This window comes from Myxine glutinosa, unplaced genomic scaffold (assembly GCF_964187855.1).
Source record: "Myxine glutinosa unplaced genomic scaffold, kmMyxGlut1.1 SCAFFOLD_623, whole genome shotgun sequence".
Lineage (NCBI taxonomy): Eukaryota > Metazoa > Chordata > Myxini > Myxiniformes > Myxinidae > Myxine > Myxine glutinosa.
The window spans coordinates 9,495-153,673 of record NW_027616718.1 but is presented as its reverse complement, the minus strand read 5'-3'; the positions used below and the strand labels follow the sequence as shown (position 1 = coordinate 153,673).

The 144,179-nt window shown below is 43.0% G+C and overlaps 2 protein-coding genes and 1 long non-coding RNA gene across 3 annotated transcripts; all 3 read left to right on the top strand.

Moving 5' to 3' along the window:
• The first annotated feature begins 10,523 nt into the window (after positions 1 to 10,523).
• Positions 10,524 to 25,711, top strand: LOC144889055 (uncharacterized). The gene is made up of 8 exons (XR_013621560.1): positions 10,524 to 10,634; positions 20,540 to 20,610; positions 20,847 to 21,263; positions 21,574 to 21,634; positions 24,047 to 24,209; positions 24,322 to 24,391; positions 24,516 to 24,687; positions 24,913 to 25,711. It is a non-coding gene; the product is annotated as an uncharacterized LOC144889055 (long non-coding RNA).
• Positions 25,712 to 57,566: 31,855 nt separating this feature from the next.
• Positions 57,567 to 59,133, top strand: LOC144889053 (uncharacterized). The gene is made up of 2 exons (XM_078768862.1): positions 57,567 to 57,900; positions 58,886 to 59,133. The coding sequence occupies exons 1-2, from the start codon at positions 57,603 to 57,605 to the stop codon at positions 59,065 to 59,067; spliced, it is 480 nt and encodes a 159-aa protein (XP_078624988.1). The 5' UTR covers positions 57,567 to 57,602; the 3' UTR covers positions 59,068 to 59,133.
• A 6,513-nt stretch (positions 59,134 to 65,646) lies between these two features.
• Positions 65,647 to 129,955, top strand: LOC144889054 (neuron navigator 2-like). The gene is made up of 11 exons (XM_078768863.1): positions 65,647 to 65,770; positions 66,013 to 66,808; positions 67,050 to 67,532; positions 77,142 to 77,290; positions 87,389 to 87,574; positions 89,399 to 89,451; positions 106,507 to 106,530; positions 106,839 to 106,913; positions 126,491 to 126,574; positions 127,098 to 127,209; positions 129,756 to 129,955. The coding sequence occupies exons 1-11, from the start codon at positions 65,647 to 65,649 to the stop codon at positions 129,953 to 129,955; spliced, it is 2,286 nt and encodes a 761-aa protein (XP_078624989.1).
• Positions 129,956 to 144,179: the final 14,224 nt, after the last annotated feature.

Genomic DNA, 144,179 nt, shown 5'->3' with positions numbered 1-144,179 from the left:
CGTGGTTCGGCCGCCATCTTGGAAAAACCGAAAACCTTTGCACCTCTATATCTCCGAAAGTGCTGAATAGAAAAAATTGAGACGTGGCTCATTGTAAAGAACTCTCCATGGGGAATAAAATATGTTAATGATGACGTCATCGGTCACGTAGTCGGCCGCCATCTTGGAAAAACCGAAAAACCTAGCACCTCCATATCTCCGAAAGTGCTGAATAGAAAAAATTGAGACATGGCTCATTGTAAAGAACTCTCCATGGGGAATAAAATATGTTAATGATGACGTCATCGGTCACGTGGTTCGGCGGCCATATTTGTCCTAAATGGCCGATAAAAAAGTACATTCCGGCAAGTCCTCGGTCTCTGACCGATTTTTCATCTTTTTGTCTGTCTGTCTGTTTGCAGCACTGCGTCTACACCGTTGCACGTAGAATCACCAAACTTTGCACACATATTGGTCTTGCCCTGGAATAGACTGTGCCCAATTGATGACGTCATCGGTGACGTGGTTCGGCCGCCATCTTGGAAAAACCGAAAAACTTTGCACCTCTATATCTCCGAAAGTACTGAACAGAAAAAATTGAGACATGGCTCATTGTAAAGAACTCTCCATGGGGAATAAAATATGTTAATGATGACGTCATCAGTCACGTGGTTCGGTCGCCATCTTGGAAAAACCGAAAAACTTTGCACCACTATATCTCCAAAAGTGCTGAATAGAAAAAATTGAGACATGGCTCATTGTAAAGAACGCTCCATGGGGAATAAAATATGTTAATGATGACGTCATATGTCACGTGGTCGGCCGCCATCTTGGAAAAACGGCAAAAATTTGCACCACTATATCTCCAAAAGTGCTGAACAGAAAAAATTGAGACATGGCTCATTGTAAAGAACTCCATGGGGAATAAAATATGTTAATGATGACGTCATCAGTCACGTGGTCGGCCGCCATCTTGGAAAAACCGAAAAACTTAGCACCTCCATATCTCTGAAAGTGCCGAATAGAAAAAATTGAGACATGGCTCATTGTAAAGAACTCTCCATGGGGAATAAAATATGTTAATGATGATGCCATACTTCACGTGGTTCGGCCGCCATCTTGGAAAAACGGGAAAACTTTGCACCACTATATCTCCAAAAGTGCATAATGGAAAAAATTGAGACATGGCTCATTGTAAAGAACTCTCCATGGGGAATAAAATATATTAATGATGACGTCATCTATCACGTGGTTAAGCCGCCATATTTGTTCTAAATGGCTGATAAAAAAGTACATTCCGGCAAGTCCTCGGTCTCTGACCGATTTTTCATCTGTTTGTTTGTGTTTGTCACCGGCCCACAGGTCACAATTCTAAACCGATCATCACGAAATTCACCAAGTTGTCTAGGTCGTCCCAATTGAGAAGCCTATTGATATTGAGGTCAAAGGTCATCTGGAGGTCAAATTTCTAAAATCGCCCTTTTAAATCCGATTGACTTGAAAATTGAAAAACATTTGTATATCGAGTCACTAAATTGGGAAACGTACTATTTTTGAGGTAAATAGGTCAAAGGTCAACCGAAGGTCAAACTTCCAAAATCATCACTTTTCATCTGAAAAACCATCGATTCTCATCCGATTGACTTGAAAATTGAACAGCATTTGCATATTGCCTCACTGAATTAGGAAACCAACTATATGAGGTCACAAGGTCAACTCAAGGTCAAACTTCTAAAATCATCATTTTTCATCTGAAAAATCATCACACCTGTTGACCCGAGCTTTGATCAAGATCTTAAATTTTAATCTTCATGAAATGGCCAATTTACTGTATCAATGGAACACTTTGGGGGGGGGGGCGGATTTTGCAAGTATCGTGCTCCGCATGACGTCGTCTTGTTATGATATTATGCAGAAGGCAAAATAATAATTTTGTCAAAAGGTCAAAGTTCAAACGTTACATAAAATCGTCAGTTTTCATCTGATTGACCTGAAATTTTAAGAACTAGTGAGGTACACGTGCTATGCATGGGTGGGAGGCCAGAAGCAAACAGACAATACAGCAATGGCGAATGCTAAAGCATGAAACCAATAAATTCCACATTCCTGTAGCACCCTCAATCGCACGTCAGACATGGACAGCAAGTTCGTGAAGGTACCCGAAAAACGTACCCGTTCGCAAACACACGGGTACGTTTGGTCTACACCCAGTCAATGGCGAATCTGCATATTGCGATCCGTGAATGTCACGTTTAGAAAGTAGAAACCATCACGGCATTCCGTCATTCACTTGAAGTCGATATCTCTTTTTTCATTCCAAACAGCACAACTCCAATCACAAATTAAATAACATTAATATAAAAAATAAATTTTAATAACATTCGTGACATAAACAAATATTTAAATCCTGATGGGAAGTTCCGTACGGTTGGTTGAACACAATTACGAATTCAAAATCGTAATTGTATTCACTCAATTCAAATCATCAATTGATACTTTAACAAAACGATTAAAACGATTCACGTTTAATGATTTAACATTACGATTGAATGACGGTTGTATTGGGATATTATCAAACCCGCGTATTGCCGTCATCTGTCCACTTCTAGATTCGCTGCAGATTCGTAATTCTCATAAAAATCGAAACAGTATTTGTAGAATTTCAACAAAAGCCATATCACTGTTCATATCGGTAAATATTATTCCATCGTGTTTGGAAAAATTGGAAAATTGGAAAACTTGGAAAAATTGGAAAAACAATATAGTATTTTACTCCAGGGGGTCCTAGGATTACCCACCCAAAATATCGTTGCGATCTGTTCAGCCGTTTTTGCGGTACCTTCGAACATACCGACGGATGGACATTTGGTGAATTATAGTAAGATTTGCATAATTGGTAACTGAATTGATTCACCAATCAAAAGCTACATGATTTTTTTTAGATCAAAAGGTCAAAGGTCAAGGTTGCATAAAATCACCAATTTTCACCCGATTTACCTGAAATTTGTAGAATTTGTAGATCAGTTCACTGAATTGGCTCACCAATGAAAAGGTACGAGTCAAATGTGTTTTGAGATCAAAAGGTCAAAGGTCGAGGTTGCATAAAAAAAAGTCAATTTTCATCCAATGGACATGAAATTTAAAGAATTTTCATATTGGGTCACAGAATTAGTTAAACAATCAAAAGCTAGAAGCTCCTTTTTTTATTTATTTATCCAAAGCACAGAGGTCAAGGTTACATAAAATCATCGCTTTCCATCCACTTGATGCGAAATTTTAAGAATTTTCATATTGGGTCACAGAATTGGTTCCCTAATCAAAAACTAGAAGCTGATTATTTTTTAGATCTAAAGCTCAAAGCATAAACATAATTAATTTTATGTTAGTAAAGCAGCATAAAATAGTCGATTTTAATATTGGGTTTTTTCAAACGGTTTTCATTATTTTTTAGCATATGTGATTTGGAAGAAGAAGAAGAGACGTCTGAATACAAACAGATGCAGATGGACTTTGCATTTTCAGATGCTTTCTAGTTCAACTTGTAATAGCTGAGTCAATTTCCTCTTCAGATATCTCTTCTTCTGGACGTTAAAACATCACAATCCAGGGAGGATGAGGAAGAAGATGAGGAAGAAGAAGAGCATTCTACTTAAAAGCAAATATTTCACTTTCTCTATTTGAGGAAAAAGTTACAAATGCACCTATTCTAAATTTAGCTTGATTTATCCTGAAGCAATAGACAGTAGCCATCTTTTGTTTGTCGACATGAAGGTGTGCTTGGTAAAATGGCAAATTACCAAAATAATTTTTACATTTGAGGAAAAGCTGAATGGGTGCAGGTAAATAGGTCAACGAAAATTCCTGTGGATGTATGTTGGTAGGGAATATGTTCTTCAGCTGAAGTGGTCGTGTACTGTTGTTTTCACAGGTTTTGATATTCTTGATGTCGCTTTTTGTTTTTGTTTTATTTATTATCGAAATTTGTTGATTTAGCTTCTTGTTGAAAAGAGGATCTGCTGAGTATTCATGAAAAATGAAAAATCTGTTTCCCTTTTTGGTCTTGATGAGATCAATATTTTCATTGCAATTAATTATTTTTTTGTTATTGTATATCTGTCGTTTCAGGTTTGCTACTGTGAACTCGAAAATGATTTGGTTGTATTTGTAACACTCAATTGGAGAAATTTCAAGGTGAAGGTGACGGGCCAGAGTAATATACTGCAAGTGCGAGTTCCTGCGGGTGGGAAGGAGGGGGCCATTTAACAAACGAACGTAAGTAACTGGTTCTGAAAGAATGGCAGGTGCTCACTGTAACAGTAGGAAGGTGTTAACGTTGAAAGATGTTCAACATTGAGTGAAATCACTTGTTTATTTCAGGAGAGATGTCCTCAGAGGTTCATACTCATGCACCTGACTCCATAAATCTTTCTGCCATGACATGTCAGACTGAGCAGTCTTCAGATTGCGACTTTATTGAGGATTTTGCAACTTCCTTCTTCCTTAAATTTGCCACTTCCACTTTCACTGGGCAGTATACTCCTTGGGATACCTACAGCTCCACAGGATACAAAATTGCCTTGATCAACATCCTTGTGAACATAGCTCGGAGGGTTTGTTCACCTTGTAATCTTCCTGCTGAAATGGACGAAATCATGAATAGACTTGGTGACAATGGTTATATGGAGTATACAATAAAGCAGTGGTTCACAACCTTTTTGTACTCGCGACCCCTTTCTCAAAACCCCGAAACACACATGACCCCCCTGCCATCAGCCGTTTCAGTTTTACAATTTTTTCTGAGAAGGAAAAGGGAAGAAAGAGAAAACAATCATTAATTCATCAAATTTTTACAAATTTTACTGCAATATTCCTTGCACATTATAAAATTCGGGTAATTTTAGTTCGTTAGTCAAACCAAGCTCATAATTTTTTCTTACTGCCATCCATCATCACACAATCCATGATCGTCATCACTAACATATCATCATCTCTCCAACCGAGCTAGTGGGATGGTTGGGGTTGCATCTGAGCAGCGAGTCTTGGAATTCGTGTCAGGGTGGTGGTAAGAGCCAATCTCATGTCATCCTCGACATCCAATCTGTTCCTGGTTTTCGTTTTGATGTGTACAAACAACAACAACAGTCATTTTAAGGCCATTTTCCCTGCAAGAGCGGGGGTTAGCCTTGCAGTCCCCATGACAATCTTCTCCATTTGCCCTATTTTCTGCATCTCCCCTTGTCAACCCCCTTGCCCGCATTTCTTCTTCGACCATCTTTAGCCAAGTCTTTCTCGGTCTTCCCCATCCTCTACTTCCTTCCACATTCATTTCCATCACTCTTCTCAACCAGTCACTTTCATCCTTCCTCAACACATGACCAAACCATCTCAAACTGTTTCTCTTCACAGCATTCATCACAGGCTTTATTCCCATCATCTTTCGCAATTCATCATTTGTCTTCCCCTCTCTCAACCATACTCCACACATCCACCGAACCATTCGCATTTCCACCCTTTCCAGCCTTCGTTGCTGCTCTATGTTCATTACCCATGTCTCGCTCCCATAAATCATAACACTTTTCACACATGCAGCATACACCTTTCCCTTCAGCTTCAACGACACTCCCCTCCTCGTCAGCACGCCACTCAGTTCCCGAAACTTCTTCCATGCACATCTCACTCTAGCAACCGTTGCCGAGTCTGATCCACCTTCTCCATTCAGCATGTCTCCTAGGTAACAAAATGTTTCAAAACCTTCCAGCTTCATGCCGTCTCCAAGATCCAACTCAACATTTCTTCCATCTGCAGCTCCCTCTGTGCACACCTTACACTTGAATGGAGCTGCCACACTGGTTAATGACCCTCTCAAACCACGACATTTTTGATGAACCCACTCAGCGCACATTGTACATTGAATGAAATTCACTCCGACACCCTTCCTGCACACAGCACACGGCCACTTCCCAGTTCTTTCCATCTCACCACATGCTTTACCACTTGCCATCACCTTCGTTTTTCCGATATGCACCTTCAGACCTTTTGTCTCCATCCAATCCTTCCACTTGTTCATCTCCTCCTTCAGTCCATCCATACTTTCTGCAATCAACACCAGATCATCTCCATACAACAACTCCCACAGTAAACCCTCCTTTACGTTCCGAGCCAGCACCTCCATCACAGCTACAAATAGTAGTGGGCTTAGTACCGACCCCTGATGCATTCCTACCTTCACCTCAAACTCACCACTGTTCCCGTCCTTCGTCCTTACAGCTGTGCGCGCTCTTTTGTACATTGCCATCACGACTCTGATCAACCATTCCTCCACTCCTAACTTCCTCAATGACCATGTCACTACTTCACGTGGAACCCGATCGAATGCTTTCTCCAGATCAACAAACCCAAGAAACAACTTCTTCCTCTTCTCCATGTACTTTTCCTGCAACTGCCTCACAATAAAAGCACGTCTGTCATTCCTCTTCCTGGCATAAATCCAAACTGCATTTCGTCAATCTTCACTTTCTTCCTTACCCTCCTCTCCAACACCCTTTCCAATACCTTTATTCCATGCTCCAATAACTTTATCGCTTGATAGGAGCCACAGTCCAGAGGGTCACCTTTCCCCTTGTACAGAGGGACGAGGGTACTCGGTTCCCAATCCACTGGAATGCGGCTTTTATCGGAATTCGGAATTTTACTGGAATTGCTTTTATCGCTTCCTCAACTTCCTTCTCGGTTATCGTCTCTGCCGGTCCGAAAACTGGGTTACTCTCTCTGTTGCCATCCCATTCATTCTCTGCATTCAACAGTATTTCCATATATCTCTTCCATCCTTTAATTCCATCGGGGTCCACAACGATTTGTCCCACTTCATCCTTCAAGCAACTCACCCCCATCACATCTCACCTCTCTTTCGCTATCTGCTTTGCAATCCTGAATACCGCTCTCTGACCCTCTTCCAAATCCAAGCGTTCTCCGAACATTTTCCTACATGCCTCCTGCGCCTTTGCTACCTCTTTCTTTGCAGCCTTCTTGGCTGCCTTATGTTATAACTTTCATGCTCTGCCTTTTCTGCCTCCATACCCTTCGCCTTCTGCCACTCCTTAAACTTCTTCCTCTTCTCGTCAATCTTCTTTCCAACTTCATCATCCCACCGCCATGTTTGCGAGTGCCTCGGTGGTCCTTTAGTCCATCCACATACCTTACCAACGGCTCCCAACAGACTATCTTTCATTGACATCCAACCACTTTCAAGCTCAACCACATCATCCTCGACCATAAATCAGCCTCTCTTTTAATGCCTCCCTCACTGTCACCTCTTTCAACCTCCACACCTTCATTCTCGGTTGGTACTTCACCCGCCGAGCTCTCCTCGCACCATTCACCCTTATGTCGCAGACAACCAAGTGGTGCTGTGAAACAGCCTCTCCCCCCCCCCCCCCCCCCGGGATCACCTTTGTGTCCCGGAGGTGCCCCCTATCTCGCCTACGCACCAGCAGGTAGTCGACGGTTGTCGTCGACCCACCTGATGTGTATGTAACAAGCTTATTATCCTCTTTCTGGAACTGAGTATTACAAATCAACAAATCAGCTCCATCAGTAAACTCCAAAATCCTTTCACCTTCTCCATTTCTCACACCATAGCCGTAACCCCCCATGAACTCCTTCAAAACCGTCCATACTCCTTCCCACATGTCCATTTAGGTCTACTCCTACCACAACAACTTAATCTTTCACGTTTTCCATAATCTTCTCTATCGCACACCAGAACTTGTCCTTCTTCATCGCTCCGACCGACGTGCGGAGCATATCCTGAGATGACGTTCACCAAGAGCTTTCCAATCATCATTTTCACAATCATCAACCTTTCACTCACTCTAGTCACACTCACCACACTGTCTACAAACTCCTCAGAAAACAGGACACCAACACCATTCACGCCTTCTGGGCACCCTTGCCACACAAACTTGTATTTCTGTCCCTGCCTACCCTTCACCATTCTCACACCACTTCCCTTCCATCTCGTCTCCTGCACACAACATATGTCCACTCTTCTTCTGACCAATACTTCCACCACTTCTTCCACCACTTTCACGAGCCTCGATCTTGTATACAAAAAAAAAATCTCCGTCATTGTCCCTACATTCTATGTCCCAAACTTAAGAAACCGATCTCCACGTGGGGCATCAGACTTTTCGTCGTCATAAATGGAGTGATTTCCACCCTTACTTCGATCGGGTTCCCCACCTTGAGTTTTGACGAGAGTTAGTGAGGTCCCCCACGGGGTTCTTCGGGCTGTACCCTGCCCATATGTAATTGTAATTGTCATGGTTCCCTTTTTGAGACAGTTTTTTTTATGGGCGGATGCCCTTCCTGACGCCAACCCTTTTTCGTCGCCTTACGACACTTAGGGATACGGTGTACCTATTCTAAAATGGGGTACACACTGGGGAGAGTTCAGTCTTGAGAATAAAGAGATATTGTTTCCTGGCTCTCCTGAGGGTGGACACACACTTGTCCCGGGCTTTTAGTCAGGTTCACTATGTCAATAAATTATATTTTGTTCAAAAGCATGGTAGATTAGCAAACCTATACATTTTTGGAAAGGTTATAGCATAAGGAAACTAAAAATCAATGTTTACATTTGGAGAGATACCTGTATGGCGGCCATTTTGGATTTTCAAAATGGCCACTGTAAAATACATATTTTGTTCTATTTCTGCCTCTAATTACCCTAAAAACTTTTTAAAATATACTAAACCTATATTTTCAGGGACAAGGAATCCAATGAAAGTATCAAATTAGTGCTATGGGGAATGGTAAGACACGAATCAAAGGTTTTGAATTGCAAAATACTGTCTTTATATTCGTGATAAGTTGCATAATCAAATACATGTTATCATTTTGTACAGGCAGTTAATAACATCAAAATGTGTCAATAATTAATGTCACCAAACATACACAGGCAGTCAGCAAAATCATATATACACATGCAGTCAGTATAACTTCACATCTACACAGGCAGTCAATGACAAAATATACACAGGCAGTCAATGGCATCAAACATACACGATTACAGAATGTGCCATTTAGAGTTCGTCATCACTGTCCTGTGTGTCGTATCCGACAATATAGTCCATCGTTTTCACAGTCCGTTCCACACAAGCAAAGGTCGGTCAAATTGATTGGCAAATCGAATTGGTCGAATGGTCGATCAAATCGAATTCGATGAATCGAATCGAATCGAATCGATCGAATGGTCGAATGGTCGATCGAAGCGATTGGTCGAATTGGTCAAATGGAATTGGTCGATTGGTCGAATCGAATTGGTCGGAATTGGCAAATGTAAACATTGATTTTCAGATTTTCCATGTAATAACGTTTCCAAAAATGTATAGGTTTGCTAATCTACCATGATTTTGAATGAAAAAACATAGTGAACCTGACTATTTGTGAAAGGATATTAGATTGCCTTCTGTTGGATTTGCCTTCCAGGAGGCGAAGGCAAGTTGTTTCAGGGCAACTGCCTCACCACAAGATTCCGTGTACCATGGATGGGAGGAAGGGTATGACAACTGAAGACGAGATGGGATAAATCTGTGCATGAGAGAGAGCAATTTACTTTGGAAGAATTCCCAGGATGAGTTCATGTTAGAGGCAGTAGAGATGGTCTGCTCTGCGACCTCCCTGCTCCAGATATTCAGTGCACTATGCTCATTGATGAGTAGTTGTGGTGAAGATCCATTTGCAGTTGGTGAATAAGTTGTTGGGGGGATCGGGACGACCAAAGTCTGGCAATGCTCTGGAGCATCTAGTGGATGTGGGACCGAGCCAACAAAATGAGTGATCCCGGACTTCACATATCACATATCACTGGCACCGGGACTCGTGCCAACCATCAACCTGCTGCGCACCTCTCACTTTGCGGAGGGAAGGGTCTTTCCCGACTGTTTGGTGAACTCATTCATCTTACTCATTGTCTGTGGCTGAGTTAAGTTACTGTCCTTTAGCCGTTTCGGGATTTCGAAGGTGCGCAGAGTACAAACACTGCTGTATAAACATTACGTGCCTCTTTCTCTCTTTCTCTTTCTCTTTCTCTTCTCCATCATTCAGTTATTGCCATGAAATAAACCTAGGTTTCTATCATCGCATCTGATTCTGTTGCGGTTTCATTCCTTTGGACGCAATTTGTGCGCCGTGGATAATTCGGGGGAAGTCCCTCATGAAGCGGTTTTGCATTATTGTGGTACGCTCTCTCTCGCTCTCTCTCTCACTCTCTCTTGCTTCCTTTCCTGTTCTTTTTTTCCTGTGCTGGTTATGGCAACTTGTTAAGCCCCAGTACCCCACTGTTAATTCTGCCTTCCATGACCTCATTCTTGCAGGGAAAATATATCTCGGTATGAAATGCAAATAGCATGTGAATAACATGAGATCTGGAAAAATGGCTTCTGGAAAGGAAATATCATGATGTGAGTATCGATATCAAAATCGTAGCTCGTGAAATTGTTACTCCATGTGGCAGATTACAGCCCCACTTCATATTTCAGCAGGATCTGAATGCAAGACTGTGAAGAAGGAACAGCGAAACTGGCAATGTTGGCAAGAGAAGCGATCGAGGAAGAAATCCACAACTCTCCAAAAGTGATGTTGAGTATTTCATGGTACGTTCTCTGTGATAAACGAAAATGCAGTGCAGATCTAGCATGGTGTTGCCTTAATGGTTAAGGTGGCCGGCAAGAGAAGCCTGGGTGAATTGAATTTCACGAATTTCCTCAATGAATTTCACTTTCAAAGAACTTTATTTTGAAGGTTAATCTTTGTGGTTGCCGTATTTGTGTTTGGTGTACTTTATCTGTGCCAGACTTCCAGAGACGTCCATGGAACAAATGAACCTTTTATTTTAGCAGTTGGAACTGCTGCTAAACTCAATTCTGCAGTCAGTTTTAAATTTTGAAATTTGCCTCAGGTTGAGAGATTCTTGTGCTTATGGCATTTTAATTCTATAACGTGGGTGCAAATTAAACGAGCATTCTGAGTTTTGCGCTGCAATACATGACCCCTACCAAAGTTCAAAGTGCCATAACTTTGTCAAAAATGATCGAATATGCAAATTTATGCACGGTTGATGCTGGTTTTCAAACTTGATCTGAGGTATGCTGAGACACGTGTGTCACACCTCGCCTCGTTGATAAGCCCGCATGGTCGCTCCGTGGTGCGGCCTGCACGTATTGCACTGTGTGAATTATATAAATTATTACCAACTCACGGTCTGAGGTACTGGTGATTCAAGAGATATCCATTAAAAAAAATTTTTTTTCGTTTAATTAACGATATCTGCCAAACCACGTGCCCTATCACAAATTCCAAAATGACATTTTAGTAGACACATGCTGAACAGATCTGTGAAGTTTCCCCTCGATTGGATCAAAAATGAGGGAGGAGCTCGGTTTTAAAGGTTCATGCTTAAAACCGTAATAACTCTGAAACCATCAGTAATTTATTATATTTTTCGGTTCACGATCAATGATCGATGTGTATATATATATATATGTTGCTCGGCTTGGCTCCACCCCTCCTGAAAGAGCGCGCTGTGTCGCGCTTTTGACGTTCGCGAGACGAGGCTGAGGGCGCGCGTTGCGGCTTGAGGACAACTCTAGAATAAACAAAGTGCCATAACTTTGTCAAAAATGATCGAATATGCAAATTTATGCACGGTTGATGCTGGTTTTCAAACTTGATCTGAGGTATGCTGAGACACGTGTGTCACGCCTCGCCTCATTGATAAGCCCGTAAGGTCACTCCATGGAGCGGCCTGCACGTATTGCACTGTGTGAATTATATAAATTATTACCAACTCACGGTCTGAGGAACTAGCGATTCAAGAGATACCCGTTTAAAAAAAAAAAATTTTCGTTTAATTAACGATATCTGCCAAACCACGTGCCCTATCGCAAATTCCAAAAGGACATTTTAGTAGACTGACATGCTGAACAGATCTGTGAAGTTTCCCCTCGTTTGGATCAAAAATGAGGGAGGAGCTCGATTTTAAAGGTTCATGCTTAAAAACGTCATAACTCTGAAACCCATGACGTCATGCTCGCTGACTTTTTTGTTTGTCATGGGTATGCGACTGCCTGCAAAGTTTGGCCTCGATCTGTTTAGCCGTTGCAGAGAAAAAGGGGTTTTCGTGTTTTCACGAAAAACAATATGGCGGCCGAACCACGTGACCTGTGACGTCATAATTACCATTAAAATATTCTACAGACCGAATCCCCCCTACGGTGGAAATTTGATCTCAATCGGTCCTATTATTGCAGAGAAAATGGTTTTTAAAGGAAATTAAAACTTAAGATGGCACTGTGTTAAGGATCATCAGAATTATCAGAATTCCCAAAGTTCAAAGTGCCATAACTTTGTCAAAAATGATCGAAACGTCGTGAAGTTCGAACTCGATCTGTAACTTATCATGAGGAAACCATGTGCCAAGTTTGAAATCATTAGCATTAAGCATTTAGAAGAAAAGTCCGGAAAGCTGTTCTTTGCGTGACGGACTGACAGACGGAAGGACGGCGTGCAAACCTATAGTCCCCTCCAGTGTACACCGGTAGGGGACGAATAAAGGTATGAACATTGCTTAGAGACGTCCATGGACGCCCAGAGTACACTTTTTTGTAAGTGGGAACTGCTGCTATAAGCTCATTTCCGCAGTTTAAATTGAAATTTTTTGCTCAAGACAAGTGTCTACAGGTGTCGTAACATATTGTTACAGACGCGGTTGTGGATGTTGGTTCACCGAGCGGTTTGGTATGACCGCGTCTGCACGTTTTACCCGATTATGCTCGAACGTTGACTAAGTCGCGCTATGCTAAATCAATGATGGAAAAGACACAACGGCTGGATTAAAATGACACGACACCAAGGGTTCAGTTCTCAAGACCTCCGGAGGAGGTTATATTAGGGCGGAAGGTCAGATTACAACGACAAGAGGGACAGCATAGAAAGGCAGGCACTTAGACACAGTCTTATATTAGCCCCGACAGACGACAGATAAACGGGACAAAACTGACTCACACGGGGATTGATGGCAAGGAAAGCGGGTAGTCGATGGCTCAAGGTGCACTCTTGGCTCAAGGACAGAATCGACCCGCTCCGGTCCAGAGATGCGGGAGGTCTCACTCAGCGCTCGAAGGTGACTTTCTTGCTCCAAGCTGGGGGCGCATCTGACGTCACGTCTGGTAAGTCGCTGCGTATATCCGGCGGGGAGTGACACGCCCTCGGCTCGTTAGCTCCGCCCCAGATGGAATCGGCCCGTTGCTTCTCATTGGGTGCGGGGGTTACCGGCTCCGCCCTTGACGAGGGGCTGACAGCCAGCCCCTTCGTGGTAACCCCGTGGGCGCACATGGCCATGGCGGCTAACCAAGCCGGTGTGAGGACGCACACTCCCCGCGCCGCGCCGCCCCCAATCTCCTCTGTTGTTGTAGTTGTAGTTGTTGTTGTAGTTGTTGTTGTTGTTGTTGTTGTAGTTCTTTCATGGGGAAGATGGGAGGAGGTAAGGGGAGGTCCTAAACTCACTACTGGTGCCATACAATCACATTCTGGTGCAACGAAGAGTCAGAATTAATGGAAACGAGTCCTTAACTGACATAGACTAAGAATAACTAGCAAGATGTCCGAAAGTTGTCTACGTGAGATGCGGTGGACCTGGGCACGACATTTAATGGGGGAAAAAGGGGAAGGTCGGTTCTACAGAGTGTTATTTACAGGCAATGGGACTAGGGAATGGGGGATTGGGGATAGTTGGGGAGTATTGGGGAAATAGGGGAATATTTACAAGCGGATATGGAGGCCAAATGCCATATCCGCAACATTGCACCCTTCTCTACCCTTGGGGCGGCCCGACCCGATAAATTTTTACCTATTTTAGTGTGGCACTCAGATGTAGTTCCCTCTACTATTAACTCTACCCTGAGTGCGACAGTTTTACAGATATTCACAAATGAGTAAATATGTCCCCCTGCGACGTTGCACCATTCTCCTCACAGAAGCACACCCACAGGATAACCGAATCGCAGAAAGAATTCGCAAACTAAACATACAGCCGGTAGGGAGCATTATTTACAAGACTACGCTGATATTTACACTACGATCCAGGACCTGTTTTTGGAGGAACACATGCAGATGTTATGCATAGAGAGAGCACGCATGCCAGCATCGATACACCAACCCACGAGTGCTCTGTGGCCTTACGGCCTTTAATAATGTGCAGAGCACCCCATCACACAGTCAGCACCATCCGGTGCAGTCACCATTGTTCAATGAATAAAAATAAATTCAACAACCCCTAACCCTGCAGGTGTCTCTTGCTCTTCATGTGGTGCACTTGGCCTTCTGGCTTCTTTCAAAAATAAAGAAAGGCGCCAACCGCGTCCATTTCATTATTGTGGCCGTCAGGGGGCCAACTATAAGTGGTTCACCTGTTTGGCATAGGTGCCACGTTGACCCAGAGGTCCATCAATGGGTGGTGCTTGGCCGCAAAAGAACTGCGGTCCATTGTGGGTGGCCACCAACATTGCGGTCCATATGGTGTATCGATCCAGGCAGCAAGCAGCGAAAGTGCAGGCCCACAACTGCGTAGCCAGCACCTCTCTCTCCTCTCTCTCTACCCCAAAGCCAGATCCTCGGAGGTGGGAGACAAAAGAAAAGACAAGTGAGTAAGGTGGTAAGGGCGCAAAAGTGCACGCAATGCAAGGTAATGCACACTGGGGGCACATGGGAACCAGGTGAGACAGGTACGTTCCTACCGTACACCCCCCCCCCACCAGGTAACCTACATGGCCCCTCCCTTACCCCTTACTGTATCCACACAACACAACACTACCCATAAACATCTACTTTACAAATCAACAAACATCCCTACTGTCTTCCCCGTTCCTCCCATATACCAAATTCGTCTTCTCTCCCTCCTAACCAATCAAATTTGCCATTTTCAACTCATCAAAATTTGCCATCTCCAACTGAACATCAAAATTTGCCATTACCAATTCATCATCAGTCCCTCCTAAGGAGGGAGAGATGGAATCACCCCAATGTCTCATCCACGTCGTGATGCGTCTCACAAATCCTCACAGCAATTCTCATTTCCTGCAGCAGAACAAAGAAAACACAGGTGTGGAGTCATCATCATCACCACAGGTAAGTGGCTGCGTATGGTGCGACAGGTTCATCAATCCTAACTATTTCCTAAATGACTTTAACAACTTTACATTACCCGGGGTCTTTCTCCTGCCAAACCATTGGCCCTCTTACACTATGGGTTCTAAAAACCAATTCCCATTGGCCAAACTGTGGTGCTTTTCAATTTGGGGTCTCACTCCCCCGATTCATCTCCCGGTGCCCTCGCACAATTTCTGGGCCGCGACGTGTAGCTCTCCCAACAGGTCTACCCACCTGCACACCTCCACCACTGCAGTTGCCTCCGAGCTTACCTGCTCCTTACCCTAACCTAACTACCTGGGGAAGGCCCTCTGGCGCTCTCCCCACTCGGTGCCCTCTCTGGCACTGGGCTGCCCGATCCACACCCGGGATCCTCAGGCACCCACTCACAACTACCGGCTCCCAGAGCCCACCTGCGGCCTCACCTGGCCGACATCCTCACAGTGGTGGAGTGCCCAACCAACTACACACACTAACAGGCTACACGCCCAGCCATTTCCACAACACTAATGCACCCATTCACAACACCATTCTGCAACCGCACCACAGATGCCAATATCCAACCACAATTTACCTGTACCCTCTACCTAACACTTTCACTACCCGCCCCGGGTACTCGTGAAAGGGGTCCACTCTTCCCCCATCCACACCTTCGCACCATGCACACCACTCCGTACCACTTACTCCAACTCTCTCCACACACCTGTACCTGCACACCTGTGCTCTCACACCTTGGTGCCGCCTGCACCCTTCTCTCCCCAAGCGCATTCGCGCTGATCCACAACACTCATTACTCACACACTGCTCCACACACCTGTCCAGTTTTCACACACACGGCATCATCTCAGCTAACTACTCCCCTCTGAAACTTGCGCTTCCCAGTCGTCCCTTTAAACTATTGCGCTCCCTCGTCATTATCATCCACACTAAACTACCTGCGTCCCCACTACAGGTATCAGTCACTAACTAACCTTAACGTTACCTAATGTCATCTTCTAGGGCCCTATCAATATAACCTAACCCACCCGGGCTAGTTTTCACTGCCATACACCCCATAAGCTATTGCTCCTTTGCCCCCATATGGGAAGGGTGGCAGGGATGCCCCCCTTACCACCGGGCCCATCGCTCACTACCAATTTTGCACATCAAATTTCAACAAATCAAAAATTTGGCCAATCACTGCCCACCATCTGCCAATCATTACTGCCACTCCTTTGCCAATCATCAAATTCTGTTTTTCTCTAATTTTGGGGCCAAAACACTAACCTCACCACACAGTCTACTCACTAATGCCTCTCGGTGCGCCAATTCCTGTCCAAAGCCCGGCTTCGTAAAGCCAAGCCATGAATGCGGGTTGTTCTGTGCCAGCGGCTGGATGCGTCCGGCACTCGGTGCAGGGACGGGGGCTTACCCGGGCCGAGATCCCACGCACCATCTCGGCACGGAGCCATCCCATGGCTCGATCTCGACCTGCCGGAATGCCTCAACAAAAAGTGGTCGCCATGATGACCCTTCCTATCCAGCCGCCCGCTCCGCCTAGTGGAGCACGGACGCGGCCGTTCAAAGCGAGGCCCAGCACGCACCAAGGGCCCGATTCGGCTAAAAGTCGACCTAACCTCTAACCCGGTTACCTTCGATGCCTCACCTGCATGCTTACACCCCGCAGCCCGTTCCTTGCTCACACATCCAGCCGTTTCCATGCTCCTCGTACCTTTCCTTACACACCCAGGTACACCCATTCCACTCACAGCCTTGGTCACACACCTGACCACCGAACACCTTGGCACACATTCGTTGGTCGCACACCTCACCAACACACCTCCTCGTGCCCCCTCCTCCGTCACCTCCTCTGTGACAATCAGCGGTGTGCTCTCATTCGCACACCCAACCACGTGCCTCACCACCAACTCCAGCGTGCATTCCCACTCACGCTCTACCATTCCAGGTGTGCATCCTTCCATCCCAGGTGTACATCCTCGCTCACCTGTCACAACCAACTCACTCTCCTTGTCACTCTCACTACTCTCACCTCCATTCTTGACAGCGCACTCACCCTTACTCTTGACAGCGCACTCTTTCCTCATGCACCCGTCCATTACACACCTTTCTCGCGCACACTCTCCCGTCACACCCTCTGTAACACTTACCACACCGCGCTTCCATGTGCTCCCTCGCACACACGCTACGACCGACTCACTCTCGCCAGCACCCTCACTCCTTGGCATGCACTTTTTCCTCACACACCCCAGAGTCGGACTTTCTCGCACACCTCCTTTTTCGCACACCAGACCTGTCGCACACTTCACCAACGGCCTCTCACGAACACCCGGGTCCATCTCGACCCCCAAGCTTCTTAAATCACCTGGCGCATCATACGCACGACCATATTGGTCACCACTTACACCGGGTCCTCTTCCTCTTCGCTTCTCCTCCATCACCTGTGAATCCCTCATCCGGTTAATGAGCACATCATCACGATCCAAACACAGACTTTGGACCAATTCTTTTATCTCCTCTTTTATCTCTTTCTTATCCCCTCTCCGTCGCTTCTTAATTTCGCTCACCCCTTCTTCCACTTCTTCTAATTTCTGCTTCACCTCTTTTATTCCCCGGTACGTCTCCTCAAGCTCGTCCTCCAAGGCTACCTTGACCGTTTCCATGTGCGTCCTCACCTGCCGGTCCGTCGTCTCCATTACCTCTATCACCTCGTCCAACCTCGTTGTCAGTCCCTCACGTACCATCTGACATTCCCTCTTCGTCGCTATCAAGTCATCTTTTAGTTCTTTCTGTGTCGCTTTCAACCCTCCTAATACCGCAGTGTTCCTTTGAACCTGCTCCGTTACTTCTTTTTGTCCCTCCGTCAGCTGTTCCACCTCCTGCGTCAGGTCCTCTATGCCCCCTTGCAATTTTATAGTCCCCTTTCTCACCTCCTTCTCCATGCGCTCCTTACAGTGCCTCACCTCCTCGCGCACTCCTCCGACCTCCTCACTCACACCTCCTCTGATCTCCTCTCCCCTCCTCTCCCATCACTTGCATCTCCTGCCCAGATGCCACCCTCATCTGCTCCATTTCCTCCCTGTGAGCATCCAGTTTAGTTTCTACTCCCATTCTGACCCCTCTATCTGCTGCCCCATTTGTTTAACTTCCCTTTCCGCTTGGTCCCTCATGTCCCTCAATTTGCCTTCCATCCTGTTTTCTAACCCCTCTAACCCATTTTTCACTCCCTCTATCTGATTCTCCTGGGCAGCCATTCTATTTTCTACCCCCATTAACCCCTTTTTCACCTCTTTTATCCCGTTGTCTAACCCCTCAAAATTATTGTCTAACTTCCCAAATTTCTTGTCTAACTCCTCAAAATTATTGTCTAACTTCCCAAATTTCTTGTCTAATCCCTTAAAATTATTGTCTAACCCCTCACCGGTACCCCTCGCTTCATCCCTCATTACCCCCATTTGGCCCTCCAATCGCTCATTCTGAGCCTCCATCCGGTTCCCCATTTGTCCCATACTGCTTTTCAAACCTCTAATTTGGTCTCCCAATTGCTCACCCATTTGTTCCATAAGGGCCCTCATTTGCAGGAGGAAAAGGTTCGAATCCACCAGGGGCGCTGCCACGGTCGCGGGCGTGGTGACCAGCGAGGCGCCATTTTGCGCTCCCGCAACGTCGGGCGCAACGACGCTATTTTGTGCGTCTGCTACCCTCACTGCTTCACTCTCCTCGCGTCCCTCAATTTGGTCCTGGACCGACCCTGCCTCACTCTCCTCTACCGGAACCCAGCTGTCTTGATCCGCCATAGCGCGACTTTCAAAATTCGGGTTTTTATATTTGGTAAAACACAATCGAATTTCGTCGTTATAATTTCGAGCGCGGGAAACGCGCTCCGGATCGAATTCTACCTCCCAACACCAATTGTTACCCTAGTGGTACAATTGGTGTTCCAAAATTTGGGCCTAATAAATTTAGTCCCAGGTCCGAATCCGACACTCCTGACACCAATTGTTACAGACGCGGTTGTGGATGTTGGTTCACCGAGCGGTTTGGTATGACCGCGTCTGCACGTTTTACCCGATTATGCTCGAACGTTGACTAAGTCGCGCTATGCTAAATCAATGATGGAAAAGACACAACGGCTGGATTAAAATGACACGACACCAAGGGTTCAGTTCTCAAGACCTCCGGAGGAGGTTATATTAGGGCGGAAGGTCAGATTACAACGACAAGAGGGACAGCATAGAAAGGCAGGCACTTAGACACACTCTTATATTAGCCCCGACAGACGACAGATAAATGGGACAAAACTGACTCACACGGGGATTGATGGCAAGGAAAGCGGGTAGTCGATGGCTCAAGGTGCACTCTTGGCTCAAGGACAGAATCGACCCACTCCAGTCCAGAGATGCGGGAGGTCTCACTCAGCGCTCGAAGGTGACTTTCTTGCTCCAAGCTGGGGGCGCATCTGACGTCACGTCCGGTAAGTCGCTGCGTATATCCGGCGGGGAGTGACACGCCCTCGGCTCGTTAGCTCCGCCCCAGATGGAATCGGCCCGTTGCTTCTCATTGGGTGCGGGGGTTACCGGCTCCGCCCTTGACGAGGGGCTGACAGCCAGCCCCTTCGTGGTAACCCCGTGGGCGCACATGGCCATGGCGGCTAACCAAGCCGGTGTGAGGACGCACACTCCCCGCGCCGCGCCGCCCCCAATCTCCTCTGTTGTTGTAGTTGTTGTTGTAGTTGTTGTTGTTGTTGTTGTTGTAGTTCTTTCATGGGGAAGATGGGAGGAGGTAAGGGGAGGTCCTAAACTCACTACTGGTGCCATACAATCACATTCTGGTGCAACGAAGAGTCAGAATTAATGGAAACGAGTCCTTAACTGACATAGACTAAGAATAACTAGCAAGATGTCCGAAAGTTGTCTACGTGGGATGCGGTGGACCTGGGCACGACATTTAATGGGGGAAAAAGGGGAAGGTCGGTTCTACAGAGTGTTATTTACAGGCAATGGGACTAGGGAATGGGGGATTGGGGATAGTTGGGGAGTATTGGGGAAATAGGGGAATATTTACAAGCGGATATGGAGGCCAAATGCCATATCCGCAACATGCCATACAGACGCGGTTGTGGATGTTGGTTTACCGAGCGGTTTGGTATGACCGCGTCTGCACGTTTACCCGATTATACTCGAACCTTGGCCGAGTCGCGCTACGCTAGATCAATGAAGGAAAAGGACACAACGGCTGGGATTAAAAGGACACGACACCAGGGATACGGTTCTCAAGACCTCCGGAGGAGGTTATATTATGGCGGAAGGTTAGATTACAGGAATGAGATGTCCTTACCTTACATGTCCCCTTACAGGAATGAGATGACAGGAATGAGATGCAGGATTACAGGAATGAGGTCCATGGACGCCCAGAGTACACTTTTTTGTAAGTGGGAACTGCTGCTATAAGCTCATTTCCGCAGTTTAAATTGAAATTTTTTGCTCAAGACAAGTGTCTACAGGTGTCATAACATATCATTCTCATAACATAGCATATCATTCTCTTGGTTAACTTCTTCTCCACCCCTCTCTCCTTTTCTACCCTCCCCCAACCACCCCCCCCCTCCCATCTCTCTCTTTCTCTGTCCACTCCTTGCTCTTCCCCCTCCGAATAAATTGCAGCACTCTCCTCCGACCTTTCTCGGTCGCTCCCACCTCCTCCCGGAGTTCATAGCGACGTTTGGTGAGGCGTTGCTCTCCCCACCCTTCCTCTGTCTCCCTCCTCCTTGCTCCCTCCTTCTGTCTGTCTCTGTCTCTGTCTCTGTCTCTGTCTCTGTCTCTCTCTCTCTCTCTCTCTCTCTCTCTCTCTCTCTCTCTCTCTCTCTCTCTCTCTCTCTCTTCCCCCCTCCTCTCTTTATTTTGCAGGAATATGGCTTCGACCAAAAGAAGGAAATGTCCAACAAGCAAACTTGACAAAAGCTACATCCAGAGCAGCCTTCCTCTTCAACAGCATAAAGCAAGAAGCAAATGCAGCAGGAATGGCTGCATCCAAAGCAACTGAAACTCCTCGAGAAAGAAAGAAAGAAGACGAGAAGAATGGTAATTTTTAACCCTGGATCTTTTAACCCTGGATTTTTAACCCGACTGAGCCTCAAAGCTCAATTTCCGCAGTTAAAATTTTACAATTAGGATCAAGACAAGAGTCTGCGGGTGTCATAGCATATTACATTCAAAACATAGCATATCATTCTCTTGGCTAACTCCCTCTCCACCCCCTCACCTTTTCTACCCTCCCACTCCCCTGTCCCACCCACTCAACCCCTCCCTTCCCATTTCTCTCTCTTTCTCTGTCCACACCTCACTCTTCCCCCGTGCACTCCTCACTCTTCCCCCTCCTAATAAATTGCAGAACTCCACTCCAACCTCTCTCTCCTTCTCCCACCTCCTCCCAGAGTTTATAGCAATGTTTGGTGAGGCGTTGCTCTCCCGCACCCTTCCCCTCTCCCCTCTCCCCTCTCTCTCCCCCTCATCTTGCTCCTCTCCCTTCCCTCTCTCTGTTCTCCTTTCTCCCCTCTCTTCCCCTTTTCCCCTCCCCTTTCTCTTTTTCTCCCTCTTTTTCCTCTTTTTCTCTCTTTTTCTCTCTTTTTCTCTCTCTCTTTTTCTCTCTCCCTTTTTCTCTCTCCCTTTTTCCCTCTCTCTTTTCCCTCTCTCTTTTTCCCTCTCTTTTCCCTCTCTTTTCCTTCTCTCTTTTTGCCTCTCTCTCTTTTTGCCTCTCTCTCTTTTTCCCTCTCTCTCTTTTCCCCCCCTCCTTCTCTTTATTTTGCAGGAATATGGCTTCGACCAAAAGAAGGAAATGTCCAACAAACATACTTGACAAAAAATCGACATGCTAGGCCATCCTGCCAGGCCAATAAGGAAAGGATAACCGTCAGATGGTGAAGAAGTGGTGTTCAAGCATGGTTTTGCATACAGTAGGTTCTCAAGAGAAAATGTTGCATATGTTCTGAATCAAGAATCCCAAAGCACAATAGTATTCATATACCAAGGAGGATGAACTACATCAAATAGAGGTGCAAAGTGTGGATGAAATACCACCTTTTATATTTATAGATGCCGTTGTAGTGCGTACGATGGATAGGCCAGTACGTCCATGTGGGATGAGTCCTACTTGGCAGATGAGTTGCTGGTCATGATGGGCAGCCTTTGGGGTAAAGCATAGTTCACTTGAGATTCTGCTGGATGAGTAATTTTCACGATATGCGTCAAGTGGATTTGAAGTGTTCCCGAGGAACCAGTTAATTTGCACATCGTTGATCGGGTGTATGTCGATAACATTGCACCACGTGCACACTTCAACATCAATATGGAGTGGGCTCCTGGGTAGATCCATGTGAAGGTCTTTCGGAGGTGCTGCAAATTGAGAAAAACATGACATTGCATCTGATAAACTAAACTGTCATCTGATAATCAGTGAGTGGCATTCTCATGAATTCGTGAGTAGCATTCTTATGATTCGGTGAGAAGCATTCTTGTGAATGAATTCTTGTGAATAGTGCCATCTCGTCGCTCTTGGTGTCCTGATCAATTGTTCTTCAGGGCATGGCCTCACGCCCCTCCTGTGCCTTTGTGATCACCAGGTCGGTGGTATCATTGGTGGTGCTCAATGGCCTGTTTCAGGTTAGTTTTTATGTAGTGTCTTAATGCATGATTGCTGGCTTGGCTACGTGTGTGTGCAGTTTCGGAAAGAACAGAGGGGAAATAACAGAGGCAATTGCATACAGGGGATTTACCGTTAATCCTTAACTAATTAACATAACCCCACCCCTCGTCATGGGAATAATTATACACATCCACGACATACGATCTAACGGTGGGTACATAGTGGGGTTATGTTACCCACCGGAAGTTCTTCAAGTTCTTCCGCTGAACTTGGGGACGACTAAGAAGAAGACCTTTGTTGGTCGAAAGCTTGTCGAGAATTAAAGATCGACTGTCCTGAAGCTACGTCCGCGTCTTATTTAATCTCCCGATTATTTATATATATATATATATATATATACACACACACACACACAGTCACGATTAGATGATAAATGTTGTTCCTGGGACACCCCCAAATCTCCATTCACTTACATGTAAATTTTCCTCACCCTCACTTTTCTTCATTTCCCATTACTGCTACCCCTACTCCCTTATGAACCTCCTAACATTTAACCTTATGGACCTATGATCCTTCTCGCCTTCTGAACCTATGATCCTTCTACTATTGACACTGAGCACAGGTCCTTATACATATCATCTGGCAGATCATATTTGGCCCACTCAAACATCGATCCTACAAATATTTGTTTATGCGTAGGAAATAATTTAATTCTCCTCCAACTCTCTTCACCATCTCCTCCAACTCACCGGTATTTAAATTAATTCTCTTATTTGTTTTGTGAACTTTTTTACCAGTTGCCTTTTCAATAAGACTTATTTGATATTTTTCACATTCATTTTGTTTTCCATTTATATACCAAGGCTACCATACTCGAACCTTTTCTAATTAATCGCTCACTTTTGAGAAATGACATGTTGTTTCACTTGGATAACTTCCCAGGAGTTCTCATTGTCTTGTTTCCTGTTTTTCACACACACGCCCCGAATTTCCCCAAATGCTGACAGGCAGTTCACTTCCCCGAAATACATTTTGTTCATTATTTAAGCCGTGTTGCCGTGCCGTTTTAAACATTGTGAATGAAGATGAGCTTGTCTTATTCCAGTCTTTCCTCTGATGAAGAATACTCACCAGGATATTGGTTTCGTTTGGTGTTAAACTAACGAGAGCTTTGTATGTGATTAATTTTATGACTCGTGATATATTTTCCTCTTCATTACAGCAATTCAAATATTGTGAATGACTTTCATGAGGCCCTGGCAGAATTTCAAGTCGTTTCTCAAGAGTTTCACAACGAACTGAATACGGGTTTGAACAACTTGCCTCGGAGATGGAGGTTTCTGAATGAATTCAATGTTTCACCGTTCTTAGAAGACATGTGGAAGGTATGGTACAAAATAAAATACGTTGATGTTAAATGAGGCTGCCTTAGAATGTGTGTGTGATGTTTTGTCTGGCTTCCTTCAACGAAGTAATTTCTCTTTTTTTTGTCTGTAGTATTAACCTCGAAGAAGACACAGATGAGATTTTGTCTCTTGTCCAAAATGACCATCAGAGTATACCCCTGGTAATTCATTATTCATCTCTCTGACTGGCACCAATAAACGGGAGCTGACATTTATTTATTCATTGCCAATACGATGTATCTTTTAATAATTTCTCCTCATGTTTTTATTTCGTTTTTCAAACAGAATACAACACCTGTTGAGATCGATGACCACAACCACGATCACGACCTCGATGGCCACGACTATGAGTGGGATGCTTATGATTTACCCAAGAGTGGTTATTTCCTGCCAACCTGTGATACCCTAAATTTTCAACTCGACGGCATTGACACAAAGCTTGATTTTTTTTTTAGAGGTATGTGTGTGTGTGATTCATAATGCTCATTATTTAAAATCGTTGATGTAATCGCAATGCTCATATCTCAATTCACAATGCTCATATCATTTCATAATCACAATGCTCATATCCTTCATATCCTTCATATCCTTCATATCCTTCATATCCTCATATCTTCATATATTTAACATATCCTCTCCTTGCTTCGCCTTAATATTTTCTCTCCCCTCTTGTCTTTAACAGAAAGAGATTCAAAATCTGAAGACATCTGCTGTATTTGAATTGTGCTGGGGAGAAATTGATGGCTTGTGCTGGGGAGAAGTTGAATATATACCTGAATAAAAATGTTTTAATAATATAAAGATTTTTATGTTTTCAATATTTATATATGGTTATATTTGCTTTGTCCAGAATTATTTAAAAATTAATTACAAAAAGAGAATAAAGGAAAAAAGAAGGGAAAGTGCGTCCCTGCCAACGACCCTTTACCCCCCTCATCCCACCCCTCCCCTCCCCTTGTGTGTGTGGGGAAGGTGGGGGTGGGATGAGGGGGTGGAGGGTCAAGAGTGGGGGCGCACAGAGCAGTGGGGGATGATGGGTGTGGGCGTGGCTTATGATATATATTTATTTTTTGTTATTTTTTTTACTAGTAATTAAATTACCTAATCTGGGTGGGGTGGATAAAAGTATGGATGGTTGTTGCTTAATGGCTTATCATTGTTTTTTGTAATTCTTGAGTAAAATGAACCCAAGATTTCTTCTCCATTTAAATCAAATAATTTGTAGGTCCAAGGGACTGTATCCATTACATCAACGATTTAAAATAATTCATTTGTCCATTTTTTGTATAACCTTTCTCAAAATGGCTTTTCCATCTGTATATTCTTACAATATCACCAACTTTTAACTTGGGTTTTCTCAAATTAATCTCCTTTTCATATTCTAATTTTGTAAATGATTCTGACGGTTTTGATTTTGTTGATGAATGAACTGTATTATTGTAATTATCTACAATATCCTGAATTAAATATACCCACTGTTGAGAACCGAGTTGTGTGAATTTTTTATATAGTTTCTCTTTCAAAGTGCGATTAAAACGCTCAATAACTGCTTTTCCTTCATTAAAGGTGCTGTATAATTTAATACCCTCCCCCTTAATAAATTTCATAAATATTTTGTTGAAGAACTCTGTTCCCTCATCAGTCCATAACTTCTTTGGTTTCCTTTTATCCCTATCAAATATTAGCTTAAAGGCTAACATTAAAGTATCACCCCTTTTATTTTTTAAAGGAACAACCCAGGCAAATCTACTCCTCAAATCAATAACGGTTAAAGCATACCTGTATCCCCTATCATTATTCAATTAAATTAAATCAGCGGACCATATGTGGTCAGTGTCTTTGGAATAAACCTTCCTTCTTTTAAACTTGGTGATTATGGGTTTGTGTAATTCTTCAGCCAAAAGCTCCTCACTCCTCAGTCTTGATGACATCATTAGAGCCTCATAGTTTTTTGAGGAACAACCAAGACCAAGTTTCAATTTAGCACTTATCATTTTTTTCACAATAAACCTATCAACTTTCTCTCTCAACGTAGGATTTAGTATCGAAGACAAATTATACAACATTTCTCTGTCTGCTTCATGTTTTTCATCCAATGTAGTGGTATTTCCATAAGCAATATCATGTTTCATACACACTTCATCAACCCTATTTATATGTGTAGACCAAGGTTTAGGATTGTCAGCCTCATCTAATTTTTTATCCAAGTTTGTTCCTGGACCACAGAAAGAATACCCTGGAAGGTGGAATTCCCCTGGAATTCCAGTTGTTGTAAATTTACTTCCTGACAGAAACTTTTGTATGTCTCCTCCACTTTTAGGAGAGATGAATTGGCACTTTTTAGAGCCACACATTTGACATATTCCTTTTTGATAAACTCTATTTTTAGCTTTAACATGAGATATTTTTAGATTTAGTTTTCTTTTTACATTTGAGACAATAACTCATATTTATTTATGAGAAAAAGTCCTACATAGTGCCAAAACCTTTTTGGTTTTCAACATATACATTTCTATCTTGATTTTTAAAACATAAAGAATCCTTAGGAATGCCTTCACTCTCGCCTCCATTTATTTACAAATAAAACTAACTAAAGTCAATAACACCAACATCATCAACCACATAATCTTTTCCTTCTTCTTCTTCTTTATCCCCACTTTCTCGTTTAAATCTCCTCCCTGAAAGTGAAGACATCTCAGTAAATTTTTAAAACAATATCTTCCTATGAGTCATTATTTCTTTGTTTTCCTCTTCGGTGCGTTGAGATTGATTTATTTGCCGTAATATATTCAATCTTTTAGTAATCTCACTGATTTCCATCTTTTTATATTTTTCCTCCCTCTCTCTTTCATCCTCCTCATTCTCCTTTTTCTCTTTCCTCCCTCTCCTCCTCCTTTTTCTCCCTCCCCTCCGTCTCCTTTTTCTCCCTTTCCTCCTTCTCCTTTTTCTCCCTTTCATCCTTCCTCCCTCTCCTCCTTCTCCTTTTTCTCCCTCTCCTCCTTCTCCTGCTCCTTTTTCTCCCTCTCCTCCTTCTCCCTTTTCTCTCTTTCCTTCTTCTCCTTTTTCTCCCTTTCCTCCTCCTTTTTCTCCCTCTCCTCCTTCTCCTCCTTCTCCTTTTTCTCTCTTTCCTCCCTCTCCTCCTTCTTCTTTTTCTCTCTTTCCTCCCTCTCCTCCTTCTCCTTTTTCTCCCTTTCCTCCCTCTCTCTTTCCTCTGCCTCTTCCCTCTCTTCTTCAACTTCTCCTTCTCCTTCCTCCTTCTCCTCAACTCCTTCCTCATCCCTAGCTACCCTTGAATTTGAGCCCCAAAGAATATTATACATATACTCATCTGGATTTTGAGATATTCTTGTATCTATAATTATTTTTCTCATAATAGGATACTAATAAGATTTGTTGATGATTTCTAAAACAGTTTTATATTTCATAACTTTGAGAAGTTAATTTTGATTTAATATTTTAATCAAGTCTATTTGTGGGTTTAACAATATCAGTATAAGGCCAGTTTTTAATGACAAAATTTCCATGTATATGCTCCAAATCATAAGGTATGTAATACCGAGCACCCTTTTCTTGTAGGTATCCCTGAATACAAAAATTATAATTCTCTTGTAGTCTTCTTCCTGCCATTTATGTATCAGAAATATATGTGAGATTAATATTATGACAGGTAATACCACCCCATATTCCCACTACCAAATCGGTTTGTATTCCTCGGCTTTCTATCCTTATCTCATTACCTTCCTTCTTTGTCATGCTAACCATCGCTATACTATTATATATATACTAGCGGGGTCACCCGTGGGAATCCCACGGGCATGGATGTGTGTGACATTTCGACATATTGAGTTATATGCTGCACATTCATTTTTACAAAATGGTTACTGGCAAGTCATCAGATCCAGAAATGGTGTGAATTTAGTTATTTCACATAATATGTGACCCCTCACTCCTCTCCACCTGACACTCTCCTGTCTCCACCTGACACTCTCCTGTCTCCACCTGACACTCTCCTGTCTCCACCTGACACTCTCCTCTCTCCACCTAGCACTCCTCTCCTCTCCAAACCCTCACATCCCTCTCCTTTCCAATCCCTCACCTCTCCAATCCCTCACACTCCTCTCCTCTGCAATCCTTCACACGCCTCTCCAATCGCGCCTCACACTCCTCTCCAATCGCGCCTCACACTCCTCTCCAATCGCGCCTCACACTCCTCTCCAATCGTGCCTCACACTCCTCTCCAATCGTGCCTCACACTCCCCTCCAATCACTCCTCTCCAATCGTGCCTCACACTCCTCTCCAATCGCGCCTCACACTCCTCTCCAATCGCGCCTCACTCGCCTCTCAAATCGGCTTTCCCCGTCTCGTTTCTCTCCTTTTTCTCCCGTCTCGTTCTTTTTCTTGCTCCAAATCGGCCCGTCGGAATCGGAAATCGGCCCGTCTCGCCCGTCGGAATCGGAAATCGGCCCGTCTTGCTTTTGTGCTTGTGCGTAAATAAATTGTGTTCATGACACCATTTCTGGTGTTGGGCTAGCGGCTAGGGTGCCGGCTTAGGATCCTGGGTTCGAATCTCGGTCGATCGCCGAATTAATGCCAGGGGGGTTGACTCAGCCTGTCATCCTTCCGAGGTCGGCTAATTGAGTACCAGTTCACTGGTAATTCCCTGTTTGTCGTTGAAGGCGGCAAAAAGGGTTGGCGTCAGGAAGGGCATCCGGCCGTAAAACATTGCTTCAAAAAGGGGACAAAAAAACAACAACTACCACGGTCCCCGAAAAGGCCAACCCCCGCTTTGCGGGGAAAAATGGCCTCTAAACGGTGGTTTTTACACCATTTCTGGATCTGATGACTTGCCAGTAACCATTTTGTAAAAATGAATGTGCAGCATCTAACTCAATATGTCGAAATGTCACACACATCCATGCCCGTGGGATTCCCACGGGTGACCCCGCAAGTTTGCATTGACGTTCGTCGATGGACTCGTTCGCCCGTCTCATTCGTTTTCTTGCTGCATCCTGTTCAAGTCTGCGTTCTTCATCGATCGTCTCATTCATTTTGGAAATAGAAGTTTCCACGCAGCGCATGAATTGTCACGATCCTCAAGAGGAATTTGTCTCGTAATCATCAAATGATAAATGGCAAGTAAATTATATTGTGGAAAATTAAAGATTTCAAATAAACCTATTTAAAGTGTATTCGCACATAACTAATTTTAAAAAACGAAGAAATATCTCTCGGTAATTTCCTGAAACATATTTTACTTCCGGCTAATAATGAATTAAATAAAAACGAAGAAATATATGTCGGCATCATTGTTGACGTTTTTGTGACGACTGTCATCAAACGAAAAAGTAATATATCTTAACGGAAAAGCAAAAGCGAATTTTTAATATATATCGACACGTTGCCGTCGGTGTCATGTTGGGCGGTGTATGATACACCATGACGCGATTTAAAAAAATATATCTCTGCATTTTCCCGCGTGTGTGGAATGTTCTCAATTATTGCTGACACCGAGTCCAAAACCATCGATAAAAATGAAATCATATGGTGAGTTAGATTGGAGATAAAGGCGTGAGAGAGACTCAATGGCCTTGAAGTTGAAGTTACAGGCGTTTGAGAATTCATTTCGTTCTATAAACGGCAACTTTCATTGGATTTCCTTCCCGTTTTTTTTCAACCGAGTCGAAAACTATGTTAGCGACTGTGAAAAATGAAATGATATATCGAATTTTTAATATGTATCGACACGTTGCCGTCGGTGTCATGTTAGGCGGTGTATGATACACCATGACGCGATTTTAAAAAATATATCTGCATTTTCCCGCGTGTGTGGAATGTTCTCAATTATTGCTGACACCGACTCTAAAACCATCGATAAAAATGAAATCATATGGTGAGTTAGATTGGAGATAAAGGCGTGAGAGAGACTCAATGGCCTTGAAGTTACAGGCATTTGAGAATTCATTTCGTTCTATAAACGGCAACTTTCATCGGATTTTCTTCTCGTTTTTTTTCAACCGAGTCTAAAACTATGTTAGCGACTGTGAAAAATGAAATGATATATCGAATTTAAAATAGATATCGACACATTGCCGTCGGTGTCATGTTGGGCGGTGTATGATACACCATGACGCGATTTTAAAAAATATATCTCTGCATTTTCCCGCGTGTGTGGAATGTTTGTGGAAAATTAAAGATTTCAAATAAACCTATTTAAAGTGTATGCGCACATAACTAATAAAAAAAACGAAGAAATATCTCTCGGTAATTTCCTGAAACATATTTTACTTCCGGCTAATTGTCGGCATCATTGTTGACGTTTTTGTGACGACTATCATCAAACGAAATAGTAATATATCATAACGGAAAAGCAAAAGCGAATTTTTAATATATATCGACACATTGCCGGCGGTGTCATGTTGGGCGGTGTATGATACACCATGACGCGATTTTAAAAAATATATCTCTGCATTTTCCCGCGTGTGTGGATTGTTCTCAATTATTGCTGACACCGAGTCTAAAAGTAAAACCATCGATAAAAATGAAATCATATGGTGAGTTAGATTGGAGATAAAGGCGTGAGAGAGACTCAATGGCCTTGAAGTTACAGGCCTTTGAGAATTCATTTCGTTCTATAAACGGCAACTTTCATCGGATTTTCTTCCCGTTTTTTTTCAACCGAGTCTAAAACTATGTTAGCGACTGTGAAAAATGAAATGATTTATCGAATTTGATTTGAAATAAAACTGGGGGAGAGCAAGACACCACGGGCCTACAAAACAGGACTCAAAGCTATGCGAGTTAATAAAATGGTGGATATTTGTTTATAGCCACTCCCAGAATGGGTGGAGCTATGGGTGGAGCTACTCTGCAAACCGAGTAAGCCACACCCCGGACAGACACCCAACAGATAGACAGACAGACAGACAGAATCATCTACGGCTATTATAATACAGATTTTTTTCTTAAAATCATGTATTTGTTGTTTACGAATTGTACTTGCACATAACTCCTTATCCTCACCAAGCGGATAATATTCTTCTTTACGAGACTGATTAAAATCATGTAGGTCTTCTAAGTTTATTGAAAGAAAAAAAAACAATTATACCCTAAATCAGGCATATCATACCCCCATTTATTAATTCGCATATTAACTATATGGCCTTTATAAAATTCAATTGTAAGCAGATAGTTAAATTGAATGAGAAAAGGTGTATGGTCAGTATAACCAGGTGTTGTGGTTGTAAATTTTACTTGTTCAACAAAACGTGCTGTTTTATTTAAAGATATACTGTATATTGTGATAAATCACAATCTAATTAATAATAATAATAATAATAATAATAATGCATTTATTTTATATAGCGCTTTTCAGGGAGCCCAAAGACGCTTTGACAGAGTGCAAAACATAATGCATAGCAAAACATAAAAACAAGAATCAATAGGGAAATACCCAAAGCAAAAAGGAGGGAGAAGGCGAAGAGATAGGGGCTAAATGCTGTGGGTTAAATGTTGAATGCAGTGTTGAACAGGTGGGTCTTGAGTGATGTTTTGAATGTGGTGAGTGAGGAGGAGTCTCTGATGGTGTGAGGCAGTGAGTTCCAGAGGGTGGGAGCAGCGATGGAGAAGGCCCTGTCCCCCCAGGATCTGAATTTGGTCTGGATTGGGGGGGGGGGGGGATAAGGAGGTTGGTACCAGCAGAGCAGAGGTTGCGGTTGGGAGTGTGTCTGGAGAGGAGGTCAGCCAGATAGGATGGGGCCAGGTTATGGAGGGCTTTGTAGGTCAAGAGGAGGATTTTGTACTGGATTCTCTGGGAGATGGGGAGCCAGTGAAGCTTGTAAAGGACGGGGGTGATGTGGTCACGGGCCCGGGAATGGGTGAGTAGACGGGCAGCGGAGTTCTGAATGTATTGGAGTTTATTGGTGATTGTTGAGGGTGAACCATAGAGGAGGCAATTGCAGTAGTCCAGACAGGAGGTGATTAAGGCGTGGATGAGGGTTTCTGCAGCCATGGAGGAGAGGGATGGATGGAGACGGGCAATGTTTTTCATGTGATAGAAGGCTGTCTTTGTGATCTGTTTAGTGTATTTGTCGAAGGAGAGGGTTTGGTCAAAGATGATGCCAAGATTCCGGGTGTGAGGGGAGGTGGATACTGGGATACCGTCGATGTTGAGGGCAAAGTTATTGGTGGATTTTATGAGCGTTTTAGGGCCAATGATGATTATTTCAGATTTATTATAGTTAAGTTTGAGGAAGTTAATTTGAAGCCAGGATTTTATTTCAGTGATGCAGTTTGTCAGGATAGAGTGGGTGGCGGTGGAGATGGACTTGGTGGAGATGAAAAGCTGGATGTCATCGGCGAAGCAGTGGAATTGGAGACCATGATGGTGGATTAAGTGACCGAGGGGGGACAGGTAAAGGATGAAGAGGAGGGGGCCAAGAACTGAACCTTGGGGGACACCTTGGGGGAGGGGAGCAGTGGGGGATTTGCAGTTATTGATTGAGATGAACTGGCGTCTGTCAGAGAGGTACGATTTAATCCAAGAGAGGGCAGTGCCAGTAACGTTATAGGTGGTTTCAAGTCGGGTGAGGAGGATGGTGTGATCGATGGTGTCAAAGGCGGTGCTGAGGTCGAGGAGGATGGCAATGTTGAGGTTGCCGGCGTCAGAGGAGAGGAGAAGGCCGTTGGTGATTTTGAGGAGAGCAGTTTCAGTACTGTGGTTGGAGCGGAATCCGGATTGGAATGTTTCATACAGGTTATTGGCAGAGAGGTGATGTTTGAGTTGAGCGGCTACAGCACGTTCCAAAACTTTCGACAGAAAGGGTAGGTTGGAGATGGGTCTAAGTTGTTTAGGGTGTCAGGGTTTAGTCCAGGTTTTTTCAGAATGGGGGTAACAGCAGCAATTTTGAGGGATGGTGGGACGATGCCTGTAGACAGGGAGGAGTTTATTGTTGCAATGATAAGTGGAGAGAGAGCAGGAAGGGAGGCCTTGACAAAGCTGGAGGGGATGGGGTCAAGAGTGCAGGTGGCAGTTTTCATTCGTATGAGGAGATCAGAGAGGTCAGTAGGGGAGATTGGGGAGAATTGTGACAGGGGATGGCAGGATAAGGGGGGGGGGCAGGTGGTTTGAGGGGGAGCGGGTGCGGCGGTGGTCAAGCTGTTGTAGATGTTTTCAACTTTGCGTTGGAAGAATGAAAGGAAGGAGATGCAGTTGTCTACTGTGAATGACTGGGTGGTGGTGTTCAGGGGGCTGAGGAGTTTGTTTATTGTAGAGAAGAGTGCTTTTGGGTTTCCGGAGCCAGAGTGGATAATTTGAGAGTAGTAGGCGGAGCGGGCACGGGAGAGGGCATCTTTGTAGTGTTGGAGGTGGTCCTTGTAGGCTTGGGAGTGAATTGTGAGACCTGTTTTATTGCGGAGTCTTTCAAGTTGGCAAGCACGAGTTTTCATCAGGCAGAGTTCAGGGGTAAACCAGGGAGCAGAATGGGTGAAAGAAACTGTTTTGGTTTTTATAGGCGCAAGTTGGTCAACGCAGGAGGAGAGAGTGTGGTTGTAGTAGTCAGTGAAATCAGAAGGGTTGTGGAGGTCAAAGAAGGGAGAAGTGGACATTTTTTCATAGAGGGTGGATGAGAATGAGGTAGGTGAAAGAGCGTTTAGCTTACGGAAGTTGATAGTGCGATAATGCCTTGGTGTTGGGGCGGAGATGTTGATGGTCATAGTAATGGCTAAGTGGTCAGAGAGGGTGAGGTCAGAGCCAGAGAGATGGTGCAAGATTAATCCAGTAGAGCAGACAAGGTCCAAAATGTGACCACGGTTATGGGTAGGAAAGTTGACATGTTGAGTGAGGTTAAAGCAGGTGAGTAAATCAGTGAAGTCGGTGGTTATCATGGAGTCAGTGGAGTCCATGTGAATATTGAAATCACCAAGGAGGAGGATTGAGGGGGAGAGGGAACATAGCTGGGTCATAAAGTAGGAGAAGTCAGACAGGAATGATGGGTGTGGTTTGGGAGGGCGGTAGACAACAGCCATGACTGAGTGTGACCAGAGAGTTTAAAGCCAGGTGTTCAAATGATGGAGCAGAACCGATGGAGATGAGGCTGGTCCTGATGTCTTGTCGGTGAATAACGGCAATTCCACCACCTCGGCCCTCCGAGTGTGGTTTATTGATGTAGGAATATCCATTGGGTGTGGTGAGGTTGAGTGTGAAGTAGTCCAGAGGTTGTTGCCAGGTTTCAGTGAGACAGAGAAAGTCCAGTTTATTTTCCAGGATGTAGTCGTTGAGGATGAGGGATTTGTTGTTGAGGGACCGGGTATTGAACAGGAGACAGGGAGGAGTTTATCCTGTCCTTATCCTGGGAGGAGTGACGAAAGTCATTCGCAACTTTCGGGTTTGGATAATTGATTAATTTATAAGTATTTTTCATATTTATATTTTTGGTTATGTTATATTTTTGTCGTTCAGCCTGTGCCTTTGTATAATAATTTGATAAATCAATATCCTGAGAGGATTCTCCAAAGATAGAACCATCTTTTCCAACAAAAGTCATTTATATTAGATTAAAAATTACATCATAAAAATGTTCATTATTGTTGAGTTGAAATAATACATATAAACATAATTGACCACAACATTTAGAATTAATTTCTTGAACTTGAAATGCTTGATAAACACCATTCTGTAAGAATTGTATTACTTCAACAGGTGGTGGTATACCATAACTATCAAAATAATATTTATCCTGTCCATTATGAATACAAACCCAATGAGAACCATTCTGTGTCTAAATTCATAATAATATTCTTTGTATTCTTGGACAACTTTGTTAATTCATCTCTCATACAAATAACCACATTATCAATTTTTAGTTTTTTACAATACTTAGCTAGTTCTATATTTGATGTTGTATTCTTTCCAAATTGTTTAAACCATTTATCCATTTATTTATGAGAAAGATACAATCCATTACCCCCGTTTAGTTAGTTTAACACCCGCTTGAGCGATAGAGGAAAGCATATCTCCAACTAACAACTTGCTTTATCAGGTAGGCTTTCAAGCTTTTCAGCAAAATCTACAATTACACCACTTCCACCAATTTGTTTCTCCAACTGCTTGTTATGTCTTTCCAATTATTTTTGTGCTTTTAGTTGTGCCTTCCTTTCGTTAGCAGTTTTTACCGCTGCTGAAATACCACCAGTCAATGCTCCCGCCGCACTTAAACCAGCAAATAAAGGAATTAAAAATGGAAGAAATCCTCCACTCTTTTCCCTTGTTTAATATTTCTTTAACATATGTTTTAACATTTTAATTTTAAGTGATCCAGCATCATTTAGTGTTTTTACCTGCTCTCTTGTGAGTAAAACATCAATTCTTACTGCTCCTTTTCTTTGAATTGTATTAACATTAATAATACAAGGCTTTTGATTTTGAATACAAGATGTTAATTTATTAAGATTGATTTGATTAACATATACCCCAGTTGGTTCTTTCCTACTCATTTATTTATTAGAAAAAATCTATGTGATATTAATCATAACACCATTATCTGTATTAATCTGTAATTCTGTTTCTTCCAAAAGCAAACAATATGTATTAACCTCTTCACTCTCCCCTCTTTCAATGTATGGAGAAGTATCCACTCTATTAGACTTTATAGTTTCTTTTTGAGAACTCAGGTCAATTGCGTAGATCGTATTAAGTTTTTGAAACGCAACCATATCCAAAATAGGATCATTATTACCGTTGCTTTCACAAACCTTTTGGTAAGACTTGTAGGCTTCCGCATAATCATTTTTTTCCCAATCAATTTTCAATCTTTCTTGCGGATAAAATGTGCCATCAAGAGAAACCCGAAGTTGTTTCACCTTAGCATTATCACTCAGGGCATTATTCTTATTAGTACCGTCCTCTCCATCTGTTTTTTAAAAAATGAGCCATAGGTATCGTGGCTTTCCTCAAAGAACACCCAAATTCCAAGTGTAGGTTGTGTGTTCCAGTTTAACGTGTTGACATCTTATTTTAAGGTATGATACATTTAGCGGGTCTTTGAGTTAAGTCTTCTATTCAACATCTCTTCCGTTTTAAGATTAGGAGTATATTCACTGATATACCAACACAAATCATTAATAACAAATTTATTATTGTCTCCAAAAGCATTTTCAGCCCCAAAAAGCAACCTATTTACATTATCATTCCTTTGAAGTTGAAATCTAATTTTAAGCCCATACAAAACTTTGTCATAATCACAAAATCCAAATATACCTTTCAGAGGTACTGCTACGGTAAAACTATTCTCTGTTTTTATATTATCATTATACATTGCCTTCCTTTGACAATAACCAGGGTCTGCGTTTGTACCCGTTGACATATCAGGAATAAAACCTTCAACAGCTCCCTTACCCATTCTATCACGAAACGAATATAGTGTAAATTTCATCATTTCTGATGTAGCAGAGACATAATCAATCACTTCAACCTCTTGTGTTCCAATATACAGGCGGACACTATCAAACATTTTCTAGAAGAAATCATTTACGAGTGCAGCATTAGTATTATTCGCAGCCTTAGTGAATTTAAATTTACACAGCAAGAAACTATCAGCTAGATTCAAGTAAGTTTGTTGATTATTTATTTCAAAACTTTTTGTTCCGTTTGAATTCCAGTCTGTTCCTGTTGTTGCATTTACCTTAAAATAGTCTTCCTTTTTAGTGGAGTTTGAAATGATAATCATATCATCTAAATCATAGATACTATCAATTACTTCCATACTTGTATTTATATAGCATTAAAATCGTTGAAACCCTGACCCAAGTATTTTAATGATTTTTTGTCGTTCTTGTGAAGATAGTTGAGTTTTACCTTTTTTAATTTCTTTGATTGATTGTAATTTATGAGACTCCTTTTGAGCATCTTTTATACTCTTTATAGCACCCGCAACTGAGCCCACGGCAGAAGCAGTTGAACCAATTAGGTCTTTATGTTTAAGGATGGTTGAACCAATACCCATTAGAGTATCAATTATCCCATCTCCTTTATTTCTAAATTGATGTCCCACACCCCATTGTCTCTTTGGTTTATAGTATCCTCTACCAAGAAACATACCTTCACCCTTATAGTATGGTGAAAGGAACATGCCCTCCCCTGTAATTATTTTATATTTTCGCAACTCGTGTTTCCTCACAGTAACCATTATTTATTTATTGAAAAATCACGTATGTGAATTCTGATGGATATAATTTCTTCATTAAAGGAGATCATACGATTATCTTGATCGGTTATCCTAAAATTTACTCTGTATATGGTTTTTCCTGACACAGGTAAATAGACAAGATTTTTTGGTTCCATATTAAATTTATAACCAATCAGGGTTGAGTATGCACTGAATGAAAATATTGTATTTGTTCTTATTCCATCGTTATAAGCACCATCAATCAAATCACAATGAATTAATACTGAATTTATACCGGAGGATATTTGAATGACATTATCACTGTAAAACGTCCCGTTAGTTTCAATCTTTTTTGAAGAGAAACCCAATAGCTCTCTAAACGATTTTTCGATTATGAAATCAACTTTATAATTATTTTTAAGTTTAATAGTTGATTTTGAAGTGTGTTTTTGAGTATCTATTACAATATTGTTTGGTTCATCACCTTGTTCTTTCATAAGGCGAGAGACTTCAGAAGATATTTGAGAAATCTCGTAAGCTCCGGGTGAAACGGTTATAGTTTTATATCCACTTCCTGGATTATAACTAAACTTGTTGTTTTTCTCTGTGATATTAAAAAGGGTATTATAAGTTTCCATCGACAATAAAGATGCCTCATATTCTTTTGTGTTGTAGTGGGTAAGGTGGGTAAGGGAATGAAGCTGTGTAATCACTTGTTGTGAAATTAAAACTAAGAATTGTGCTTCTCATCTTATTTAATATCTAATAAAATATCTTTGTATTGACATTTATTAATTATTTTCATATTCATCAACTGATCTAAAATGGCAGATGCTTCATTAAAACAATTGTTGTTTCCAGCCGTCTTACTACCTAACAACAATAATAGCCTATTAACTAATTGTGATGGGTCATTTGGAAGAAAGCTAACACCCGAACCAATACAAGCTTACTTAAAGCATCAATAATATGTTTCTCCTTCTCATTCTTCTTACTTTTACCAGCAACAGAAACTCCATAATCAAGTGAGTTTAGCAACTCAATATACTCTCCATCTTCCTCTCTTTCCATATCAAGTGGTTCATCAAAATATTTTGAATTGCAGAATCTGGAGTTTGTTAGAAGAAACATTAATCTTGGAGTTAATTGAACATTTGGTTGAGCAGAACTTAAGAACACCAATTTATCATTAAATATCAATACCTTTTCTTTCACAAGATAGAACTGTGCTGGTTCTTCTGTTGGAATGAGACCTGCTCTGGTGTTTGAATCCGCCGAATATTCATTGTTTTGAAGAGCTTCCACAATATATACACAAAGAATTAAGTTAAGCACCCCTACACAACGAATTAAGGTAAGCACCCCCTAATATATATTCTTTGTGTATATGTATACATTGGCATATATTCTAAGGTATGTGAGGAACGTGCATTACATCGGGAATGGAACAACCTGCCACAGCAACGCATACGACGGCTTACAGGGTCTATGAGACGTAGGGTTGAGTCAGTGATCCGATCACGTGGGTCCTACACACGTTATTGACGCAAAGATCGCTAGAGGTCTTCTCAGAACAATGACTGTACGTTAGAAAACATAAACGTCATCCACACTGTCCGTGATGGACCTATAGCTCCATACTTAAATTGAGGTGAAAATATGCCTAAAATTCCCAAAAAATTTCACCTTAAATTATTCAGAATAAAATATTGAAAACGGCATGATTGTTATGTTTTTATGTGACCATAATATCACTTCTCCAGAAAATATAGCAATATCATGGGTATATTACACTGTTTTGACGGCAACAAACTTGTAATGTGCGAGGTTGTAAAAAAACGGGGGGGGGGGGTGCTTAACTTAATTCTTTGTGTATAATTAGGGGGTTGATTTACCTCCAAGTTTCCGAAATAATCCTTCATCATCATATCCTAATTCTCCAAGTTCTTGCTGTCATTTGACTAAAATCTTTGAGCATTTGAAGTTTTTTCGGAGTAAATTATACCGTGGGAACTGTAGGTGAAATCGTTTGTTGAGTTTTTAAAAGTGGTTAAAAAAATTTCTCTTGTTTTCTTTCAAAGGCTTCTTCACCAGTTACTTTCTGTCTCCGTTTCTTCTTTATCTCTTCCTGTTGCTTTACAACTTTTGAAACCAACTCTGGATGTTCTTTAAACTTTCTTGCTCTTTCTTCAGTATTCATTTTCTGTATTTATTTATTGAAAAATATCATTTAATGAATTGTAAAGGTCAATGGGAAAATTTTCCTTTTCTTCGTCATTATAGTAAATGTGTTGAAATAAATCCTTTTCTTCAAATATTTCATCAAATTCTTTATTGGTATTAATACGAGTTGTTATTTCTTCTTCACTAATACTTGTATCTCTGCTTTTCATACGTTTGCGTTGAGTCTCCTCATCGATATCAAAACCGAATGATAAAATCTTAGCTCCATCACCACGCAAATGTTTAATAATTTGTCTCATTCCTTCAGGATTAGTTTCTAAAATCCCAAGACCGTTAGATTTTACTTTATTTAACTCACTCTTCCAATGTGAATATTTTGTAGAACCAAGAGAGACCTCCTCAAATATTTGACCTTCATTCCTCAATCGCATATGTTCCTCCATTGAAATGTAGTAATAATCTTTCCCTTCTCCTTCTGGTCGCATTGCTCTGGTTGTAGTACCTACAAAACGAATCATAGGGTGTTTAAAAAAAAAAACTTACAATCTTTTCATTTTTACTATTTAAGAGTTTAGATTTATGAAAGTTCTTTCCTGAAGCAGATTTACCCACAAGATTAATAATAATAGTTGTCATTTATGTGTGTAAAATATCAGTTAGTATCTCATCTTGTTTCACAACAATCTATATTATAATAGCCGTAGATGATTCTGTCTGTCTGTCTGTCTATCTGTTGGGTGTCTGTCCGGGGTGTGGCTTACTCGGTTTGCAGAGTAGCTCCACCCATAGCTCCACCCATTCTGGGAGTGGCTATAAACAAATATCCACCATTTTATTAACTCGCATAGCTTTGAGTCCTGTTTTGTAGGCCCGTGGTGTCTTGCTCTCCCCCAGTTTTATTTCAAATCAAATTCGATAAATCATTTCATTTTTCACAGTCGCTAACATAGTTTTAGACTCGGTTGAAAAAAAACGGGAAGAAAATCCGATGAAAGTTGCCGTTTATAGAACGAAATGAATTCTCAAAGGCCTGTAACTTCAAGGCCATTGAGTCTCTCTCACGCCTTTATCTCCAATCTAACTCACCATATGATTTCATTTTTATCGATGGTTTTAGAGTCGGTGTCAGCAATAATTGATAACATTCCACACACGCGGGAAAATGCAGATATATTTTTTAAAATCGCGTCATGGTGTATCATACACCGCCTAACATGACACCGACGGCAACGTGTCGATATATATTAAAAATTCGATATATCATTTCATTTTTCACAGTCGCTAACATAGTTTTCGACTCGGTTGAAAAAAAACGGGAAGGAAATCCAATGAAAGTTGCCGTTTATAGAACGAAATGAATTCTCAAACGCCTGTAACTTCAACTTCAAGGCCATTGAGTCTCTCTCACGCCTTTATCTCCAATCTAACTCACCATATGATTTCATTTTTATCGATGGTTTTGGACTCGGTGTCAGCAATAATTGAGAACATTCCACACACGCGGGAAAATGCAGAGATATATTTTTAAAAATCGCGTCATGGTGTATCATACACCGCCCAACATGACACCGACGGCAACGTGTCGATATATATTAAAAATTCGCTTTTGCTTTTCCGTTAAGATATATTACTTTTTCGTTTGATGACAGTCGTCACAAAAACGTCAACAATGATGCCGACATATATTTCTTCGTTTTTATTTAATTCAACATTATTAGCCGGAAGTAAAATATGTTTCAGGAAATTACTGAGAGATATTTCTTCGTTTTTTAAAATTAGTTATGTGCGAATACACTTTAAATAGGTTTATTTGAAATCTTTAATTTTCCACAATATAATTTACTTGCCATTTATCATTTGAAGATTACGAGACAAATTCCTCTTGAGGATCGTGACAATTCATGCGCTGCGTGGAAACTTCTATTTCCAAAATGAATGAGACGATCGATGAAGAACGCAGACTTGAACAGGATGCAGCAAGAAAACGAATGAGACGGGCGAACGAGTCCATCGACGAACGTCAATGCAAACTTGCGGGGTCACCCGTGGGAATCCCACGGGCATGGATGTGTGTGACATTTCGACATATTGAGTTAGATGCTGCACATTCATTTTTACAAAATGGTTACTGGCAAGTCATCAGATCCAGAAATGGTGTAAAAACCACCGTTTAGAGGCCATTTTTCCCCGCAAAGCGGGGGTTGGCCTTTTCGGGGACCGTGGTAGTTGTTGTTTTTTTGTCCCCTTTTTGAAGCAATGTTTTACGGCCGGATGCCCTTCCTGACGCCAACCCTTTTTGCCGCCTTCAACGACAAACAGGGAATTACCAGTGAACTGGTACTCAATTAGCCGACCTCGGAAGGATGACAGGCTGAGTCAACCCCCCTGGCATTAATTCGGCGATCGACCGAGATTCGAACCCAGGATCCTAAGCCGGCACCCTAGCCGCTAGCCCAACACCAGAAATGGTGTCATGAACACAATTTATTTACGCACAAGCACAAAAGCAAGACGGGCCGATTTCCGATTCCGACGGGCCGACGGGCGAGACGGGCCGATTTCCGATTCCGACGGGCCGATTTGGAGCAAGAAAAAGAACGAGACGGGAGAAAAAGGAGAGAAACGAGACGGGGAAAGCCGATTGGAGAGGCGAGTGAGGCGCGATTGGAGAGGAGTGTGAGGCGCGATTGGAGAGGAGTGTGAGGCACGATTGGAGAGGAGTGTGAGGCGTGATTGGAGAGGAGTGTGAGGCACGATTGGAGAGGAGTGATTGGAGGGGAGTGTGAGGCACGATTGGAGAGGAGTGTGAGGCACGATTGGAGAGGAGTGTGAGGCGCGATTGGAGAGGAGTGTGAGGCGCGATTGGAGAGGAGTGTGAGGCGCGATTGGAGAGGCGTGTGAAGGATTGGAGAGGAGAGGAGTGTGAGGGATTGGAGAGGTGAGGGATTGGAAAGGAGAGGGATGTGAGGGTTTGGAGAGGAGAGGAGTGCTAGGTGGAGAGAGGAGAGTGTCAGGTGGAGACAGGAGAGTGTCAGGTGGAGACAGGAGAGTGTCAGGTGGAGAGGAGTGAGGGGTCACATATTATGTGAAATAACTAAATTCACACCATTTCTGGATCTGATGACTTGCCAGTAACCATTTTGTAAAAATGAATGTGCAGCATATAACTCAATATGTCGAAATGTCACACACATCCATGCCCGTGGGATTCCCACGGGTGACCCCGCTAGTATATTTATATTTTCCAATCGTGTGTTTCATATAATTTTCAAATTCTTCTTTACTACACAACATAGAACAATTATCTCTCCAAAAATTATTTGTATCTATTGAATCTAACTTAAAATAAAAGTATTAGCATTGTTTCTTATTGAGCACCGAGGGAGTTGAAAATATGACTGACTAAGATAAATACAATTGAAGACCATAGAATTATAACCAGGCTGTCACATTTTTATAGATATTGAGTTAGTGACATTTTTACATAAAATATGGCTCTCTCCATTGTCTAAAACCACTACCTGGGTGATATCTGCATCATGGCCTGAACTAGAACTGAGTAAATAGGTCAAAATACAGAATTACATTCAGGCTAAGTTCACCTATGTGACCTAGCCTGGTTATAGTACTCCACACGAAGTGGGCACATGGCTCATGCCTGTCAGCCATTTTGCTGAAGTCAGCTTAGCTCATGTTTTTATGACCTGATACATTTCATAAAATATAGAGGTAAGCTTAAATAATATTTCATTTATCCTCTGGAAAGCAGAGAACACAAAATGCATCATGGTATATCTTCCATTTTGGGGAATACATTCATTTTCTTCAGATTGGACTTGGCCCGATTGTAATACTAGACAACATGTACAGGCAAATTTATTGAAAATCACATGATGTCCTATTCATAGTCAGATTCGTTGTCCATAAGGATGCAATTCTATATTTTAACTCTCACAAACCCAAGCTGATGAGCATGCATAGGCCTATAACAGACATACAGGTACTTTCAAGAAGTTCACCGCCGCCCAGTATAATGACCCCCCCCCCCCCCCCCCCAATTCAGATTTTATTCAAATTCAGATTTTTAAAATTATCATTAATTAAAATTAAATCACAGAAAATACATTGTTTATATGAAAGTAGTGTATATATGTTGCTTCTGGGACACTCTCATTTTCCCATTGACTTACATGTTAATTTTTCCCCTCCCTCATTGCCCCTAAACACCTCTATTTCTCTCACCCTGTTCTTTACGAACCTTCTAACCTTTTGACATGTTATCCTTATTCATTAGACCACTTAAACAATGGTCCTTCTGTGTGAACCTGTGATCCTTCTGACCTTATGGACCTTTTAACCTTTTACTCTTAATATCATCTGGTGAATCATCTTTGCCCCACTCACACAACGACCCTACAAATATTTGTTTATGCATGGGAAATAATTTAATTCTCCTACAACTCTCCTCACCGTCTAATACATTAACAAACTAGAACGGGCACTCGGTAGAGCGCATACCTTCGCCGCAGCTACTGTTCTGTACTTGGTAAAAATACGATTTTGACCTTTTCGTGACCTTGACCTTGACCTTTGACCCGATTGCTCCCAAAATCTAATCAAATGTGTCCCGTATAATAACCAATCATCCCACCAAATTTCATGCAATTCGGTTGAATACTTTTTGAGTTATGCGAATAACATACACACACACACACACACACAGACATACAAATAAATACACAGCGATCAAAACATAACCTTCCGCTTTTGCGAAGGTAAAAATATGTTTGAGTTTGGTTCTTTATCAAGATATTTTAACTGAGCTAAAATAAAATGATAAACCTCCCTCAATGTTCTTGTCTGAGCGCCTCCTCTCCCACATACCATTTTAAAATTAATGTATATATTTTCCTGACGACCATCAAAGTTTTCCGTCCACTCAAAAATATTTTTATCTTTTTTACCCAACTCACCGGTATTTAAATTAATTCTCTTATTTGTTTTGTGAACTTTTTTACCAGTTGCCTTTTCAATTACTGTATACCTATTTGATATTTTTCACATTCATTATGTTTTCCATTTATATACCAAGGTTGATTACACCTCCACACTTTAGTCTGGTTGATACTTGGTTCTATCATTTATATAATAGTAAAAAAGGCGGCGGTAGCCCGTTAAAATCCCCAACCCCCCCTTTTTAACTTATCACTTATATATATCTTATCACTTATATATATCTTATCACTTATGTATATCTTATCACTTATATATATCTTATCACTTATATATATATCTTATCACTTATCTATATTATAATAGCCGTAGATGATTCTGTCTGTCTGTCTGTCTATCTGTTGGGTGTCTGTCCGGGGTGTGGCTTACTCGGTTTGCAGAGTCGCTCCACCCATAGCTCCACCCATTCTGGGAGTGGCTATAAACAAATATCCACCATTTTATTAACTCGCATAGCTTTGAGTCCTGTTTTGTAGGCCCGTGGTGTCTTGCTCTCCCCCAGTTTTATTTCAAATCAAATTCGATAAATCATTTCATTTTTCACAGTCGCTAACATAGTTTTAGACTCGGTTGAAAAAAAACGGGAAGAAAATCCGATGAAAGTTGCCGTTTATAGAACGAAATGAATTCTCAAAGGCCTGTAACTTCAAGGCCATTGAGTCTCTCTCACGCCTTTATCTCCAATCTAACTCACCATATGATTTCATTTTTATCGATGGTTTTACTTTTAGACTCGGTGTCAGCAATAATTGAGAACAATCCACACACGCGGGAAAATGCAGAGATATATTTTTTAAAATCGCGTCATGGTGTATCATACACCGCCCAACATGACACCGCCGGCAATGTGTCGATATATATTAAAAATTCGCTTTTGCTTTTCCGTTATGATATATTACTATTTCGTTTGATGATAGTCGTCACAAAAACGTCAACAATGATGCCGACAATTAGCCGGAAGTAAAATATGTTTCAGGAAATTACCGAGAGATATTTCTTCGTTTTTTTTATTAGTTATGTGCGCATACACTTTAAATAGGTTTATTTGAAATCTTTAATTTTCCACAAACATTCCACACACGCGGGAAAATGCAGAGATATATTTTTTAAAATCGCGTCATGGTGTATCATACACCGCCCAACATGACACCGACGGCAATGTGTCGATATCTATTTTAAATTCGATATATCATTTCATTTTTCACAGTCGCTAACATAGTTTTAGACTCGGTTGAAAAAAAACGAGAAGAAAATCCGATGAAAGTTGCCGTTTATAGAACGAAATGAATTCTCAAATGCCTGTAACTTCAAGGCCATTGAGTCTCTCTCACACCTTTATCTCCAATCTAACTCACCATATGATTTCATTTTTATCGATGGTTTTAGAGTCGGTGTCAGCAATAATTGAGAACATTCCACACACGCGGGAAAATGCAGATATATATTTTAAAATCGCGTCATGGTGTATCATACACCGCCTAACATGACACCGACGGCAACGTGTCGATACATATTAAAAATTCGATATATCATTTCATTTTTCACAGTCGCTAACATAGTTTTCGACTCGGTTGAAAAAAAACGGGAAGGAAATCCAATGAAAGTTGCCGTTTATAGAACGAAATGAATTCTCAAACGCCTGTAACTTCAACTTCAAGGCCATTGAGTCTCTCTCACGCCTTTATCTCCAATCTAACTCACCATATGATTTCATTTTTATCGATGGTTTTGGACTCGGTGTCAGCAATAATTGAGAACATTCCACACACGCGGGAAAATGCAGAGATATATTTTTAAAAATCGCGTCATGGTGTATCATACACCGCCCAACATGACACCGACGGCAACGTGTCGATATATATTAAAAATTCGCTTTTGCTTTTCCGTTAAGATATATTACTTTTTCGTTTGATGACAGTCGTCACAAAAACGTCAACAATGATGCCGACATATATTTCTTCGTTTTTATTTAATTCAACATTATTAGCCGGAAGTAAAATATGTTTCAGGAAATTACCGAGAGATATTTCTTCGTTTTTTAAAATTAGTTATGTGCGAATACACTTTAAATAGGTTTATTTGAAATCTTTAATTTTCCACAATATAATTTACTTGCCATTTATCATTTGATGATTACGAGACAAATTCCTCTTGAGGATCGTGACAATTCATGCGCTGCGTGGAAACTTCTATTTCCAAAATGAATGAGACGATCGATGAAGAACGCAGACTTGAACAGGATGCAGCAAGAAAACGAATGAGACGGGCGAACGAGTCCATCGACGAACGTCAATGCAAACTTGCGGGGTCACCCGTGGGAATCCCACGGGCATGGATGTGTGTGACATTTCGACATATTGAGTTAGATGCTGCACATTCATTTTTACAAAATGGTTACTGGCAAGTCATCAGATCCAGAAATGGTGTAAAAACCACCGTTTAGAGGCCATTTTTCCCCGCAAAGCGGGGGTTGGCCTTTTCGGGGACCGTGGTAGTTGTTGTTTTTTTTGTCCCCTTTTTGAAGCAATGTTTTACGGCCGGATGCCCTTCCTGACGCCAACCCTTTTTGCCGCCTTCAACGACAAACAGGGAATTACCAGTGAACTGGTACTCAATTAGCCGACCTCGGAAGGATGACAGGCTGAGTCAACCCCCCTGGCATTAATTCGGCGATCGACCGAGATTCGAACCCAGGATCCTAAGCCGGCACCCTAGCCGCTAGCCCAACACCAGAAATGGTGTCATGAACACAATTTATTTACGCACAAGCACAAAAGCAAGACGGGCCGATTTCCGATTCCGACGGGCCGACGGGCGAGACGGGCCGATTTCCGATTCCGACGGGCCGATTTGGAGCAAGAAAAAGAACGAGACGGGAGAAAAAGGAGAGAAACGAGACGGGGAAAGCCGATTGGAGAGGCGAGTGAGGCGCGATTGGAGAGGAGTGTGAGGCGCGATTGGAGAGGAGTGTGAGGCACGATTGGAGAGGAGTGTGAGGCGTGATTGGAGAGGAGTGTGAGGCACGATTGGAGAGGAGTGATTGGAGGGGAGTGTGAGGCACGATTGGAGAGGAGTGTGAGGCACGATTGGAGAGGAGTGTGAGGCGCAATTGGAGAGGAGTGTGAGGCGCGATTGGAGAGGAGTGTGAGGCGCGATTGGAGAGGCGTGTGAAGGATTGCAGAGGAGAGGAGTGTGAGGGATTGGAGAGGTGAGGGATTGGAAAGGAGAGGGATGTGAGGGTTTGGAGAGGAGAGGAGTGCTAGGTGGAGAGAGGAAAGTGTCAGGTGGAGACAGGAGAGTGTCAGGTGGAGACAGGAGAGTGTCAGGTGGAGAGGAGTGAGGGGTCACATATTATGTGAAATAACTAAATTCACACCATTTCTGGATCTGATGACTTGCCAGTAACCATTTTGTAAAAATGAATGTGCAGCATATAACTCAATATGTCGAAATGTCACACACATCCATGCCCGTGGGATTCCCACGGGTGACCCCGCTAGTATACTTATATAACCATAAGGGAGACTATCAATTCCATTTTCTAAAATAAACCTCTTATCATCAAAAGCCCCCAATGCTTTCTTATTTATCTCTTCTGAATATAATTGATGTTTATAACTTCTTATTCCATTAATCTTTCTAAACTCTTCTTTCTTTGTTGTTAAACAGTTATAATAATCCTTAAAGTTTATTGTTTCTTTAATAACATTTTTCTTTACACCTTTTAACTTCTTATCAGTCTTTTCAACGTTATTCACAATGTATTTATAAGCATAAGCCTTTGACCTCAATCCCACAAATTCACTCATAACATTTCCTCCTAATTCATCCTTGAACTTTCCAATCACCTTTTTATTTTTAGAAGAGAACAACTCACTCTCTGGACTGTAATTACTCGTGTCATAGATATTAATGTCTCTTTTCATGTCTGAATAAACATCGTTGGTATTAATTTTCAAAATAAAACTATCTGTATCCATATAAAGTAGATTAACATCATTTTGATATTTCTTCCTCAAGTTATTATAAAAGTAATCATACATTAATGACTTTGATAAATCAAGAATTGTTGTTCCAATATAAATAGGTTTGTTCATTTCAATACTCTCTTTAATCAAATGGATCGCACAAAAGTTCTCAGTAAAGACCTCAGCTCGAGTAAAACTCGGTCTATTAATTAATTTTGATGCTTGTTCCCAAGATGTTGATAGTCTGATATTTTGTCTTTTCCTCACATTCTCCATAGTCTTACCAAAGACCGCATTATTCATCAATTTATAAAAGTCTTTCTCAAAATCTGTTTTTGACTCTGTTCTTCTTTGTGTATTAAAATCAATGTACCCCTTTAACCAATGACTTTGATTGAACTTTAGAACCCTATGGATCTTCTCTACTCTTAGACCTTTTGATAAATATTGTCGCAAATTTCTTTGGTGTAGAACATAATTTTTCTTGTTATATAATGTAGTAAGTAATTTTTCTGTTGATTCACCTATATCAAACGATCGTTGATAATCACTCAACCATTCTTTCTTTGGACTTTCTTTCTCACAAGCAAATGGGAGATCTTTGTGTAGGTTATGGAGTTCCTCTGGATATTTTAAATCAATTTCAAAATAATAACCAACTTTTTCTTCATCCAATTCTTTTTGTGTAGGGATACATACATCTTGTAAAACGTTTTTGTAGTCTTTTTCCTTTACCCATCTAAGTTTTCCATAAGGAAGAGCCTGAGACATTGCCCAGCCATACAGGTTGTTCACGTCATAGTACATCAAGTAAGAACTCTCTTTCGTTGGATCATAATTTGGAAGATATTTGTTATTTGCTTTTGCGTATCTACTCGAGCAGACTTGTGAAATTCCACCTCTTTTTGCCTTTTCAATCATCAAAAGCATATCAACATCGGTTATCAAACCAAAGCTTGTTTTGTCATTTTCAACATCGCACTCCAGGCCAATCCAGGTGCTGTGTAGTAGTGAGCAGGATCCAATCCATATCCAGTGCGACAAACAGATCTAAAGGCTTCAAATACATCGGCCAATAAAAGCACATCAGTTTTGAGATACAAATCGTGATACTCGCCAAGATTCTTGATGTTATATTTTTCCCAAACATTTTGTGCGTGTACATAATCTTTATCAGATATATTACTGTTGTTTAATTTGTTATAGAAATTTTCTTTTGAAGGAAGTTGTGTTTCATTGAATCTCTCAAATGAGTCCATATAGTCATAGGGGTAAATTCCCTTTTGTGTTAGAAAATCTTTATCTAAAAAATACTCTGAAAGACATGGAAACTCTTTTAGATTTTGAACCAAGTTAGCCAATGGACTTGCCATGAATTTAAATGTATCAAGAAATCTGATATGAGTAATAGGAGATGTGTGAATTGTTTTTGTGAATGAAATGTATTTCTGATCCGTGTTTGGAATTGCTGAGATACTTCCAGAAGTCTTTGAGAGTTCCTTGATAAATAGATGTGTATCATAATGAGCGTTGTTATGAAGAAAGACAGGAATGAAAGAGGGGAGTTGATAATTAATATTACAACTTTGATGAGCCGGACCTCTATATTTACCAGTGAGATGACAATGGTCTCTAACCTTTCGACCTTTACCAATTTTCTCCTCACAAATATGACAGACATTGTTTTTTATAAATTCCCTTTTTTCTTTACTTGTTAAGGACATTGGTTTATTGGTTTCTCTCATTATCTTGGTTAATCGAACACAGTCTTTTTCTAGTCGTTTCACAAACTCCTCTGGGGTATTTGAGCCTCTATACATCTCTAACTTGTTATATTTATCACCAACGGATGATTTGATATAATAACAAAAACCACAAGGAGTATGTTTTTGATATTTATTTGTGTATGATTCTTTTGGATCTGGAGAAGCAGTATCAATTTTTTCTAAAATACTTTCAAAATCAGCATATATAACAAATGGATGTTTTATTGTTTTCTTTTCATCTTTGAATGTGATCTTTGAGTCTTTTTTAGGCATGTTGATTACCGTTGATTTATGTTCACCACAATAATTTGAATGTTTATCTAATCTTTCTTGTGTATGGAAGAAGTTAAGACAACGCATACAAATATATATTTTATTTGTTCTTTTACATACTTGTCGTTTTATTAATTTAGCAATATCTTTGATGTATGTATAATGTGAATTTTCCTCTGAATTAAAATATAGAAGATTAATATGAGTTTGTTTACAATTGTCAGAAAGCTTTAAAACCTGAATGTTGTTTGTTTCTGTTAGACCATAAACATTAACTGATAAATTATTCATCTTTTCAAATTTAGGAATATCATTTAAAGTCATCGGAAACTTTAGATCTTTCGTATTTAATGTATTCTCATATTTTTTATAATGAGATACTCTTTCATCATGAAAATGTGGAGGATGTAAGTGTGCTAAAATAGACCGGAGAAAACATTTATTGTCTTTATTTTTGATATTGATAACTGCTTTTCTATTTTTGATAACACTGGGTAAATCAATGTAAGAAGAAGCTTTTAGAGGATCTGATTTAAGAATATGAATGTCTATGTAAATAATTTTTCCTATATTGAATCCACTTCCTACGATTGAATTATCCACATCTTGCTCTTGTTTAATAAGTTCATCATAGACTCCTGATGTTTTAAAATCTTGATATGAAGATATAAAGTGTGGCTCAGTTCTCATGTATGGTGTATCTATAACTCCTTTATCCTTTGTCATTTCTAATTTTACCCCCATATAAAATTTAAGTGGTTTCATTTCTTTTAGTGTTTTTTCAATCAATGTTTGAACAGCAGGTTTGACTATTTCTACAGCATCAACTATAGACTTTGGTTCGGGAGGTTTGAAGTTAAAGATTCGAATCCTGATATGTCTTTTGAAAGCACCATCAGTATTTTTAATAGTAAACAATTTTGACAAGTGTTTGTTAGTTTTAAGATGGGTTTTAAACCCCTTCTTGAGGATGGTTGTTTTACAGACCTTACAATGTTTTGTTTTAGGTGGAAGAGGGGAAAGTTTGTTAAGAATGTTGTATGTATGTTTTGCGGTGAGAATATGTTGTTTATAATATTTTACTTCCTTCTCGCAAGTATCACAATAAACCATATTTATAGCGTGAGAAAACGTGGTGTTTTATATATATCACTGTGCTTAAAATAAAACACTTTTGAGCTTTACAGCTCCGTTTTATATATATCGCTGTGCTTAAAATAAAACACTTTTTCACTCAGAATCATCTAAGTCATAACTATCACATGAATACTCAGAATCATACTCAGTCATCAATAAAGCTACTCTCATAACTATCATTTGAGCACAAACTATTCGTATCATAACTATCATCTGTGTTCAATGAAATACTATCATCACCATCGTCCGAGTTCAATGAAATACTATTGTTGCGAATATGGAATTTGGCCTCCATATCCGCTTGTAAATATTCCCCTATTTTCCCCAATACTCCCCAACTATCCCCAATCCCCCATTCCCTAGTCCCATTGTCTGTAAACAACAATCAGTAGAGCCGACCTTCCCCTTATTCCCCCATTAAATGTCGTGCCCAGGTCCACCGCACCACACGTAGACAACTTTCGGACATCTTGCTAGTTATTCTTAGTCTATGTCAGTTAAGGCCTCGTTTCCATTAATTATGACTCTTCGTTGCACCAGAATGTGATTATATGGCACCAGTAGTGAGTTTAGGACCTTTCCCATACCTCCTCCCATCTTCTTCCCCGTCTACAACAACAGAGGGGCACGGCGCTGCGCGGGGGGGAGTGTGCGTCCTCCCACCGGCTCGGTTAGCCACCATCGACAATGCGCTCCAGACAACGCGCTCCAGACCATGCGCTCCACGGGGTTACCACAAAGGGGCTCCTTGTCAGCTCCTCGTCAAGGGCGGAGCCGGTAACCCCCCCGCACGCACCCAATGAGAAGCAACGTGCCGATTCCACGAGGCGGAGCTAACGAGCCGAGGGCGTGTCACTCCCCGCCGGATATACGCGGCCCCGCGCCGGATGTGACGAGAGATGCGCCCCCAGCTGGAGAAAGAAGTACCTGCGCGCGCTGAGTCAGAGGCGCCCCGCCTGAGAAAGAACGTTGCCTGCGATCGCTGAGAGGAAGCGAACCCGCCTGGGAAAGAACGTTACCTCCGAGCGCTGTGACCTCCCCGCATCTTTGGACCGGACCGAACCGTGTGGATTCTGCCCCGAGCCCAGGCGCACCTGGAGCCACCGATACCTGCCTTTCCCTGCCATCAATCCCCGTGTGAGTCAGCCGTTGTCCCGTTTATCTGTCGTCTGTCCGGGGTCAATATAAGAGTGTGTCTAAGTGCCTGTCTTCCTGTGATATACCTCTAGCCCCTGTAATCTAACCTTTCCGTACGAATATAATTGAGAATCGAAACATTGGTGTCTGTCATTATAATCCAGCCGGGTGTCTTCTTTTCCTTTATTGATCCAGCGTAGCGCGGCTCCGTCAACGTCGAGTATAATCGGGTAATTTGTGCGGACACGACGGCCATTCCGCTCGGCCCACCTTAACATCAAAGTCGTGTCTGTAACAATTGGTGTCGAGGAGTGAGATTCGGACCCGGGACTAAATTAGTTAGGCCCAAATTTTGGGAGGGAAAATCGATTCGGAGCGCGTACTGCGCTCGACAAAATCGATCCGGAGCGCGGTCCCGCGGTTACTGCGCTCGACGAAATTATAACAGCAAAATTTGGATTTGTGTTACGAAACTCGAATTTTGAAAGTCGCGCTATGGCGGATCAAGACGGCTGGGGTCCGGTAGGGGAGAGTGAAGCAGGGTCGGTCCAGGACCAAATTGAGACACGTGAGGAGAGCGAAACAGCGGGGGTAGCAGACGCGCGAAATGGCGCCTCGCACATAGCTACGGCGGCCGCACCCGCTGCACAAGTGGGAGGGATGGCCCAGATGCAGGTCCTCATGGAGCAATTTATGGCGCAAATGCAGGCGTCCCTCAAACTGCAGAGTAACCAATTGGGGGTAATGGGGAACCGGATGGAGGCTCAGAATGAGCAATTGGGGGTAATGGGGAACCGGATGGAGGCTCAGAATGAGCAATTGGGGGTAATGGGGAACCGGATGGATGCTCAGGGTAAGCGATTGGAGGGCAAAATAGGGGTAATGAGGGACGAAGCGGTACCAGTGAGGGATTAGACAATAATTTTAAGGGATTAGACAATAATTTTAAGGGATTAGACATGAAATTTGTGAAATTAGACGATAGATTAGGGGAAATACAGGAGGGGTTAACGGGGGTAGAAAACAGAATGGCCGCTCAAGAGAATCAAATGGAAGGGATGCAAAAAGGGTTAGAGGGGTTAGAAAACACCATGGAAGGCAAATTGAGGGACATGAGGGACCAAGCGGAAAGGGAAGTTAACCAAATGGGGCAGCAGATAGAGGGGGTCAGAATGGGGGTAGAAACCAAACTGGATGCTCACAGGGAGGAAATGGAGCAGATGAGGGTGGCATCTGGGCAGGAGATGCAAGTGATGGGAGAGGAGATCAGAAGAGGAGTGAGTGAGGAGGTCGGAGGAGTGCGCGAGGAGGTGAGGCACTGTAAGGAGCACATGGAGAAGGAGGTGAGAAAGGGGACTGTAAAGTTACAAGGGGGCATAGAGGACCTGACGCAGGAGGTGGAGCAGCTGACGGAGGGACAAACGGAGTTAGTGGAGCAGGTTCAAAGGAACACTGCGGTATTAGGAGGGTTAAAAGTGACACAAAACGACATAAAAAACGACTTGATAGCGACAAAGAGGGAATGTCAGATGGTACGTGAGGGACTGACAACGAGGTTGGACGAGGTGATAGAGGTAATGGAGACGAAGGACCGGCAGGTGAGGACGCACATGGAAACGGTCAAGGTAGCCTTAGAGGATGAGCTTGAGGAGACGTACCGGGGAATAAAAGAGGTGAAGCAGAAACTAGAAGAAGTGGAAGAAGGGATGAGCGAAATTAAGAAGCGACGGAGAGGGGATAAGAAAGAGATAAAAGAGGAGATAAAAGAATTGGTCCAAAGTCTGTGTTTGGATCGTGATGATGTGCTCATTAACCGGATGAGGGATTCGCAGGTGATGGAGGAGAAGCGAAGAGGAAGAGGACCCGGTGTAAGTGGTGACCAATATGGTCGTGCGTATGATGCGCCAGGGGATTTAAGGAGCTTGGGGGTCGAGATGGACCCGGGTGTTCGTGAGAGGCCGTTGGTGAAGTGTGCGACAGGTCTGGTGTGCGAAAAAGGAGGTGTGCGAGAAAGTCCGACTCTGGGGTGTGTGAGGAAAAAGTGCGTGCCAAGGAGTGAGGGTGCTGGCGAGAGTGAGTCGGTCGTAGCGCGTGTGCGAGGGGGCACATGGAAGCGCGGAGTGGTGAGTGTTACAGAGGGTGTGACGCGAGGAAGGTGTGTGACGGACAGGTGCATGGGGAAAGAGTGCGCTGTCAAGAGTAAGGGTGAGTGCGCTGTCAAGAATGGAGGTGAGAGTATTGAGAGTGACAAGGAGAGTGAGTTGGTTGTGACAGGTGAGCGAGGATGTACACCTGGGATGGAAGGATGCACACCTGGAATGGTAGAGCGTGAGTGGGAATGCACGCTGGAGTTGGTGGTGAGGCACGTGGTTGGGTGTGCGAATGAGGGCACACCTGTGATTGTCACAGAGGAGGTGACCGAGGAGGGGGCGCGAAGCGGTGTATTGGTGAGGTGTGCGAGCAACGAATGTGTGCCAAAGTGTTCGGTGGTCAGATGTGTGACCAAGGCTGTGAGTGGAATGAGGGTACCTGGGTGTGTAAGGAAAGGTACGAGGAGAATGGGAACGGCTGGATGTGTGAGCAAGGAACGGGCTGCGGGGTGTAAGCGTCCAGGTGAAGCATCGACGTTAGACGGGGTAGAGTGTAGAGCGACTTATAGCCGAATCGGGCCCTCGGTGCGTGCCGGGCCTCGCTTTGAACGGCCGCGTCCAGGCTCCACTAGGTGGAGCGGGCAGCTGGATAGGAAGGGTCGTCATGGCGACCACGTTTTGTGGAGACGTGCCGGCAGGTCGAGATCGGGACATTGGATGGCTCCACGCCGAGGGGGTGCGTGGGATCTCGGCCCGGGTAAGCCCCCGTCCCTGCCCCGAATGCCGGACGCATCCAGCCGCAGGCACAAAACAACCAGCATCCATTGCTTGGCTTTACGAAGCCGGGCTTTGGACAGGAATTGGCGCACCGAGAGGCAGTAGTGAGTAGACGGGTGATGAGGATCGTGTTTTGGACCCAAAATTAGAGAAAAACAAAATTTGATGATTGGCAAAGGATTGGCGGTAGTGATTGGCAGATGATGGGCAATGATTGGCCAAATTTTTGATTTGTTGAAATTTGATGTGCAAAATTGGTAGTGAGAGACCCCCGATGTGGTGGGATGGCAAATCCACCATCCTTCCCATGGGGGGGCAAAGGAGCAATAGCTTATGGGGTGTATGGCAGTGAAAACTAGCCCGGGTGGGTTAGGATATGGTGTGTAGGGATCTAGCGAGGATTGACATTAGGTGACGTTAAGTTTAGTTAGTGACTGATACCTGTAGTAGGGACGCAGGTAGATTAGTGTGGATGATAATGACGAGGGAGCGCAATAGTTTAAAGGGACGACTGGGAAGCGCAAGTTTCAGAAGGGAGTAGTTAGCTGAGATGATGCCGTGTGTGTGAGAATTGAACAGGTGTGATTGCACAGGTGTGCAACTGGACAGGTGTGAGGAGCAGTGTATGAGTAGTGAGTGTTGTGGATCAGCGCGAATGCGCTTGGGGAGAGAAGGGTGCAGGTGGCACCAGGTGTGAGAGCACAGGTGTGCAGGTACAGGTGTGTGGAGAGAGTTGGAGTAAGTGGTACGGAGTGGTGTGCATGGTGCGAAGGTGTGGATGGGGGAAGAGTGGACCCCTTTCACGAGTACCCAGGGCGGGTAGTGTAAGTGTTAGGTAGAGGGTACAGGTAAATTGTGGTTGGATATTGGCATTTGTGGTGCGGTTGCAGAATGGTACTTGGATGGGTGCATTAGTGTTGTGGAAATGGCTGGGCGTGTAGCCTGTTAGTGTGTGTAGTTGGTTGGGCACTCCACCACTGTGAGGATGTCGGCCAGGTGAGGCCGCAGGTGGGCTCTGGGAGCCGGTAGAGTTGTGGATGGGGCCCGAGGATCCGGAGGATGGACCCGGGTAGCCCAGTGCCAGAGAGGGCACCGAGTGGGGAGAGTGCCAGAGGGCCTTCCCCAGGTAGTTAGGTTAGGGTAAGGAGCAGGTAAGCTCGGAGGCAACCGCAGTGGTGGAGGTGTGCAGGTGGGTAGACCCGCTGGGAGAGGTACACGCCACAGCCCAGAAATTGTGCGAGGGCACCGGGAGATGAATCGGGGGAGTGAGACCCCAAATTGAAGAGCACCACAGTTTGGCCAATGGGAATTGGTTTTTAGAACCCATAGTGTAAGAGGGCCAATGGTTTGGCCGGAGAAAGACCCCGGGTAGTGTAAAGTTGTTAAAGTCATTTAGGAGATAGTTAGGATTGATGAACCTGTCGCACCATACGCAGCCACTTACCTGAGGTGATGATGATGACTCCACACCTGTGTTTTCTTGGTTTGTAGCAGGAAATGAGATTGCTGTGTGGATTGGTGAGACGCATCACGACGTGGATGAGACATTGGGGTGATTCCATCTCTCCCTCCCTAGGAGGGACTGATGATGAATTGGTAATGGCAAATTTTGATGTTGAGTTGAAAATGGCAAATTTTGATGAGAGTTGAAAATGGCAAATTTGATTGGTTAGGAGGGAGAGAAGACGAATTTGGTTTATGGGAGGAACGGGGAAGACAGTAGGGATGTTTGTTGATTTGTAAAATAGATGTTTATGGGTAGTGTTGAGTTTTGTGGATACAGTAAGGGGTAAGGGAGGGGCCATGTAGGTTACCTGGTGGGGGGGGGGGCGTACGATAGGAACGTACCTGTCTCACCTGGTTCCCATGTGCCCCCAGTGTGCATCATCTTATATTGCGTGCACTTTTGCGCCCTTACCACCTTACTCACTTGTCTTCTTCTTTTGTCTCCCACCTCCGAGGATCTGGCTTTGGGGTAGAGAGAGAGGAGAGAGCGGTGCTGGCTACGCAGTTGTGGGCCTGCACTTTCGCTGCTTGCTGCTTGGATCGATACACCATACGGACCGCAATGTTTGTGGCCACCCACAATGGACCGCAGTTCTTTTGCGGCCAAGCACCACCCGTGGAAGGACCTATGGGTCAACGTGGCACCTATGCCAAACAGGTGAACCACTTATAGTTGACACCACTGAAGGCCAAAATACAGAAATGGACGCGGTTGGCGCCTTTCTTTATTTTTGAAAAGAAGTAAGAAGGCCAAGTGCACCACACGAAGGCAAGACCAGCGGCAGAACATCGGCCGGCTGCGACACCACACAATGATTTATAAACACTTTATTGGTGCACCGGATGGTGCTCACTGTGTGATGGGGTGGTGCTTGATGCTTGGAAGGGGTGCTCTGCACGTTATTAAAGGCCGTCGGCCACAGAGCACTCGTGGGTTGGTGTATCGATGCTGGCAAGCGTGCTCTCTCTATGCATAACATCTGCATGTGTTCCTCCAAAAACAGGTCCTGGATCGTAGTGTAAATATCAGCGTAGTCTTGTAGATAATGCTCCCTACCGGCTGTATGTTTAGTTTGAGAATTCTTTCCGGATTCGGTTATCCTGTGGGTGTGTTTCTGAGAGGAGAAGGGTGCAACGTCGCAGGGGGACATATTTACTCATTTGTGAATATCTGTAAAACTGTCGCACTCAGGGTAGAGTTAATAGTAGAGGGAACTACATTGCGTGCCACACTAAAGTAGGTAAAAATTTATCGGGTCGGGACGCCCCGAGGGTAGAGAAGGGTGCAATGTTGCGAATATGGAATTTGGCCTCCATATCCGCTTGTAAATATTCCCCTATTTTCCCCAATACTCCCCAACTATCCCCAATCCCCCATTCCCTAGTCCCATTGTCTGTAAACAACAATCAGTAGAGCCGACCTTCCCCTTATTCCCCCATTAAATGTCGTGCCCAGGTCCACCGCACCACACGTAGACAACTTTCGGACATCTTGCTAGTTATTCTTAGTCTATGTCAGTTAAGGCCTCGTTTCCATTAATTATGACTCTTCGTTGCACCAGAATGTGATTATATGGCACCAGTAGTGAGTTTAGGACCTTTCCCATACCTCCTCCCATCTTCTTCCCCGTCTACAACAACAGAGGGGCACGGCGCTGCGCGGGGGGGAGTGTGCGTCCTCCCACCGGCTCGGTTAGCCGCCATCGACAATGCGCTCCAGACAACGCGCTCCAGACCATGCGCTCCACGGGGTTACCACAAAGGGGCTCCTTGTCAGCTCCTCGTCAAGGGCGGAGCCGGTAACCCCCCCGCACGCACCCAATGAGAAGCAACGTGCCGATTCCACGAGGCGGAGCTAACGAGCCGAGGGCGTGTCACTCCCCGCCGGATATACGCGGCCCCGCGCCGGATGTGACGAGAGATGCGCCCCCAGCAGATTTTTTTTTTTTTTTTTTTTTGTATACAAGATCGAGGCTCGTGAAAGAGCGAACATTAATCACACAGAAAGACAAACCGACACATAAAACATATAACATCGGGAGCGGTAGACAAGATGGGGAGAGAGGGGGAAGGACACAAACACAACATTTGAGAGCAGGGACCGAGAGACATGGAGACATCGAGAGATCTGAGAGAGGGCGAGGGCTTTGGGGGGGGGTGGGGCATGGGAAGGGGGCGGTGGGAGAGGTATAAAACATATGGACACTGCCAGGACTTCCAGGAAAGAAGTTGGAATTTCAAACAAGGTGGATCTGGGGTGAATTAGCGGGGGTAGAAAAGATCAAGGTTTTGGATGGGGGAAGATAAGAGATGGTGGTGAACAGCTGTTTTAAAGACCTGGAGGGAGGAGTGGGATTGAAGGGAGTGAGGGAGTTTGTTCCAGAGGCGGGAGAAAAGAGGAATGAAAGAGTGAAGGTGAGCAGAGAGCCGAGATTTCGGCAGTTTAACCATCAGAGGGTTGCTGGCAGATCTTGTGCGACCTGTAGGAATATTTGGGGGACAGAGCACAGAGAGAGCTGGGGGTGCAAGGCCGGAGAGGAGTCGGTAGAAGACAGAAAGACCACCTACCTGCCTGCGGTGAGTGAGTGAAAGGCCCTCAGAGATAGCTTCATCGCGGGAGATTCCAATAATTCTGAAAGCTTTGGTTTCAACAGCGTGAAGCCAAGCTAGGTGTGAGGCAGGAGCACCGGCCCATAGGGGAGAACAGTATTCCATTGAGCTGCGGATGAAAGCCTTGTATGTGGTGAGGAGCTCAGGTGTGCCGAGGAAGGACTTCGCACGACGGAGGATGCCCAGTCGGCGACTGGCTTTGGAGGCCAGCTTGGAAATGTGGTTTTCCCAAGAAAGATCATGGCAGATAGTGAGACCCAAAAGCTTGAGCGACAGAACTTCTTGGAGAGGATTGTTGAGAAAGTAGATGGGAGGGTTGTCCAGTCAATCTTTTTGGAGAGACATAGTAAGAGTGTGAGATTTGTCAGGATTGAAAGACATGTTCCACTTGTTTGACCAGTCTGTGATTTTGTCCAGGTCTTCAGAGAGTGAGGAGGCAGCAGACTGCCGATCTGAGGGAAGAGGAATGGAGCGGCAGAGAGTGGAGTCATCAGCAAAGAGATAGAGAGGATTTTCGAGAGAGTCAGAGAGATCATTGATGAAGACCAGAAAAAGCACGGGGCCCAGAACACTGCCTTGGGGAACTCCAGCCTGAACAGGAAGAGGAGATGAGAGAAACCCATTCAGGGCCACACGTTGATGACGACTAGAGAGGAAGTCCGCCAGCCATGCGTGGAGATTTCCATGGATACCAAAGGAGGAGAGTTTGGTGAGCAGAGCGGGGTGCCAGACCGTGTCGAAGGCACGTGATATGTCGAGGGAGACAGCTCTAATTTCCTGTTTGGCATTGAGGACCTCCATCCATTGTTGAGACAGCAGAAGCAGCATGTCCAGAGTAGAGTGACCTGGTCTGAAACCAAATTGATGATCAGAGATCAAGCCATTGGAGAAGAGGAAAGATTTCATATCCGAAGCAATGATGGATTCCATGACTTTGCTGATAATTGGGAGAAGGCTGATTGGTCTGTAGTTGCTAGGATCTGTTTTTGCACCTTTTTTGTGCAAAGCGGTGATGTTGGCTGATTTCCAAGCAGATGGCAGTTGACCTTGAGCAAAAGAGAGGGTGAAGAGAACAGAGAGAGGGTGAGATAGAGCAGCAGAGCAGGATTTTAGGACCCGTGGGCTGATGCCGTCGGGTCCAGTTGCAGAATCAGAGTCGAGGGTTGACAGAAACTTTTCCACCTTGTCAGGAGGAAAGGACACGGAGTCCAGGAGCAGCAGGGCACGACTGGGTATGGTGGGTACAGAGAGGGATGGGTTTGGGACACAAGATTTAGAGGCAAACACAGAGTTGAGGCATTCAGCTTTTTCACGTGCGGAGTCAGCTGTGTAGCCGTTTGAGGTAAGGGAGGGGATGGAGGGGGAACAAACACCAGAAACGGATTTGACCAGACGCCACCAGGATTTGGAAGAGGGAGACAGATAAGAGAGTTCGGTCTTGAGAACGGAGAGATATTGTTTCCTGGCTCTCCTGAGGGTGGACACACACTTGTTTCGGGCTTTGTGAAAGGAAATGAGATTTCCTTCCGTTGGATTTGCTTTCCAGGAGACGAAGGCAAGTTGTTTCTGGGCAACAGCCTCACCACAAGATTCCGTGTACCATGGACGGGAGGAAGGGTATGACAACTGAAGACGAGATGGGATAAATCTGTGCATGAGAGAGAGCAATTTACTTTGGAAGAATTCCCAGGATGAGTTGATGTCAGAGGTGGTAGAGATGGGAGACCAGTCCAGATGATTGATGGCTGCTTGAAGACCGTGCCAGTTGGCCTGAGTGAAATGCCAGACTCGTCGACGCTGAGCAGGCTCCCTGAGGATGGTCAGAGAGATGTCCACTTTAACAAGGACATGATCAGATGATCCGATCGGAGCAGAAGAAGAGCAGCAGACATTTTCAGGGAAGTTAGTCATAACCAAGTCCAGAAGAGAAGATGTTCCGTTGACTGAGATCCGGGTCGGGAAATTGACAGATTGTGTCAGTCCCAGTGAGTCGCAGAAGTCCTTTGCTGAGGAGCCATGGCTGGTGAGAGAGGTACCCACACCCAGCCAACTGGCATGATGACAGTTGAAATCACCACATATGAGGAAGAGAGAGTTGGGATGAGTCGATAGAAGTTGGTCCATATCATCAGACGGCGAGATGTAGATGGAGTCATCACTGTTTGGTGGACGGTACAACACACATATGAACAAGAGGTGGGAGCGAAGGGGAAGCCGTAGCCAGAGGTATTCCTGGGGGTGAGGTGGAGAGAGTGCAGTGCAGGGCGAGTGAGGAAGAGAGTTTTTGATAAAGATAGCAACCCCGCCTCCAGGACGAGGCTCAGGTCTATCATACCGGAGGAGGGAGTAGCCCGGGAGAGATACTATGGAATCAGAGACATCATAAAGGAGGAAAGTTTCTGTTAAGCAGATCACGTCTGGTTTGACAGAAGCAACCTGTATGGAGAGATCAGTTAAGTTTGAACGAAGGCCCCGGATGTTTGAGGTCCATACCGTTAATGAAGAGGAAGGGGGAGCATCAGATACAGAACAGGGGGGAGGAGGGGTAGGGTAAGATGTGGAAGAGGTGGAAGAGGTAGGGAGAGCTGTTGAAGGTGTGTCAGAAATTTCAGAATAGCTCGGAGAAAGGGAAGGATGGGGCGGACAAAAGGTTTGATGGTGATTGGGTGAGCCACAATGAGGTGTTATTTGAGGAGGGGGAAGAGCGAGGCAGAAGGTTGGGGGAGATGGAGGTGAGAGTTTGAAAGGGGAAGAAGCGGGGAGGACGCTTTGAGGAGGGGGAGTGAGAGGGGGGAAATTGAGAAGCAATGAGGGTGGGGAGATTTGAAGGGGAGGGTGAGGGGGGAGTTTGGGAGTGAAGGGACAAGGGGAGGGATTTGAAAGGGATGGGATATGGGGGAGATTTGGAGGGGAGGGGTGAGGCAGGAGTCTAGGAGGGGAGGGGCGAGGGGGCGTCTTGGCGGGGAGGGGTGAGGGGGTAGTTTAGGAGGGAGGGGGCAAGGGGGGAGATTTGAAAGGGATGGGTGATGGGGAAGATTTGGAGGGGAGGGGTGATGGGGAAGATTTGGAGGGGAGGGGTTATGGGGAAGATTTGGAGGGGAGGGGTGAGATTGGATTTTTGAAAGTGTACGATTTATGGGAAACGAACATTTATTGCAAAATGAGTTTCTTGTGACCTTCGAGTTAAAAATACGTTTAAGGACGCTGGATGGAGGATGGAGTGCAGGAGAGTTTAGGGAATGTAGAAAAAAGGCACTATAGGAGATGGATATTTTTTTTGGGATGAATTGATTTGGTGAGCAAGTCGAAAGCAGCCTTTTAAAGAAGAAGAAGAAAAAGGTGTTATAAAATATGACGGAATACATAACTTGAGGGGAAAGTGTAAACATTGAAGGTTAATGAGTGAAAACTATCTGGGGAAATGGGGGAGAAACACGTGGTCGAAGGACGAACGAACGAATAAGAATGAATAAACGAATGAGAACAGAGAAGGAAATGTTGTTGTTGTTTTTTTTTGTTGAGATTTACACAAGGAAGTAGGCTATGGGTGAAAAGACTGGGAATACAGAGAACGAAAGTTATTGGATCACAAAACGACGGACCGCTGAGAGAAAAACAAAGCCTCAAGGTTGTACAGTGCACACTGTACAAGGCCTCAAGACACGACACGAATTAACACGATTTTCAATACAGGTATGAAAGATTTGCACCGAAAAATCTTCGTCGGGACACAATATACGTACAACACCATAAATAAATACAGTTTTAACGAAAATACAAATGGGAACAATCACTTAACTTCGATTTCAAATCGTTCGCGACGCGGCAAAGGCCTTGCTCGCGACACGGCAAACAGACGATCAATTTATGAAAGATAAACACCGAGAAACAACCAAAGTTCAATTAAACTCGTAAGTCAAGGTTCCACTGTATATATGTATGTATGTATGTATGTATGTGTATGTATGTATATATATATAGAAATATAAAAATAAATAAATAAATAAATAAATAAATAAATAAATATAAATAAATAAATATAAATAAATAAATAAATAAATAAATATAAATAAATAAATAAATATAAATAAATAAATGTAAAAATAATATCCCAGCGGGTGTCCTAAGGTGGGTGGGAGATTTCATAAATTCCTCAATACAATTATGATTTTGCGTTTCCACCTGTACGAAACTGCTCCCGATCTGGAGTAAACACAATCACAGGTTCAGCATTTGCAGTTTCACCATTTATTGCATGTGGAAGCATTTGCTGGTTTGATAATATCTCAATGCAATTGTAAAGTTGAATTTCCACCTGAATGACGCCATTTTTATCCATCTTAAGGAGGGAGTGTGGGAGGATTCATAATTTTCTCAATACAATTGTGATTTTGAGTTTCCATCCACAAGAGGTGTGACGTATCCGCCCTTGCTCGCCGGCAGATTCATCTGTATTGGTTATCACATTAGAACGACATTTATCTTCGTTTTACTCATGAGTGTTTGTAACATTGTATTTTGTTATATTAATGATATAGTATTAATTTGTGATTGGAATGATGCTGATTGGAATGAAAATATGGAGACATTGAGGAGGAGAATGAGGAAATGATGTGAGGGTTTCCACGCGTGACATTCGTGGATTCGGCATTTGCAGTTTCGCCATTGACTGTGTATAGAAATAATGAACCGGCTGTTATTGATTCATGGTTTACCATTCGGCATTGTTTACCCAAGTCATTCACGATCAGGCTGTCCATGCCTGACGTTCAACTGAAGGTGTCACAGGCTATTGGCATTTAACCCCTTAGATCAAGTTGTAGAATCCATATGACCACACAATGGAGAGTGGACAGCAGTGTGCCAACGGAGGTAGGTGCACAGCGTCAACCCCTTAGCATATTATAATATATTGATAGCTTGGCATCACATCAATGTCGTCCCCTTTTTTACTATCTTCCTAATCCAAGACCAAAGCATGTCTATTACCAAATGAACTGAGCTGTCCTTTGTGCATCAAGTCCATTTTTTGATGGAAAACGCTCAATCGGAGGGTAGGAGTCATTGAAAATGGACCAAGTTGTACCAAGTGGTATTGTCATTGAAAATATCGTTGTTTCCCTCCCTCCCCACCCCCCATGAACAGAATTAATTATCAAACATTTTCCTAGTGGATTAAAAAGAAGGCAAAGCAATGCTTTATCAATATATTAAACATGAAATCAATTCTAAGCTTTTTATATTGTTAAAACTTTGATGCATTAATATTGATGTATGTGGAATAAGTCCTTACTAAATTATGCATTTGGAATGAGTTCTATACTTGTATGATTGAATCTGAATGTTAACTATCCGTGTCTATGTTGGTGCTGTAAGGGTTATAAGGTTCAACAATGAAATTGGCATAATATTGGGAGTTGAGAGATTTTGTATGATGGACTTAATATATTTTGAATCAGATTATATATTTGGTAAACTTACAATGGAAAAGGTGCCTTCGGGATTTTTACATCCATGCATCTCCCTATCAATGAAGCACTGGGATTACAGTCGGGTCGGAATCAAAACGAAAATTGAGAGCTCCAAAGGGAGTAAGATATTCCGGAACTATTGTGTCAGCCATTTTGAGCTTGTAACGTTTCCGGATTGTTGAAACTAGCAAGGTACTTGGCATTGCTGGGGGGTGGGGGACTGAGAAGGAAGGGGCAGGAGAACTGACCGGGGGGAGGGGGGGCAAGAGTGTTGCCGAGGTCGGGGGGGGGGGGGAGAGGGGAAGCTGGATAGCCGGCGGGGCATGGGGTGCTGGAGAACTAACCGGGGGGATGAGGCAAGAGGTGGGATGAGGCAAGAGGCAATGAGGCAAGAGGATGAGGCAAGAGGCACTGAGGTCGGGGGCGGGGTGCTGGTCAGCCAGCGGGGCAGGGGGTGCAGGAGAGCCGGCTGACCCCAAGGGGGGAGGGGAGGTGGGAGAGGGCAGGGAGAGCTTGGGGGAGTGGGAACTGTGAATGGGGGCAGGATATCATCAACCATCCATGCATCCTGATGAGGTTTATTTATCCATTCATTTCCTGTATTTTGTTTTACATGTTGGTCTTTATGTTGATTTATGTGAAATGCATGATAATGAAACTTTTCCAATAATCCTTTCCCTTTGTCAAAGGCAAAACCGATGATGCAAAGGCTTCAGAGCAAGGGCATCACTCACCCAAGCCGAGTCAGGTGCAGCGGTCACCATCCGACGCAGGGCGCAGCAGTGGAGATGAAGGTCGGAAGCCACCATCAGGTATTGCGAGGCCTTCAGGAGGAGGTGGAAGTGTGGCATCGTCATTTGGATTCAAGCGTCCAACGGGTGGCAGCATAATGACTGCCAGTGGTGCCATGGTGATTAGTGGCTCTGCTACTGTAGGGAAACTTGGAAGAGCCGGCATCGCTGGCCGGGCAGGCACCGGTCGTAAGGCAAGTGTCGATGGCTGTGCAGTTGACGAAAGCTTCCTGCCGACAGCTTCACGTGCCACTCTTACTTACCGCAGTTTGCCAAGACCTGCAAAGTCTAGTGGTGGACGCGGCACTGGAAACCGTTCAAGCACAAGCAGTATTGACTCTAACCTGAGCTCCAAGTCTGCAGGATGCGTTCCTGGTTCGAAACTTCCTTCTCGTATAGGTGTTGGACATTCCAGTCCTCCCACCGCTGGTCCTCCTTGCAGCACTGCCTCTCCTACCATCCCCCCCACCACAACACAGAGTCACGAAAAGGAACCAGGCCACTCCTTAGAGAGGGATATGTATCAGGTCAATCAAACTGACCGAGAAAAGGCTGCAGCAGCTGCAGCAGCAACACCCGCAGATTCATGCATTTCAAACATTGCAAAGGTAGGGACAGGGCAGGCTCCTTGTCCAACGAGTCCAACTCAAGTTTTGGCCAAAGGACCAGACATCGCATCTCCAACACTTCGCAGGTATAGCAAATACAATTCGATTTTACCACAAAGTAATTTAAGTATCATTGATTTAAGCTGTAAATGTTGTGACTGAGAAAATGTCCTTGTTTAAATATCTTGACTATTCAATATATTGAACTTAACCTTATGAGCATTCTCTGTATTTGGGTGAGTCAACAATCTATCCACATATCTTTCTTTGTACATGTTCTGTTTACACAAATACATTCTGAGAGTGGTGATAAATGTCTGCAAACAGGCTTTTTGGTGGAAAAGTGAACAAGCAACAGCAACAACTGGTCACAGACTGCAACAAGACCTCAACAAACATCCTCTCTCACACCGGTTTGGTACGACGTGGAAGCTCAGATTCACCGTCCCCTTTGGGCAGCAGCCGTAGCGCAAGCCCTGCTCCAAGTCCAGGCCTACCAGCATTCCCAGGTCCCAACATCTGCGGCCCTAAGATATCCACTCCAAGTAACTCCGCTGGTCATTGTAGCACACCGAACGGTGGCCCTTGGAGCCCGGGAGTCATGGTGGCCTCACCTCCATCCTGCAAATCCCAAGGCAGTATGATTGGGCCAACATCTGGTGAAATGGGCATGCTCTCTGGTGGTGTACTTTGCCCACCGATCCTTTTTGCATCCCCTGCAACTGGTGCCTACGGCCTTGCAAATAAGGTCTCAGAGTCTCAGAGCCCCTTCGTACGAACCAATAGCATCAAGTCGACTATGTCTGAGAGGTGAGATCTGTTAAGGGTTTAACACAAATTAATTATAATTCCATGATTAATAAAGTTCTAACCATTACACTCCTTTTCTTACTTGTATGTAGAAAAGCATATTGTGGTGGTTTGGGCTCAAAAGCAACAACTTGGAAATTTCTTCTAAACCTTATTATGTAACACTGGACAAAGGAAGTGTTCTTTATGTTATATATTTGAATGTGTCTTCAAAAATTTCTTTGTGGAAGGCTTCCTTATCACCAGGTAACATACTATTGGTAGGTTCACTTTAACAATAACTTCTATTCGTTTCACATCTACAGTTCTGTGTGACTTTTCAATCTTTCTTACTCTTCTTTTTTCCCTGTATTCCACCCAGCCCTCCTCTCTCCCCTACTGCTAGCCCCCACTATATCAGCCACACTTTACCTAGGAGGCAAGACAGGTAATGTGAAAGGGTCTTTCTGACATGCGGTGTCTTAAAGAAGCAGTTATTTTGTGTAACAATTAGCAGCTCATGCTTCTCTCTCATTTTTGGCCATATCATTTCCACATGGCTAGCATCTTCCACAGACTATCATTCATAAGACTTTCTTTTTTTTTTTTGCTTTTCTATAACTTCAAATTTGTAAGCTAAGAAAAAGGTCTTTAACGATAGTCTTGTTACTAATTGTCAACTTTGTATATCTAGCTTTTGGTAAATGAATCTACATTAAAGTGAACTGATCAGAGAAGACCTCTTCAAACAAAACCATTTCCAATTGGCTCTTGGCCTTGCTTGTCTGTAACAGGTTTGTTCATGTTTATTGGCTAGATCATTCCTACCACGGTAGTAATTGACTGACTTGAATTAACATGTAATACGGTGATCAAAAAAAAAAGAACATTTACTTTGTCAAGTTTATCTAACAGTGTCCATCCATTAAATGTTGTCATTTATGGTGCGCATTCAAAACATCTGGCTTTGCAATATGCTGCATTTCTAGCCTGACCACATGGCCTTAAACAACACACCATCTATTCACCAGTAGCTGTCTGCTGCATAATTTGCTGTGAAATGCCATTGCAACTTGATGTCATTAAAAGTTGAATGCCCATGTTGTAGAATCTGCACTGCAGTTGCAAGGCATGTCACCATGTGCTGTTGTATGCGTGCTGCAGCTTTTAGTGTTTCACTCCTTTCCTTTATGACACTGAATTTGTCCAAGCTTGTGCCACACAAAACATTCTGAGAAAACAAAGCACAAGTGCATGCGTGTGTGTGAAGGCTTGGGTGTGTCTGTGTGCATGTACATGCAATGGGAGGGCCCAGCGGTGTGTGTGTGTTTGCACACGTGTGTCTGTGTAGGTATGTGTACGTGTACACTGGTGAACTGTGAAGCAAAAGTTACGATACAGTTTCATACATTTATGAATACACTTGAAAATATGGAAATTATGTTAACTACGAGAGTGGAGTTAAACCCTCGTACTATTTCCCTTCGACATAACTGTTCAAACTGGCAACCATCAGCATTAAGACAATGCTGACATCATTCTTGCACAGGATTACAAAATGTTCCTGCAGAACTCTATGTTGTCATTGATGGATACAAATTCCTCTGTAATATATAAATCTCCCGAATGTATTGCAGAGTCTGTGGGTTTTTTTTTGGCATACACAAGATCTTTAACCACAACCCATATGCTAAAATCCATGGGAATTAAGTCGGGGGACTGAGAAGGTCAATCCACACTTCCCCGGTGACTAATCTAACGATTATCTAGATCGTCTCGTCAACTGCATAGTGACTTTTGCTTAACTCTGTAAATACTATATATATTTCATTTTTATTGTATTACTCCTGACTACAAACCTCCTAACTGGTGATCAGCAGGGCAGAGACCATGTGTTTGTGTGGCAGACGACACTTGTCTCCAACAGGTAGTGCAGCAAGTGCTGTGATAGTACCGGGGCTGACTGTATATATTTGTAAATGTGTGTATTTATTTACATACATATATATATATTTATATGTGTAGTTATTTATATATACGAGTATATACCGTGTGACCCCGCTATTCACAGTGGATACGTTCCTGGAAAATCCCACGAATTGTGAAAACGTGAATGGGGGGGCGTTGTTTCAATAGAAAAAGGGTGGATAGGTTCCCAAGTCGCGAAAATCCACGAATAGAGAGGAATAGACCGCGAATGGCGAGGCAAAATCTGCGAATGGTGAGGCAAATCCCAAGAATGTCAACGATAATTAATCCACGAAGGTTGATGAAAGTCCCAGAAATAGCGAGACAAAACCCACGAATGTCGACGAAAATCTGCGAAAGTCGATAAAAAATCCCGTGAATGTATGCCGCGGCATTGTTTCAATGGGGAAAAGGGGGATACATTATAGGTTCCCGGCGGTTCCTGATTCAGAGGAAATTTTTTAAAGTTTAAAATGTTTTCGACCGCAAATGCACATGATTACATTGTGCAAATGCATTTCACAAAAAATGCATACAAATAAAAAAAACGACAACACCAGGTACCATTTGTGATCTCTGATGGTGCTTTACCATAAATTGCAAATTGTAATAGATTTTAATGAAGCGTTTGCATCCTATAATTTACAGGGTTGACTTGTTTACGCAGCTGGCGGAACATCCCGCAAAGCTCTCAATTTTCATGCAGTTAAAATTTGCGGCAGCGAAAGCCATGAAAACGTGAAACACACAGCAGCGGCTGCAAAAGCAGGTCGAGTTCGCGGCTCGTAGATGTTATTTTGCGTACGTATGTCCAGCTACTTTGTGCATGGCTGGTGAAAGATGTGTTTTGTAAATGTGTCAAGCTAACGGCTTGTGAAATTTTTTTGTTTGCGCCCCTGAAAAACCACGAATTCGTGGAACATGGCCGCGAATGGGGAAAAAACCCCGCGATTTTGCGGAACACGGCCGCGAATAGAAGACAAAAACGCGAATTTGTGGGACACTTTTCCGCGAATAAAGAAACATGTCGCATTTTATCAACCGTGAATATGCGGAACCCGTGAATAGCGGGGACTGACTGTTTGTGTGTATGTATATATATATATATATATATATATATATATATATATATATATATATTTTTTTTACTTCCAGTTTATTAAATTGTTAGATGAGTTAATCTTCAATGCACTTTCACACACTTACATACACTCATAGCCCAGGTCTGCCCAGACATCGGCCATTATAAAGCTCGCTGTGTTAGTGTGAGAAATCTCTGAGGATATCCCAGAGACTCAATAGCTCAGTGGGCTGTCACCGCGTAAGTGATGAGGTTCGTGGGTTCGAGTCCTGGGTTGAGTCAGAATTTTTTCACACTCGCCCCACGTAGGAATTTACTTCTCCTGCTTATCATATATATATATATATATATATATATACATATATATATATACTGGTATGTATTCATATATATATTCAGTATACAATATATCATATACTTGCATATTTTAATTTATTATTGTTCATATGGATCCGTCATGTAATTTGTTTCATAATTGGTTAAGTATTGGCTTGGGGCTCGTCACTCACAATAGCCTTATTTATGGGCCCTCTTTCTTTTCCTCATAGCTATCTACTCCTTGACAGGAACACTCTGCCTAAGAAAAGCCTCAGGTATTCCCTGCCCGTATGTGCTGCTGGCCTCGCGGAAGTGCTGTCTTTGATGCAGACACCCCTTTGTGTTCCATTTTGTGAGCGTGTTGACACGCCTTGCTGATGTTTTGGCTTCTGCAAAAGTTCCATGCCACCACAGCTGCCTTGTCCGTGTCATTTCTTTTCTGTTGGCTTTGCACCTGTGAAGCAAACCATCGCTGAACGACTCATTTCCTGTAGCTAGCAAAGTGCATTCTCACGTTTTGACTGCGTTGCTCATGTCGCTCAGTATAGCTCTGTGTTTTATTTGTCCCTTTATCAATGATGTGGTTTATTTCCACTCACAGAAATAAAGCACTTGTTTTCATGCACAATTTTGCATGATTTACCCATACTAGCAACGGTACCCGCCCTACGGGCGGGGCTTCAATTGGGAAGCCTAAATGAAAAGGCAAAATATCAGAAATTGAAGGCTTTTTTAAATTTAAACGATTCATATAAACATCCGTTGAATCATATCACACGCAAATCATCAAAATATAAACAGTACATGGCGCCCATTTTGAAACAAGATTGAATTCTGCAAAACGGAAGCGGCCGCCACACGTCTTTCTCAGTCGCACGTTTATGTGTGAAGAGTGCGCGTCAAATCTGTAACACGGAAGCGGCTGCCACACCTGTTTCTCAGTCCCTTTGCACATGCTGCCGTGTTACTTCGGGGCCGCACGTTTATATAGGAAGAGTTCGTCAGGAGTCGATCTACTCTCTACTGGTACGTAGAATTTCAACAAAAGCCACATCACTGTTCATATCGGTAAATATTATTCCATCGTGTTTGGAAAAACTGGAAAATTGGAAAACTTGGAAAAATTGGAAAAACAATACAGCCTCTCCAAATACAGACTTGGCATTTAATATGGAATATATTTTTTTTCTTGACTTGGGTTTAATTTCTGAACTCGGTATATCAATCTGGTGAGTTTCTTTTACGCTTCGGTGATTTATTTGTTAAAAGAACCATGTCACTGATTGTCTGTCGCAGCAAGAAGTCAATAACAGGATTATATCACAGGTGGCGTGACAAAATGTACGGACAGGTACATTCGACGATTGGCTTCACAATCGGGTATATACGGATTGTTGCGTTCTGTATTAGTGGAAAACAACTGCTGCACATCTACAAAAGTTATTGCCGCTTCCCCTGCAGATGGTCCGTCAACTCGACAATGCTGTTTGTCATTTAGTGGTGGCTTTACGAAATTCCGGCATGAAACAGCATGCTATTGCTTGGCAGTATGGCATCACTCAAGGTCAGGTGTCAAAGATCCTGAAACGAAATGCTCAGAGGGGTGTCCCTACTCCAATACCGAGGCCAGGACGTCCCCGCAGAACCACAAGGAGGGATGATCGCCAGCTGCACCGGTTAGTCCGCAATGGCCGTACCAAGTCAGCTAATCGGCTTAGGGCTGAGTGGCAGCAACTGACAAATGTGCCTGTATCCAGAAGGCTAGTCGACCAACGACTGGTTCAAGCAGGCTATCGTGCCAGGCGTCCCTTGAGAAAGCCACGTCTGACCAGACAACACCGCCAGCGCCGATTGCAGTGGGCCAGAGAGCACCGTCAATGGCAGCCAGGACACTGGAATCACGTGATCTTCAGTGACGAGTCTAGATTTCTGGTCTATCGTCAAGATGGCCGCGTCCGAGTGCGCAGACAAGTGCATGAAGCCTACAACGAAGATTGTATAGTGCCAAGAGTCCAAGCTGGAGGTGGTGGGGTGACCGTTTGGGCTGCTTTTCATGCAGGGGGCAAAACTGACCTGGTTATTCTGAATGGAAACCTGAACCAGTTCAAGCACAGGGCCATTCTGGAAGAAACATTGCTTCCATTTGTTCGTGCAGCCTTTCGAGGAAACTTTGTCTTCCAAGATTTATCTTCCAAGATTTGTCTTCCAAGGCCTCATCATGCTCGCATGATCCAACACTTTCTTGCTGACCGTGGTGTAGAGCAGGGGTCAGGAACCTTTTTGACTGGGAGAGCCATAAAAGCCAAATATTTCTAAATATTTCATTGAGAGCCATATAGTATTTTTAACGTATAATAAATTAAATATGTCTTACTTTTAATGCGACTTCTGGTGCTGCATGGTTTTGCTGATGGCCTTGTAGTCTGGTTCATACATGGTGAGGTTGAGCTTCATGCAGGCGTTGAGGCTTCCATCAGTTAAACGTGAGCGTAGGTTGGTCTTAATGTTCCTCATATGCGAGAATGACTGCTCACATGCATATGTAGAGCCAAACATGGTCAATACGGCAATACTCACACGCTGCATTGTGTGGTATGTCACAGGAAGCTCGTTCCATGTTTTAAGAATCAGCTGGTCTTCAGGTTGAAGATTTTTCATTTCTGTCCACTTGTGTTCCCTCGCCAGCTCTGCTCGCTGTCGCGCAAGACTTTCCAACTCTCCATTAAGTGACTTGAACTTACTCATCCACATGTCTGATGCCTTCAGGTCAGCAACTTCCAGCTCAAAGTCTCCGATAGAGACCCCGGGGATGCATGTCAGGTCGATTTTGTCCACTGCACACTCATGTGGATGAGTGATGAACTTGAAAAGACCAGTGTGCGCACGAAATTCTCCAAAACGTGCTTTGAATGACTGCAGGAGATTGGACGTAAAGCCAGCTAGCTGCTGGAGATACAGATGTTGAGTGGAGTCACTTGCTAAGCATGCATCTCTAAATTGTTGCAGTCTTTCAAAGTGCAGAAGACGACCTGTTTCAATGTCCCTGAGAAAGACTTCCAGCTTGCTTTCAAATGCAAACACTGCTTGTTGAAGGGATGAGATTGTATTTCCAATACCTTGCATTTTCACATTGAGCTGGTTCAGATGGCCAGTTATGTCCACGAGATAGTGAAACTGCAGGAGCCAGTCAGTGTTGTCTAGCTCAGGATGCTTGACGCCTTTCATTTCAAGAAAAGTCCGGATTTCACTCAGGCAAGCTGCAAAACGGCTGAGCACCTTCCCCCTTGACAACCAACGCACGTTGCTGTGTAAAAGCAGACCGGGATAATGATTCCCAACTTCTTCTAACAGAGCTTTAAACTGGCGATCATTTAAAGCTCGGGCAACAATAAAGTTGACCACTCGAATGACCAGCGACATCACCTCACCAAGCTCCTGGCCACACGTCTGAGCGCAAAGCGCCTCCTGGTGCAGGATGCAATGAAAACTTAGGATGGCTCTCTTTTCATGTTCACGGAGAAGCGCTACAAATCCTTTGTTCTTCCCCAACATACAGGGTGCACCATCAGTACAGACAGAAATAAGTTTATCCATCGGTAGTTTTTTTTCTTTAGCAAACTCCATGAAAGACGTGAATAAATCCTCTCCTCTTGTTGTCCCTTTCATTGGCAAAACAGCCAAGCTTTCCTCACGCAGTGTGTCACCTGCAGCATACCTGGCAATTATACTGCACTGAGATAGATGGCTAACGTCTGTTGACTCATCTAACGCGAGAGAAAAGTATGTCCCGGCGTTTATGTCCTTAATTTGTGTTTCCTCGACTTGATTTGCCATCATGATGCTACGATCGTGCACAGTTCTTGCTGACAGGGGCATGTCTTTTATTCGTTTGATTATCTTGTCTTTATTTGGGAAGTCATCAAACAGTTCATTGGCCACATCAAGCATGAATGTTTTGGCATACTCGCCATCTGTGAATGGCTTTCCATTCCTTACTATTGCCAAAGCACCCGCAAAGCTAGCGGAATTCCCGTCACCTTGCTTGGTCCACACACGTAGTTGCTGCTGACTCGTCTGCACTCTCCGCTGTAGCTCCTCGCATGCCCTTTTCCTGCTGTCCCCCGCTGGATATTTCGATGCAAATGAAGCATGGTGCGTATCGAAGTGCCGCTTTATATTTGACCGTTTCATCGATGCAATTTTATCATTGCATATTAGACATACCGCAGATCCTGCTCTCTCACCAAATGCAAATTCCTCTGTCCACGCAGCCTGGAATGCACGGTAATCATCGTCTTTTTTTCTTTTCGCCATCTTTTCCGTTACAAGGGTTGAAGCGGATAAACTAGTTGGCTATCTGATAAAATTGATTTCTTCACCTTTACAATGACGCGGACATGCTCGCGAGCCATTGGTTCCCGACCCGACCCACGGGTGACCCGTGACCCGTGAAATTTATCTTCAAAACTAATTTCTGTTTACTTTAAAATGACACAGTATTATTAAGAAATATCACAAGTATTTTAAAATCAGTTCCAAACTGATTTTTTTTTTTTTAATATTTTTTTTTTCAACTCAAAATTGTCTGGGAGCCATATGCCGTCACCGGAAGAGCCATATATGGCTCGCGAGCCATAGGTTCCCGACCGCGGGTGTAGAGCATATGGAGTGGCCTGCCATGTCCCCGGATATGAATCCGATAGAGAACTTGTGGGCAGAATTAACGCATCAAATCGACAACTTGGACCAGCAGCCTGCCTCTGTGCGTGAATTGCAGCAGGCTATTGTAACTGCATGGCAAGCGATTCCTGTCCAAACCTTGGCAAATCTCGTGAACAGCATGCCTCAACGTGTACGTGCTCTCCTGAATGCTCGTGGGGGTTACACGAAGTACTGAACTGTAATTTTACTGTCCGTAATCCCAGTCGTAATTTAACTTTTGTTTTTGTTAAAAAAAATTTGGCCTAATGTGCAAAATAAAGAGATACTTCTGGAAAACGCACAGAAGTTTAACACAGTACTGTCCATGAATTGAGTTCGATATCAGTTTACATCACTTTCAAGGATCAATTTATTTGCTTCAAAATGTCAAATGTGGTTTTTGTTTCTTTTAAAGGTCACATTAACAAAATCTCGAATAATTTCAACATAATTCCAATGAACTTTTGGTTCTAAGTCATCTTGAAAAGTAAGTTCATCCCCACAAAAAAAATATTCCATATTAAATGCCAAGTCTGTATATACTCCAGGAGGTCCTAGGATTACCCACCCAAAATATCGTTGCGATCAATTCAGCCGTTTTTGTGATACCTTCGAACGGACAGACAGACGGACATTTGGTGAATTACAGTAAGATGGCGAAAATGGCCATAATATAGCATATTGAACGAGCACAGATGACTGAAACGATGTACTCGTTGGAGTGCTCAAAGCCATGTATTGTCAACAGGCTTGAACTACTTGCCTGTATGGATCCTAACACATGTACTGGTATCTTAAACTGTCATTGATAACTAAATGCAAGATGAAAATGAAGGGTATGAAGAAGCAGAATTTGGGTCGGAGTGTTTATTTACTCTTTCATACCCATTGTCCATCAGAGAAGAAAATAATGGAGTTACACGATATTAATGTATTCATTTGCTGTGCTTGTCATGTACCTGTCCTACTTTGATAAGCACACCTTTTGTAAAGGTTGCAAGATCTTGGAGAGACCATGTGCGCAGTCAAATATTGCTATACCATCAGCATGCACTTCCTGTCACCTCATAATGGATCTGCATCAAAAGTCGTTTCATTCCAGCCATCACTTTGTAATTTGAGATATTGACCTTTGCCTTGCATCTATGATCGTGGAAATGCTCCACAATTTCTTTCCGCGTCCACTCTGGAATGTAGAGCTTGGCATTTCTGGAAAGAGGAAACGTCCAGAAGCAATGTTGAAAGTCCACTGTTTTTCGTATGTGTTGGCCGAGCTTATTTGCACGGCCCATTGGGTGCTGGATAATAATGATCAGATTCAGTTATATTCTACATTCTCTTGCCGTAATTCTATTTCAGACATGGTAGCTAAACATCGTGTTTAAATTTTTTACTCCATTGATTGCATTTGGTCACAGCAAAGTGACTGTTTAAGGCAGCGGATGCCAACAGATGAGCACAACCATATACTGTAATTGTTTTTGGGCTCCATGGGCCTTACCTCTATTGTGGGAAAGATGTGGGTCTGAAGAGTGCTGATCGGTGCTTCTCACGGCTTGCAGGTGTGCACCATCTCAGCAACGTGCACAGGACGAGTGGTTGCGGTCGCACTCTATCGGTGGGCTCCAGGACACTGGAGAGCATTCTCCGCTCAATTCTGCGGCTTCCATCACTTCCCCAACAAACACCCGCTTCCACTTCCCCCCACCTGGTGCGCACGTTTTAGATGAGCTTTGATAAGTTCACATCTTCCCATCATGTTCTTCTCTCATCTTACTTTCTGAAGGTTTTTGGAGTGATATGGTTTTCCAAAAGTTTCCACTACTGTACCTGGTTTGAGGGATCGACTGGTCTTCAAACTTCCAGTTGTAGAAATATTTCCCAGCAAGTATTATATATGATGTCATTTTTCAAAGTTAGTACCAATGTTAAGCCTTTTCTATGGAGTTTTCAGACACTGGGACACATATTGGTCTTCTCAAAAGTGAAGGTCAAAGGTCAGCGTCACCTAAAATCGTCAATTTTCATCCAATTGACCTGAAATTTCAATTCACCATTTAAGTTTTGTCATCAACTTTTCACCAAAGCTTTATTATGAGAACATGGAGAAGGCAAATTAATAACTTGGTCAAAAGATCAAAGGTCAGCGTCACATAAAACCGTCAATTTTCATCCGATTGACCTGAAATTTTAAGAATTTGCCTATTGGGTCAGTGAATCGGTTCACCAATCAAAGGTAGGATTTAATTGTTTGTTTTTTTACATCAAAAGGTCAAGGTTGCATAAAATCATAAATTTTCATCCAGTTGACCTGAAATTTTAAGAATTTTCATATTGGGTCACAGAATTGGTTCACCAATCAAAAGCTCGAAGCTGATTATTTTTTGAGATTAAAAGCGTGTTGGTCAAGGTTGCATAAAATCGTCAATTTCCTCTTTTTTTTTTTTCTTTTTTTTTTTTACTATTTTTGTTATTTTGAGCATACGGAAGAAGAAGAAGAAGAAGAAACCGACGTCTGAATGCAAACATTGACGGGCTCTGTTTTTCTTTTTAACGCTGTGACCAGCAGCTTGTTATATAATCAACGGTAGATCATTCATTCTCATTAACTTGGCCAACCATCTCACATTTAGTCAGCAGATGCAACCCACTGTTTTAGACATGTCTCTTGAAGCTTAATGATTTTATGCTCATGAAATAGATCTCATTAATCTGCATCACCATAAATTTTTATGTTTTTGGGGATGCAGAGGTTGCCTTCCTTGACTCAGCCATCTTGGTTGGGTTTGATTGCCAAACTGACAACAAAGTCACAGATTGGTGCTCTGCATGCAGAGCGTTGCATCAATAAGCGTCTCCTCCCTCGGAAGGATGTTACGTTGGGGACCCATCTGCTAGCATTTGCTATTAGACATTAAAGATGGTTTCTTGCACAAAGAGTAGGTTATCGCTGGCACTCTGGCTAAATTCCGAAGTTACCACTGGCACCCTAATCTGAATTCTAAATAATTATTTCCGGCATCCTAGTCAATTTCCCAATTCCTCTCCTAATCTCCAGGAGCCTTGCATCAGCAGCACACCCGTGCTTCAGTAATGATTCGACCAGCTGCCTGAATCCAGAATTGAATCCCGGTCCAACAATCATTCCCTAACGACAAACTTACTCACTCGGATATTTTCTTGAAACCCAATCAAACACATTTATTTATCCCCAATTGTAACGAAATCACAAAAATATAACATTTTAGATAAATTATCTTGTTTACCCTTGGAAGCTAATTATTCTACAGACCTCGCACTACATATTCTCACTTTTCACGACGTAACATCCAAATAAATCAGTTTGCCATGGCATGAGAAACCGGTAGTATGGATATTCTCAGACAACTTCCTTCCAACCTTTTTCTAGCATCACACCACCCCTTATTCTGTAAAGCTACTGGTTATTTGTAAGAAAATAAGCAAAGGAGGTGTGTTCCTCCGATCGAGCATCTCTCATTATGGCAATCTTGCTTGCCTCGCATGCAGCATCTATTCCAAGCCACTCACTTGTAACAAAGACACGATTCGCTGTTTTCCACAATCGTTGCTCAATTCGACATCCCGATTTTCTAACAGCCATTTTAAAGCAACGCTGAGTCGAAATACTCACTGCATTGTTGCAGTCTTTATTTAAAGCGTCGCACTTCGATTGATTGTTGATTCTGGCCTGGCGTGGCTAGTGATAAAGAGGTTGAAAGGCTAACAGGGAGGAAAAACGTCATGGAAGAGATGAAAATTAGGAGGTGGAGATAGATTGTGGTCATGTGTTGCCGATGGAAGATCAAAATATACCGAAAAGGACAATAAGCTGGGCACTTGATGGGAAGAGAAGAGTTGGATGGCCAGGAAAAAGACCTGGTGACATATTGTTGAGAAGGAAATAAAAGGAACTCGAACTACACTTGGTCGAGAGCATACCTCCGCAAGGCTGAACAGCCCACCGAGAGGTCATATCTGGATCCGGACCTGAACCAAAATCGAATCGCCTTGTTCTTGTCACTTACCCAACTCATCCACCAAGTTTTGACTGAATCCGTCCACAACTTTTTGAAATGTCATGCTCTATATCGTTTTTGGCCCTATATCACTCAATGGTGAAGAATTACCTAAAATATTTAAAATTCTCATATCTGGATCTGGATTTGGATCTTCACCAAAATTGAATGGATTCGTGCTTGTCCCATGCCAAACCTGTCCACCTAATTTCGTCTGAATCCATCCATAATGTTTTGAGATATCGTGCCATATATCCTTTTGGCCCTATCTCTCAATGGTGAAGAATCACTTTAAAATTCTCAGATCCGTATCCAGATCCAGATGTTCAACAAAATCTAATCATTTCATCCTTGTCACACACACAAAACTCTCGACCAAATTTCTTCCAAATCTGTCCTCAACTTTTTGAGATATCCCATTCACAAACAAACAAGCGCACAGACAGACAAACAAACCTACAAACAAACAGACAGGGGTGAAGTGAAAACATAACCTCCATCCACCTTCGGTGGCGGAGGTAATGAAAGTCACCTGGAATAAAATTGGAATGTGGGCCCAAGACCGACGAAAGACTTGGCGAAAGTTCATAAGATGCTCCATATGCCATGCGACATGATTGGATAATAACAACACAGCAGACACTTTTGATTGTCAAACGAAAATAACACCATTGGCTTATCTAGTTTGAAAACTGAAACGTTTGCATTGCCCCTAGCTTGAAAAAGATTGCACATGACAAATTAAGAATTCATTAAGTTATTTTAAATTAAGTTTAAAAGAATTAAGCGGTTGCTAAGCTTGTTGCTCGTCCAAATATCAAATAGCCAAACAAGACGGAAATTGGATTGATGGTGTGGAGCACAATGAGCAGATATCTTTTCCCTTCACCAGCAAAGACTATCCGAAGTGAAGTTTGGTGGCGACAGTGATCGATCATTTCATTGTTAGTGCTCGAACCTGACCTACAAACTATTGCTGCAGTAAAAGGACATCGGTTAAAGGTCACGATGGAATACTAGTCTCCCCAAAGGCTGGTGTGTCAGCTTGCATTGGCAGATGAGATAAACAAATGATTTTATCACTTGAGAGTTGATAAGAGCATATTTACTGCATTGGGGAATGAGGTAGAGCTGACATTTGGAACGATTCTTTATTATTATTATTATTATTATTATATTATTTAGTTTTTTTGTATGCAAGATCGAGGCTCATGTAATCTCATGTAACATTAATCACAAAAAGACAAACTGACTCATAAAACATAAGATAAAGGGAGCGGTAGACAAGATGGGGAGAGAGAGGGCAGCACACAAGTACAACATTGGAGAGCAGGGACATCGGGAGATCTTTGGGAGGAGGCACGGGAAAGGGGGAGTAAGAGGGGGGATAAAATACTTTGATACTTTACCTTTTAGTAGTATAAAATAAAATACCCGTTGTAATATATAAAATAAATAATAATATATATAATATATATTATTGGATAGCAGGTAATATATTATAATATATATTATTATATAATTAAACCACATGTATATATATAATATATATTCTATAATAATAATATAATTTGTAATATAAATAATAATAATATATAAAATAAAAGTAGAAAAAAATACCCTTTGTAATATATAAAATAAATAATAATATATGAATGAATGAATGAATATGAATATAAAATAAATAATAATATATATAATATATATTATTGGATAGCAGGGAATATATTATCATATATATTATTATATAATTAAACAACATGTGTATATATATATAATATATATTATATAATAATAATATAATTTGTAATATAAATAAGAATATTATATAAAATAAAAGTAGAAAAAAATACCCTTTGTCAGAGCAAAATACTTTGAGCCCTAACCCTTTGGGTCTATTTTATCCAACACGTATGAGAATGGTGAAAAATTCTTTAAAAAGTAGTATTTGGCAAGTTTAAACAACATGTTTATTCATGAGACATTTCACACACAGAACCGTAGTCTTGGGCCTTGAATGGCCGTGGTGTGCCCGGTCCTTACAGATGGAACACGGGTTCCAAATTTCCTCTGCCGCACAAGCTGTCCATGAAAAACGATAGAGACGGACATTTTCCTGTTGAGACCCGTTAGATGTTGCTACCGACCTGCCAGTCTCGTTGACGGTGTGTATTTGGTCGGCGATACTTCTGTTGTAATGCTCTTGAGATTTCAAATCAACATTTAAACCCTTTAGCTCTTACAACCGACATGGCTTCTGGTGTCTGAAGGGAAACATCTTTGCCATGACAAGTCATGGCCCTTAAGTAAATCAGGGCCTACTTCCTGTCTTTCAGGATAGTTGGTATGAAGGTTTTCTTAATGGGTTTGGAGTAAATACAAAGAGGATTAGCTCTAGTTATTTTACATGATTAACTAGGTGCCTTTTCATCGCCTCTTAAAAATCAGGTTTTTTTCGAAAAGGTAAGCTCTTCGGCACACAAGCTTCAGCAATGCTTTGTTACATTCAAGTGTTTCTGAAGGTTGTCCTTGGAGCACCACATTGTTTACAGGGTTGCTTTAGATCCATCTGATGGCATTTTAAAAGCTTCAATTTATTTTTTTCACATTTTTAGCATCACAAGATTGTTCTTTTGGATTTCCCAATTGTAAAAATGCATATACAGGTGTGTTTAAAAAAAACTATCGGAAGAATAAATTATTTCATTTTATTTTTACGTCATTCATAAATACATACGTACACCTATACATCCATCCAGTCATACATGCAGACATCTATACATGCTACGTACATACTATATGCATACCATGTACATACATCAATACAAACTATATATAAACTATGTACATACATCTATACAAACTATATACATACTATGTACATACATACATACTATATACATACTATGTACATACATACATACATACATACATACATACATACATACATACATACATACATACATACACTACTGGTCAAAAGTTTTAGAACACCTCAATTTTTCCAGTTTTTATTGAAATTTACGCAGTTTAATGTGTCAATGTACTCTGAAATTAAGCATAGAACAAATAAACAGTTGGAGATAAAAAAAGAAATCATAGTCATTTTGTTTAACAAATTTTAATTTAAAATTTTGACTCGGCAAAGTAGCCACCTTTTGCAGATATAACCGCCGAACACACTCGTGGCATTCTTTCTACAATGGAAATCAAATATTGTTTGGGAAGTTCTTCCCAGCACTGTTGCAGAAGTTCCCACAAATGTGTTGCACTTGTAGGTTGCTTTGCTTTCACCCTACTGTCCAATTCATCCCAAACCAGCTCGATGGGGTTCAAGTCTGGAGACTGTGCTGGCCATTCCATGATTTGAAGCCTACCGTCTTGTTCTTTTCCTCGAAGGTAGTTTTGACATAGCCTGGAAGTGTGTTTAGGGTCATTATCTTGCTGTAGGATGAACACCTGACCAACTAGGCGTATACCAGAGGGTATTGCATGGCGCTGCAAAATGCTGTGGTAGCCCTTTTGGTTCAGGGTGCCAGTCACTCTGTGCAAGTCGCCGACTCTGGATCCAGCAAAAGAGCCCCAGACCATCACGCTTCCTCCTCCATGTTTGACAGTTTGTGTCACACACTGAGGAACCATCCTTTCACCGACTCGACGGCGTACAAAAACCCTGCGTGATGAACCAAATATTTCAAATTTTGATTCATCGGTCCATAAGACCTTCTTCCATTTTTCATTAGTCTACTGGTGGTGCTTCATGGCCCAGGCAAGCCTCTTTTTCTTATTTTGCCATCTTAGCAATGGCTTTCTTACTGCCACTCGACCTGTCAAACCTGCAGCTCCAAGTCTTCTCTTCACAGTTGAAACGGAGACTTGCTTACTTCGACCAGTGTTAAGCTGTGCTTGAAGCTGTTGTCCTGTGAGCCGCCTATCACGCAAGCTATTGACTCAGAAACATGTCTTCTGATTCTGTTGTGGCTTTGGGTCTGCCAGACCTCTTCCTGTCAGAGTTTCCTCCAGTTTCCAATATACTACTTCCTGCAGTGCAATATTGTCCAAATAATGCTTCAGAGGGTGTAATAACAGTCTCTTCCAATACTGCTTTTATACAGACAGGGGGTTTGTAATCAAGTAATCAGCAGAGGTTGGGACACCTGTCAGAATTGTTTGCATCAACTTTCAAGGCTTAATTTACGTACATTGCTGCAGAACAGCTTTAAGTTGTTCAACCTTTACTTGTTCCCTGAAGAAGGCCTTTTTTTTTACAATATAACTGTGCAATTTACATTATTTTCCCATTTTTGCTAACCTAAACTTTTTTTTAACCTCGAGCAGTTTACTGCTTACCTTTGTACCATTTCAGGTTATTCACTGGACATTAAACTGCGTAAATTTCAATAAAAACTGGAAAAATTGAGGTGTTCTAAAACTTTTGACCGGTAGTGTACATACATACTGTCGCGTCCCTGGGGTTAACACCCCAAGAGGACGAATAACCAAAACGAGCTTTAACTCCGAGGCATACTTCAAACTTGGCGGGATTATCTTTTCTCACGCACGGGAAGGTTCGAAGTCTTACCTGATCGGACGGCCGACACTGGGTTAATCCGAACCCACAAACAAAGAAACTAAACAAGACAAGAAAAATAAAATTCAACAAATAATGATTTAATGAAAATAAATGCAAAGACAATAAAAATGTTGAGGTGAAAACTAATAGCAATAGGCTAAGGTGAGGGACCCTCCATGCGGACACAATTACAGACACAGGGAAGACACATGAAAGAAAATAAAACGATTTGGTAATCGGCCGGCACTCAGCTTTGTGTCCCCAAATGGCTGGTAGGGCTTGCTGGTCGTCAAGCCAGAGTCACTACATGGGAACGCACAAAATGGCGTGGAGTCGCACTCCTCGACGTCCCCAACGTGAGGTACTTCTCGCGATGCCGACTGCGCCAAACCTCTCTTGTTCAGTCTCTTTCCGCAAGCGCACATGAGCCAAAGATGTGCCACCGCCCGCCACCAAGCCAGAACAAAGAGAAAACATGACCGCCTCCAACAAACGCCAGGACCAGATGAGACAGAGAAATGTGACTGCCTCCAACAAACACCAGCACAAAGAGAGACCAAGATGGTGAGCCGGCGTCTTTTTTCTCACCCAGCTCTCGATTGTTCCACGCTGACGTCACACTCTGTCCAATCACCGAGTTCTGTTCCATCATCCATCACTCCGACCAATCACGAAGGCCGGGGCGTGGCCTCCTCATTACGAGTCGTTGGGGGGCAGAGTCTAATCTCTGTTTGGGAATGTTGGGATGACGTCATTCCCTTGCCGATCAGCAAATGCTGTTTGTCAGACCTGGGGGCGTGGTGAGCGAATGAGTCAATTTACAGTGCCATCGTTGTTTTACTGAGCCCTCGTTTTCCTGGCTGGCCGAATGTAATAAAACCGGAGGGAAGACCACAGGAGGCAAATTACACACTGGGGAATTAATCTTTAAACCCTAGGATTAATTAGCACAAAGCCACGCCCCTTATGGCGACATCCAAACGCTCTTACCCGGACAGACGGCCTACTTACGTACAACAAGGTGGCTTCTTTGTGGCACACGGAGCATTCTAAACCTACACATTCTGAACTTTCTTAAGGTATTTCATTGTTTACACCCACAAACGTAACAATATATACATACTATATACATACATACATACTAAATACATACGATATACATACAGTACACATACTAAGTACATACATACGATATACATACTATGTACAGTACATACATACATACTATATACATACACATCCGTACTCACATATACATACATACATACATACATACATACATACATACATACATACATACATGTATACATACACACATCCATCCATCCATGCATACATATATACATACATACGTATGTGCATACTATACAAATACATACATATACAGTATACATCCAAACATAGATATGTACTGTATTTACATACAAATACACACATTTATACATACACACCATCTCTCCGGGATTAGCCAGCACTTATTGAATGTCCCGGCACATAACGGGGCCCTTCTGCTCTAAAACAGGTCCCCAGGGTCATTTTTCGAAACACTACATGTTTGATGTTTAAATGCCCATATTGAATCTTACCCATAATTTTACATTGCATTTCAATAGTGCATTTCATTCTCATGAGTTGCACTTACTGCCCTCTGAAGATGCAGACAAATTAAGTGTTCTTTATAGATTTTAATTATGGGTACAAAAGTAGTTATTGTTCTTATCATGAAAAGCACTTTTTAAAAGATGCTTTCCTCACTTTCTGATTGTATATACTTTGTAGACGTACTCCCATTTTAAATGTACATACTTTATAGACGTACTCCCATTCTAATTGTACATACTTTATAGACGTACTCGCATTCTAATTGTACATACTTTATAGACGTACTCACATTCTAATTGTACATTATAGACGTACTCACATTCTAATTGTACATACTTTATAGACGTACTCACATTCTAATTGTACTTACTTTATAGACGTACCCACATTATAATTGTACATACTTTATAGACGTACTCACATTCTAATTGTACTTTATAGACGTACTCACATTCTAATTGTACATACTTTATAGACGTACTCACATTCTAATTGTACTTACTTTATAGACGTACCCACATTATAATTGTACATACTTTATAGACATACTCACATTGTAATTGTACATACTTTATAGACATACTCACATTGTAATTGTACATACTTTATAGACGTACTCACATTGTAATTGTACATACTTTATAGACATACATTGTAATTGTACATACTTTATAGACGTACTCACATTGTAATTGTACATACTTTATAGACATACTCACATTGTAATTGTACATACTTTATAGACGTACTCACATTCTAATTGTACATACTTTATAGACGTACTCACATTCTAATTGTGCATTATTACTAGATGGCGTTCATGGCCTGTGTTAACACATTCTGCAACGACAAATAGACAACAGACAAATGGACCCAAGTGCAATACCTTTAGCAAGGGTAATATTTGGGGCCATTAGGAGTGGTAATAATAATGACTTTATAAAATACGAGTCGCCTTATAAGGAACTTCAATGCATTAGGAGACCATGAAGCATATTAAGCTGGCGCTATGGTTGTTTGTTCATGTTGTGTTATTTTTCAATTCTGAACATCAAGCAAGGAAGCAGCGTACCATTTTTGTACGTCTTTTGTATGGCTTAATTGGGGTTAGGTTCGAACCGCCGACCTCCCAGACTCAAGAGTGAATGCTACAAAACGTACATCACTGAGTCTGGTTGTGGATGTATGAAATAAACCTAACAACTTGAGGCAAGTATTCATATGGGAACACAACACAGTAAGCATGAAGAAATACTCGTTGTTCAACCATCCTGTACGTAACTTTTGAGATCCTACAATTGGTCACCTGACATTTAGTCATTGCCATTTATCAATTACATCATGGAAGAGTCAAATTCTTTTTTATTCCTTGATAGTGTAGATTGAATACAGTAACATGCTTAATAAAATGTAGTTGGATGGAAATAGGATTTCTTTAAACAATGATGTGAAGTGGTTTGATCTTCTATTTATATTGTATAAATTTACTTATTCACCTTTGGTGAATTAAATTTAAAAATTTGAATTAAAATTTCAAATTTCCTTTTTCACTTCAGGTCGCCAACTACTTAACCCTTTGTGTTTTCTGTTCCCACAGCAAGTCCAAACACTGCTCAATTCAGCATGTCCTTCCCAAACGTATTCCGTTCGAACAGCGTTTCGACCCATGAACCGACTTACGAGATGTACGGAGACACCCGGCTGCGGAACAGCTCTGCATCTCTTGACGAACGACACCGTGGGATCAGCCGGTCGGCATCATTCCGAGATGGCGTTGAGGAAGGTAAGAATGCTGCACCTGGAATCATGCACTCTGAGAAGGTGCATCTTCTTCAGAAGCTGCAACTTGTTCATTATCAAATGGTAATGTCCGTCGTTTCAATCACTGGTGACGACAATAAAATGATAACTTCTGGCATGAAAATTGATGCCTCCTTGATTTCATAACTTCCTTCTTTTCTTCTTTCCTCCATCATCTCTGACCCAATCTGCATCCGTATTTGATTTCCTTTCAATATGTCTGCCGCCCTTCATATCCTATATCTCTTTGTGTCCTTTTTCCTCTTGTTCCCACATCAGATGCACCTCATTTACATTCAAACATTCTTGGATGTGCAGCTCTGGTTTGGAATTGTGTCTTATGTATCTCCGGGTATTGTAAATTTTGTAAAAATTAATTTTTTTGGACATTCACAAACGATGGTAACCGTTTGACTCAAAAGGTGAAAAGGCCAACGCAGGCTCCATGAAGTTACAATTTTGGAGGAAATTTTTAGCTCTTGCATTCAATTTTATAACATCACGCAGATGCTCATCATGAGATCATCATGCAATATGTTTTGAATTATCAACGTGTTAGAAAGTATGTTTCATGACATTCATTTATAACCATAGATATCACTGCTGCATTGCTTCATCTTTATCTCATCAGTTTGTAATATTTTGTTTGATGACTCGCCAATATACGCCGGTACTTGTAGTTTCTGTAAGAATATTCCAACCGGTTATAGGTTTTTTTGTTTCATTTTCTGATGAGCGATGACCAAACACATTTGTATCTTCCGAACATTAAAGCACGTCTCATATAACACTGCCGTAACTTTCTATATTTTATAACACTGGCCTGCAACACATCCTGTATGAAATGCTGCTTTTCCAAAAACAGGATTAATGTGCAGTCATGTGCAAAATCCCCCTTTGGCAATATATTTGGCCACCAATGGATTTGAATCAAGCCTTTCAATGTGTGAGTTGTTTTCTAATGTTGAAGAAAACAGTCCTTTTCCTAAATGTTATTGAAAATGTAGAGATGTGTAGTTATTGCACTGTTAGGCCAAAGGACGTCTTACTTGCATGTGCAGATATAATTTAAAAAATTTATATTAAAAAAAATTCTCGTAAAGCATGCAGCACCATTTTCGTTAACCCTTCAACCAACAACAGTGGTGAGTACATATCAAGCCTTGGTTAAGGCTTAAAAAAAAAAAGTTGCTGACACTCTCGGTCCCCCGCTTTATTTGGTGGTATGAGGAATACATCTGTGTAATATGAAAGCTAAATGTTCAGCGGTTTTTGAAATATCACGGAAACAAGCCAAGTTACTGAAATGATTGCCATGGCAACAGAATTTAGCCAATCACAGCTGTCATCTAATCAGGTTGAGATAGTGCCATGAGGAATAGATATCTGCAATATGAAAGCTAAATGTTCAACGGTTTTTGAAATATCGTGTACCCAAAAGTACATGGACAGATGATCGGTCAGTCGGGTCGGACGGAACTCATTTTAATGTTTCCCGTCTCAGACCTTGGCGGAGGGGCCGGAGACAAAAATATGAAACTTATATAATATTGTCAGAATGTGTTCAGGCACCTTCCGTGATGCCACTGCAGCTATTGTTTCATAAATTTTTTTTGCTGATGGTAACAACTTTGATCCGAAATTTCATTTCATTTTGATCATCCAGAGCCATAATATTGTTCTGGGTATCTTATGATTCTGAGTATCTTATGAAGAACTCCACTTCTGGTAAGGATTCAGGACAATGACCTGTTGTTGTAAAATGGATTTGCATTGTTTTGATTTCATGGCTGTGATGTTGTTACAGTGCACGGTTCATCACTATCTCTGGTATCAAGCACCTCCTCCGTCTACTCAACGGTATGTTGTCTGAGCTACGTAATGCATGGGCAAAATAACCTGAAACTTATTTGTAAAATAGTTATTGCCTTAATTAATATGATAATCTTGATTTATTTCAAAACAATTGTGTGTGTGTGCGTGTGAGTGCAGCTATGCAACTCTGTCTGTGTGCTACTGTCTCTGCACCACTGACTCTGTGTGCCACTGTCTCTGTGTGCTACTGTCATTGTGTGCCCCTGTCTCTGTGCCCCACTGTCGCTGTGTGCTACTGTCTCTGTGCACCACTGTCTCTGTGCACCACTGTCTCTGTGCACCACTGTCTCTGTGAGCCTCTGTGTCTGTGCACCACTGTCTCTATGCGCCACTGTCTCTGTGTGCCACTGTCTCTGTGTGCCACTGTCTCTGTGTGCCACTGTCTATGTGCGCCACTGTCTCTGTGCGCCACTGTCTCTGTGCGCCACTGTCTCTGTGCACCACTGTCTCTGTGCGCCACTGTCTCTGTGCGCCACTGTCTCTGTGCGCCACTGTCTCTGTGCGCCACTGTCTACGTGCGCCACTGTCTACGTGCGCCACTGTCTACGTGCGCCACTGTCTCTGTGCGCCACTGTCTCTGTGCGCCACTGTCTCTGTGCGCCACTGTCTCTGTGCGCCACTGTCTCTGTGCGCCACTGTCTCTGTGCGCCACTGTCTCTGTGCGCCACTGTCTCTGTGCGCCACTGTCTCTGTGCGCCACTGTCTCTGTGCGCCACTGTCTCTGTGCGCCACTGTCTCTGCGCCACTGTCTCTGTGCGCCACTGTCTCTGTGCTCCACTGTCTCTGTGCGCCACTGTCTCTGTGCTCCACTGTCTCTGTGCTCCACTGTCTCTGTGCTCCACTGTCTCTGTGCTCCACTGTCTCTGTGCGCCTCTGTCTGGGTGCTACTGTCTCTGTGCACCACTTCCTCTGTGTGCTACTGTCTCTGCACCCCTGTCTCTGCATCAATGTCTCTGTGTGATTCTGTGTCTTTGGGCTACTGGCTCTGTGCACCACTGTCTCTATGCGCCTCTTTGTCTGTGTCTCTATGCACCTCTGTGTCTGTGTCTCTGTGTGTCTCTGTATCGGTGCACCTCTGTGTCTGTGCACCTCTTTGACTGTGTACCTTTGTGTCTGTGTCTCTGTGCCCCTCTGTCTGTGTGCCTCTTTGGCTGTGTACCTTTGTGTCTGTGTCTCTGTGCCCCTCTGTATATGTGCCTCTTTGGCTGTGTACCTTTGTGTCTGTGTCTCTGTGCCCCCTCTATCTGTTCATCTCTGTCTCTGTGCGCCTCTGTCTTTGCACACTTTTGTCTGTTCACCCGTGTCTTTGCGCACTTTTGTATGTTCACCTATGTGTCCATACATAGACCTTTGTGTCTGTGTGTCTGCATCTGTATTTTTACTTCTGTTTGTGCTCAAAGCTTTGCCATGAGTATGAGCCTCCATTATTTAACTGATAATTATGTATCCTTACACATTGTAAAATACAAAAGTTGGTGTTTCGTAGACTATTGTAAACATCTCGGTTGTTCAAGTTTTTTCAATGCCCCCTTACACGTACATGCAAAATTTGATTATTTGACGAGTTCTTTCTTTTAATATGAAGTGATTCTGGGTTTGCATTTAGCTTTTGTTGATTTGTACCATCAACAACCGTCTATCAGTTTTGCATGCAATTATCATGACACCTGTGCTGTGCACACAATTTATGGCACTAAATTTGGGAAATGATTTTCACTTTGATAAAATAAAAAGACTACAGTTTACACCTCGTTGTTTTAATATGTCGTGCCATTTTTATATCTATTTCAAAATATTTTATGAAGCATCTCATTCGTCAGTGGACCGTCTGGTGCATTATCGGGTGGTAAACTCACCTGCTGTTCTTTTGTAATCCCTTATTCATTGCTGCTGTTTTGAAAATCCGAGGTTTCATCATTCTTTTCATAACCTTTCTTTGTCTTCAGTTGGATTAAAATATTTTAGCTGCAGGTCCTTTTTGAAATTGAAATTGGGTTTTCTTTGTAAGTCTCGGTCGTGTTGTTTATCAAAGGTGACAGCAGATGTGCATGTTGCTGTTGGAAATGAATGAACATAATGTGCTTTAAAACTCAATATGTTTCACAGTACTCCCTTATTTTACCAAAAATTCAATATTTTTATCAAATGTTTTTGTTTACTCAGAATTATGGAAATCTAGCATCCATTTCCTGTTTTTTCGGAGCATTGTATTTCCGCTGTTGGGTTCCTTAATTTCCTTAAATATTTATGCACCAGAGTCTGGTCGTTGGGGAAACAAAAAATGACAAAGAGACCATTATGAAGCTCACTGGTCTAACCATGGGAGTGAACTCTGTATTGCTTGCACGTATGAACACTACCCCTTGGTTTTAACCGGCAGGGATTATTCGGGCAGGTTTTTTTCGTATGAAGATTAACGGGCAGCCCTCAGTTTCATGAAAGGTACTCACATGTTGTAACAGGACAGAGCATTTCAATACAGAGCCGCACCATGGCACCTGTGAGCCAGTGTGGACTCACTAACTCACGGATTGATGCACAGCACCATCACAATAACATTCCCATTTCCGAAAGGATGGTAAAGACAATTATAATTGTTGTCAGTAAGTATGTGTATGAGTCTGTGAGTCCGCATGCAGATCTACTTTAATATACCATAGGCGGTCACAGCAAATTGTGTTTCAAGATAACATATTGTTACGGTTTTGCGAAGCCCGTTCCCTTACCAAGGGGAGATTAAGCCCCTGGTTCTCCTTGGGTCTTCGAACCGCGAGACTGAGTCGCCACTTCCGGGCAGACGTGGAAAAGGGTCTCGGGACAATGTTCGCACGTACCTAAGTACCCACGCCGCCGCGGAAGCGGGGATCGAGTCTCGCACGAACCACGCGTAATTGAGTACACCCGAGCGGATGGCGTACCACGTGGTCCGTGCTGTTACCTTGCTATTGGAACCCGATCAGAGCGATATAATTCGTACCACGCTAAGTCAATGATGGAAGGGACGAAACGGTTGAATCAAAGGAAGAACAGGTTTAATTATTATTTTCACAATGTACACTGGTAGAAGAAGACACACAGGGCAGTCTTAAGCAGTCTTAACTTAATCCTCAGACAATGGGCCCACTCACACTCACAGGGGGATGAAGGAAGAAATGTTCATGCGCTGAACGCGCCGGCTTTGGTCCTCCAGGAACAGCTCACCTGGCGTGGCCCTCTGGCGGTCACCGCACGTAACCCGGCGAAGGCAGGCAGGCAGGCAGGCGGGAAAATCCGCGTGGCGCGTATCTCGGTAAAGGAAGGCAGGCAGGAAAATATGCGCGTCTGTGGCCCGGCACGGCTGTTTCTTACAGCGCGATTAATACAACTGCCATCAAACTGAGTGCTCCGAACTCATAACTCGTATCTCAGCGCTTTCCTCCCGTCTCATAACTGAGGTCATAACTCAACTCAGCGCATCCCTCCTCATAACTCGAGCTCATAACTCATGGGCTGCGCCACTCTCATAACTGAACTCAGCGCGTCTCCTCCCGTCTCATAACTCAGCGCCTCATAACTTGGCGCATCCCCTCTCATAACTGACTGCCTCATAACTGAGGTGGGGGCTCCGGGCACAGTGTTATATCGTCCCCGCCCTAGCCCGCATCGAATGTTCGAAACTCCGCCTTTTGCCGCAGTGGTAAGTCACTCCCTTTGAGCCCTGATTGGCGGCTCGCGCTTACTGTTCACTCCCACTCCTCCTGCCCTGCCTTCCCTAGGCCCTGATCGACTTGTTCAGGCCTCGTGGTATTTCGCGCCAAAACCAAAAGCATGGAGGCATCGTAAAGGACCTAATTCTCATCATTCTACTCAACGCAAAACTACACACAGGAAAGGTCTACGCTTACATTTACTAAGAAATAACTGAGCTTAAACGAGGCTAGATGTTGTAGTGTAACTAAACTAGGAGGGGAAATTAACCTTTATTATAAAACACAAAACCGCAACAATATGTAGCCTTTTACTCAGGCCTTACAGCGCATCACACGTCATGAGCTCGACTCACCAGATGGAAATGTGATTGAGGCCATCCAGGCATGCTAGTCAAGCTCGTGATCTGAGGTGCACTGGAAGGCCTGACAGAAATGCTGCATATGTTATCATGAAACACAATTTGCTGTGACCGCAGATGCTGTATGAAGTAGATCTGCGTGCGGACTCACACACTCTCTCACAGACACACAGACCAACTGGAACGGCACTCGGTAGAGTGCATACCTCCACCAGGGTGAACAGTTTGTTTTGTATCCCGCTGATAGGCCGGATCTGAATTCGGACCTAATCTAATCGGCTTATTATTTTCACTTTCTCAACTCATCCACCTAGTTTAGTCATAATTCGTCCATAACTTTTTTTAATATCATGTTATATATCGCTTCTCGCCCGATCCCGCAATGGTGAAGAATTGCTTAAAAAAAATTCTCCTATCCGAATCCATATTTAGATCTTCACCAAAATCGAATGAATTTGTCCATGTCACTGACCAAACCGGTCCACCAAGTTTCGTCCAAATCCGTCTATACCTTTTTGAGATATCATGTTATGTATCAGTTTAAGCCATATCACTCAATGGTGAAGAATCACTTCATAAATTAAATAATTATCGTATCCGAATCCATATTCAGATCTTCACCAAAATCGAATCGAATCTTCCTTGGCGCACACACACAACCTGTCCACCAAGTTTCGTCCAAATCCTTCCATAACTTTTTGAGATATCCCGCAATGTGTCGTCTTTGGCCTTATGGTGAAGAATCACTTAAAAATTCCAGTAGCCGGATCAGGATCCGGAACTTCACCAAAATCTAATCATTTCGTTCTTGTCACATAGGCTACATCTCTGCCAAGTTTCGTCCAAATCCTTCCATAACGTTTTGAGATACCCTGCTATGTATCATTTTTGGCCCTATCTCCCAATGGTGAAGGATCACTTAAAAATTCTGGTAGCCGGATCAGGATCAGGATACGGATCTTCACCAAAATCTAATCATTTCGTTCTTGTCACATACGCTACCGCACTGCCAAATTTCGTCCGATTCCGTCCACAACTTTTTTAGATATCTTGTTCACAGACAAACAGGCAGACAGACAGATATACAGGGGTGAAAACAACCTCCATCCACCTTCGCTGGCAGAGGTAATTGCACTCCTCTCTCCCATCCCTTTGGGAATGAGACGAGACGAAAGAAAGTTCAATGTGAATTCACAGTCATCTTCTGAAAATGCAATGCTCACATATTTCGATTTATCATTCAGATATTTTCATTCTAATAGCATTTGTGTTTTGGAGGATATATTATGTTGAGCAGAGAGGTTATAATGCAAGGTTCATTTAAAGGCTCTATAAGGTATTCTTTAATGTGCTCTTTCATTTGACCATGCTTTTTGTTTGCCTCACCACTTCTTGAAGGGATGGGAGAGGTTATTGTAATTCGTCTGCATGTCAGTGAGTGTGTGTGTCCGCATACAGATATTCTTTAATATAGATTGTTCATTTTGAGACATACTGTTATTTATATCCCCTGTTGAGGCTCTAGATTGTTAAATACTCAGTCTTGTTGAACTTGAAACTTTGCTATACTTTGCACATCATCATCTTTCTCTCCACTTAACATATGAAATGTCTTCTGTCAAAATGATGGTGTGACTTTCAAAAAATACGGCAAAATAGTTCCTCGCAGTGATCATTATAAAGTTTGTTTAAGCTATCCCTCAACTCACAGAGGACATCATGCAAGTCAAAAGTTGAGAAAGCAGACTTTTCAGGCATCACTTAGATACTACGCATTGAATTTTGATGATATAACTGATGAAGAACCTCCTTTCTTTGCCAGACCGAACAAACTTTAAAATTGGGAAGAACAGTTGAGCTGCAGTTTTATTATTTTGATAACTATTTTTGATAATTTGATAAATATCACTATTTTGATAACTGTGATGCCATTTCCTTAACTTGTGATAATGTTCCAATTGGTGCAGTTAATTTGTGTCAAAACAATAATGTTATACATATTTTGAATGATTATGTGAGGTTTTTGAAGAGGAGAAAGAAAATGAACGAGTTCATTTTGGCCTTGTGTGATGAACTATCTCCTCCCATACGCCATTGTTTCAGAAACCTCAAAGATATTTGCTGAACGTTTTTTTTTTCGCTTGATTTAGCACCTGCTCATTTATCTCCCTCTTTTTTTCTTTTTTTTTTAAGAACAATAGGTGACTATTGTAGATACAGAAACAAAATCAACTTTGCACAGCGCAAAAGGGTCGCATCACCATCCATATCCTTAGGAGAGCCATGATTGGTAGGTTTTGTGGCCTGCAATCGATGGCACTTCAAGTGGGTCGGCGTATTTGCGGTAATGCCAGTTGTTTGCCCTGAAAAGCACTGCATGCTATCCTAATCCTCTCTGGGACAATATAAGTAGGGTGGAGACGAGTGTGTGCAGGCGTAGTCGGTTCATAGAGTCTCTGCAGTTAATGGCAGGGACTGAAGACTGAAGGCCGCAGGATATGTTGTGGGTACCGTTGTCATTGCTTGTGTTTAAAATGTACGTACGGTACAAATATTCGGTGTGAAACGATATGAGTGACAAATTGCATTTGCTGATGATAATTTGACTGTTTACATCCAAAAATGTTTCTTCCCCAATTTTTATTTAATTGTCACGCTTGTTGTAATGGTAATTACACTTAAATGATTTTCCTGAAGTTTTATTAATATTCAATGAGCAAAATCAAATGTGCTGCCTAATATTTGCACTGCACACTATTTTTTAGAAACTGTCGATTGATTGATTAAATATTTGTGAAATTAAGAACTAGTCTTGCTCAGGTAGCTAGCTGGTGTTCATCTGCACCGGTGGACAGGTAGAACAATGGATGGAGTCTACAGGAAGATGTCTTATATTCAACAGAGATATTACAACTTTTCCTCCGACAAAGGGTAACGCCAGAAACGTCACCTCTCACTTGCTTTTAATGGCGGAAAGCATACCGAGATCAACAAAATCGAGGCTCATGGAAGCCTTTTTTACGCAAAGTCAAGGCTCATGGAAGAGCTGGATCACAGAACGGATCAGGATGCAACAGAACAAAAAAAAGAACATGAGAAAGAAAGGATGGGAAGCACCACCAGCAGGATTGAGAATCAAAATGGAGGTAGACTTGGACAAATAATGTATGTGGGGAAGAAAGAGTGTGAGGGGAGGACACAGTGGGTGGACACGATGTGTACAGAAGCAAACTAGGAGAGCACTTGGTAGAGCGCATTCCTCTGCCAGGCTGAACAGTTTCTGGTTTCTATCCCACTGATAGTCCAGATCTGGATTCGGACCTGAAGCAAAATCTGATCAGCTTGTTCTTGTCACCTAACCAACTCGTCCACCAAGTTTAGTTATAACTCGTCCATAACTTTTTTTAATATCATGTTATATATCGCTTTTCACCCTATCTCTCAATGGTGAAGTATCACTTTAAAATGAAATAATTCTCGTATCCGAATCTATATTCAGATTTTCACCCAAGTTGAACCAATTCTTCCTCGTCAGACACCCAACATGTCCACTAAGTTTTGTCCAAATCCGTCCACAACTTTTTGAGATATCTTGTTCACAAACAGACAGACAGGGGTGAAAACGTAACCTCCATTCACCTTTGGTGGCAGAGGTAATTATCCAGCAGAACAAACTGGAAAGTTGGAAAGAGCTGGGCTTGGAGAAGGTAAGGGAGGTTTATGGGGGTGGAAAATATCATGCTTTTGGATGGGGAATGATCAGAAATGGTGACCAGAGAAGAGCTGTTTTGAAGACCTGGAGGGAGGAATGCGATTGAAGAAAATGTGGAAGTTGGTTCCCCAGGTGGGAAAAAGAGGAATGAATGAGTGGAGTTGAGAAGTGAGTGATTCTAGATTTTGTGAGTTTCCACAGAAGGTGATTCTGATGAACCGTGTGAGCCCTGCAGGAACCTGGGGGTGACAGAGCATGGCAAGAACAGAAGGAGTAAGACCAGACAGGAGGCAGTAGAAAAGACCAAGAGACCACCGACCTGTCTGCGATGGGAAAGTGATAGGCCCATAGATTCAGCTTAATCGCAGTGGATTCCAATGATCTTGAAGGCCATGGTTGCCGTGGTGTCAAGTTGCGCAAGGTGTGAGGCAGGGGCACCAGATGAGAGGGGAGAGCAGTACTCCAAGCTGTGGATGAAGGCCTTGTAGGTGGATATGATTTCAGGTGTGCCAAGGAAATACTTTGCACGACGCAGGATGCTCGGTTTGCGACTCCGTTTGGAGACAACTTAGAAATGCGGTTTGCCCATGATAGATCATGGTGATAGTAAGACGCAAGAGTTTGGCGATTGAACTTCTTCAAGAGGATTGGCAGGAAAGTAGATGGGAGCGTTTGCCAGACATTTCTTTTCAGGTGGGAGTGACAGGTTTTTTTCATGTACAAGATCGAGGCTCGTGTAAGAGCTAACATTAATCACAAAAAAAACGGACACACAAAGCATACAATAAAGGGAGCAGCAGACAAGATGGGGAGAGAGAGGGAAGCACACAAGTACAACAGCAGAGAACAGGGACATCGGGAGATCTGTGGGAGGGAGAAGGCTTGGGGAGTTGGGGAATGGGAAAGGGGGGTGGGGGAAGGAGGGAGCGGAAAATCTGTCAGGATTGAAGAGGATTGGCAGGAAAGTAGATGGGAGCGTTTTCCAGATGGTCCTTTTCAGAGAGAAGTCAGTGTAAGATCTTTCAGGATTGAAGAGGATTGGCAGGGAAGTAGATGGGAGCGTTTGCCAGACATTCCTTTTCAGAGAGGAGTGAGAGTGTAAGATCTTTCAGGATTGAAGAGGATTGGCAGGGAAGTATCTCTATCTCTTCTGAAATCTCTATCTCTATCTCTTATCTCTATCTGAAAATCCTCTCTATCTCTTTGCTGATGACTCCACTCTCTGCCGCTCCATTCCTCTTCCCTCAGATCGGCAGTCTGCAGCCTCCTCACTCTCTGAAGACCTGGACAAAATCACAGACTGGTCAAACAAGTGGAACATGTCTTTCAATCCTGACAAATCTCACACTCTAACTATGTCTCTCCGAAAAGATCGACTGGACAACCCTCCCATCTACTTTCTCAACAATCCTCTCCAAGAAGTTCTGTCGCTCAAGCTTTTGGGTCTCACTATCTGCCATGATCTTTCTTGGGAAAACCACATTTCCAAGCTAGCCTCCAAAGCCAGTCGCCGACTGGGCATCCTCCGTCGTGCGAAGTTCTTCCTTGGCACACCTGAGCTCCTCACCACATTACAAGGCTTTCATCCGCAGCTCAATGGAATACTGATCTCCCCTCTGGGCTGGTGCTCCTGCCTCACACCTGGCTCGGCTTCACGCTGTTGAATCCAAAGCTTTCGGAATCATTGGAATCTCCCGCGATGAAGCTATCTCTGAAGGCCTTTCACTCACTCACCGCAGGCAGGTAGGTGGTCTTTCTGTCTTCTACCGACTCCTCTCCGGCCTTGCTCCCCCAGCGTTCTCTGTGCTCTGTCCCCCAAATATTCCTACAGGTCCCACAAGATCTGCCAGCAACCCTCTGATGGTTAAACTGCCGAAATCTCGGCTCTCTGCTCACCTTCACTCTTTCATTCCTCTTTTCTCCCGCCTCTGGAACAAACTCCCACACTCCCTTCAATCCCACTCCTCCCTCCAGGTCTTTAAAACAGCTGTTCACCACCATCTCTTATCTTCCCCCATCCAAAACCTTGATCTTTTCTACCCCCACTAATTCACCCCAGATCCACCTTGTTTGAAATTCCAACTTCTTTCCTGGAAGTCCTGGCAGCGTCCATATGTTTTATACCTCTCCTACCCCCCCCCCCCCCTTCCCATGCCTCCCCCCCAAAGCCCTCTCCCTCCCACAGATCTCTCGATGTCTCCATGTCTCTCGGTCCCTGCTCTCAAATGTTGTGTTTGTGTCCTTCCCCCTCTCTCCCCATCTTGTCTACCGCTCCCGATGTTATTTGTTTTATGTGTCTGTTTGTCTTTCTGTGTGATTAATGTTCGCTCTTTCACGAGCCTCGATCTTGTATACAAAAAAAAAAAAAAAAAAAAGTAGATGGGAGCGTTTGCCAGATGGTCCTTTTCAGAGAGGTGTGAGAGTGTAAGATCTGTCAGGATTGAAGAGGATTAGCAAGAAAGTAGATGGGAGCGTTTGCCAGACGGTCCTTTTCAGAGAGGTGTGAGAGTGTAAGATCTGTCAGGATTGAAGAGGATTGGCAGGGAAGTAGATGGGAGCGTTTGCCAGACGGTCCTTTTCAGAGAGGAGTGAGAGTGTAAGATCTATCAGGATTGAAGAGGATTAGCAGGAAAGTAGATGGGAGCGTTTGCCAGACGGTCCTTTTCAGAGAGGTGTGAGAGTGTAAGATCTGTCAGGATTGAAGAGGATTGGCAGGGAAGTAGATGGGAGCGTTTGCCAGGCATTCCTTTTCAGAGAGGAGTGAGAGTGTACGATTTGTCTGGATTGAAGAGGATTGGCAGGGAAGTAGATGGGAGCGTTTGCCAGACGGTCCTTTTCAGAGAGGAGTGAGAGTGTAAGATCTATCAGGATTGGCAGGAAAGTAGATAGGAGCGTTTGCCAGACGGTCCTTTTCAGAGAGGAGTGAGAGTGTAAGATCTATCAGGATTGGCAGGAAAGTAGATAGGAGCGTTTGCCAGACGGTCCTTTTCAGAGAGGAGTGAGAGTGTAAGATCTATCAGGATTAAAGAGGATTGGCAGGAAAGTAGATAGGAGCGTTTGCCAGACGGTCCTTTTCAGAGAGGAGTGAGAGTGTAAGATCTGTCAGAATTGAAGAGGATTGGCAGGGAAGTAGATGGGAGCGTTTGCCAGACGGTCCTTTTCAGAGAGGAGTGAGAGTGTAAGATCTATCAGGATTAAAGAGGATTGGCAGGAAAGTAGATAGGAGCGTTTGCCAGACGGTCCTTTTCAGATAGGAGTGAGAGTGTAAGATCTGTCAGAATTGAAGAGGATTGGCAGGGAAGTAAATGGGAGCGTTTGCCAGACGGTCCTTTTCAGAGAGGAGTGAGAGTGTAAGATCTATCAGGATTAAAGAGGATTGGCAGGAAAGTAGATAGGAGCGTTTGCCAGACGGTCCTTTTCAGAGAGGAGTGAGAGTGTAAGATCTGTCAGAATTGAAGAGGATTGGCAGGAAAGTAGATGGGAGCGTTTGCCAGACATTCCTTTTCAGAGAGGAGTGAGAGTGTAAGATCTGTCAGGATTAAGATCTGTCTTTGGTTCATCTTCAGCCACAGGAACATTTCCAACATGTCAGGGGTTTTGTGGTGCTCTGTTAAGAGAATGGGGACATACTTCAGGTCTTATTAAGTTGAACAGATGTTTCAAGGGTGCATTCATCTATCTTCTATCTATATAAAAAAAATACGCTTATTAACTTGCGAAAATCGTTTGGTCTTATGCGTTATTCTGTCTGTCTGTCTGTTTGTCTGTCAGTATGTCAGTCGCCTCCAGGTCACAATTTTCAACCAATCTTCACGAAACTTCACCAAATGGTGGAGTTGGTCATAAGCAAGAAAACTGTTGTGTTTGGGGTCAAAAGGTCAAATATGTCAACACAGGCCAAAGGTCACCAACTTTGTCAAATTTCTAAAATCCTCAATTTTTATCCGATTGACTTGAGATTTGAAGAAGATTTGCATATCTGGTCACTGAATTCAACCACCAATTATATTTAGGTCAACATAGGCCAAAAGGTCAACGTAGGCCTTTTTTTTTTTTTTTGTATACAGAGTCTTGGCTCGTGTAAGACCTAACAAATTTCTAAAATGCTCAATTTTCATCCAATTAATTTGAAATTTTAAGAGGATTTGCATATCTAAACACTGAATTCAACCACCAACTATTTTTGAGGTCAACATAGGCCAAAAGGTCAACATAGGCCAAATTTCTAAAATCCTCAATTTTCATGAACCGATTGACTTCAAATGTGAAGAGGACTTCTATCTTATATCTGCTTTTTGAGATATCCTGCGATGTATCATTTTTAGCCCCATCACTCAATGGTGAAGAATCACTTTAAAATTTTCAGATCCGGATCTTCACCAAAATCTAATAATTTAGTCCTTGTCACACACCCAATCTGTCCATCAAATTTAGTCTGAATCCATCCAAAACTTTTTGAGATATCGTGCTCACAGACAATCAAACCTTAGTTGGGAGGGCTAATTATGGACATTAAACTACCGGAAAGAATATAGCAGGCCTGGCATCAGTATGGCCACATCAGTAGCAGTACTGATTGTGCAAAATCATCCATGAAGCCTCTGCCAAGCAATACCAACAAAATGCTGAACAGATTGGCAAGGGACGATCGTTATGAAGCTGGATAGAAACTGATTTAATTGAAATTCAAACAGCACAACGCTCCGGCACCAGAGTGTAATGGCAATGTCGTTAGAAAATCCCCATGTTATCCCCCAAAAATGGCACGGATCATGGATCAATGGAACAGCACCTGCAACTAACTCAGAAAGGCAAAAATAATTTGCCACTTGGCATCACCATACAATTGCACAATCGATAACAAAAGTGAGTGAATGTGGTTAACCGCGTAGCTGCATGCCGCACACCACAAGGTGAATTCAGTGGCCGGAGCTAAATTGCGCACGGTTTCGGAAACTCCCTGTGGTCTGGTCAAGGGGAGTCTCCACTGGGAATATGTGGCAACACTTACATTCACACAAACTAAACAAACACTTCAACAAAACAAACGGAGAAAAGGAATGTACAAATTCTGTCCAATCAAATGCATGTGATCAATCATATGCTTTATGAAATTTGTTTTCGCCTGAGTGTACATAGCAGTGTGCTTTTGTGCTTACCAAGATTGATTTTACTTGGGCCTTCATTTTAATGGAAATCTTCTGTGCATGTCTGAATATTTCAGTGCTGGCTAAGCTATATCGTGTTTTATACAAGTCTATTTAAAGGTAAAGCTAAGCTATAAAATATTTATTACTACTACTACTACAACAACAACAACAACAACAACAACAACAACAACAACAACAACAACAACAACAACTACTACTACTACTACTACTACTACTACTACTACTACTACTACTACTACTACAATTACAACTACAACTACTATACTACTACTAATATACTACCATACAACTATACTACTACTATTTTACTACTACCCATGTTGTAGTATAATAGCTGCTGTGACCAATGTGACCTACTACAGCAGGATCCAACTACTTCAGTAGGATCCTGCTGTCATATACTACATACCTATATACTATACATATACTATATATACTATACTATACTATACTATAGTATACTATACTATATAGTATACAGTCATATACTATACATACATCATATACTACATACATACTTCAGTAGACACAAGTGTCACGCAGATACACTACAATACTACTACTATTATACGACTACTATACTACTACTACTATACTACTACTACTACTAATACTCGTACAACTACTACTACTACTACTATACTACAACTACTATACGACTACTACTACTACTACTACTACTACTACCACTACTACGACTACCACTACTACGACTACTTCCACTACCACTACTACTACTACTACTACCGTACTTCTTTAACAGCCTCAGTTATTCCTAAATGTGATTTGAGCAGATATTTACCCCCGCCAGAGGAGAGGGTATTGCATTTGGCTCTGTCTTTTTGTCTGCGCAGAACATGACTATGCTTTTCTCTGCAACCGTTGGTCCGATTGCCAATACGTTTTCAACATCGGAGCGCCTCTCCAGTATAATTTTTTTAATGATAATAATTAATGTCAAGGCTCATGTGTACGGGCGCCATCTTGGAAAAACCGAAAAACTTAATCTCTCATCATCAATTTGGATTCAGACCAGGTCATTCTACTCTAGACATGCTGCTTCTGCTGTCTCAACAATGGATGGAGGCCCTCAACGCCAAACTGGACATATCTCGTGTCTTCGAATCGGTCTGGCACCCAGCTCTGCTCACCAAACTCTCCTCCTATGGTATCCATGGAAATCTCCACGCATGGCTTGCGGACTTCCTCTCCGGTCGCAGTCAACGTGTCGCCCTGAATTGAACTCTCTCATCTCCCCTTCATGTTCAGGCTGGAGTTCCCCAAGGCAGTGTTCCGGGCCCTGTGCTTTTTTTTGGTCTTCATCAATGATCTTTCCGACTCTCTGGAAAATCATCTCCATCTCTTTGCTGATGACTCCACTCTCTGCGCTCCATATCTCAAGCCTCAGATCGGTAGGCAGCAGCTGACCTGGACAAAATCACAAACTGATCAAACAAGTGCAACAAGTCTTTCAATCCTGACAAATCTCACACTCTCACTTTGTCTCTCTGAAAAGACCATCTTGAAAACCCTCCCATCTACTTTTTCAACAATCCTCTCCGCATTCAACAATCCGCATTCTTCACCATTTTTTTGTCACTCAAGCTTTTGGGTCTCACTATTTGCCATGATCTTTCCTGGGAAAACCACATTTCAAATCTGGCCTCCAAAACGAGTCGCCGACTGGGCATCCTCCATCGTGCGAAGTCCTTCCTTGGCACACCTAAGCTCCTCACCACAAACAAGGCTTTCATCCGCAGCTCAATGGAATACTGTTCTCCCCTCTGGGCTGGTGCTCCTGCCTCACACCTAGCTCGACTTCACGCTGTTGAAACCAAAGCTTTCAGAATCATTGGAATCTCCCGCGATGAATCTGATTCTGAGGGCCTTTCACTCACTCACTGCAGGCAGGTTGGTGGTCTTTCTGCCTTCTACCGACTCCTCTCCGGCCTTGCTCCCCCAGCTCTGTATGTGCTCTGCCACCCAATTATTCCTGCAGGATGCACAAGATCTGCCAGCAATCCTCTTCTGGTGAAACTGCCAAAATCAAGACTCTCTGCTGACCTTCACTCTTTTTTTCCCACCTCTGGAACAAACCCCCTCACTCTCTTCAATCTTACTCCTCCCTCCAGATCTTTAAAACAGCTGTTCACCACCATCTCATATCTTCCCCCATCCAAAACCTTGATCTTTTCTACCCTCGTTAATACACCCCAAATCCACATCTTTCAATCTCCGACTTCATTCCTGAAATTCCTTGTAGTGTCAATTTGTTTTGTACCGTGTATCCCTATACCGATGGTGTTTTTGCAGTTCCAAATTTAAAGAGAAGATTTTATAGATTATTTATTACCTCCGCCAACAAAGGTGGATGGGGGTTGTTTCCACCCCTGTCTGTCTGTTTGTCCGGTCTGTCCGGTCGAAAAGTTTGTCTGTCCATTTGTGAACAAAATATCTCAAAACGTTGTGGAGGGATTCAGACGAAATTTGGCAGAGAGGTAGTGAATGTGACAAGGACGAAATTATTAGATTTTGGTGGAGATCCGTATTCGGATCCGGCTACTATAATTTTTTTAAGTGATTCTTCACCATTTTTATTTTTTTTTTTTCTTTTTGGTATACAAGACAGGCTCGTTGATTTGGAGATCTGGCAAAAAACGATACATAGCAGGATATCTCAAAAAGTTGTGGACGGATTTGGATGAAACCTGGTGGACCGGTTGAGTGTCTGACAAGGACGAATCGATTCAATTTTGGTGAAGATCTGAATATGGATTCGGATATGAGAATTATTTAATTTTTTAAGTGATTCTTCACCATTGGGAGATCGGGCCAAAAACGATACCTAGCGGGATATCTCAAAAAGTTATGGACGGATTTGGACGAAACTTGGTGGACAGGTTGTGTGTCTGACAAGGAAGAATCGATTCGATTTTGGTGAAGATCCGGATCCGGATTCAGCTAGTATAATTTTTTAGTGATTCTTCACCATTGAGTGATATGGCCAACCAGGCGGAGGTGTGCTCTCTACTGGGTGCCGTTCTGGTTACCCATTAATTATCCCCTTTTTTTTTCAATTTATTTATAATCCATGTGGGAAGTAATTGCAATGTGAGATACTTCAGTCAGTTTTAATAACTCATGCGATGCGGAAGATGTTATTAAATACATTCTGTCGATGTTTAACAAGTGATGAAGTGTAAATCTAAATTACGTCCAAAATTATCGGCGTCATGCCGTTGGGAGAGTTAATGGAGCCTGTCCTGGATGAGAATAATTTTTAATCAATGCATGGATGAAGGTGAGGGAATTAAACTCACTGCAGGGCACGGAATGCGTTGGCTTTGAGATATCTTAGTGTCAAGTTGCTCTGACGTTCTTTCAAATTTCTTAATAATAATTGACAAGTATTGTAATTTAGAAGACACGTATATTAAAATGGAGTGTACTCAGTTGTGATGGGATTTTAAACCATTAAATTTGCAAAACTTGTTTAATATATGGCCAATTCTTGCTGGAATAATCACATTATGGGGCCTCTAGCGACAACATTCGTTGATTTCAAACCAATCGGCGGTTCGATCGTCGCCATTACAACCCAGGAAAGAAAAGTTGGCTTTGGAAAACTTTGACCTTAAATTTTTACAGATGCTCGAGTGAAGGTGTATGTTCCAGATTCCAGTACCTGCACTCTATAGAGTGGAATGGCCTGTCTAATCCATTGTGCAAACAGTCGGCTCACTTGGCGCTTCCACAAGCCACCGTATTAACTCAACAAGCAAATTGTTTTTTTTGTTTTTTTTTAAGCTGATCTCTTGGGGAGGGGGGGGGGGGGAGGGAGTGGAAAGCTTAAATGTCTCCTTGCTCGTTTTGGAGCCATTTATATTTTCCAGGTCAACAGAGCGTAAAAGCCTCCGCCCTCCCTCCTATTGTCTAATGGTATTTGGGACATTTGGCTCAGGATCTGGGTGGTGCCTCAGTGATCTCAGGCCTCACTATTTGGATGGGGAAACAAAATGGTGTGACTGGAAAATTCTGTGTCAGCGAGCTTTTCCTTCATTATTCTAACTATTTTGTTGTTGTTGTTGTTGTTGTTGTTATTGTTGCAGACGGATGAGAAATCTGTTTCTGAGGTAAGTGTTTGCTTGGCACGCATCTGTGTAAAAAGAGAAGAAATTAAACAAAAATACCATCGTTACCGTACTTTTTATGACAGGTTTCAATATCCAAATTATCTTCAAGCAGTTCTCCCAGTTAGAGTGACGTATGGTGGACATTGACGTTAACATTGTTGAGCAAATGAAACAAAGTGTGTCCAGACTTTTTACGATGTGTCAAAATATATCCAAATTCTCTTGAGCTCTCCTACATATGGTGACGTTTGATGGACATTAAGATGACACATTGCTCTTTGTACTGTTCTTTATCCTCCCTCGCTCAGATGAAGAAGCTCCGGAGAGAATTGGATGCATCGCAGGAGAAAGTGGCCACTCTGACAGCACAGCTGACTACCAACGTGAGTGATCGTATGAGGATGCTGGAGATCTTAGAGGAAAAAAAATGAGTCCAAAGTTGCAAGTAAAGAGGCCAATCAGCCAGATAACATACAAAAGAATAATACTACAATGGTTGCAAATGTCGAGGAGATAATGCTGAGAGCGAAGTTGTTGAGCTTCGGCTGTTTTTGGAAAGCTGTCTACATCCACGATGATGAATATATTGGTGCTCATTTCCAAAGTATACCTTCTTTGAAATTATTTTTGCTTCATCCCCTATTTTTTTGCAACATTGGCTTTGTCCTAAGCTGGAATCTGTTTCAATCACACACTTTTGGTATCCTAGTGTTCTGCCTGAAAGGCAGGCCCAATCCTGCTGAGGCAGTCTCTTGGCAAGTGTTATGATGGGTGGTTTGTCGCTGCCTTCCCACGCATCAACATTGTTGTTGCTCTTTAACGGCCACTATTATTCCACCTTGTGGGATCGGCCGGGGGGAAGCTTGGCCCAAGTCTTTCACGAACCGGCCTGGCCAGACCTGACATTCGCCTAGTTAGGGCAGGAATTTGGAATTTGGCCATGGTGCCAGCGATACTTGCTGGAATCCCAGGTATCTTTGTGAAGGACACCATATGGGATCTTTAATGTCCACCTATCCATGCTGGCAGACGGGACTCATGGTTTAACGTCCATCGGAGGGATGGCACACACATTGATGAATCACCCTGCCTGTGAAACACCGAACTGACTGTTTATAGCTCGGTTGGGATTTGAATCCAGACAAGACAGCTTCGAGGCAAGTGTGCGTACCTCTCGGCCATCCTGTCAGCCCCTTCCCAGGTATCAACATAGACATCTTAAATACAATCAACAGACTTAGTAGCGTTATGGTGAGAGCATCCACGGCGAGTTTGGAATGTTGGCGTTTCAAACCAAAAAAGTCTTACCATCTTACTATAATTCACCAAATGTCCGTCCGTCCGTTCGAAGGTACCGCAAAAACGGCTGAACCGATCGCAACGATATTTTGGGTGGGTAATCCTGGGACCCCCTGAAGTAAAATAGGCTATATTGTTTTTCCAATTTTTCCAAGTTTTCCAATTTTACAGTTTTTCCAAACACGATGGAATAATATTTACCGATATGAACAGTGGTGTGGCTTTTGTTGAAATTCTACAAATACTGTTTAGATTTTTATGAGAATTGCGAACCTGCGGCGAATGCGGACAGATGGACAGATGATGGCAATGCGCGGGTTTCATAATATCCCAATACAACTGTCATTAAATCGTAATGTTAAATCGTTAAACGTTAATCGTGTTAATCGTTTTGTTAAAGTATCAATTGATGATTGGAATTGAGTGAATACAATTACGATTTTGAATTCGTAATTGTGTTCACCCAACCGTACGGAACTTCACATCAGGATTTAAATATTTGTTTATGTCACGAATGTTGTTAAAAGTTTATTTTTTATATTAATGTTATTTAATTTGTGATTGGAGTTATGCTGTTTGGAATGAAAAAAGAGGTATCGAGTTCAAGTGAATGACGAAATGCCGTGATGGTTTCTACTTTCTAAGCATGAATTCATGGATCACCTTAAATGCAGATTCGCCATTGACTGGGTATGGAACACACATACCTAACGGCTACGTTTTTCATGGAAGTCCTTCACGAACTTGCTGTCCATGTCTGACGTGCGACTGAAGGTGCTACAGGAATGTGGAATTTATTGGTTTCATGCTTTAGCATTCGCCGTTTCTGCATTGTCTGTTTGCTTCTGGCCTCCCACCCATGCATAGCACGGGTACCTCACTCGTGGTGCTTAATACCAAAATCTATTTTAAATGGTGCACGCTACTTCCTTGCTTGATTCTCAGCATATGAAAGGATAGAGGACAGACAAACAACCATAGGTTGGCAATCATAGTGCAGGCTTTGATCGGCATCTTGGCCTCCTCTGGTGTTGAAGTTCCCTGCGAGGAACATCTATCTATAATTCCAGTAATCTCTGTGTGTGTGTGTGTGTGTGTGTGTGTGTCTGTGTGTGTGTGTGTGTGTTTGTCTGTGACCGCTGTTTCTCGACAACTACCGGTCCGATATACTTGAAACTTGCCAGGTATATTGCTGGGGACCCGAGGATGTGCCTTTTCAAGGTTTGAAATTAATCGGACAAGTAGTTACCGAGCTATGTCCAAAAAACGATTCAACCAATCAGAGAGCAGCGAGCTATCACGTGTGCCGAACGTGGCGAACAGACTCTGCCTCGGACGGCACATTTGAGAGCGTATTCATTTATTTCACGTTGGCAAACTATGTTGGCGTTAAACTATGTTTTAAAACTAATTAAAACTACTTTGCGATTCATCGTAACTGCGATTCGTAACTGCCGTTCGCTTTGGCTTTGCGAATGGACCAAATCATTTCATGTAAATAGAGGGGGGGGATTGTCACCGTACTCGCAAGCCGTTCGCTTTGGACCAAACCATTTCATGTAAATAGAGGGGGGGGATATAATTTTAGATATAGATATAGTACGGGCATGCCCTAGTATATTAAAATGTGAGTAGACTACTCCTCCCCCTTCCCCCTCCCCCCCACAGCCCCGACACACACACACACACACACACACACACACACACACACACACACACACACACACACACACACACACACACACACACACACACACATATCAGAACAGAATAGGTGCTGAAACTTCTCAGATGAGAGGACAAGGTGGAGGAAAGTACTGCCAAAAAAAACAATTGGTAACAGCCATGTTAAATGTCAATACCTAAAAGTGTTGGCCGAAACGTCTCCCAGTCTAAACTTAAGGCCATGTGCCGGTCAATGAAGACTGCTCAACACATGACCTCCAAACATTATTTCTTTAATCTGCCTCTGTCCTAGCTGAGCCTTTTGCTCTACAAAGGTGAGGCCTATGGACAATCAAAAATGTGTGCATTAAGAGAGTACAACTATAGTGATGTATCAGCACCAGCACCTACATATGGTGAAGGAGAGAGCTTATCTGGGTGTAACTGGGGATCTTACAATTCATCATTTGTCACTGCTATTCAAACGCACAATCATTTGCAGTGGTTTTATATACTCATCGTGAAATATGTCACTGGTCACACTGGGCGGGCACTTTTGAAGTTAACGAAGCATACGATTCTTATTAAAATGAAATTAATGACGCACGATAAGTGAAGTCAGAAAAATGACATGATACTTCAACAGACCACCCATTCGTGAAGGAAACTTGTTTGCACCATTTGGTGAACTTGTTTTTTTTTTGTATACTGGGTTAAGGCTCATGGAAGAGCTAGAACACTGAATGGATCAGGATGCAACAGAGCAAAAGGAACAGCAGAGAGAGGGGGAAACACCAATAGCAGGGTTGAAGGACAAAATAGAGGGAGACTTGGACAAATAAATAGGTGTGGGGAGGAATGAGAGGTACGGAAGGACGCATGGGGTGGACAAGGTGGATGCAGAAGCAAACTTTCAGGAAGGAAAACTGGTAATTTGGAAGGTGTGTGTGGGGGTGGGGGAGACTGAGTGGAGAGTTATGGGGGGGGGGGGGAGGTAGAAGAGATCGTAGTTTTGGATGGGGGTGATCTCTGAGATGGTGGTGAACATATTTGTTCTTTATTCCTTTGCAGTAAAGTTGTCACTTCCCAGTTAAGCATTTTATACCTGGCAGAATGATATAGGGGTATGTGTGCTCACCTCTGAGCTGGCTTGCATGGATTTGAATGTCGACCCAGCTATAAACTGTCATCCTCGTGTTTTGCATCAATGTGTGTGCCATTCCCGAGATGGATGTTAAGCTGCGTGTCCCGTCTGCTCGCTTTGTTTTTTTTGGGAGACGTTAATTATCCCATGGCATCCTTCATGAAGAGTAGGTGAGTTTTCACCGACACCCTAAACAAATTCCAAATTCCTGGACGTTCAGTCGAGTATCCTGCATCGGAATGCTGACCCGTCCAAAATAGGGTCTGGCATAGAAATGCTTCAAAACCGATCCTGATTTGCTCTGAAAAGTGTCGGGCCCTTAATTAATTAATTAATTAATTAGAGGGTTTTGTTCATTTAAGATTGCTGCTTTGTCTGCTTTTGTTTTCATGTTGTCTTAATGCCTGTAGTATTTGGAATTGCAGAAAATATCTGAAGACGAAAATGCTTGTCATGTTTACTTAAACAAATTTCAACACTGGCATTTTCTTGAATATGAAAATACTGACAGTATAGTTATTATACCTGTTACGGCCTGAAGCACACCAAGCCAAGCCTTCAATCACACCGGCTTTATTTATGGGTTATCACACTTAAAATCTATTCCTACACATAAAACAAAGAAGGGAGAAGAGAGGGAAAAACCAGAGTCGGCCAGCACGAGAGGGTAGGAGTAGGCAGGTCCAAGAGTAGGCCCCAAGGTAGGCCCCCAGTGCAAGCCCAGCGGTAGGCCCCAATGCCGGCCCAGCGGTAGGCCCCAATGCCGGCCCAGCAGTAGGCCCCAATGCAGGCCCAGCAGTCGGCCCCAATGCAGGCCCAGCAGTCGGCCCCAATGCAGGCCCAGCAGTCGGCCCCAATGCAGGCCCAGCAGTCGGCCCCAATGCAGGCCCAGCAGTCGGCCCCAATGCAGGCCCAGCAGTCGGCCCCAGTGCAGGGCCAGCAGTCGGCCCCAGTGCAGGCCCAGCAGTCGGCCCCAATGCAGGCCCAGCAGTCGGCCCAATGCAGGCCCAGCAGTAGGCCCAGCGGTAGCAAGAGTTTAATTCAAGCCAACCGTCAGGTACAGCGGTGGCCGCAGGGGTGGATCCAGCACAAGGCAACCTTCAGGTACAGAGGTGGCCGCAGGGGTGGATCCAGCACAAGTCAACCTTCAGGTACCGAGGTGGCCGCAGGGATTGATCCAGCACAAGGCAACCTTCAGGTACAGAGGTGGCCGCAGGGGTGGATCCGGCACAAGCCAACCGTCAGGTACAGAGGTGGCCGCAGGGGTGGATCCGGCACAAGTCAACTTTCAGGTACCGAGGTGGCCGCAGGGGTTGATCCGGCACAACCTTCAGGTGGAGAGATTTCCGCTGAAAACTCTACAAGCACACGAAAAGGCACTCCTCCATGAGGCCTCTTCCAAAATGGCCACTCTCCCTCCTCTGAATCACCTTCCTGGCCCCTCCCCAGTCCCCTGCCCTACAGCCAATCATAGGCTTTATACACATGGACCAAACCACTTGGTATAACTCACGGGGGGGGGAGGAGGAAGAAGAAAAGAAAGGTCACAGACCGTAACAATACTGAAGCCATTGAGAGGAGAGAAAGCAAAAGCCCATCTTTGTCTGCTGTTTGTCATCAAATTGGTGGGATTGGAGGATACGGAAACAATATTTTCCAGCTTTAATTGAAAATCACAGCTCGAGATATGGACCATATGTGTATTTTGCACACGTGGGGAAAAGGGGGAGAGGGGTTCATCAGTTCACACATGGTGAACACAGGTGTGTGGGAGAAATGGATCGGGGCATATTCCATGTGTTTCGTCATGATTGTCCATGTAGGAGTATCAGCATATTTATTAAAAACTAGTGGAAGACCGTGGTAAAAATACCACAATATAAAAATAAAAAAAATGGAAGCCTTTTCTTCTTGGGCTGGGTGAAAGAGCTAGCTCAAAAATGGGAGGTTGGATATTTATTAACGTTAAGAAAAAAATTTTGGGAGCGATCGAGGCAGCAATCTGTTGCCTATACACCACCCGGGTTCAATTTTTCTGTCTGATTGAAAAGGTTTTTATTTTCCCATATGTTTGGATTAATTTGAAGCAACATTTACTTCATAACTTTTTTGCTTTCCGTGGAACGTTTCTGTGTTTCAGGGTGCGACAGACATACAGACAGCATTAGCTTAATACATGTACATACATATTCTCGTCTGGGATGTATGTGGCAAGGTGATTACGTGATTACCTTGGCTTGGCAAATTACCTTGGCTACAAACAAAAAGAGGTAACATCGACATGGTAAAAGTTGATGTTAACAACTTTACCATATTCAAAGAGTCCTCTTATTTCATACCCATACCTATTTATTTTGTGGTATATATTGAGTTTTCCTGCTGTATTTTCCTTAAACATCCACTTTTTTCTGCCCTATCGTTTTCTTCCCTAAATTTTTTTTCACTAATCCATCAAATATGTAACATGAATTTATATTGTTCAAATGTTACAAAATGAAACCATAATGGACATTGCTATGGAAATCAATCCATGATCCAGAATTGGATCGCTACTATGCGATAGCTTTTGTACCTGCCATTCAACTCATGTCCTAAAGAAGAGAAGAAAAAGGTAGAAGACACTCAACATGGCAAAATCATGTCCTAGATTTTCTTGGATGCAGTCAATGGAATCCTGCTAATGGACTATTTGCCTCACCAAACAGGTCGGTGGGCTCTCTATCTTCAACCAACTCCTTTCTGGCCTTGCACCCTCTGCTCCTTCCATGTTTTGCCCCCCCCTACCCCCTCCTCCAGGTTTATGCTGTGCGCATGTGTTCCACCATCAACCTCCTTTTGGTGAAACTCCAAAAATCCATAATCACTGCTCACCTCCCCTCATTTGTTCCTCTTTTTTCCCCCCACCTGTGGGACCAAATTCCACGTCCTCTTCAAGCTATTTTCCCTCTTGGCCTTCAAGACAGCTGTTCACCACCATCTCAGATCAGCTCTCATCCCAAACCATGATCTTTTCTAACCCCGTTAAATCCCCCCCCTCCCTCCCACCGCCATCCCAAGCTCACCTCCTCCCAAATTTCCAGTTTTTCCTTCCTGACAGTTTGCGTTTTCAGCTATATGAAACGGACATGAATATCAGCGTTTCAAACATGAAACTATCCATCTTGTCCACCCCATGTGTCCTCCTGTACCCCTTGGTCCTCCACATTTCCCTTATTTATCCAAGTCTCTCTCTATTTTGACCTCCAACCCTGCCTTTTTGCCCCTTATCCCACTCCCCCCCCCCCCCCCCCCACACCTTTTTCTCCTGTTGCTTTTGTTTTTTTGCATCCAGATCCATGCAGTGTTCAAGCTCTTCCATGAGTCTTGACTGTATACAAAATAAAAATCACTGTGGAATATCATTCCAGCCTCATGCAAAAATTGAGGCAGGGCATTGAGGAGATGCAACGAGAGGTATTTACCGAAGACGTACTCCTCATTCAGGCCAATGCACCTGTGTGCAAGGCCTCTATATTGTGCAGCCTGACATTCCTGACTGGCTTTGAAATGCTTCTCCCTGTGCAACCAAATAGTGACTATTATCGGTTTGGACATTTGAGGTCCCACCGGCATGCCTGCCGACAAGAAGGAAATGACTGAAGAAACCGAAACATAGTCCAGAGAGCAATCTGAAAACTTTTATTTTACTGGCATAGACAGTTTTCATGACAAATGGAGCAAAATGCTTTGAAAGTAAAGGGACGCTATCATGAAAATGACAAAGCTCCACTTCTAGAAATGTTGTAAGTATCTCATTTGTTGAGCAGTTTCAATTATCCCCACATATATCCCATCTTTTTGTGACAGTAGCTATACTACTATCAAACATGACTTCAATTTTGGCCTAAACAATGCAGAAATCAAGAAAATGACCAAAAATCAGGACCTCAAAAATGAGGTCAAGAGATCTTGGAAGCTGAAGAGCATCGAAATTGTACCAGTGATAATTGGAGCAACAGGAATGATGAAGAACCCGCTTATTTGATTTTTATTTATTTTATTTTTTTTGAGATGTAGGACATGAGCTTCACATGAGCTATGTGAAGCCGTGTAACGCACTCAGCATCATTGTGGGATTTTGCACCTATACGTATACTCGTATAGTTGCAAAAGACATTACTCTCCATCTAACCTGCAATTCCTCCACAGTGCGTTCCATGGCTTCTCCCGATAGTATGCTATTTTACATGTTGCCGCACCACGGCCTGTAGCAGGCTGCTTCCTCTAGGTGGGAAATCGACTCTTTGAAGCTGTTTTCATAATGCCGAAGCAATTTCAGGAGGATGGGAGGAGGAGCGATTCAACCAGCTCAAGTGATCCTGCCTGTGCTTGTTTAACTTGTTATTGCAATAAAAGCATGTTGCGTTCATCTCTTGGCTTTAGTCCTATTGCACTTTACACAAATATTTGTGCTTTAGATTTATTGGAATGAGGGAGCTGCTGCTGTGTGATTATTAGCAGGAGGTGATACGGACGGCATTGGGGGAGTTAAAGATATTTTGAGTCGAAAAGCAAAAGCAAGGGCTAAGAAAGCAAAAGAGAAAATTTGGAGGAAAGGCCTGGGGAGGTGTGAGGGTGGTGGGTGTTGCGAAGACAGTTGGTGAAAATCCGAACTCATCGTGCGTGTCATGCAATGACTGCAGCGGGATGCGTTGGGGAGAAATGATGCTCACGGGAAAGCGAGAATAGCGACAGATGATTGTCATCTTGCAGGTGTGGAGAGTATTCCATACTGAATGGCTGTTTGATTCAATTGCAGGGAGTGTTAGTGCAACCGTGCCTGTGCATGAGAGGGAGCAAAAGGTTTCCTTTGTTTTCCTCATCCTGGAATTTAAGAAGATGCACAGTGGGCATGGATTATAAAGTCGCTCGGCATGTTTCCTTCGCTCAAATTTGGCGGCAAACATGAGTAATATAACTGGAATAGAGAACCGTTTGCTCTTTGGGAAGGGTGGCGCACAGCCACATGCTCCGATCATTGTGGAATACATCTTTCTGCGCAGCTTTTAAAGCAAAGCTCCTGAGAGTCTGAGCTGCTCTCGCATGATGTCCAGAAGTAATGCAAATGGTCTGCCGTGGCACTCCTTGAATTATTACCCTCCCGCTTGCCATGAGGCATCGTGCCATCAGCTCATAGCAGAAGCCACCTCGGCATGCCGCGTCCTTCATATTGCCACCTTTCAGGATGGGAACCGCGATGCCAAACCGACACACCAGGTAGGGGAGGCTCTCAAACTGATGTATTGTTTAATTCCAATGGTGTGCTAACTGCATGAGCTATGTTTGTTTTTAATTACTTTTTACCTTGTTTTTTAACTTGTCATGTGGTCTTCAGGTCAATAATAGAGAAGTCCAAAACTTATACTTTTCAGGTCTCTTATTATGTGTTCTTCAGGCAGATGTACTCAAACCCGGCAAACATGAAACCTGGCAAAGTGAATTTCATCAGCAATGTGAAGCATGAAAAATGTTTTGTTTTCATTTTTCATCTTGACTTTCTGAACAAATATAAATGAGGTGTTTGTAATGTGTATTTCAGCATTTATAACAACCACATCAGCAGAGCATTGCCCAGTGCCTGTAAAGATGAATTTATGCTTGCTCCTGCGGATGATGGCATATATGGCTGGTTATGTGGTGGCTGAAAAATCATTAAACTATATGAAGGTCAGCGCAAGTGCATTTATCAGGGCAAAAGTCGTCTCATGCCGCGTTTTCAATCAGGTAGTTGATGAATATGTTGTAAATTGACATTACGGCAGCTTTTTAGCTTTTGAATTATGTTATAGTACTTCGTACAACTGACGTGTCCCTACTGTGTTGATTTTCTAGTATTGAGGAGGTGTATCCGAGGGATAGTATGAGATTAAGTTTAAAAAAAAAAAGCAAGAATCTCCACTTAAACAATTTGATAAATAAGTTAATTGATGCTTATGTTGAAGTGCAATATATACTGTGTGTGTTGTTGGTTGTTATCTTCATTTGCGTATTTCAGGAGGTGGAACGGAGTCCTCTCAGGATCCAAAGTATCCACCTCTTCTTCGGTAAGGGTTCACGGTTCATGGACCAAGCTGTTCAACTTTTTCAGAGTTTTGTTCCAAGGGATATTTTCAGGATCGTCACCGAATCCCGGATTGCCTCCATTTGTAGTTCGTTTGTGGTAATATTTCCGGGGATGGTTTTCAAAATCTCAGTGAGGTTCTTCTTCATCATTCCTGTTGCTCCAATTATCACTGGTCAATTTTGATACTTTCAGCTTCCAAGATCTCTTGACCTCATTTTTGAGGTCCTGGTATTTGATCATTTTTTGGATTTCTGCGTTGTTTAGACCAAAATCGCTGGGTACTGATATCTCAATCATCAATGCTGTTTTTTCCTTTTTGTTCCGGAGTACAATATCCGGATGCAAAGCTTTGTTTTCTATGTTCACGCTCGATGGAATCATCAGGTCTTACGTGAGCATGACGCCCTCATTTTCAATGATTGCCCTTGGTTCGTGTTTCCATGAGTTTTCTGGTACTAACCACCTTTAGAGGCCATTTTTCCCCACAGAGCAGGGGTTGGCCTTTTTTGGGGCACCATGGTCCCCTTTTTTTTGAAGCAATGTTTTATGGCCGGATGCCCTTCCTGCCGTCAACCCTGTTAGTCGCCTCTTGCGACACACAGGGAATTACCAGCAAACTCAATTTGCCGACCTCCGAAGGATGTCAGGCTGAGTCAACCCCCCTGGCGTTAATTCAGCGATCGACCGGGATTCGAACCCAGGATCCTTGGATCCCAAGCCGGCACCCTAACCGCTAAGCCAACACCAAGCTAGATTTCTGGTACTGAGATATTTAAATTTTTGAAGATATGCCAATGAATCACTTTACCTACTTTGTTGTGCCGTTGTGTGTACAGTTGTTCTGATAATAGTTTTTTGCATCCCGAGAGCAGGTGGCTCATACTTTCTGTTTCTGTCTTGCAGAATCTACACTTGTCCGTCTTGCTCAGCACCGCCATGTGTGTGTGTGTGCATGTGTGTGTGTGTACATACACCAGACTCAGTGATGTAGTGGTTAGAGCATCTGCTCTGAGTCTAGAACGTCTGTGGTTCAAACCCCAGCTGAGTCACACCAAAGACTTTTAAATTAGTACATGCTGCTTCCTTGCTCGGTGCCCAGCATTTAATAGGACATGGCACAGACGAGCAAAGCTGGGACGGGTCTGGCAAACTCCATATCACATGCACAAAGGGGTGTCATTAATGGGGGCCAAAGAGGAGAGAAAGCCAAACAAATATTGGAAGGAGAAGCATGGAATTAGTTTGAAGGGGATTGTGTTTCAAGAGTATGAAGTTCGAGGTCATTAGTTTTTCATTATTTGGTGTTATTTTTTTTTTTTTGCTTTTGTTTCAACGATCATCAGCAGATTGTCCTTCAAATAAGAAAATAATGTACAGCATTTTCAAATTATGTTGAAAGTAAGCTTAATTGATATGGCAATAGTTTTCTGTTCAATATTTGCTACAATAGCTTATCTTGCCTTGGGGTACATGACAACAGAGACTTCGATACTTGAGGTGCAAAGATGTTGCTAAGGAAAAAGTGGCACCGAATGTTAGTTCGCTTGACTTGGTTCTGTGGAATACTGACGACTCCCAGCCTTTGCTGCCAGACAGAGAAGGCCACGTACTGATCTCATTACAATGCCATGACTTCATTTTGGGATTATTCATTCGTCTTTATTTTCATAATTATGTCTTCACACTGTCACAAGCTCGGTGGTTTTACTCTACTGTAGGCATGATGGACCCTGGCTCAATGCAACTGACAGTTATCCAAAGTATTAGCCGAGAGGGTACAATGGCTAAGATGGTCAGCCTTTATGTGCAAGGCGAGCGGTTGGCAGGATTCAATAGAACAACGGTCGAGCCAATTCTACAGTACAGAAGATATAAAGTCTGGGTTTATTGTTTTAATAATTAGGCCAAGTAAAATATTTTACAGTATTAGTTTCTTGTCTGGCCTTTTCAAAAAAAGGAGGAGCGGGCAAATTACTATTTGATATTTTCCAGATTTTTGATATTTTTTCCAAGATGACCGCCACATAGTGCAGTCAAGAGACCAAAGACTCTTACTATCATATTACCAACACCCATCCCATACAGGCATACACCATTACAAATTATTGTGGTTATATACCCAATACTGCCAGCATTACAGATGGATACACAAATGAAGATCATTTAAAGACCTAGGTCTACTGTACTTCATCAGTAGCTCAATTAAAGCTACTGAGAAAGTTTGTTCTTGAGATTGTTAATTCTCATGTTATCGCTCGAGCTTCTTGGCTGGCTACCTTAAATGCACACGTTATGCACATGACATCTCTCGAAAATGGCATTTGCTGAGCGCACGGTGTGGCGTGACCAAGCGTACTTGCAGACGGGATCAATTTCAATTGCATGAGCGCTCGCTACACCTATAGGGACCACAAAATAATTATTGGTCTGGGTTCCAGACTCCTGTGACAAACATTTTTTTAGCTGCGACGAGCAGCTCGATGAGAGGACCGCGTTGTTGTTCTTGTTGTTGGGGTGCCTTTTTGAATAGCGCATGCGCATACACTCAGACGTGCGTTGGTATGAGGTAAGAACATATTGCAACGGATATCCTCATGATTCTACACGTCGCAGCTGGTGACCACACTGTGGTCATTTTTCTCTTGTTGAATAGCGCATGCACATACACTCGGACGTGCGTTGGTATGAGGTAAGAACATCGCGGACGAAAATCGTGATTTGTTTGAAGAAACCAGAATAAATTTAGCAACAAAGACAACATGAATGTTTTCATATAAATCTCGTTTCACAGAACTTGACACAAACTAGGTGTAATTATTGAATACCGCATGTGCATACACTCGGACTTCCCCTACCGACCAAGCCCGTTTCAAATTATCCCTCTGCCACCCAGAATTAACATTAATAAATAACATTAATGAATTAACATTAACATTAACAAAAATAACATTCACGTCCATACATTATATGTAATCAGTTGATGAAGCATGTTGCGTCGCAAAACAAAGGACAAGACCAGAACTGAAAGACAAAAAGACGCGAGTGCATGCGTATAATTTAATGACTGGTCGAATTTGGTAGTGCATATTGCAACGGATATCCTCATGATTCTACACATCGCAACTGGTGACCACACTGTGGTCATTTTTCTCTTGTTTTTTAATATCTGGACATAAAATAGTGAATATCAAAAGAAAAGAGGCGGTCATCAAAAAGGGAAGCAGTCGGAGAGGAGAAACTAATAATTTATTTTACTTGGCCTGGTATAGACTATGGCAAGATATTTACATACCAACGGTTTGTTTGACATTTAAGGCAAGTTTTGTGGAATTTGAATGCATAGCAAAGAGTCATCCAAGTACTGATATGACAAAAATGTGAATACGTTAATCAGATGGGAATTCCAAATCCAGCTCAGGCAATTGCAGTACTGACCTTTAAACCTGCTGATAATGCCAGGGTATGTATGGTACCAGCTAACTTGCACACCATTGACATTCTTTCACCCAGTAGTTAATGCATGGATGGTCCCATTTCAAAGATAGTAGCAGCAGAAACAGTGGAGTGGTTTAAACTGGAATTTTCTTAGAGGGATACATGGATATTGACAGGACAGTGAGGTCGCTCGTGCATGGATGGGTGAATCCGTGATTGTGTGCATGTGTAGTGATTGTGATGTCATTGAGAGGGTTTAATCATGGTGAATGTGTCGTCGGTGTTTGTTCATTCATCACCCTAACAAACCCTCCACCCCCAGTGAAATTAAGTTGATAAACTGGTAGGTTGAATTGTTGTGGTGGTGATGAAGTGCATGCGTGATTGAGGGGCCAATGCCTCCCCCATGTCCAAGTTCCTTGTCTATCATCCTTGTTTATAATTTACATTTGCAATTCAAGCATCGACAATATATAATCATCTCAGGATCATGCCATGCATCTACTGCAGATCAAAACTGTCTTCCCCTAACTTAGTTTTACATTGTTGGAGAATAAGTGTGTGGAAGTCACCTCAAATTAAAACCACTGAATATGGTGGGTGAGGCAAATGTTTGCATTCCCACAACGACCCAGTTTTGAAAAATGCTAATGTTGTTGGACACATTTTTTAAAATATGAAGCACCTTTATGGTGGGGATGTATTTGTGTGTTGTACTTATTTGTTTACATTACAAGTCATAATGAATAAGCAAGAAAGACCCCACTATGGTCTGACCTGCAACAATATCCGGTAAAGGGCCGATTGGAAAACGTACAGTGCATTCAGAAAGTATTCAGACCCCTTCACTTTTTTCACATTTTGTTATGTTGCAGCCTTATGCTGAAATCGTTTAAATTCATTTTTTCCCTCATCAATCTACACTCAATACCCCATAATAACAAAGAGAAAACAGGATTTTAGAAAGTTTTGCAAATTTATTAAAAGGAAAAAACTGAAATATCACATTTACATACAGTCACATGAAAAAGTAAGTCCACTCCATGTAAAGTTTTGGCTTTTTCAACGTATTTCAACATACAGCTATTTGATCTTCATTTCAACAATATTGAGAGATAAAGGTGATATAATAAAACAAATATCATGAAACATATACATTTTGTAGTCCATTGTATAATTTAAATAAACATAAATGCAAATTTCGCATGTGGAAAAAGTAAGTACACCCCTACATTTATCACTACTTCGAATGCCTAAAATTAGAATCAAGTGCAACAGCTCAGGTGCAAATGATTAGAACGTCATCAGAGAGGATCTTGGAGGAACCTGTCTTATTTAAATCTCAGACATTTAGTTTGTTTGCTATGTTGTTGAAGTGTGCGGCGTCACCATGCCTAGATCAAAAGAGCTCTCTGAGGCCTTCAGAAAGAAGGTTATAGATGCCTACGAGTCTGGGGAGGGATTTAAAAAGATCTACAAACAATTTGAAATCAATCATTCGACTGTCTGGAAGATCATCTACAAGTGGAGAAGATTCCAACCAACTGCCAACTTGTTCAGGCCAGGCCACCCCAGCAAGTTCAGGCCGAGAGCAGACCGCAAGATGCTGAAAGAAGTGTCTAAGAACCCCAGAATGTCATCACGGGACCTACAGGTAGCTCTTGCCACTGTTGATGTCAAAGTGCACGAGTCTACCATTAGAAAGACGCTGCACAAATTTGATCTACATGGGAGGTGTGCCAGGAGGAAACCTTTGCTGTCCAGAAAGAGCATCAGGGCAAGACTAAAGTTTGCCAATGAACACCGAGGCAAAGACCAGCAATTCTGGAACAATGTGCTCTGGACAGATGAGTCAAAGGTGGAGCTATTTGGCCACAGTACCAGAAGACATGTTTGGCGAAAACCAAAGACAGCATTTGACCACAATAACCTGATACCAACTGTAAAGCATGGTGGTGGAAATATTATGGTTTGGGGCAGCTTTGCTGCATCAGGGCCTGGGCAGCTCACCATCATATAATCCACTATGAATTCTTCATTGTACCAGAGGGTGCTTGAGGATAATGTGAGGCCATCTGTCGGAAAGTTGAAGCTCAACCGAAGGTGGACCTTGCAACATGACAATTACCCTAAACATACCAGTAAATCCACCAAGGAATGGCTGAAAACATCGAGATGTTGTGGGGGGGATTTGAAACGAGCTGTGCATGTAATAAACCCCTCAAACATCGCACAGCTGAAATAATTCTGCATGGAGGAGTGGGCAAAAATTTCTCCCAGTCGATGTCAGAGACTGGTAGACTGTTATAAGGAACGCCTACTTGAGGTTGTTTCTGCCAAAGGGGGCAATACCACCTATTAGAGCCACGCGTGTACTTACTTTTTCCACATGCGAAATTTGCATTTATGTTTATTTAAATTATACAATGGACTACAAAATGTAAATATTTCATGATATTTGTTATATTATATCACCTTTATCTATCAATATTGTTGAAATGAAGATCAAATAGCTGTATGTTGTAATATGTTGAAAAAGTCAAAACTTTACATGGGGTGTACTTACTTTTTCACGTGACTGTAAGTATTCATACCCTTTGCTATGACACTTTAAATTTAGCTCAAGTGCCTCCCATTTCTCTTGATCATCTTTGAGATGTTTCTACACCTTGACTGAAGTCCACCTGTGGTAAATTCAATTGATTGGACATGATTTGGAAAGGCACACACCTGTCTATATAAGGTCTCACAGCTGACAATGCATATCAGAGCAAAAACCAAGCCATGAGGTCAAAGGAACTGCCTGCAGAGCTCAGAGACAGGATTGTGTCGAGGCACAGATCTGCGGAAGCGTGCAAAAATATTTCTACTGCATTGAAGGTTCCCAAGAGCACAGTGGCCTCCATAATTCTTAAATGGAAGAAGTTTGGAACAACCAGGACTCTTCCTAGACCTGGCCGCTCGGCCAAACTGAGCAATCGGGGGAGAAGGGCCTTGGTAAGAGAGGCGACCAAAAACCCGATGGTCACTGGTTGAGCTCCAGAGATCCTGTGTGGGAATGGGAGAAACTTCCAGAAGGACAACCATCACTGCAACACTCCACCGATCTGGGCTTTATGGCAGAGTGGCCAGACGGAAGCCTCTCCTAAGTAAAAGACACATGAAAGCCCACTTGGAGTTTGCAAAAAAGCACCTAAAGGACTCAGACTGTGAGAAACAAGATTATGTGGTCTGATGAAACTAAGATTGAACTGTTTGGCTTCCGTTTGGCCATTCTGCCATAAAGCCCAGATCGGTGGAGTGTTCCCACCTGTTTTTGGATACTCGAGGCTCGCGGAAGAGCTCGTACATTGAATGGATGGATGAGGACATAACAGACAAAACAGGACGCAAATCACGCATGCATGGGGTGGATAAGATGGACACAAAAGGAAACTCTGAGGAGGGAAAATTGGAAGTAGGAGCGATTTGGGTGCAGTTAACGAGGGTAGAAGAGATCATAGTCTTGGATTGCGGATGAACTGAGATGGTGATGAACAGTCATCTTGAAGACCAGAGGATGTGGAAGCTGATTATACAGGTGGGAAAAAGAGGAACACATGAGTGGATGTGAGCAGTGATCCTGGATGAAGGTAGTTTCACCAGAAGGGGTTGATGGTAAAAGGTGTGAGCCCTGCAGAAGCCTGGGGAAGACAAATCGGAGCAGAAGGTGCAAGACCAAAAAGGAGGAGGTAGAAGACAGAGAGACCACCGACGTGTCTGTGATGGCAAAGTGATAGACCCATAGACTCCGCTTCACTGCAGGAGATTACTATGATCTTGAAGGCCTTGGTTTCCACGTCGTTAAGCTGAGCAAGATGTGAGGCAGAGGAGCCAGCCCAGAGGGGAAAGCAATACTCCATCAAGTTTCAGATGAAAGCCTTGTAGGTAGATAGGAGTTCAGGTGTGCCAAGGAAGGACTTTGTACAATGGATACCCAGTCGGTGGCTGGCTTTGGAGGCCAACTTTGAAATGTGGGTTACTCAAGAAAGATTATGGGTGCCAAAGCTCAGTTAATGCCAGGAAAAAAAAGGCAATTGTAACTTTGAGAAAACAAGGCCTTGAAACAGTTGCAATGCTGGAGCTGTTGAGCTGTGCTCTAATATCCAGTGCTGTAAGACATCTGTTGCGCAGACTGGTGATTCAGATTAATTGTCCTGCAATTCTGTTGTGATTCTTGGTTGACCAGAACGTTTTCTATCTGCATTTCAACCATTTTCGTTATGTCGCTTAATGGCACAAGCAACTGCATTTACTGACACTTGTAATTTTTTGCAATTTGTCTCAAGGATTGGCCTTCTTTTCTCAAAGTTACAATTTCTTGTCTTTTTTCTGGCATTAGCTGAGCTTTGGCACCCATGTTCATGCAATCTGAAACAAAAAAAACATTCGATTGTATGGCTGGCCTATCTGTAAACATTTTTTTTCAACGCCTGGCAATAATAAGCAATGCACGTGATGAAGAAACGAAGCACAAACATTCATTCTACACAGAGCAGAGTATTTGTAAACAGTTGTTGCTCCTGAGATGAAACATTAATAACATTAACTTCGTGTTTCAGTTTGGATTTAGTGTTTTGATTTAGTCAGTTTAGGATTTCGACCACGAAATCCACTGACTAAATCACTAAGCCACGGATTTCGACCTATTTCCAAAAATTGCATTAAACCTACGTTTCGCACAAGAAAGATGCATTGAAGCACAATATATTAGCAGTAGATAAGCATATATATCTTTGGTAAGAGTTTTGTTCACATTTTACGTTCATTTTGCACATTAAACAGTAAAATAACAAAAAATGTTGGGTGTACCTAAACTTTTGACCGATAGTGTATATTTTTTAACAAATGGTCACTTTTATTTAGCCATATGGTTGTAAATAAAGGAGATAGCGAGACGTTTCGATCAATCGGGTCAATTCGCACCCTCGACTGTTGAATACTATTTCTCCATAAGATTGGCAAAAAAATACTTGAGAAGATGGTTAATAATTTTTTTTGGACAAAGGAAACAAACCTATTTCTTTGTAACGCACATTTCTGGTTATAATAACGATTTAATGTAGTTTGAAACTGAACCATTAACAGTGGTACCGGTAAATGTTGTTTTGTTTCCGGCAAGGAAAGCAAAATCACTCGCTGGGTTTAAATGTAACGATGAGGAAGTGAGGATGAACCGATGAGGGGTTTCACTGTACTGTTTAAAAAAAAATTACAGCAGAAGCTCGGGCCCCTCAGCGGACCCCGGGCCCGAGGCAGCGACCCTGTCTGACGCGCCCTCTCAACGCCCCTTGACATAGGTAGTGAGACATCACAATGACAACAGTGGTTTATTTTTTAATGATTATTTTCTGGAGACTGCTTATTAAATTTTGATGGAATGGTTCTACGTCTCAATAAATCCGTGTTAATTCCGGTGCATGAGAAGTCATATGGGATACGGAATGATCAAAGGGAATGCTTTAATTTGCGGGACACGATTTGAGCATATTGTCTGGAAGGTTGGATGATGTCATTGGGGTTTCTTATTTACTTTTTAACAAGCAGATTAACTCATTACATCTCGCTCTCATCACATGCCTTTCCATAATCTATGTGTATGCTCTTATCTGCATTTGCTCTTTCTGTCGTACAAAATGACCCAATCGTTTGGTTGGTGTGCCAGCCAATCAGTGTGAGGACAACGTATAGTTTATCATCTCATTGGCCGATCGTGGTACAGATTTTCACCTTTACATCTGAACAGAGCATCTATGCCATAAAGACTTGACAGCGTAATATTTGGCCATGAGGCCAATCGTCCTTAATCGAAGGGAATGGTCAACAATCTCAAACAAAAACTCTGTATCAACTCTAAGACTTATCTTTCCCTCTGAGATATGGTGAGCTGAACAGCAGTAAACTCTTTAAAACCAGATGCACATTTGCCTCCTAGAAATGGTAGTCGGTAAAAAGCAGGAGAACTACTGTTTTTTAATATAAAATCCCCAGATGCAAGTGCTTTTTCAGGCCTAAGCATTTTGGATATTTTTTTGTGGCAGTTCACAATTGCCTTGTCTTGCACCTTTTGCATCTTGTTCTTGCATCAGATAATGATTTTTTATTTGCGTTTTTGCGTTTTCTTTCCTATTAGAGTCTCACTCGAGGAACAAATAAATCCAAATGCTTGTAATAATTGTGGTTGGTGTAAATGGTCATCTTTGATCTACTGGATAATTTTGAACTTCTTTTAGCCATAATGGTAGTTCTTGATTATCCCCATATGTTCCCAGCAGGCCCACCTAGTAGCTGCCTTTGAGCAAAGCCTGGCCAACATGACAAGTCGCTTACAGAGTCTCACAATGTCTGCAGAACAGAAGGTACAAGTATTACATCTATCTTGTGAGTCACTTAGGAGGAACCAAGTAATGCTCTAGAAAAGTTCATATAAAGGGGTACCCTACATCTGGCAAATAAAATAAATCTACTTCTTCGTGTAGCTGTATGAATCAAATTGGCGCCTCTTTATATGAACTTTTCGAGAGCATTACTTGGTTCCTCCTCAGAACACAAGGGTAGTCCAGCATGCACATAAGATTTTTTTGAATATCCCTTCTTCTGTATTGTTTGGCATTTTCCATAAGCTGCAGAATGTCCCTTCTTTTCTCGAGTTTGCCGCATGGCACATACCATATAAAACAGCCTTTTCTATGCCCCTGGCATTTTCCTCATGATGGTTGTTTGGGGTTATGCGGTCAGCTTTACATTTTGAACTTAATCCGATATTGGTCTGAATGTAGTCCAAAATATTGTATACCTTTATACCACGTGGCCAAAAGAATGTTGATACCATACGATTGGCCTTTTTGCCATTCTGATCTTTTGTATTTCTCTCGCTGAAAGGACTCTGAGCTGAATGAACTGAGGAAGACCATTGAGATGTTGAAGAGACAGAATGCTGCAGCTCAGGCTGCCATTAGTGGAGTCATCAACACTCCAGAGCCCTCCCGCAAAGGTATGACTCACACACACAAAGAAATAAGAAATGAACTTTTTATATCACAGCATTTGTCAGCCACGCACAGCAGAAGATGGGGTTTTGCATGTGTGTGTGCGTGTGTGCGTGTGTGTGTGTGTGTGTGTGTGTGTGTGTGTGTGTGTGTGTGTGTGTGTGTGTGTGTCAGTCAGTCAGTCAACATTTAAACTTTTTTCATCAAATTTTCAACAAACCTTTATTATGACAATATGGAGAACACCAATAAAAAATAGCACTCGTGTCCGAAGGAATCAGTTCAGTTTGACATTGTAATATGAAATAGGCAAAGCCGAGAAAAGAACAAAACCCTTTAGTTTAGAATTACCCATTAGAACCATTTAGAATTACCCTTCAATATTTCTCTTTAGAATTACCCTTTAAAATTATCCTTTAAAACTACCCTTTAGAACCCTTTGGAATTCCCTTTTATAACGACCCTTTAGCTCTTACACCGGCCTCGACTTAGTATACAAAAAAAATGGAACACTTTAGAATTACCCTTTAGAACTATACAGTCCCTTTAGAACCCTTTGGAATTACCCTCTATAAACCATTCGAATTAGCCTTTGAAACCCTCTAGAATTACACTTTAGAACCCTTTAGAATTATACGCTGTAGGCTAGAAAGGTTCTTCTTCTTCATATTTTGATGGACGGACATAGCCAGATATTGAAGTGGCTCCGTCGCTTAAATACTGGATCAAAATGTGAAAGAGGAAAGTCATCACGACTATGGCCTTATTAGCTATGCCGCAGGGGGTCAAGTGCAAGATGGTCCATTTTTTTTTTATCGCTTCCATGTTGCTGTATTTATTTATTTACCATTCAGCTTCAGTGTGTGTGTCCAGGCAAAACATTTTCACAAATTGAGCTTTTATCATCAAATCTTCAACAAACCTTTATTGTGAGAATATGGAGAACACAAGTTAATAAAATATACAAATATTTTCAACTGTCATTTTCAAGTTTAGTTCGAGTAGAGTGGGGTTTTTTCCGTTCGTTTTATTTTTCGTGAGTTACTTTTTTCGTTCGTTAGTTTTAGTTTGAGTGTTTAATTAAATCCTCAATTTTCTGTATGCAACGTTTTTTCCTGTCAGGTCAGACATTGTTAGCTGGTGTTTGCCATCCACAACATCATATATAATTTGTTGTGCATTTCATGGAATGTTGTAGTTCAACATGCCATGTCGATTCCATTAGCTAAAGAGCTCAGCTGCTTGAGAGTTCTGGGGTCAGAGAAGTCTTTTTTGTCTGGAAGTTGTTGAACAACCCTTTATATGGAAACTGTCTGTATGCTGTCACTGGAAGCAGGCTGTCTTGTATTGAACAATGGTTGTACACAACCTCAATGAACTCGCTCTAGACAATATGTTGGCTCATGCATTCCCACCTTTACAGAACCTTCTACCATACATATGGACAAAAAAGCATCCTACTATAATTGGAAGAGTCTTAGAAAAGTGCTGGTCAATAGAGGGACTCAAAAGTATTCCATGAGACTAGAAAGTATCTGAAAATGCAAAGCCCGTCTGCATGTCCGTTTGTATTCAGACGTCTTCTTCTTCTTCTTCTTCTTCCGTAAGCTGGAAATAACGAAAATATATATATTTTAAATACAAAATGAAAATGGACGATTTTATGCAACCTTAACCATTGACCTTTTCATCTAAAAAACCAATCAACTCCTACGTTTTGATTAGTGAACCAATTCAGTGACCTGATCGGCACATTCTTTACATTTCAGGTCAATCGGGTGAAAATTGGTGATTTTATGCAACCTTGACCTTTGGCCTTTTGATTAAAAAAAAAAACAATCTGCTTTTAGCTTTTGATTGGTGAACCTATTCTGTGACCTAATATGCAAATTCTTTAAATTTGATGTGATTTTGACCTTTTGACCAAATTATTAATTTTCCTTCTCCATATTCTCATATTAAAGCTTTGCTGAAAATTTGATGACAAAACTCAAATGGTAAATTTTAATTTCAGGTCAATTGGATGAAAATTGATGATTTTAGGTGACTCTGACCTTTAACCTTTTAACAAAATTATTAATTTGTCTTCCCCACATTATCATTATAGAGCTTTGGTGAAAATTTGATGACAATAACTCAAATGGTAAAAAAAAAAGTTGCGTCGAGGACAGACAGACACACACACACACACACACACACACACACACACACACACACACACACACACACACACACACACACACACACACACACACACACAAGTGATTACAAAACCCCGTCTCTTGCTGCACAAGGGGCGGGCTAAAAATGAATGAACAAAAATGAATAACAATGGGCTAAAAAATGAACAGTATTAGGTTTTGGATCCTCAAATATCATTTCAGACATTTTATCTTTCTCGGAATGAAATTTCAACTCTATACACTTAACATGAAATATCATTATCTTGCATGTGCATGCTTTTCTTCCAATGGCGTTGTATAAAGAATGACTAAAATTCAAACGATTTTCTTTTTGGATGTTGTGCCCATTTCCCTGGCCCATCATATAGGGAGTGCAAGCTCAAGCCAGTCCTCTGATGCTCGAATGCGACGCCAACATTCTTCAGACAGCGTTTCGAGCATTAACAGCGCCACGAGCCACTCCAGCATGGGTAGCTGCACTGAGACACCTGACGCGAGGAAGAAGAAAAAGAAGAATTGGGTATGGGGCGATTTGGCACCGTTTAAATGGACCCCGCTGTACCGCTAAAGTCACAAGTATCTCATTGTCAGGCCATGGGCATGGGCCAACCAATGTTGGTGTGATTTGAATCATTTTATTACCAAAGGCAGAGGGACCTCTTTGTAATGTGAATGAAATAGTGTGCGACTGAATCCTAATTGGGATTCTTGCACAGTCGACTTCACACCAAGAGTATGGCGGTGTGAATATTATCTTGTTTATATGACACATTCACACTACAGGTAAATGTCTTGCAATCTCCGAAGTGATCTCGTTGTTTAAGGTATTTATTTTCACTTTCAACCCTATTAAGACTGGTGCTTATTTCTCAATACAGGAAAATAAATTTAATAAGATGTCTTGGATCAACTTTGACAAGACAAAATTGACATATTAGTATGTCTGTATGTGTGTGTATTTATATATATACATATTTACATATATATATTTACATAATTATGTATTATGTACATAATACATACATATTACACATACATATGTACACATACATATGTGTACATACATATGTACATACATATGTATACATACATATATATGTATACATATGTATGTATACATACGTATGTATGTATATATATACATACGTATATACATACATATACAGTATATGTATACATACATACATACATACATACATACAGTCATACATACATACATATGTATGTATACATACGTATGTATATATATGTATACATACGTATGTATATATATGTATACATACGTATATACATACATATATATGTATACATACATACATACATGTATGTATACATACATACATATGTATGTACATACATACACATACATATGTACATATTATGTACATAATATTACATAATTACATATTATGTATTTACATATACATATTCACATATATATATATATATATATATATATATATATTTACATATGTATTTACATATACATATTTACATATATATATATTTACATATGTATTTACATATATATATATATATATATATATATATATATATATATATATATATATATATATATATATATATATATATATATATAATAATAATAATAATAATAATGCATTTATTTTATATAGCGCTTTTCAGGAAGCCCAAAGACGCTTTGACAGAGTGCAAAACATAATGCATAGCAAAACATAAAAACAATTGCAAAAAAAGAAGAATCAATAGGGAAATATTCAAAGCACAAAGGAGGGAGAAGGAGAGGAGATAGTCAGGGGTTAGATGCTGCGGGTTAAATGTTGAATGCAGTGTTGAAGAGGTGGGTCTTGAGTGATGTTTTGAATGTGGTGAGTGAGGAGGAGTCTCTGATGGTGTGAGGTAGCGAGTTCCAGAGGGTGGGAGCAGCGATGGAGAAGGCCCTGTCCCCCCAGGATCTAAATTTGGTCCGGATGGGGGGGGGGTCAGGAGGTTGGTACCAGCAGAGCGGAGGTTGCGGGTGGGAGTGTGTCTGGAGAGGAGGTCAGCCAGGTAGGATGGGGCCAGGTTATGGAGGGCTTTGTAGGTCAAGAGGAGGATTTTGTACTGGATTCTCTGGGAGATGGGGAGCCAGTGAAGCTTGTAAATGACGGGGGTGATGTGGTCACGGGTCCGGGAATGGGTGAGTAGACGGGCAGCGGAGTTCTGAATGTATTGGAGTTTATTGGTGATTGTTGAGGGTGAACCATAAAGGAGGCTATTGCAGTAGTCCAGACGGGAAGTGATGAAGGCGTGGATGAGGGTTTCTGCAGCCACGGAGGAGAGGGATGGACGGAGACGGGCGATGTTTTTCAGGTGAAAGAAGGCTGTCTTTGTGATCTGTTTAGTGTATTTGTCGAAGGAGAGGGTTTGGTCAAAGATGATGCCAAGATTCCGGATGTGAGGGGAGGTGGATACTGGGAAACCGTCGATGTTGAGGGCAAAGTTATGGGTGGACTTGGTGAGCGTTTTTGGGCCAATGATGATTATTTCAGATTTATCACAGTTAAGTTTGAGGAAGTTGATTTGAAGCCAGGATTTTATTTCAGTGATGCAGTTTGTCAGGATAGAGTGGGTGGTGGTGGAGATGGACTTGGTGGAGATGAAAAGCTGGATGTCATCGGCGAAGCAGTGGAATTGGAGACCATGACGGCGGATTAAGTGACCGAGGGGGGACAGGTAAAGGATGAAGAGGAGGGGGCCAAGAACTGAACCTTGGGGGACACCTTGGGGGAGGGGAGCAGTGGGGGATTTGCAGTTATTGATGGAGATGAACTGACGTCTGTCAGAGAGGTATGATTTAATCCAAGAGAGGGCAGTGCCGGTAATGTTAAAGGTGGTTTCAAGTCGGGTGAGGAGGATGGTGTGATCGATGGTGTCAAAGGCGGCGCTGAGGTCGAGGAGGATGAGAATGTTGAGGTTGCCAGCGTCAGAGGAGAGGAGAAGGTCGTTGGTGATTTTGAGGAGAGCAGTTTCAGTACTGTGGTTGGAGCGGAATCCGGATTGGAATGTTTCATACAGGTTATTGGCAGAGAGGTGATGTTTGAGTTGAGTGGCTACAGCGCGTTCCAAAACATTTGACAGAAAGGGTAGGTTGGAGATGGGTCTGAAGTTATTTAGGGTGTCAGGGTTTAGTCCAGGTTTTTTCAGAATGGGGGTAACAGCAGCAATTTTGAGGGATGGTGGGACGATGCCTGTAGACAGGGAGGAGTTTATTGTTGCAATGATAAGTGGAGAGAGAGCAGGAAGGGAGGCCTTGACAAAGCTGGAGGGGATGGGGTCAAGAGTGCAGGTGGCAGTTTTCATTCCGATGAGGAGTTCAGAGAGGTCAGTAGGGGAGACTGGGGAGAATTGAGACAGGGGATGGCAGGATAAGGTGGGGCAGGTGGTTTGAGGGGGAGCGGGTGCGGCGGTGGTCAAGCTGTTGTAGATGTTTTCAATTTTGCGTTGGAAGAATGAAAGGAAGGAGATGCAGTTGTCTATTGTGAATGACTGGGTGGTGGTGTTCAGGGGGCTGAGGAGTTTGTTTATTGTAGAGAAGAGTGCTTTTGGGTTTCCGGAGCCAGAGTGGATAATTTGAGAGTAGTAGGCGGAGCGGGCGTGGGAGAGGGCATCTTTATAGTGTTGTATGTGGTCCTTGTAGGCCTGGGAGTGAACTGTGAGACCTGTTTTATTGCGGAGTCTTTCAAGTTGGCGAGCACGAGTTTTCATCAGGCGGAGTTCAGGGGTAAACCAGGGAGCAGAATGGGTGAAAGAAACTGTTTTGGTTTTTATAGGCGCAAGTTGGTCAAGGCAGGAGGAGAGAGTGTGGTTGTAGTAGTCAGTGAGGTCAGAAGGGGTGTGGAGGTCAACGAAGGGAGAAGTGGACATTTTTTCAGAGAGGGTCGATGAGAATGAGGTAGGTGAAAGAGCGTTTAGCTTACGGAAGTTGATAGTGCGATAATGCCTTGGTGCTGGGGTGGGGATGTTGATGGTCAGAGTGATGGCTAGGTGGTCAGAGAGAGTGAGGTCGGAGCCAGAGAGATGGTGCAAAATTAGTCCAGTAGAGCAGACAAGGTCCAAAATGTGACCACGGTTATGGGTAGGAAAGTTGACATGTTGAGTGAGGTTAAAGCAGGTGAGTAAATCAGTGAAGTCAGTGGTTAGCATGGAGTCAGTGGAGTCCATGTGGATATTGAAATCACCAAGGAGGAGGATTGAGGGGGAGAGGGAACATAGCTGGGTCAGAAAGTAGGAGAAGTCAGACAGGAATGATGGGGGTGGTTTGGGAGGGCGGTAGACAACAGCCATGACTGACTGTGTGTGACCAGAGAGTTTAAAAGCCAGGTGTTCAAATGATGGAGCAGATGAGATGGAGATGAGGTTGGTCTTGATGTCTTGTCGGTGAATAACGGCAATTCCACCACCTCGGCCCTCCGAGCGTGGTTTATTGATGTAAGAATATCCATTGGGTGTGGTGAGGTTGAGCGTGTAGTAGTCCAGTGGTTGTTGCCAGGTCTCAGTGAGACAGAGAAAGTCCAGTTTATTTTCCAGGATGTAGTCGTTCAGGATGAGGCATTTGTTGTTGAGGGACCGGGTATTGAACAGGGTGAGCTTGATGTTGTTTTGTACGGCGGGTATGAATCCAGGTGATTTGGCCAGGGTTCGCAGACAGGAGGTGCGATTTTGTGCGTTGTTGTGACCAGGTGTGTTGGGACGATGAGTGGGAGTGCGCTGAGCCGACCAGAGGATGGGGATGGAGTGACCTGATTGTAAATAAACAAACTTACGACCGGAGCCACGGTGAATGTACCTGGGTCGACGCAGGAGTCCATTCGATTTGATTGCAGAGATGCATGATGGGGTGGAGCGGGTTTTAAGCAGGAGAAGCCTTGCGGCGGAGTACTGCAGAGCCATGCCAGCAGGAGCGAAGGGACGAGCACGAGGCCAAGGGTGAGGAGGCGAAAAGTTATATATATATATATATATATATACACATACACACACACACACACATATGTATATATATATATATATATATATATATATATATATATATATATATATATATATATATATACACACACACACACACACACACACACACACACACACACACATATATACATACATACATACATACACACACACACACACACAAGTTGAACCCCCGAACTTGACTAGGAAGCAAGGCACAGATTGAGTCTCACTCCAGCAATTGCTGCACACCCTGTTCGCAACAAGTGTCGCCTGCCACACTGACACATTGTCTCTGCCCTGCTCATAACAATTAGGGGGTTTGCAGTCAGGAATATTAAATTTAACTAAACTAACCCATAATATACCCATAAACCCATAATGAGGGCGAAATCTAGATCGACATCTCTGCCTTTGTCTATTTGTGACCATAGAGCTTTAATCTCAGTCTGCAAAGACTTGAGTACCACACGGATGCCTCCTCGTTTGGAGGTGATGGGTTGGTATAATTTATGCACATGATGTCAGCATCATGTCATAGGGTTAGTGTGCTTCTTTGGTTAAATATATATATCTATATCTTCTATATCTTCTTCTTCTTCTTCTTATACCTTATACGGCAATACCCCGTTTTACGCCATTTTGACCTACGTCAAATCCGACTAGACGCCACTCTTCTACAGTAAATTTCATACGCGTACGCTATAATTTCATACGCTATACGTACGCGTAGCTGCTGGTTCTCATTCAAAACAAAGGCGACGCCATATGCATTTTGTCCTGTGCTGCGGTCGCGTGCTTGCTTTGCCTTTCGCTGTTATTTTTGTGATTATTCCTTTACTGTGTAAAGGTTCCTTTACTGTGTAAAACAACCAACGCAACGTGGCAACGGCGAAACATGACGACGATGCCGGCTCGGACGACCGTCCGTGGCAGACGTCACGTCACGTCACGTCACCGTGCAGAGTGTGCAATGTCCGCGACGAGGTCAGGCCCCATGGCCCATGGCCCATGTGAAACGAACGACCGTGTGCCTCGTCGGGCACCTCGCCGGCATCCGGCGTCGACGAACCGATCGACGTGTGCATGTGCACATGTGCATGGATTTGCAAATGCCTGCCTGTACGTCGTCGTTTCTGCGTATATCGCATTGTCCAAAAAAAAAGAAGCACGCAACTTCGGCCGCTCGAGGAAAGACGGGGCACGCCTACGACTAGGAGGCGAGCATCGATCCACGGGGCGGCCGGGTTCACGGAACCCTGAGCTCGTTCGTTCATCACAGACGACACGACACGACCACCGGTGAAACTGCTCGAACACGTTGGGTAAAGCACGCCGTGGTGAAGCGGGCCACGGAGCCACTCGGCACACAAGCCAGCTCACGGTCGACACGTCCGTGCCGGTCACCCCGTTCGAGGAGAAGACCCGACCGATAGAAAACAACGGAGGGACTCCCGACGGGGAGCGGCAAAGATTCAGTGCGAAGCCGCAGCCTCCTCCAGTTATTTACTCTAGTTTTACAGCGTTTGTCTTCATTTTAAGGCATTTTAAAGACATTACGCCCGGTTTACGTCAAAAACCGAGTTACGTCACGGCTTATGGAACCAATTAATGACGTAGGCTGGGGTATTGTTATAATATTATAAGCTATAATATAGCGAAGCTATATTATAATATAGCTATTATAGCTAAGCTATAATATTATATTATTTATTATTTATTATTATTTATTATATTATTTTATATTTTATCTCTCTTCTCTTCTCTTCTCTCTTCTCTTCTCTCTTCTCTCTTCTCTGCTCTTCTCTCTTCTCTCTTCTCTTCTCTCCATCTCTCTATATTATAAAAGAAAGTTTTTGTTTGTTTGTCTGCACGTGCTAATCCCCTGAACGGTGAAATATAGGAGGAAACCTCCAATACAAAAAATGTCGGGACGGGCACTGGTAAGGTTATAGGCAAGGTGGCGAGGCCGGTTGAGGCCGCTTCGGCCGGGCTGGGCCCATTTCGCAATTAAAAGCTGAGCTGAATTATAGTAGTCAATCTTCTGCGGCCACGAGTAAAAGCTGAATTATGTTAATTCAAAAAGAACCAAAAATGTCGGGACAGGCCCCGGGAAGGTTATCGGCTGGGTGGCGAGGCGGGTCGAGGCCCACCTCGGCCGAGCTGGGCTCATTTCATAATTATCTCTTCTCTTCTCTCTTCTATCTTCTCTCTTCTCTCTGTATTATATAAGAAAGTTTTTGTTTGTTTGTCTGCGCAAGCTAATCTCCTGAACGGTGAAAGATAGGAGGAAACCTCTAATACAAAAAATGTCGGGACGGGCCCCGGGAAGGTTTTAGGCTCGGTGGCGAGGCCGGTCGAGGCCCACCTCGGGTGAGCTGGGCCCATTTCACAATTATCTCTTCTCTTCTCTTCTCTTCTCTTCTCTTCTCTTCTCTTTACCTCTCTTCTCTTCTCTTCTCTCTTCTCTCTATATTATAAAATAAAGTTTTTGTTTGTTTGTCTGCGCAAGCTAATCTCCTGAACGGTGAATGATAGGAGGAAACCTCCAATACAAAAAATGTCGGGACGGGCCCCAGGAAGGTTATAGGCTCGGTGGCGAGGCCGGTCGAGGCCCACCTCGGGTGAGCTAGGCCCATTTCACAATTATCTCTTCTCTTCTCTTCTCTTCTCTTTACCTCTCTTCTCTTCTCTTCTCTCTTCTCTCTATATTATAAAAGAAAGTTTTTGTTTGTTTGTCTGCTCAAGCTAATCTCCTGAACAGTAAAAGATAGGAGGAAACCTCCAATACAAAAAATGTCGGGACGGGCCCCAGGAAGGTGTTAGGCTAGGTGGCGAGGGCGGTCGAGGCCCACCTCGGCCGAGCTGGGCCCATTTCACAATTATCTCTTCTCTTCTCTACTCTTCTCTTCTCTTTTCTTGTCTTGTCTTGTCTTCTCTTCTCTTTACCTCTCTTCTCTTTACCTCTCTTCCCTTCTCTTCTCTCTTCTCTCGATATTAAAAAAGAAAGTTTTTGTTTGTTTGTCTGCGCAAGCTAATCTTCTGAACGGTGAAAGATATGAGGAAACCTGCAATACAAAAAATGTCGGGACGGGCCCCGGGAAGGTTTTAGGCTAGGTGGCGAGGGCGGTCGAAGCCCACCTCGGCCGAGCTGGGCCCATTTCACAATTATCTCCTCTTCTCTTCTCTTCTCTTGTCTTGTCTTGTCTTGTCTTCTCTTTACTTCTCTTCTCTTCTCTTCTCTCTTCTCTCGATATTATAAAAGAAAGTTTTTGTTTGTTTGTCTGCGCAAGCTAATCTCCTGAACGGTGAAAGATAGGAGGAAACCTCCAATACAAAAAATGTCGGGACGGGCCCCGGGAAGGTTTTAGGCTAGGTTGTGAGGCCGGTTGAGGCCGCTTCGGCCGAGCTGGGCCCATTTCACAATTAAAAGCTGAGCTGAATTATCGTAGTCATTCTTCTACGGCCGTGAGTAAAAGCTGAATTATAGTAGTAAATTCATTCAAAAAGAACCAAAAATGTCGGGACGGGCCCCGGGAAGGTTATAGGCTAAGTGGCGAGGCCGGTCGAGGCCGCATCGGCCTGGCTGGGCCCATTTCACAATTAAAAGCTGAGCTGAATTATAGTAGTCAATCTTCTACGGCCACGAGTAAATGCTGAATTATAGTAGTAAATTCATTCAAAAATAACCCGGGCAATGCCGGGTGCTTTCAGCTAGTATATATATATATAAAAGAAAGTTTTTTGTTTGTTTGTTTGTTTGTTTGTCTGCACGTGCTAATCTCCTGAATGGTGAAAGATAGGAGGAAACCTCTGAAACAAAAAATGTCGGGACGGGCCCCGGGAAGGTTATAGGCTAGGTGGTGAGGCGGTTGAGGCCGCCTCGGCCGGGCTGGGCCCATTTCACAATTAAAAGCTGAGCTGAATTATAGTAGTAGTAGTAATAGTAATAGTAATAGTAGTAGTAGTAGTATTGCCATGAAGACAGTTTACTCCCCCGGGTAGTTTTGCACTATAAACCGACTCCCAATCCCCTCCCCCCACTCCACCCTCCGTGTGTTTGCTTCCATATACCGGGTACAGTGGTACACCTTTTCACCCATCGGGCTCACTCACACTTTGCATGTAGAGTGTCCACTCCCCCATCAGAGTTTTGCACCTTGCCCCACCTCTTTCCCCACACCCATTCTACATTTTCACATCATTCAGCCTTAAATAACCCTGCATTTATTTCCAAAATATACCGAACAACAATGCGTGCAGTGGAATACTAAATGCACAAATGCTGACACCGGAAAGAAGTTCAGACAGAGCAGCGAAGGAGCATGACTAATATAGGTTGCAGCACCTCATCTGCTGCACAAATAAAGTGGGCGCGATTGCAGGAGACACTGACAATCGACTTGCATGTACACATGAGCAGATGACAAGGGTGTGGACTGCAGAAATAGCAGAAGCTATCTCTGCCAGGAGAGATGATAATCACCAGCAGATGACAAGGGCATGGACTGCAGAAACGGAAGAGGCTATCTCTGCCAGGAGAGATGATAATCACCAGCGGATGACAAGGGCACAGGCTGCAGTGTGTGTGTGTGTGTGTGTGTGTGTGTGTGTGTGTGTGTGTGGTGTGTGGTGTGTGTGTGTGTGTGTGTGTGTGTGTGTGTGTGTGTGTGTGTGGTGTGTGTGTGTGTGTGTGTGTGTGTGTGTGTGTGTGTGTGTGTGTGTGTTCGTTCGTTCGTTCGTGTGTTCTGATTCACCGGCCACACCTTCTGACCCACAAGACTCTAAATTGGCATCAAGTGTCTCCATTCATCCAGGATGGTTTTCCACTTTGACCTTCCCCCACCACACCACCCCACAACCCCACCCCTTCCCATCCTCACCCACAAACAGGTTTGTGTGTGTTCGTGTGTGTGTGTGTGTGTGTGTGTGTGTGTGTGTGTTCTGATTCACCGGCCACACCTTCTGACCCACAAGGCTCTAAATTGGCATCAAGTGTCTCCATTCATCCAGGATGGTTTTCCACTTTGACCTTCCCCCACCACAACACCGCACAACCCCACCCCTTCCCATCCTCACCCGCAAACAGGTTTACCGAGCCGACCAGGTATCTCCCCTCTCCACTTTCTACCCCACGTCCCCTCTCCCTCCCCTCGCCAACCCCCTCCATATTTTCCTCGATCTCACCCACTCTCCCACAACCCCTCTACCCCCCCCCCCTCACATACACAAATTTCCCCTGTGTAGTATGGGTACTTCAGCTAGTATCGACAGATATATATTGTGAGAAACAACCTTGTTCTCACCAAATTAGTGCCCCGCCCACCACGTCACGTGACCTCCTTTCAGCCTCACGCGATTGGGTGGCGATTCGGCACGCGATTGGTGGACGGTTAGAGAGCCGGCCGCCATCTTGTGCGACGGACGTGGCTCGAAGGCGTCGAGTGGAAAATAGCAAAAAGGGGATTTTTTAAGCCTCACGACAGCCGAGTTGTGCTGATCGTTTATAGTTCTGTATTTTAAGAGTGAGTAACTCCGGAAGAGAACGAGTGATTCCCGGATATCGTAGATTGGAACTGTGAGTCATATTGCCTGTGTCGTGTTTGGAGCTTCTGGTGCCGACAGTTCCTGCAGGCTTTGTGCTGTGTATTCCACTCTGTTACCATCCATTGTTTTTGAGATCGAGCCAATAAATCATCGTGCCTACCCCTAGAGGCCGGTTAAAACACAGTTGTGTTTATTGAGTTCTCTTTGTCCACCCCGTGGACTACTTGAAGCCCGGACATTAACGTCAGTAATCCGTGCTGGAAGCCTTTAACAGCCGGGATAGCGACAAATGGGTTGCTCGTCCAAGGATTATTCAAGTAAGAAACATTCGAACTGAGACGGGAATTCTGCAGTGGACGACATCTTCCTGCATCTGCTCATCGTTTCCTCACCAGCAGACGCCATCTTGGAGGAACTTTCTCACCAGCAGACGCCATCTTGGAGGAACCTTCTCACCAGCAGACGCCATCTTGGAGGAACCTTCTCACCAGCAGACGCCATCTTGGAGGAACCTTCTCACCAGCAGACGCCATCTTGGAGGAACCTTCTCACCAGCAGACGCCATCTTGGAGGAACCTTCTCACCAGCAGACGCCATCTTGGAGGAACCTTCTCACCAGCAGACGCCATCTTGGAGGAACTTTCTCACCATAGGACGCTATCTTGTGTGGTACTTCACTACCGGATAAGTGAATAGTTTCCGGATCCCTCCAAACAAACCGACAAAAAAAACAAAAAAAAAAACAAAAAAAAAACGTGAGTTATTTGTACGTTGCATTTTTCTCATTGGCAATTTGATGTGCGTTGGTGATATTGTGTAGTTCGTGTCGTATTTCCCCAACAGAGCGTTGTGTTTGAATTACGTGTACCACCCCAATATTGTTTGCCTCCCCTGGGTGAATTGCCGTCCCATGTGGTGAAAGATATTGCTGAAATATTTCGATCCAGCCTCCTTTTAGACTCAGTGTTTTGTGCCTTGTCTTATGATAACTCGTAGCCAAGCTATGTCGACCAGAGAAGTGAGAGTTCAACCTGATCATGTTGACAGTCACGTGGGTGGCGACCTTGACCCGGTCACTAAACCCGATATGTTAGGAAGCGATCCCATCATGACTAAATGCATGCGTTCGACCTTCTGGACCGGGCTGACTCCGGTTCAACAACTCGACATGTATAACAGGGAGAATGACAGGGCAGAGGCAGAGCGTATTAAGCGAGAAGACCGAGAGCATGCGGCAGCAGAGAGAGAGCATGCGGCAGCAGAGAGAGAGCATGCGGCAGCGGAAGCTGAACGCGTCAGAGAGCATGAGTTGCGAATGTTGACTGAACGACTGCGGGCAGAGGTGTCTGCTGCAAGCGTCCCGGAAACTGTTCATGTTCGTTTGCCGGACTGGACGGGAGACACGAAGCCAGAAGCGTATCTGGAGATGGCGGAGAAGTTGTTGGCTTCCGGTGGCATTGATGAGAGCTTGTGGGTCGGCCATCTTGTTAGCCATCTATCTGAGAAGGCGAGGGAGGTATATGCGAGGATGGCAACCGAGGACGCAAACAAATACTGGAAATTGAAGGCCGAGATTTTGAACGCCTATGCGGTGTCCGCGTGTATTTATAGGCGTAATTTTTTCAGTTGGACTCGTCAGTCCAGTCAAACCTATGAGGAACATTCGCGGGTCTTGTTGGAACAGCTGCAGAGATGGTTCAAGGGGAGCAAGGTTGAGTTACCTCAAGCGGTTGTGGAACTCCTGGTGCGTTACCGTATCGATCAACAGCTTCCGCCTGACTTAGCGTTGTTTCTTGTCGACAAAGACACTGTTTCCTTGTCAGACTGCGTCAACCTTATTGATAAACATGTTTTGGCGTGCAAAATGTTGCAAGTCACGCAGTCGCGTCGTAAGACGGAGGATTCTGCGATCAAGACCGCCCCCCGTCTGCCCGGCGGCTGGATCAAGGGGAAGGGTTCTCCGATGCCCTCCACTGGTGGCGGTCGCGAGCTGCAGGCCAGGGCACGGCCCTGGTGCGATTTCTGCAAACGCGTGGGGCACGGTGGAGACCGCTGCTTCTCTAACCCAGCTAGTCCGGCCTACCGAGGCAACCCTGCTGTTAAATCGGAGGGAGGTCAGTGGAGGTCATCAACTGGGCCCTCGCACACGACGGTGGCATCGGTGACAGAGGTCACTGCCACCGAGGCTAATTCCATTCATCCTCTGTATCAGGATTATTCAGGGACAGCCTTAGTGGGTGGCCCTGATTCGGTGCTGAAGTTTGAGGCCCAATACCTTCGGGATACTGGGGCGACACTGTGTGTTCTCCGGGCGGGGGTAGTTCCGGCCTCCCAGATGCGTTATACCGGCGAGTCTATCATCCTTCGGGGCATTAACCAGGTTCCTGGCCGGTATCCCCTTGCCCTCCTCGAGGTCCGGAGTGACATTTTTACGGGTCCAATGACCTGTGCGGTGGTACCCTACTACCCGGTACCCGGGGTCTCCTTGCTGATTGGCAATGATGCCATGGCCAGGGAGGAGTCATTGACTCTGACCTGTGGGGTGGTCACTAGATCCCAGAGTAAACAGGCGGAGAGAGTGGCGGAGTCAGACATATCTTCACTCTGGCCCGAGGAGCCCAGCGCCTCGACTCCAGTTCCCGACGGTGACGTTGCGTCAGTTGAAGTCCACCCGAGCCTCCCGTCAAGCCAACCTCAGGTGCCGTGCTCCTCAGGGACCGCTCCCGCCTGTAACACGGGGACCCCAGCTACGTGTTCGCCGGTCGGCGAATCCGGGGAGGAGGATCAGTCCTCCGAGGCGGTTAGCGACCTCAGTTCTGGGCCGGAAGTCACTCCCGCATTGTCTGCGGTAACCAGTTTAGTGGAGGATCAGCACTTCGATCCCACCCTTGCCATCCTCTGGGAAATGGGAGACGACTCCGAGCTGGGCCCACAGGCGGAGAGGGGATACCGGTTTTGGTGTTCCTTTATTCCTCCCGAAAGAGACTTGCTCCTCGGTCCGTTGTCCCTCCTGTAAACGCTTCCCCCAACTTGAGTTGGCCCCCTTGTCTCTCTATTGTGCTTTGTGTGAAGTGTAACTCTTGTGGGGTAGATATTAATGTGGTGTATTGTGTTTAATATTGTGTTGTGGATAAACCTTGTTCATTGTATAAGCCTGTTAACGATTACCGTCATCATATTGCCATGTGATTTGCACCTACTACAAATACTGGTTTCAAAACGCCGTCTATCCGACGGGTTTTTTACTTAGGTGGGAGGACTGTGAGAAACAACCTTGTTCTCACCAAATTAGTGCCCCGCCCACCACGTCACGTGACCTCCTTTCAGCCTCACGCGATTGGGTGGCGATTCGGCACGCGATTGGTGGACGGTTAGAGAGCCGGCCGCCATCTTGTGCGACGGACGTGGCTCGAAGGCGTCGAGTGGAAAATAGCAAAAAGGGGATTTTTTAAGCCTCACGACAGCCGAGTTGTGCTGATCGTTTATAGTTCTGTATTTTAAGAGTGAGTAACTCCGGAAGAGAAACGAGTGATTCCCGGATATCGTAGATTGGAACTGTGAGTCATATTGCCTGTGTCGTGTTTGGAGCTTCTGGTGCCGACAGTTCCTGCAGGCTTTGTGCTGTGTATTCCACTCTGTTACCATCCATTGTTTTTGAGATCGAGCCAATAAATCATCGTGCCTACCCCTAGAGGCCGGTTAAAACACAGTTGTGTTTATTGAGTTCTCTTTGTCCACCCCGTGGACTACTTGAAGCCCGGACATTAACGTCAGTATTCCGTGCTGGAAGCCTTAAACAGCCGGGATAGCGACAATATATATATATATATATATATATATATATATATATATATATATATATATATATATATATATATATATATGTATGTATGTATGTATGTATGTATGTATGTATGTATGTATGTATGTATGTATGTATGTATGTATGTATGTATGTATGTATGTATGTATGTATGTATGTATGTATGTATATATATATATATATATATATATATATATATATATATATATATATATATATATATATATATATATATTTATATATCAAGGCTCAACATTAATGGGTGCTCAGGGCACATCTATCTATAATTCCATTAATCTCTGTGTGTATGTGTGTATGTGTGTTTGTATGTTTGTCTGTGACCGCTGTTTCTCGACAACCACGGGTCCGATATACTTGAAACTTGCCAGGTATATTGCTGGGGACCTGAGGATGTGCCTTTTCAAGGTTTGAAATTAATCGGACAAGT

Bases quoted from the DNA above. Each gene is read 5' to 3' on its own strand.
- LOC144889054 (XM_078768863.1), top strand. From the start codon at position 65,647: ATGGGGTGCTGGAGAACTAACCGGGGGGATGAGGCAAGAGGTGGGATG. The intron at 106,531-106,838 runs GTAAGTGTTTGC...TCCCTCGCTCAG, and splicing joins ATGAGAAATCTGTTTCTGAG to ATGAAGAAGCTCCGGAGAGA. The intron at 106,914-126,490 runs GTGAGTGATCGT...TGTTCCCAGCAG, and splicing joins CAGCACAGCTGACTACCAAC to GCCCACCTAGTAGCTGCCTT.
- LOC144889053 (XM_078768862.1), top strand. From the start codon at position 57,603: ATGTGCCCCCAGTGTGCATCATCTTATATTGCGTGCACTTTTGCGCCC. The intron at 57,901-58,885 runs GTGAACCACTTA...CTACAACAACAG, and splicing joins GTGGCACCTATGCCAAACAG to AGGGGCACGGCGCTGCGCGG.